This window comes from Brachionichthys hirsutus, chromosome 14 (assembly GCF_040956055.1).
Source record: "Brachionichthys hirsutus isolate HB-005 chromosome 14, CSIRO-AGI_Bhir_v1, whole genome shotgun sequence".
In the NCBI taxonomy this organism is placed as follows: Eukaryota; Metazoa; Chordata; class Actinopteri; order Lophiiformes; family Brachionichthyidae; genus Brachionichthys; species Brachionichthys hirsutus.
Genome location: NC_090910.1, coordinates 7089245 through 7213138, shown reverse-complemented (window position 1 = coordinate 7213138; position 123894 = coordinate 7089245). Strand labels below are relative to the sequence as shown.

At 44.7% G+C, this 123894-nt stretch overlaps 7 protein-coding genes across 7 annotated transcripts in view; 4 read left to right on the top strand and 3 right to left on the bottom strand.

The window, feature by feature from the left end:
* Positions 1–9352: 9352 nt before the first annotated feature.
* On the top strand, positions 9353–13102 carry ppp1r16a (protein phosphatase 1, regulatory subunit 16A). Its single transcript, XM_068748074.1, has 10 exons — positions 9353–9599; positions 9786–9856; positions 10510–10655; positions 11039–11142; positions 11384–11508; positions 11760–11885; positions 11965–12040; positions 12108–12237; positions 12322–12500; positions 12591–13102. The coding sequence occupies exons 1-10, from the start codon at positions 9353–9355 to the stop codon at positions 13100–13102; spliced, it is 1716 nt and encodes a 571-aa protein (XP_068604175.1).
* Positions 13103–16166: 3064 nt separating this feature from the next.
* On the top strand, positions 16167–23067 carry LOC137903613 (alanine aminotransferase 2-like). Its single transcript, XM_068747741.1, has 11 exons — positions 16167–16456; positions 19428–19517; positions 19833–19941; positions 20082–20215; positions 20672–20915; positions 21000–21079; positions 21250–21386; positions 21490–21664; positions 22481–22636; positions 22718–22830; positions 22926–23067. The coding sequence occupies exons 1-11, from the start codon at positions 16310–16312 to the stop codon at positions 23014–23016; spliced, it is 1476 nt and encodes a 491-aa protein (XP_068603842.1). The 5' UTR covers positions 16167–16309; the 3' UTR covers positions 23017–23067.
* A 601-nt stretch (positions 23068–23668) lies between these two features.
* pdia4 (protein disulfide isomerase family A, member 4) lies at positions 23669–27661 on the bottom strand. The gene is made up of 10 exons (XM_068747740.1): positions 27306–27661; positions 26790–26979; positions 26493–26698; positions 26261–26399; positions 25955–26160; positions 25695–25853; positions 25321–25472; positions 24964–25120; positions 24652–24885; positions 23669–24093 (listed from the first exon to the last, which is right to left on the bottom strand). Exons 1-10 carry the CDS (start codon positions 27379–27381, stop codon positions 23678–23680), a joined length of 1935 nt encoding a protein of 644 aa, XP_068603841.1. The 5' UTR covers positions 27382–27661; the 3' UTR covers positions 23669–23677.
* Positions 27662–28211: 550 nt separating this feature from the next.
* LOC137904061 (polycystin-1-like protein 1) lies at positions 28212–48387 on the bottom strand. Its single transcript, XM_068748226.1, is given in 52 exon segments — positions 28212–28964; positions 29163–29395; positions 29674–29835; positions 29922–30098; positions 30490–30624; positions 30781–30921; positions 31224–31328; positions 31455–31689; positions 31834–32006; positions 32452–32512; positions 32637–32756; positions 32844–32960; positions 33053–33411; positions 33504–33588; positions 33689–34107; positions 34410–34583; positions 34686–34859; positions 34942–35070; positions 35154–35253; positions 35378–35484; positions 36738–36945; positions 37121–37204; positions 37301–37499; positions 37806–37906; positions 38043–38194; positions 38287–38397; positions 38477–38734; positions 38824–38973; positions 39028–39177; positions 39257–39313; positions 39418–39610; positions 39925–40051; positions 40132–40252; positions 40452–40594; positions 40838–40915; positions 41005–41184; positions 41260–41331; positions 41744–41932; positions 42184–42246; positions 42366–42497; positions 42575–42738; positions 42837–43040; positions 43116–43297; positions 43412–43615; positions 43713–43845; positions 44120–44359; positions 44622–44787; positions 45214–45412; positions 46158–46372; positions 46463–46615; positions 47398–47579; positions 48191–48387. Coding segments are annotated over 52 exon segments (8517 nt in total). The 3' UTR covers positions 28212–28660.
* A 10164-nt stretch (positions 48388–58551) lies between these two features.
* On the bottom strand, positions 58552–60864 carry skida1 (SKI/DACH domain containing 1). The gene has a single exon (XM_068748171.1). The coding sequence runs from the start codon at positions 60862–60864 to the stop codon at positions 58552–58554; it is 2313 nt and encodes a 770-aa protein (XP_068604272.1).
* Positions 60865–68778: 7914 nt separating this feature from the next.
* mllt10 (MLLT10 histone lysine methyltransferase DOT1L cofactor) lies at positions 68779–98377 on the top strand. The gene is made up of 20 exons (XM_068747975.1): positions 68779–68941; positions 71092–71171; positions 73514–73568; positions 76274–76383; positions 76486–76589; positions 76992–77085; positions 80566–80661; positions 80911–81241; positions 81673–81891; positions 82623–83090; positions 88193–88353; positions 91360–91477; positions 94311–94383; positions 95317–95510; positions 95597–95746; positions 95906–95949; positions 96111–96376; positions 96725–96745; positions 97041–97131; positions 97358–98377. The coding sequence occupies exons 1-20, from the start codon at positions 68779–68781 to the stop codon at positions 97640–97642; spliced, it is 3123 nt and encodes a 1040-aa protein (XP_068604076.1). The 3' UTR covers positions 97643–98377.
* A 21189-nt stretch (positions 98378–119566) lies between these two features.
* The window catches only part of bmi1a (bmi1 polycomb ring finger oncogene 1a), an 11097-nt gene continuing 6769 nt past the window's right edge, over positions 119567–123894 (top strand). Inside the window, 4 exon segments of the mRNA XM_068747827.1 lie at positions 119567–119729; positions 120428–120539; positions 121317–121380; positions 121468–121510. Coding sequence (XP_068603928.1) covers positions 119591–119729; positions 120428–120539; positions 121317–121380; positions 121468–121510 — 358 coding nt within the window. The 5' untranslated portion in view covers positions 119567–119590.

The window sequence follows — 123894 nt, the reverse complement described above, 5'->3', positions numbered from 1 at the left end:
TCTGGTTTCACTGCAGGTCGACCCTTATCACCCCCCCCCCCACGTGTCACCGAAAGGTTCCTGTTTTGTGTCACTAAACTGTAAATGATCCGCCAGTTATTGATACATTTAATAGATTACTGTGACCCCCCCCAGTGTAGAAACGCTCTAGGGTTTTTGGATCTAACCCTGCTTTGAACAAACACAGCATGTAAACATTAATATTAAGTTTGAATTTTGTGTAAAACTTTTCATCCATCGCCCAGCAGTGGCCAATCAGATTCTTACCTCTGATAAGGTCAGTCTCTTCTCCGGAGACCTTTGGATGACCATGGCGATCATCGCGAGGTAGGAGTAGGGCGGCTTTGGGTACCGCTGGTAGTTCTTCTTCTTCCCGACGCCGGGGCCACTCTTCTCCCGACCGCCGCCGCTCCACGACCCGGCGGTGGCAGTGTCCTGTTCGAACGCGGCGTCTTGAGGGTTCGGGTAAGGTGATTCCGACGCCACGACTTGATCCATGAATGCGCCCGTGAGGTATTCAGAGGGCGGCGCTGAATGGTTCTCCAAATGCGCCGGCTGCTGAGGGATCATCTGAGGCCAGCGTCGGGAAGGAGAGCTCCGCGCTACGACGCGGGGAGGGGAACTCTGCTGCGCATTGCTCGGGGAGTCAAGTTGATGGTCGGGGCGTTCTCCAAGGTGCGACGCGGAAGGTAATGCCAAGAGACTCTGCTCCGGCCCGTGCTTTGTCATGTTGATCAGCCAAGGGGGGGGGGGGGCGATGAGCTGAGCTCGGACAGGACAGGGGTGGCGGGGGGGGGGAGGTCAAAGAGTCGGTCCTTAACTTCTGGCAGACTGCTGGCTCCAGGCTGGCTCTATTTGAAGAGCAAACAATTAACAGTTTCATGTAAATCCCGCTGCGTAATCGAGAGGAGAATGACGCGTTATCTGAGAACCGAATGAATGATCGCCCCGCGGGGGGGCGGCAGGGCGGGGGGGGGGGTGTCTGTGTACGAGGGGCCAGATAAGGACAGTACATTTGTAAATAAAGCACGTTTAAAGTAAAATGCATTGTAAAACGTGCTGTAAAGGTTTGCTGCGGAATCAGAGGTTTTACGCACGAAGGCGCATTTGGCGCACACGCAGGCAAACAGACGTAAAACAACGTTTGTGTTTAAGAGGACGGCGGCCTCTATACGTCTGGTTGTTTCACGTTAAAACACAGAACCGGAATAGGATTACAGCAGAATGGTTTTATTCCCGGTGACGCTTAATTGGACGCGGAGGCGAAAGGCGAAACTGGAGAGGCGAGAGAGAACCTCGATCCAAGCACGGATCCAATCAGCAGGAATATACAGCAGGAATGAGCTAATAAAGAAACACTATGATTTGATTCACAGCAGAATCAATAAACCTGGCTTGCACTTTGAATACTCAATAATCGGGCGGAGGGTTCGCGCGCAGCGGGGTCTCCTTGTCCCCGAAACAGGATGTCATTCCTGCGCTGAAAGGCTCCGTTTCGGGAATGCGCGTCTTTTGTTGCGGGCTAACACGGCGCTAATGTGCGCAGTCTTTCTACTCAGCGCGACAGCGAAAACAAGTTGGATTAGAAGGAACCCCCGTCGGCGCACTGGAGCCTGTTTCCCTCCCTGCTTAGCATGTGACGAAATGCATGTCTCCAACACATTTGCGGCTTCTCTCTGGCGCTTACGAGCTGTTAAGTGTCGCTGTTTTGGGGGGGGGCGCGCTCACACCTCCAGCTGGAGCAGCCCCAACATCGCCGCCCTCCAACTTCTTTTGCTCAATTCAAGAATAACAACAGTAACTTTCCTTTACGCGTCGCAATACGCGCCCTCGGAATGTGCCTCACGATTTATCGGCCTTTATTTCGCTTTGTTGTGCCGACACTGCACCAGCAGATCACGGAAACGCACATGCCTTCACGTTGACACCTTTCTGACGTCACAGATCCCTAATGGAACTGCCCTCAAGCACTCTGTGACGTGGAGTGTGAGGCCATTGATAAAAATGCGTCTACAACTTCAGTGTTCCTGAGCGCCTTTCTTTCTTTGATATAGCATCAAATAGTTCAGCTGTTTCATGTTTAATCAACCTGACAAAAATCAGCTGTTTGTTTGTTTTTTAAGTTTAATTTTATTTATTTATTCTATGGTGTTGAAGAGAAGCCCTTCAGAAACTCACCAGTGAGAAGCTTTGCTAATTGTCACGTGGTTTGCCCCATCACGACGGCCCCTTTCACCTGCTGCAAACGGCATCGTTTTCTTCTCTGGTGTCGGCAGTAGACCAGAAAGTTTGTCTCCCTCTAGCGGTTTCACCCAGATTTCAGTTTTAAATTCTACTTCTTAATAAAGGAACAGCAAATTTCAGGAAATCATATCCCATTTTCAAAAGAATTTTTTATTCCAAAGTAAAAACAAGTGTAGGCAACCCCTCACTTCACATGTTGCTTTTAAATGCAATCTGCCCAACTGTCCCTTCTTGTCTAGTGGAATACCAGTTAATAGGTTTTGCTTGGATTAGTGAGCAATGCATGAGAAGAATAGGAACCCATTTGAATGGGATAGTATCCAGGACAAGGCTGATTGTATCTGGACAAAGCCCTTCCAAGCTCCTCTGAGTTGCACCCTGAAACCGAGATGAAGTGTTTTTTTTTCTGTGATAGACACAGATCAATTGAAAGAGTCTTTTAATACCAAGTATTTGCTTCCTCACGGCCAATAAACGGCCAAGTTGAATCTGTCGACCATTATGTGCATTATTATTATCCACCCCAAAAGACTCTCTTGGGGTAATAAAAGCCTGTACTTTGTGGTCTTTGTGAAATTAAGAAACATTGTGAAACGAAGTTGGAGTGTGAACCCCATTTGATACCACTAGACGAGAGGAAATTATTATTATTTTGTTCAAATGTATGGGTCGACCTTTAAACAGAGACGTTTATTAAATGATCAGAAAAAGATACACAAGAAGAGGAATTTTGTCCAACTGAACAACAATAAAAAAAAATGTATGTATTCTTGGCTCTTTGATATTTCATACTTCCAATGGTGCAAATATTCAGATATTTAAACACTACAAAAGGTGCTGTTTTGTGCCTTACCCTCAAGACCGGAGATGTAACAATAGCTCATGCTCCCGAGCTCTTCCCTCATCACATCCGGCCTCCACGTTGGTCAGTCGGTTCACTGGAGTCGGCAGATCACAGGGTCATCTCATCATCAGTGTGAGTTTCTCTGTATCCGCAGTCGATTCCAATGTTGCTGGAAGCTTCATTTGGATTAAGAAAGCCGCTCAAAACTGTCCGGTCGGTTGATTTAAAATTGATAACTATATACTAGAATGTTGAAAGATCCTACACTGGGACTGCTGTTGTACACTGACAAGTGCATATGAAGAGGACAGACACACACCCCGTCATTTTATGATGGAAAGACAGTGCAACATTTGCATTTGTCAAACCAGATATGCAGTTCAAAAGCCAACATTAACTCTGAGTCACATCGATGCACAAAGGCTAACTCTTACTATTTATGTAACAGGCACACCCTTTATGTCCAACTTTAAATAACAAGGCGAGGGCGCATCTCGCATGAAAGGGTGTCACACCGACTTGTTTCCCCAATCTGTTTGCTCTCTGTCTCCTCGTGTGCACCCATCTTCAAATAAAGGCATTGTTGTAACCTTCATGTTACGTTATGACGTCACGCTTCTATGTACACACTTTACATTCCATTGTAATTCTGGATAGCTACCGCACATGAAAGGTGTTGTACAAGTAAAGTCAACTGGCCAACAGAAACACAGCCTGCAGGCATGTAGGCCAACCTGCGGGCTTTGGCGCCCTCTAGTGGAGGAGCCCCGCGGGAGGAGAGCGCGCAGCTCCGGTTGTTATGGTGAAGCTTTTACCCTGAGGAGGAGGAGGGGGGAGAGAAGGAAGCCGCTGTTTCAGTTTCACAGCCCCCGGACCTGAGCTGGACCGGCCGCAGGTCGCTCCACAGGTAAGACGTGCTCGCGTAGCTTCAAACAGTGTCGGCGTTAAATCTTAGCGCACTTTAATAATGACCACCTCCACGTGACTGCGTGACGTAGGCTAACCTGAGGCTAAGGTAATGTTTAGCGTTACGCAGCGGCCCCAGCATTTACGGTAGTTTTACAATAAGAGGCACCAGCTGCCGTTACCTTTGACCCACGCTGGGGTGCACTCGGGAACAGAGACGAGGCATCTCGCGTTTAGCTGCGCGTGCTACCTGTCAGACGAGCCACCTGTTGAGCTACGCAGGTGAGCTAACCTGTTAGCTCAGGATTAACGCTGCCCCGGGGCAAACAAAATGGTGTTATTGTTGAAGCGCTGAAAGCCATTTACGGTGATGGTTACGGGCGTAAATGCGTTAAATGGCGCTTCGAGCTGAAGGTGACCTTTTTTAAATTACGTCTTATTTACGTAACATGATTTGCATGACTTTCCTCTTCATCGCATGACGTCACATGGTGTACGTCAAAGTTCAGTGTCGTCACGCGTCCTTTACGGAAATCACGATAATGTTATTGGTAATTTGGATAAACGGGAGGGAGCACTGTGTCTCCCAACAGCGTTTAATCAACGCATTAGAGACGCTAAATAATTATAATAATTATAATAATAATAACAAGAGATTTAATTGCACCATATTCTGTTTGTGTTCCACAGAAATATCGATCAATGATTCAGATGATGGAGATAATCCAAGATAATTAACTTGTCATGAAAATTGGAGTTAGCTTCTACTTTAATTATGTTTGCAGTTGGAAGGAAATCAATATTTCTGATTTTTCTGTTCCAAAATCACCGACTGGAAGATACACAGTCATTCTTTGACTTGACTCGACCTCTTTAAATTCACTGATTTGGAATAAAATAATCTGCACACTGCGGTTCAATACTAGTTGTAGGCTCCTCGGTGCACTTATAGAAAGTCTCGCGTCAAAGAGAAAATCGTAAAAAGGTTCTACTGCATTTCCTCGCATGACTCGTGCGCAGACGGGCTGTAAACTCTGTGCGAACGAGTGGCTGTCTCTCCGAACTGCTCCGATAATGTAGGAGGACAAAGACCAGCGTATTCTTGAGGCAATCATGATAAAGATATTTACCCCTCTAATATTTGTTTTTGTGATCGATAAGGTAATTCCACAAAGTGACTTTAGCAGCTCTTCAAAGGCCACCAGGCTGTGTTTATTCAGCCTGTGTCTGTTACATTCCTGCTCCTGCACTAAAACGGTCCCCTCCGTTTTCTCTGGCTCCACGCCGAGGCGTCGCCCGATCGTTGACGCTCTACAATCACGTGTGCGTCTTACGCGCACGCACTTTCTGTTCTGTTGGTTTCTTTCGCCGCTCTGGCTACGCTGCAGCTTTCCTGAGGGTTGCTATGCGATTCAAAGGTGCAGCTCAAACCCTTACAGGTGACCAGACCCCCCTCCCCTGCTCTCTCTTTGCCTTCATTCTGATTCTGTCTGTCCTTTTTATCGTCGGGTTGCAAACACTGATCATTCTCTCAATCGGCTGATTCATAGATTGGGGAAACCCACACGTTTTCCTCGAAGCTCAAAAGTGTTGACTTGAATGCTCTTTTCTGCATCTAATAAAATGGATCAACACACCGGATCAGCTCCACTTGCTGTCTAAACTGTGATTCCATTACATTCCTAAACACAGAAAACAATCTGAATGTTTTGGCAGAGGTCGGGGGGGGGGGGTTATTCGACATCGGTTCAGATAACAGCCGTGCTCATTCTACCATCATCAAGCTGAAATGACTCGCATCGGTAGTTTTAATGGGCAGGAATGTCCCGTCAGACCCGACAGATATCTTGCTGGGATGATGCTTTTTGGGTGATGCCATTTTGTTGCGGGCAAACTACACGGGAAGCACCAAGATGGCTTCCAGCGTGGCCAGACTGAAGGCCGTTGTGTTCTTATGGATCCGGTCACACTCTTGCACGCTGAGTTTAGCACCCGCTTGATGCGTGCATGAGCTCCGGTTTGTGTGTGTTCACAGTGGCCTATTCGTCGCAACGGTTAAATGAAAGTTCATGTTCCTCCGTAGCCGGACTCGGCCCTTCCTGTCGGGACATTTAGTGGAAAAAGTTAGGAGATTTTCTTCTTTCTTTCTTTTTTTTTTTTTTCAGGTCACCGCAACCCAGCTCGTACTTTTGGTCGCGTCCAAATGATAGACTCTTTGTCGAAGGCACCTCTCTGATTCGTCTCTAAAGCAAGACGTGTGATTGGAAAAGCTACAAGAAAAGTGGAATTGAACAAAAACAAACTGACTTAATGGGGGGTTCAACCAGACAGAACCCAGAGTCGAGGAGGAGGAGGAGGAGGAGGAGGAGTGGTGACTGGTGTGCGCTTGTACAAGCCTCCTACGGCTGTAGCCGACTGTAACAACATCCATCACCTTAGTTAACAGCTGAACTCTGCATCACGGCGATCCTCTGAACGATTCAGTACTGAAACATTGAGTTAACGCGGCCGCTGAGACGATGAATGAAACCGGAGCGCTCGAGCAGTTTAACATCCTTACTGCCGATGATCTGTCTTCTAGGACAAGGATGATGTCGCACTTGTTTGATCTAGTGGGATGTTGTGAATTCCTGTGATGTGCTCTCGTGTTGTAAATAGTATGTAATATAGCCCCCCCCCCCCCCCCCCCCCCCCATCATTTAAAACCTTTCAACTTACAAATCCACTGTTTTCCATGGGATGGAGATGCATCATATCCGTACACAGTTTTATGAAGCGTTTCATACTACTTTGGAAGTACAACGTGCGTGTTCTGTGTAAAAGAAGTACTCCTCTTGTGTACTGGCATGACGGAAGTCTCTGGGGGGGGGGGGTGTACTGTGGCCTATTAAAACATCGTCGAGGGTATTTTTATTTTAGTTGTAATCAAAGGATATTTAACACTGTCCATTGCAACAGTCTAATGAACACTGAACCAGAACACATCTTGTTTATGAAAATCCAAATGTTGTTTTTAACCTGTGATTTTGATAATGAGTACGGGGTGGATGCGTCGAGCTGCTTTATGGGAATGGATAACAGAAACATGTTGTTGTCTTGGCCTGTTTGGAATTTCCAGCCATTCCACCAGCATTTACTAATGAGGTCTGACAGGAGCACAAAGTAAACATAAAGGCAGTTTCATTTATGACCCCCCCCCCCCCCCCCCCCAAAAAAAAATAAAATCACATTTACAGTAAGAGTGGGAATTTTTCTCCGCTGATCCGCTGGATTCTGTCCAGTATTATCCAGCTAATGCAGCCGCTATACTCCTACAGGAATTCTTCCCGTTCAATCCCCTTAAAATAGCACAAAGCACGCTGCGTGCTCAGCTGGTTCAGAACTCTGACGAGGCGCGCTGAGCTGCTACCTGCACGACGTTGTAACGCGTTGCCTTTCTGTAAACCTCCTTTGTAGAATGTAACTTTATTTTTCTTTCCTGTTGAAGAAAGGCTCCTTCCAGAACGTTGTCTTTGGGGATCGTTGGCATCATAAATGGAGCCAGTATTCATGAGCTGCTGTACTCTGGATCAGCAACATTCCAAATAAGGGGGGGGGGGGGTTGAGTTATTACTTCAGTCTAAGGAAATCCTCACATTGTTGCTTGTCACAAAGGGTGAGAGATTATACCCTTAAAATAGAAGGAAAGAAAGAATGACTGCCCCCCCCCCCTTATGAATTACCAGCTTTGACGTGCAGTATATGTTTTACTGTTGGATGGTGCTCTATCTTGCTGACCTTTGACCTCCTTTCGCCCTCTTTTGACATTTAGTTCATTCGTTTAACGTTCTACCAACTCGCCTCAGGGAAAAATTAACTGTACATTTATTACCAAAGTATGAAACAAACACTTTATTAACGCATATTAATAGATTTATTGCAACAGAAAGATTAAACTCCGGCCAGAGGGAATCTCTTATCTCAATTTTTTCACCTGTATCAATGTTTATAACTCCTCTTTAAATCATCAATAAATGAGGTATTGACTCAAGTTCAATAAACGTGGTGGTTGATCTAGATATGTCATAACTCTCGTTAATATATATATAGCATTGTAAATTATTACGATTTTATTCACACAAATCTTAAGCGTGAAATTAGGCACGTTGCTTAAGGAGTCGTACGAAGTGTCTTTTCTGCTCGGCTGATTGGTGGAGCTGTCGTCGACCCGCCTGGTGCGGTTCTGCCGTGGCGGTTCTGCCGTGGCGGTTCTGCCGTGGCTCCGTGTCCCAGGACGACCGCGTTGTCGGCCATTTCACAGAGTGCCTCCAGTTGACCTGTCCTCTCAGCTCTCGCAGGCCCGAGCCTAAATAATACATGAGTAGCCTGGAAAGAGCCGAGCGTGTCTGCGAGCAGCGCGGCTTCACCACGGCCATCCTGCCGACCGACCTCGGGGTACCCGCTTCGTGTTACCCCGCTCTGCCTCTGCGTAAAGCCCGGTGGCGACGCAGCGTGTTTGGGCTGCAAGGTGAATCGTCAATCATTCATGAGAAAAAGTGTCCCACCATCTCACATTTCCTCTGGGAGAGGAGGGAGTAAGGAGAAGGAGCTCAGGGGTTAAAGATAACGGGATTAGGAAAGCAGTGTTTGGGCATTATCCTGTAACGCAGCGCTCTCTCCCTTCCTCTCTTCTTCTCTCTCCCTGCCCACAGTTCCAAACGGAGAACGAGGAACGAATGATTGGAAGCTTCACGTCCAGCTTTTTGTTTTCTACTGATGGAAGTCCAGACGCAGCAACGAGCTAACTTTGGAATAATCTCAGCTCGCCGGGGACGGATCTCTGACTCCAAACGTTCCGGTTTCTGCCGCCTCAATCTCGCTATGGACTCTCGGTAGCTCGCCCACCACTCCGGATCACAAGCTTGGCCGGAGCAGTTCATTTGGGGAGCTGTTTGACGATTGGCTAAGCTACTCACAGTTGATATGGGCGAGGAGAACGATTGCAGTTTGGATGATTGTGCTTTTTGCACACCTTCTTTTCGCACACGCTCGGAGTGATAATCTGAACAATGGCGAAAAGACATCGCGACTATTCCTCTTGCTCCATCTTCCAGAAGTCGTGGAGACGCCCCTCCACCTGATCGTACAACATGCGCTGGAGCCGTTTCATGCTTGATTTGGGGAATTGCTTTTCATGAAAACTAATTTGTGCTTAACTTTTTTTTATTTTTCTTCAGGCCGACCCACAGGCCCGGGTGGCCTAACAGAGGAGCCCGTCAAGGGAGGCGTGTTAGACATTTGGATATCTGAAATGTGCATATTTATGGCCTCCATAGCGTAAGGGGAAACTGCTCGGACCGTTCGTAGCGTTGCGCCGACATGGCAGCCGATCACGGCGAACTGCTGGCCGAGATGACCACGGTCGGACGCCTGAGCGCCACCGAACGGCTGAAGCACGCCCAGAAGCGTCGCGCTCAACAGCTGAAATCCTGGGCGCAGATGGAGAAGGACGCGGCGCGGGGGTCGAGGGCAAAAGCGGACAAGAAGAGAGCGCGCACCAAGAAGATTACGTTCCCCGACGCCATCACTCTGCTGGACGCAGCGGCACGAAACGACCTGGAGGAGGGTGAGTAGAGAGTCACGCCGCCAGAGGAAAGTCCTGCTGGGGCGCCCTGAGTCACTCTGTCAGCCATGCTGGATTATTAGTCTGTGGCATTAAAATGGAAGCCGCCCCGATCCCTCTGTTGGGATCAGCTCCGCGTTAACGTGGTCAGTCTTCATTGTCGTGTTTTGGGTTTTGTGTGTCTTGCAGTGCGGGGCCTGCTGAACGGTGGCGTGAGCCCAGATCTGGTTAATGAGGACGGACTAACGGCCCTCCATCAGGTAGGAACTCAGCAGCAGATAACGCGGTGCTGACTTCAGATAAGGACGGTTTAGTTCGTGTTGCATGACATTCCAGAGTATAAAATAAACACTCTTCATTAGCTAATGACGTTGTAGCACCCAGCCCTGAACTCCCGTTGAGTCAGCGGGATAGATGGGAGGAGGAGGAGGGTCATCTTCAGCGTTTGTTTTACGTCGTGCGATCACAGCTCTTAGCTGTTTGCCTTTATTTAGTCTCAAGCCTAACTTATCACCGGTCAGCTCGCGAGTCTGGCCGACATTCCTTTCCTGAACAGTTGCAATCCTTATGTTTTCAAGAATCCAGGTTTCAACACGGTGCATACACATCTTTCCCGTTCACACTGGCACTGAAGCCCCCTTATTTTGATTTCTGTGCCTTTTATTTCCCCGTTAAAACATAACTACGCTGCTCTATAACGAAGAAAGGGGCTTTTCCTGTTCTGGGAGTGCTGCTCGTGAAAGAGGCCGGCTGTTCTTACCTGGGGAAAGCCTTGTTTACTTTACAGAGGGCTTGGCCGGGTATGCAAATGTGGTCTAATCCACCAGGCTCGGCGTGCTGACGGTCCTACATGAACCACGATGTGTTTTCTGCGTTTCTAAATGCCCTTGAATCCCTTTCACTTACTTCTCAGTGCTGCATTGACGACTTTGTAGCGATGGTGCAGTGCCTGCTGGATGCCGGTGCGTGTGTCAACGCCAGTGACAGCGAGCTGTGGACGCCGCTGCACGCTGCTGCCACCTGTGGACACACTGGGCTGGTGCAGCTTCTGATTCAGGCGTGAGTCCTGCGAATTCAGCATTTTACTCCCTTTCAGACACGCATCTACGGAAAAGAAAGGAGGGAAGTTTCTCTTGATGTCAAATCAGAAAAACAACAATCCTCAATAATAATGTCTTTAGAAGCTGCTATATTTTTGAGCTTTCTTTACCTTTATTAGGACGCCTTGTATGTACCTCTGTGCGTACATTCTAAAGTAACGTAACTAGAGATCATTCTATGCAGGATTACAGCGTTTACTTAACATCAGCAAATATGACTTAAACGTGACTCTCAAAACATTTTACAACTATGTATATTCGTAAGTAGCTGAGTACATCAAGGTGGCTTACCTTTGTGTGTATCTTTATGATGTGTGTGTGTACGCACATGTGTCCTTCCAGGGGGGCTGACCTACTGGCAGTCAATGCAGATGGCAACATGCCCTATGACCTCTGTGAGGACGAGGCCACTCTTGAGCTTCTTGAGACGGTTATGGCCGAACAGGGTCAGTAAACCGGGTCGGCCAACTGAATTTAATCTCCGGAAGTCGAGGAACTGTCTTTCATAGCATTTCTTTTAAATAATTGATTTGGTCTAGGAGCTAAAAAGCACATTTTGAAAGGTAAAAACAAGAGAATATTCAGGGAAGTGTCCTGTATTAAAACATTCTTAATGTGCGTTTTAGACCTACATTGTATCATGACTGCTGCCCCCGTGTGTGTTTGTGTGTGTTTGTGTGTGTGTAGGGATAACTCAGGACCGGATTGATGAATGCCGGGGGGCTAGAGAGACGGCCATGCTGGCTGAGATTCGGGCTCTGATTCAGAGTGGAGCAGATTTAAATGCTCAGGATAATAATGGAGCAACACTGGTGAGATATGTGTAGATAAAGAAGCTATTGTTATCATTATGTGGCAGACCAGGCATTTAATTGTGTGTGCATGTATGTATGCTACATGTATATTTATAATACCAGAGTATATTGTTGGAGAAAATATTTAAAGAAGTTTCGAAAACAAAACATTATCAAGTATCTGTATTTGGAAAATATATTTATTGTAAAAAAAATGATTTATCTTTTATGTCAACACTTAAATGTATAGTGTTGAATGTTTCTCCTAGCTCCATATAGCATCTGCTAACGGCTACATGTCTGTGGCTGAACTGTTGATTGAGAACAAGGCTCAGGTGGAGACCAAGGACTCTGACGGATGGGTGCCGCTCCATGCCGCCTCCTGCTGGGGACATGTAGGCGCTGCATACAAACACAGATATGAGAAAGCCCTTATGCTTTCTAGTGGTTCTAACATCTATTTCTCATTCACAGATTCAAATGGTGGAACTGCTGGTGGCCAATGGAGCCAGTTTAAACAGCAAGTCTATCCTGGAGGAGACGCCTTTGGGTAAGTCCAGAAAGTCTTTATGGTCCTACTTTTTCTGGTATCTAAATCCTGGCTGCTGTCTTTTCAGATGTGTGTATGGATGAAGAGGTCAGGGCCCAGCTGACGGACCTGAAGCACAAACACGATGCCATCATGAAGAGCCAGGACCGGCAGAAGGGCACGCTGCAAAGACGGGCCTCCAGCGCCAGCAGCAGAGGGTGAGGGCTGGGGATGGAGAGAGCTCAAATAAAGTTTAGCAGCTTAATGCTTTCCCGTTTCCCCTCTCTCGTTTGTCTGTGCAGGAAGGTGGTACGTCGCGTCAGTGTCAACGAGCGCTCCAGCCTGTACCGGCGGGAGCATCACAAAGAGGCCATTGTGTGGCAGGAGCGCGGCCGGCAGCCTGAGCCGCAGGACGACGATGAAGACCGGCAAACAGACAACGAGCTAAACCAGCGAGCCCCCCCGGTGAGAAGTCTTTCCTGTTTTTGCACATGTTTTTTTTTAATGTGTTGCAGCGACGTGTGTTTAACGCCGCTCTTGTTTCAGGCTGCTGCTGCTGCTGCTGTTGAAGGCATGTCACGTTTCGAGCAACTGGAACCTGCGGATGGTAAAATGCTGTCCGGCGTAGGTAATGGTGGGACCTCTCTGGCCTCCTCTGTGCCCGGTGAGCTGTGGAGTGGGGGGGGTCGCATGGAGCGCAGCGGCTCCTACCAGCTCAGCCCCGCGCCCGGACCCGAGCTCGGCTCGCCGTCCGCAGAGGCGGCGGGGAAGGACGACATGACTCGGGAGAAATCTCACCACACACTGGCTGACCTCAAACGGCAGCGGGCAGCTGCCAAGCTCAATAAATACCCCGCACCCCCACCGCCTCTTCCCCCGCCACTAGAGGAGGAGTCTCCCGTTGCAGCAGCTGAGGCAATCGTTGAAGCCCAGCCAGAACCACAAGTGACCTCCAACGCGCAAGCCTCCCCGAGCAGCCATGTGTTCTTCACTCCTGCCAGCGGAGATCCTCCACTGCTGAAACTCCGAGCCCCTGAGGAGGATCGGTCTAACAGCAAGGAGCCGTGTTGTGGACTCATGTAGACGCGCGCACACACACACACACACACACACACACACACACACACAGACTACTGAGTAGAGAATCTGTGTATGCTGCGCTCTGAAGTGGCAACACTCTTTCAGGCCACATGCCAATGAGGGTCCAAGTCACGTTTCTATTTAATCGTAACCGTGGTGTGATCTACACGTTACAGGAATTGTCCCAGCATGCCCTGCTGCTGCCTCTGTGCGATGTCAGGTCTGTATTTAGTGACTTACAGCACCTCTAGATTGTAGTGCTGGAATCACAAGCAAATATTTGCGTTATTTGTTCATTGCTTGATTCCTCTCCTACAAACATCAGCCGGTTGACCTCCGACCGGACTGGAACACTCCAGAGTCGTGTGAAGGTTGAATTATCCATCTTTAGCTGAATGGTATTCAATTTATGCCTCAAGATTATCTTTGTCTCCTCTCTCTCTCCTTACCCGATTGTGATTAAGACTATGAGATCAACATGGGCCTAAATGTAAATTATGATACGCGGATATGCGTGATTGTTTCAGATAGAACTATACCTCCTCTGTTTTCATTCAGGATTGAACAAGGGTAGCTTCCTTGCTTGATTTTGTTTTTCTTGGATTGACAACATTTTTCTTCAGTAATTTATTTCAGTACACAAAAAGCCTACATTTCAATATTTGTAATACTGAAATTTGTAAATGGTCTCTCAAAGAATACGAACATGATTGCCTAATTTATTCAGCCTTTCATTTATCGCTATTTGTTTTTCTGTCAGTATTGCTGTTTATTTACCTTCTGATTTGAAATCACTTTATTGTACTGAATATGGTTTATCATATATATTTCTTGTACTTTTTTTTTAAGACTTGCGTGAAGGCAATATATTTGAAACATTAGGCTTTATTGTCAAACCCAGTGAGCTGGTCATATGATTATTTTTCAGAGGTCGGTGCCTTCTCTTGGTGACAGATTTCAGATAGGATTGCAACGCTTGCACAAGGTTCCACATGTCAAACTGATGGCCAGTGGGACCAAAGACCTTTTAGATATGGACTCCAACTTGATGTGACATTAATGCACTTGAATTTCAGAATTGCATCTCATTTTTGTTTGTGATTTCTACTGAGCCCTGTTTAAAAAAAAAAAGAAAGAAAGTATAAAATAAAATGAACATTTCACAAATGGTTTTGTCTTTTTATGGTCTACTTTAACATATCTCAGCATTATGGCTGCTGCCGTCTCTAAACATTGCGTGGAACCCCAGATGAACATGAGGGTCACATTGCTAAATCATTCAGAAGCCGGTTTATGGTCAGATTAAGCCTTTACGGTTACCCTTCGTGTGAAATAGAGGATGTCTCCTCCTTGTGGTTCAGTTGAGCACGTTCCAGTTTAACCCACAAATGTTTTATTTTTCCTGTTCCATCATGTCTTTATCACATCACAGCCTTCTCTGATGCATCTGTCAGGCCAGCGAACTCGAGCTCTGATCGTACGCCATGTAGACAGACGGAGATCCAAAGCAAAGCTTTCAAATTACAAAACATTATCAAATCTATATGGATCAAAGGGTACGGACCTACAGCAATGTGATGGCATTACTTTAATTACACACATCTGTTATTATTATGTAGGAACTGTGTGGCTGGGGGGTCAGTGTCTGCTTGAGCCCCTGCACTCACTGCGTGAACCAGCCACCTTTGAAAGCGTGCAGATTTTTCCTTCCACTTCTTCCCTGGAACATGCACACATTTTAACACTGTTCCTGACATGTTGTGTCTGCCCCCCCTCCCCTGCTAAAATCTGTTCATAAGAAAAGAAGCATGCTTAGACTTTTTAGGTTACTCCTCGTATGTTATTAATTCACACACAACGATTTGCCTTTTAAAATTAGGTGTAGGACGAACGGAACAGAATGTGTCGTGTGAAGCGTCCAAAATATGCACTGCCTGATATACAGGAGTCTCCAGGGGCATCACATGGGTGTAGGCAAACTGTTTTAGTATGAGATATCAAATTTCAATCCTTTGAATGCCTTTTTCCGAGACGCCTGGTTGCTCTCATATCCTGTCTCTCACTCACACTGACGCAACTAATTTGATTAATCAACAGCCAGCAAGAAGGAAGGAACTTTTGCACCTCAGCACCTAAATCGATGTATTTTACTGACGCCGTCTGACTACCTGATAAAGTTTGAAAGTTCTTGCTGGCTGGTGTGACGTTAGTTTCCGGCCTGTGAGTCGTGGTGTAGCAGGCTGATCTATACCTGCTCCACAGCCTTTGTGCCAAAACTGGTTTTTAGATTGTTTCTTACTGTTTGCTGAAATTAACTCGTGCTGAAACTGAAAGAAACTGTCTGAACCGAGCCCTGATCATAAAGTTCTACAGCAAACCCCAAGGGGCGAACAAAGCTGCTACAAGACTTGAATGTGACGGCTGGGGGCTAAAGTTACATTCACATTTGCATTTCACTGCCACATTCTCACAATTCAATAAGATTTCGTATTTTTGCTGGTGTGTTAAAATCCTATCAAAAATCCAAACAGTTTATCCCTAACATTTCCAAGTCAAGAAGGACAAGATGCTCAAATTTCATGTGTTTGAAAATAACACTTACACTAGAGAGTCTTCTTCAAATCATTTGAAATATGCATTGTGCAATTTATTTAATATGCAAATTATTGCACGTTACAAAAAGTTTCATTCAAACTCTGAAAATGTGTTTCCCTTTGAATGACTACAGGGTGCTGGAGCTGGACATTTGGCTATAGAGGCGTTATGATATAAGATTTCTTAAACCCACAACTATTAATAATTCACTAAATGACCTTTGAGCGCTTTTTGGGCCGGCAAGTAGGTTCCCTTTGCAAACCCTCCAAGACATTGCGAGAACACGCAAAGTCCACGTTGAACGGTCCAGCGGAAATACTCAGCCAATCAGCGATGGGGGGCGTGGCGGTTAGGGCCGGGGCGGGGCAGGGCGGGGCGGGGGGGGGGAGTTTGATAGGCTTAGGCTACGCGCGCGCGAGGCAGACAGTCGGAGCTTTGAGGAGCTGCAGGGAAGCGGCCTTGGAAAGGTCCCATCCCCGCTGAACGACCGGTAAAGGCGTCGGAGCCGCTCCCTTCAGCGATCTCCGACGGAGTTCTACGATCTCTGACGGAGTTCTACTCAGTCCTCAATCTGCTTCAGTATCAAGTCCAGCCGGCAAGGCAACGGCGTGGACGATGTCTCAGCATGCGGTGAACGGGGCTTCTTGCCGGGGCAAGGTGCTCACGCTGGAGACCATCAACCCCCGCGTGAAGCAGGTCGAGTACGCGGTCCGGGGGCCCATCAGCCAGCGGGCGATGCAGCTAGAGAAGGAGCTCAAACAGGTAAAGTGGGAAACACGGAGAACGGGTAAAAGTGACGTCACATGTAAATAATGACGTAATCATGAGGAAATCTTTTTTTTAAGTTTCAGTGGATGTTTCCTCGGAACAGCTGCTGTAAACAGTGAAGCAATCGAGGCGCCTGTGTGTCCTCAGAATATTGTTTTTGGACTTTGGACATCCAGAATGAAAGACGTTTGTCTTGGACAGAGCTGAGGCAGGATGTGGACAGCCTGGTCTCGCTCCGCTCCTCTTACATCCTGCTGTCGTAGTATTGATCTTGCAGAAGCCACTTAGGGAATGCAATGAATGCAAGTCATGAGGGCTTGTAGCCTCCGTTAAAAGCATTACGCTGATGAAAAGAGTACATTTGGCTCTGCTCCGGCCCGGAGCGATTCCAGGATCCAGCGAGGAGCGTCATTACGTCTTTCTGTCCTCCTTTGTCTGTCTAGGTTTAGCCTGACTCCCTCCGCCCCACAGGGGAGACAGCTCATTGGACAAAGCTGCAGCTGTGAGGCCCTGCTTGCCAGATTCCCGTGTCCTGAAACCTGAGCGCAGCTTAGCAGTCCATTTGTTCCCAACATCAATTCAATATTACGCAAGAACTGGAACTCTTTACAAACAAACGGCGTTTGTGAGCGTGAGTTGCTCTCAGGAGCGTGTTGGGTGAGCGTGAGTTGCTCTTAGGAGCATGTTGGATGAGCGTGAGTTGCTCTTAGGAGCGTGTTGGATGAGCGTGAGTTGCTCTTAGGAGCGTGTTGGATGAGCGTGTTGGATGAGCGTGAGTTGCTATTAGGAGCGTGAGTTGCTCTTAGGAGCGTGTTGGATGAGCGTGAGTTGCTCTTAGGAGCGTGTTGGGTGAGCGTGAGTTGCTCTTAGGAGCGTGAGTTGCTCTTAGGAGCGTGAGTTGCTCTTAGGAGCGTGAGTTGCTCTTAGGAGCGTGTTGGATGAGCGTGAGTTGCTCTTAGGAGCGTGTTGGGTGAGCGTGAGTTGCTCTTAGGAGCGTGTTGGGTGAGCGTGAGTTGCTCTTAGGAGCGTGTTGGATGAGCGTGAGTTGCTCTCAGGAGCGTGTTGGGTGAGCGTGAGTTGCTCTTAGGAGCGTGAGTTGCTCTTAGGAGCGTGTTGGATGAGCGTGAGTTGCTCTTGGGAGCGTGTTGGATGAGCGTGAGTTGCTCTTAGGAGCGTGAGTTGCTCTTAGGAGCGTGTTGGATGAGCGTGAGTTGCTCTTAGGAGCGTGAGTTGCTCTCAGAAGCGTGCCGACCGGCGATTGTCGTGACAAGAATGTGGTCAAGAGCAAACACCATTTGTTCTCTTCCTGCACCTTGTTATTTCGCACCGCTTAAGGCAGTGCAATCCTGAGTGAAAGCAGGCCTGAATGTTCTCCTCTCTGACGTCACCCAGCTTCCACTTTTCCTGACAGCTGAGCAGGCGTTATAGACGTGTGTGTGTGTGTGTGTGTGTGTGTGTCTGCAGTTGCGTCCACTGGCATGCTGATGAACTTTACACATCTTTTTCCAGACATCTGACGTGACGGAATCTGCACTGCAGTAAACTAAGTTAAGCCCGGATCGCTGTGTTTGTGACGATGTCGAGGCTGCGGCTAGTTTTATGACGGATCTATTCTGACGCGACTGAACGAACAAAAGTGTTTCAGAGTGTATCTCGACGACGAGAGAAATTCAGGTCAAGCTCGTAGGCCCCAAAGGGGTTTCTTGGCCCGGCTCGCTGGTCCTGCCTGGTGTTGCGTGAGCATTAGAGCTCAGTGCCGACCCGCGGGAGGGGGGGGGGGGTCTCTTTATCCCAGAGAATAGCACCCTCTTTGTTTCCTCAGAGCAAAGCATGCATAGACAGTTGAACTCATATCTGACTTGACGATAATCAAAAGAACCTCAGTGTCCTTGTTGCTGCCATTCAAGGACATTAAGTTGTGATATCTACTCGATGTGCCCTTGAAGGACTTTGTACCTGCGCTTAATCGCCCTCAAAAGCCTTCATAACAGCATTTTATTATCTATAAGACATTCACTCGTGTTCTTTTAAGGGTTGGGCTTTTTCCAAGTTTGTCAAGGTCCAAATGCTTTCACTGTTGCCAAAAAACGACTCTCTTTAATTAGTATGTGATTTTTTTTTTCACCTTCTCTATTACTCGTAAACCAGCTGAGTATACGAACTCACGACAGTCCGAATGTTAATGTTTGAGCGACTCAGACTTTAGCAGATTGTTCCTGCAGCAGGCACGTAGATGTGTAACGATGCCTTTGTGTTGTATTTCTTACCGGCATGCAGCAAAGTATCGTGAAAGTCATTTTTGAAAGCATTTACCATTAATCTAACATAGTCACAATTTATTTAAGATCTAAATCGGAGCACTGGCATGGAATAACAAGATGCATCTATTGTTCACGTCATGTGATGATCAACAACAGACTCAAGGCTCAACTCAGGCTGATGTTACAGTTCTTAAGTTCCTTGATATTTCTGTAATTTATCTTGATTAAAAAAATATATATATATATATATATTGGAGCCGTTTAACTTTCATGCTTTTCAGGCATTATTTGCTTTGACTGTCTTCATGTAAAAAATATAAATCTGCAACAAAAAGTTTTATTATTGTTCATTCTTTCCCAACTGAGCTCATTCAAGCCGTCTCTATTCTCATATTGGAACATCTCGTCTTTTTTCTCAGATGCGGTTATGCAGTGCTCTAACTTGTGGAAAAAGGTTATACTGTAATATGGGACCTTTAATACATGCAATACCCCAATATGACCAGCAGGGAAAATCACAAAAACGAGTCTGGACAAGACGATAAAATAATTTTATTTTCAAAGTAAGGATTTGTAAATGAGCACTCGGTTATTATTTTTTTTACATTATTTAGATTAAATTGATAAAGATCAGAAATAAATAAGGACATGAATGAATCCTATAGTGAAACATTTTCTCACAGCTTTGTCTTTGTCTTTTCCAGGGAATCAAGAAACCTTTCACAGAAGTCATCAGAGCGAACATAGGTGATGCTCATGCCATGGGTCAGAAGCCAATCACATTCCTCAGACAGGTGGCGTCACGATTCCTGTTTTGCGTTTGAAATGGAACGTTCTAAGACTATCAGAATTTTAAACCTTGAGAAAAAACTGGTATAACAAGTAAAAAAAACGAATTGAAAATTTGCTTTTTAAAAAAATAAATAAATACTTTTAATATATTTGGTATGGCAAAGGACCAGACACAATAACTTGCAGTATTGGACACATATTGCCACTTTTGACAAACAGGGGAGGATACACCCAGAGAGGATACACAACTGTGTGTGTTTGTGTTCAGTTACGGTGTCTCTCAGCTGATCATATATATTTCTGTCCTCCTCTCTCAGGTCATGGCTCTGTGTTCTTACCCTGACCTCCTGGAAGACGACAAGTTCCCAGAGGATGCCAAGAAAAGAGCAAAACGTATTCTGGATGCGTGCGGAGGCCGCAGCATAGGTCAGCCCACTCCCCTCACGCCGCCAACCACAGTCCAACCCCACCTTACCGGCGTCACTCGCTTCCACTATTATTATTATTTAAGCAGACTTTGATCCATCTTGCATGCTTGTGTCAAAGTCCGCTGTGATGTGTTCAAGGGGCCTACAGTGCGAGCCAGGGGATTGAATGCATCCGCCAGGATGTGGCAAGTTACATAGAAAAGCGAGATTTCGGGATCTCCTCCAACGCTGACAACATATACCTCTCCACCGGGGCCAGCGATGCTATTGTGGTAGGAGCTCCGCCCTTTCCTGTGTAGCTGATATGTAACTCTAATCCAGCACAGGCGACAGACTTTTGGCACCCTCGGTCTATACATTTAGTCTTTTTTTTTTTTTCTCCCTTCAGTTTCTGTTATTAAACCCTCAGACATTCTGTCCCACTTCTCCACTTGCAGACCTTTGATCGATACAGATATGTTTTACACAATCTAATCGGGCTACTGAATAACTTTTGAGGCCCTCCCTGCAGATATGATTGAATTTCCTGTATTATTGAACAACCTGAATGCCAAATTACTAGACCTACTTGGTTGAACTTCTACTTTCCCCTATGACAGTGACAGGAACAACTAAAATAGATGCAACAATATTTCCTCCAGTTTTTGCATTTTAGTGCTCAGTTTTTTACAATTTCTTTTGCGCTTCACCTCATCGGTTTCCTCTTTTTTTCCTCATCCCTAAAACAGACCATTCTAAAGTTGCTGGTGTCCGGTGAGGGTCATAATCGTACAGGAGTGATGATCTCCATCCCCCAGTACCCTCTGTACTCGGCCGCCCTGGCAGAACTGGCTGCCGTGCAGATCAACTACTACCTGGATGAGGATAACTGCTGGAGTCTTGACGTGAATGAGCTCAGAAGGGCCCTCAGTGAAGCCAGGCAGCACTGCAATCCCCGCGTTCTCTGCATCATCAACCCCGGAAACCCCACCGGTACGCATTGGCGATGAAACGTTCTGCATGTTGGATTAAACAGCTGCTGGAACTCTTATTTCATCTGGTTGTTCTGTGTGATAGGTCAGGTCCAGAGCAGACAGTGCATCGAAGATGTGATACGATTTGCGAAAGAGGAGCATCTCTTCCTCATGGCTGATGAAGTAAAGCATCAAATCAGAACTTTCAATATTCAGTTATTCTGTCCTAAAGCTATTGATACTTCATAGACAGGCAGATAACGACCGCCATTAATATATATATATATGATTTGAATGCAAACAAGGATAATCAGGTGCTTTAAATGAGATCTTCAGCTCTTTTCCTGTTTTAGGTCTACCAGGATAATGTGTACGCAAAGGGCTGCAAGTTTCACTCCTTTAAGAAGGTGCTGTTTGAGATGGGACCAGAGTACTCCGATATAGTGGAGCTTGCCTCTTTCCACTCCACCTCTAAGTGTTACATGGGAGAGTGAGTATCCAGACTAAAAACAAAAGACGCTAGACACGGTGTCCCTAGAGTTTCCATTTTGGTTTGTGTTGCTTCTTGAAACTCTGTTTAATTGAATCTGCAGATGTGGATTCCGTGGCGGCTACATGGAGGTGATTAATATGGACCCTGAGGTCAAGGCCCAACTCACCAAACTGGTATCGGTGCGTCTGTGCTCACCGGTCTGTGGGCAGGCGCTCCTGGATCTGGTTGTCAATCCCCCACAGCCTGATGAACCTTCCTACACTAAATTTATGAAGGTCTGAGAAAAAAATAAACACACACACACACACAAGGCACGCTAACATGTTGACTGTCATTGCTCCAGGTGCGTGCAAAGCACGCGCGACACTTTTGTTGACATGCACCATGCAATGTCCGTAAAAGCAAAACCCAGTTTTGTGTGTCGAAGTCCGCACAGATCGAAAAATGCTACGGCACGTTTCTGTCGGAACATTCATTCATTCATTCATTCATTCATTATCCAACCGCTTAGTCCGTCATCGGGTCGCGGGCCAAGCTGGAGCCAATCCCAGCAGTCAATGGGCGAGAGGCGGGGTACACCCTGGACAAGCCGCCAGTCCATCGCAGGGCAACACAGAGACTCTGTCGGAACGTGACGTGCGATTTAGGAATGCTTTGTGTCGTGCTTGTAAGAGTAGAACAAAGATCTGAGGATCCATCCTGCACTTCTCATGGTAATATGTCGCCATGGCAGCATTATCTAATCCTCTCAGGCCGCGCCTGTTGAGAAACCACATGTCTGGAAAATGTGATTATCATTCCTGCAGCTGCTTTACAGGTCATGGTGGTTGTCCTCTTGTGTTGGAGACCCCCCCCCCCCCTCCTGTCTTCTTGTAAGCGATATCAGGCATTGTTTTCTTATAAGCTTCTCAATTTATGTCCAATAGTTGTCGACTTGGTTGCTACCTGTCCTTCCTGCATTGACAGCTGCAACTGCCGACATAGAACACTTTGATTCTGCAGCTACCGCCGGACCCCCCGGGGGGCTCTGAATGACCCACCATCGCGTGACCTTCGACCCCTGACGGCTTTGCCTTTCGCTCTCCTCTCAGGAACGAATGGCCGTGTTGTCAGATTTGGCAGTAAAGGCCAATCTAACGGAGCGGATCTTCAACACGGTACCTGGAATCACCTGTAACCCTGTGCAGGGGGCCATGTACACCTTCCCCCGCATTGCTCTACCTCAGAAGGCCATAGACAAGGCAAAGGTCTGCACCGCCTCAAAACCGGTCTTTATCTCGGACTCGGATCACACTGTGAGGACATTCTAAATGTGTGTCCACCTGCAGGAGGAAGGCCACGCCCCAGACATGTACTACTGTGTGAGGCTGCTGGAGGAGGAGGGTATCTGCCTGGTGCCAGGAAGCGGCTTCGGCCAAAGAGAAGGAACTTTCCACTTCAGGTCACTTTGGTTAAATGATCTATTTTGAAAGTTTAGCGTTGCTTCTGGTTTATAGGCTCCTTTGACGTCCTCCTTGCTGCCGTCTCTGTGTCCAGGATGACCATTTTGCCTCCCACTGAGAAGCTAAAGGTTGTGCTGCAGAAAATCGGAGAGTTCCACTTGCGATTCACAGAGGAGTTCTTGTAAGGACCCCCCCCCCCCCCCCACCCGAAGAACCTACTCGTCCAGTACCAGAGCTTCCAGTGCCTTTTGTGTGAAGGAGACGGTCGTCATGACGCCTCAACACGAGTCTAATTTCTCCTGAATGTGAATTTTAAACAGGTTTTATCGTTCTTTGTACTCAAACATTTCTTTAGGCGCGCAGTAATGCAAAGCTGGTGAAGATGCAATGATGCACTCTCTCCAAGAATCAGTGAGTTAGAGCTGCAATTACCTAGAAGACGTTACAATGACTGTTATGTAAACTTTCGAGGCGACGCATTCAAGGGCGTTTCCCTCCTGCCTCCACTTCAAATGTGATTAAACTATTTAATTTCTCAAAAAAATTCTTAAATATCTGCCGTTAAATTTAAATTCCACTTCAAAAATAATGGAGCCACTTTCAAGTACAGACCGACCAACAAAGGGGGGCCGTCAGCTTCGGTTTTATTTAAAAAGACTTCAACAGTGCTTTACATGCTTTTCAAAACGGAAGAAAGCAAAATCTCTTGCAATGAACAGAAGCTAAAACGATGATTGAAGTTCATCATCACAGTAACACCGTTAAACTCCGCTACATTCCCTCCACCTTCCCCAGCATCCTCCAATCACGGTCAGAGTTCTCAGCCGCCGGTCCGGAGACACGCCTTCAAAGCTCATCTCTCTTCTGTGATAACTTCGTGGCGTGCTTTTCCAAGAACTTGCTGAGCGCCTCCACTGTTCTGTCTCCACCCTCGAACTTGATGGGGCTCTGCTTGCTGTTGCTCGGGGCTAAATAGATTGTGGGGAAGCCCTCGGTTTTGTAGTGATCGTTTGGCACGTCGTTGGCCGTGGCGTCCATCTTTGCGATCACGATGTTCTTCTCCTCCTTGTACTTCTTGCCCAGAGCCAAATAATCGGGCTCCAGTTTCTTACAGTGGCCGCACCAGGGAGCGTAAAACTCGACGAGGACGTCCTTTTTGGAATCCATGACTATCTCGTCGAAGGTCTTCCCCACCACAACTTTAACCGGTCCTTTGTTGTTCTTTGGCACCGGCTGGGACTTGATAATGGGACTGAGCTTTCCTGTGGACCAGAGAGGAATTCAGCACCACGTTCCTGTAGATTCTTTTAATTTACTATCTAAGTTCTAACGTCTATTGAACCATAACTTTGTATGAAATGACGAGTCCGTTACAGAGGATTCTTTCACCCGTGTCAGTTTGTTGAATAGCCGCTTTAAGCAAAACCTACAAAGTGGATCTCCATGAAAGTTAATGGGCGGTGTGGATTCAAAATAAAAATCCAGATCCAATAGATCTAAATGCTTCCATAAGGAGTAGCCTGACCTGTAAATTATATTTAAATGGCTCGGTGGTTTTGGATAAGGATTGGCCGGATTAAACAGGGCTGCTGGACTTTGAGCGAGCCTTACAATCCAGTTTACACAATCAAAGCAGGAGCTGGAAACCGCAACAATCACGAGACACTAAAGCTTCAGACCTGGAAATCATTATCATTCATATCAAAAGTGAAACTGCCCCCGCCCCCCCCTCCCAAACAGACAAAGCATGCTTTATATACTTATATTGGATCCTACCCTTTGGCACTTACGTCATTCAGCCAACACACGACCTCGCTCACCTTTCTTAAAGGCCTTAACGAAGTCTCTCAGCACCTCCGAGTCAAACTCCTCGGGCTCCATGGCAAACCTTTTCCCTCCATCAGCCAGAATTCCCACATTCACTTCTTCTCCGCTCTCGCTCAGACCCAGGCTCTTCAACTCATCCGCAAAGTCTTCCTCATCGGCGATGGCGAACACATACTCCGGGAAGTCCTTTGCCACCTCGAGCACCTTGGACCTCCAGAACTGTGTAGCTAAAAGGGATAAACGACTGCTTCGTAAAAAAGCCTCCACAGGTAGCGTTCACAGTTCAGAACCGTTACTGAACTCACCCGTCCTGTAGTCAAAGCTGAAGTCAACTCCATAATACACAACCACCAGGGGTCTTCTGGTGTAGCGTTTGGCTTCATTGCTTGGTTTCCTGTGACCCACCAGAGGAAACGTATGCTTTTTAAAGAATTCCTGCACTTCTGACGATGAAGAGGAGTCCTGTGTGGAGAAAAGAAAAAAGAGGCTTAATTCAAATAAGAGGGAAAACACTGGAGATGGATTATGCATTTCAAATGACTTGATCTGCTTTAAAATTCTCTTATTGCTAACGCCGATGCTACGACTGAAAGAAGGTCGCAGGACCGCAATTCATAGCCTCCGAAAAAACTATTCAAATCACAAAAAAACAAATTAAGTACCTTCATTGCAAATGTGCGCGACGCTGGCTCATACTTGGAGTGAAACCTCTCAGGTTGGGTGATGACAATGTCCCCAGGTGAAGCTTTGAGAAGTTTGGCCACTTCGGAGCTGAAAGTGTGACGGAAGGTGAAGTCTTCCCTCAAGGAGTTACCTGCAACGCAGCGAGGAGACTTATCCAATAGTCCGTCCGAAGGACAAGGAGGTCATTTAGCTCCACAGATAGATATTTGAACCATGACCTGATGATTGATTAGCCCCGTAAAGCCAAATTTCCTTTACACACACACACAAAATAAATAAATAAAATACCGCAGCTACTAATTGATGGCCTTTTGTTTTTAGCCAGTTGCTCTGAACAGCTCATGATACTCACAGGCCTCGAGGTAGGCCTCGTAGGCCGCGTCCTGTTCACTGGAGAACACGCCCACTATCACAGCATCGTCCCCGTCCTTCGTGAGCTCCTGCACCTGCTTTGCTGCCTGGACCTGCTTGGAGGGGGGGCCGGACTGCTCGATCATGTAATCGACGATACCTGTCGGCGAAAAAAGAGGCGATACTGGATGAACTGGAAGACAAGCATCCTTGAATCAACTGTCCAGAGTACGAACAACAACGACACAGGAAGTGACTTACCGTGCTGCTCTCTGGGTCCGGTGTACTCGAATAATTTTCCTTTCCTGAACATCTTGAAGGCGGGATAGCCCGTAACCTCAAAACGCGAGGCGATGTCCGTCTCCACAGTGGCGTCCACTTTGGCCAGAGGAATGGAAGGAGAGCGCTTGTTCAGCTCCTTCGCAGCCTTCTCGTACTCCGGGGCCAAACGCTTGCAGTGTCCACACCTGAGGGTCAGTCGGAAGAAATCCGTCCGTCTCAACAGCGGAAATCACAGTTATCACCCGAGCAGACAGACATTCGTGTGTCGGCTCCGTCCGTACGGACCACGGAGCGTAGAACTCCACCAGGATGATGTCCGCATTGTTGACAGTCTCGTCAAAGTTGTCCTCGGTGAGCACCAGCGTCACATCGGGAGGGGGCTTCCAATCTGGCTGAGCCACCTCCTTCACCCGGGTTACAATAGCTGCAAAAAAAAAAAAGCATTCACAATATCACCGTAAATTCCTTTAATAAAAATAACTGCCTGGACCCGTGAATGAATGAGTGAAGCCCCCACCAGTCTCTGTTCTGCCTCCGTCATAGTCCACGGGCTCTCCCCTTTTCAGGATCTTGATGGTGGGATATCCGGACACCTCAAACCTTTGAGACAACCCGGTGGCTACCGTCGCGTCCACTTTGGCTACCGGCACCGGAGGGTCATTCTCCTTCAGCGCTTGAGCAATTTTTTCATACTCTGGAGCAAACGTCTTGCAGTGGCCACACCTAGAAATAACGACGAAGATCAAATATTTGTTTAACAAATGACCTGAAAACAAATGGACGCATGGATCAACGAGAGGCTAGCGGGTCGTACCAAGGGGCGTAGAACTCGAGCAGAACCGTGTCTTTGCCCTCCACGAAAGTCTCATAGTTGCCATCAGTGAGAACCGCCACTCCATTCTCTTCTTTCACCTCCGTGACGTCATCTTCAGCCTCTTCAGCCTCCTCATCATCGTCGTCTTCGTCATCAAAGTCATCTTCAGTCTCCTCCTCCTTCATCTCATCTGACACAAACAAGAAAGTGCGCCTCCCATCAAAATGCAGCTCCGCAGGTTAACAAATCGATAACTGATATCGACACGTCATCCTCGTAACAAATGGTAATGCGCGCACGAGCACAATGCGTTAAATCACGAGCACGCAAACTTTGCCATCCATTTAACTGCACGTTTGCGGGTGGCATTCCTGTTAGCTCGCGTGCTAACAGCAGCAGGCAGCCTCAACAGCGATTTGGCCAGCAACTTTCGCATTGCAACTTACAGAAAACGAGCACGCAGCTACAAAATGGCTGTAAAATCACACACGAGGATGTAAAATAGTTTAAACTCACCGTCTTCACATTTCCCGAGAGTTGCAAAGTGCGCAACTCCGAGCAGCACAAGCAGCAGCAGCGCAAGCCTCCTCATTGTCCACAGATAACACACACACCCCGGCGTTAACGACGCACCTGTGCGTAATAGCTGGCTAATTAAGTTAGCTTATAACACTGATGAATGTCATCAATACGCTATCGGTTGCATCGACCGTTCCTGGACCAACACTGTCGGTGAATGCCTTTAGTTCGTTGTTTCATAGAAACTAATTCTGAAAACAAGCAGGCCGCCTCCCCTCGTAGACGCTTGCATGACTTGCCACGTTGTGATTGGTCCTCATCCGCAGCTCTCCACCAATCAGACCTCGCCACTCAACCCTACGTTCGCGAATTCTATTGGTTACTTTTTTTAATGATTGTTTCCTTCTCGGATGTTTACGCGTGTAATGGATTAGCAGACAGAAAAGAAAACAAAGTATTTCTCTACAATTTGTTTTTTTTAAATATTCTCAGAATTCAAAATTTAGTTCTATTATAGAATTCGAAACAAACTGCTGATTCTATAATTATATAAACCAATTCACTTTCCTAAATTAGAGTATTAATATTGGATGTACAAATGTTATTTCTAGTGCTAGATTACATAGAGCTGTAGTCTGTTTATAGTCTATACTTTTTCATTTTATGCAATGAACCAACAATAATTATTTGTCATAATTTTCTTTCAACCTCAAGATCATGGTAAATATTTAGAGAGTATCTTCAGCAATTATAGAAAATAATAAAAACCTATTAAGAAGTAATGTTTTTAACCTAATATTTTCTTCAACAAATAATACTTTACTAAAGAGAAATGTGTTAATTTGATGTTCAAATCATATATATATATATATTTATAAAATAATTGTATTGTAATGTGGAATGATGGGCTTAGTTTATTCTAACTGATCTATTTATTATTGCGCTATGGTAGAAATGACATTTCACTCACACCCGTCTTATATCCGTTTCCTCTGTCAGGTCATGTCATGACTGGAGACTACTCCAGCCTGTACGGTTCATCTCAGGGCGACACGCATAGAAACACAGCAACTCAAAAGTCAATGCCGAATGTATTTTTACTCATTACATTACAAAGACATGTGCTGTGTGTCCCTTTCAGCCATTGATATTCTGTACATCAATTTATCATCTCAACAAGTTAACAAACTCCTGAGTTTGTACAATAACTGTTTTTTATTTGTATAGAAGTACTACTAATCTAAGAAAATGAAATAAGATCTATTAGTATAACTAAACATGACAGAAAAGCATCTTGTTTTTCTACCTACATGTGGCTACAAGTGTCCAGAGCTGTGATCTCCACAAAGACTCTACTGTTTATCTGACTCGACACTGAAATTGTCCGTATGGACCAGAACCTCCACCACCACCTCAGAGTGTTTGGCCTGACTTTTATCTAACTTGAAATGGTCATTTGTTTTAGCCCATTGGTCAAGCCGCTTCTCCGGACCATCTTCTGTCCAAACTGTAATGAGGCATGCTGACTTTGGGAGGGACAGGCGGTCCTGTGTCTTCAAATCGGACTGGAACTCTGATGCCACCACAATGTCTAGCAGGGAGGAATCGTGTTCCCGGCGGCCTTTCTGCCGCAGGACCTCTGGTTCAGATTTGTGCCTGGTAATGTAGAGTCATGCAGAATAATTTTATCATTTTGTAATTTGCATTTCAGTATTTGATCTGCAGCCTAAGTAGATGCCTGAGAAATGTTCTTACTGGCTCAGGTGACATGAAGGAAGGACGTCTCCATGGTCACTGGCATGTGTGCGATCATTCGATTCTTGTGCCATTTCTGTTCTGACAAAGTCCTATGACAGAGCGATGCAAATGTGTGTCTGTGTCCTTGTTTTCTGCATATTCGGAATGAAACAAAAACCCGTCTGTACCTCCACGTTGGACGGCTCCTCTATGGGAGTTGCGACAGAACGGTGGTGAGCTTTGGGAGGAAGAGTGTGGTGCAGACTGTCCGAGAGGGCATTTAGTCTGAACAAGAGTTCGTCCATTAAGTTTTCAAACTCCTCAAGGTAATAAGTCTGGAAAAACAAAAGCCAAAGTCATTTACTCCTAAATGTAATTTATTTATACAGTTTGAGAATTGAATGGGCTGCAAACAGAGGCAGGAAGCTTTATGATGAATGTTATAACGTTAAACAGACACTAGCATCGTCCATAGCATAGGATTGTAAATGGATTGGTTACTCCAAGGTAATCCGTCAGTAGCAAACAGACATTTAAAAGCTACACAACAACTTCATCAGTTCATGAAATACGCTTTTTAATAAAAGATCTTAGTTGTTGTTTATGAATTAAGGAACGTTTTGTTCACCTTCCCTTCCACGTGGTTCTCAAGCCCTGCTTTTTTACGCTGCCAGGTGAAGACAGACACCGTCCGCCCGACGTAGCCAATAAACTGCGTGACTGTGAAAGCATTCCTCCGTCTCTGTGTTCTTTTCACACCTCTGACCAAAGAGGAGGCCACACCTATAACCTACAAAAAAAACCACGACTGTTGGCACACAGATCTGGACGCGGTTAAAAAGAAAGAAAAACCCCACCTTTAACTGAGATACGTACCACTGCTGTCCACAGCATAGTGGAGGACAGATGGAGGACTCCACTATAAAGGACATCACTCCACGAAGAGTGGGGGCCGCGCTCCGCCGTGGGACCCTGAAGGGAGCGGGAGGAGCTTCGTGCAATCAGGAGGTTTCTCATACAGGACATCGCCGCCACCAAGACAAGACCTGATATCTAACAGAAGAGCAAACACACGAGAGAAGGAGATCGTTTGCACGTGCGCAGTGAGCTAGTGCTTCGTTTCGCACCAAATGGCCACTTTAACTCCACCATCTTGAAATTGTAGTGAGAAATGCAAACGCAAAGGGGCTTTAGCCATTTGATTTAAGGCGAAAAACAGCTGTTAATACAATTGCATTAATTTATGCAATTTATGCATTATTATTGCATAACACAAGAGATTATTAAAGACATTCCGATAATAATGTGCTGTAATCAAGAAGGCTTGTAAAGCATGTATGCTGAATGCTACATTCAAATTTGAGTTGGATGCAGGTGTGGGGAAAAAAGGAATACGTGATCATTTCTCCTGCCGCCTGACGGTGTTGTTACACGATGCGTTTACCGTTGGCCAGAGAAGGCCGGAGAGAGAGGAGGTGAGGAGTGAAGCGGCGGCGGCCATCGTCCTGTTTACCCTCAACGTGGCAACAGACCTTACGGTGAAGAGGAAGAGCAGGACGCCACGCAGAGTACGGATATACTGCAGACACAAAAGACATCTTTATCCACATGGTGATATCCTAAAAGCTCACATCGCCATCCCAGCAGGACCGCTCTGGTTCAATACGGGCTTTCGTTATTTACTGAATGAAAGTGTGTTAAAAAGAACCAGTAAATATTCGTTTCCTTCTCTCACTTGCTCCCATGTCGCCAGGAGGCTGACGTCGACACTTCCTCCATGACTTCGACTCTGCAGCAGCTCCGCGAGCGTCACCGTCATGCTGGAGTGATAGATGCAACAAACGCAGTACGCTGAGGATGCTGTGAGCAAACTGGCCTACAAGAGAGAGAGAGAGAGAGAGGTGTGTTCCCACAGCAGTAACGAATGATCATGCACAGTTTGCTCTGTGTGCTTTGACCCTCAATACTTTACAAGAGCCACGGGTTACTTTGGCCTTTCAATCAGGACATTGTGACCTTATTTGTGTGTGTGAGTGTGTGAGTGTGTGAGTGTGTGAGTGTGTGAGTGTGTGAGTGTGTGAGTGTGTGAGTGTGTGAGTGTGTGAGCATGCTTTTTTTTGTGTGTGTTCCGTGTATGGAAGACATATTCGTTTGGCTACGTGTGTGTGTTGGACTCACTTCCAGCCAGCTGCAGGGTGTCCTCCAGTATCCCACCAGCCCTTGCTGCACAGCAGTGCACACTTGATCACAGAGTTGCAGCAGAGATAAAAGAAGGAAGAGGAGCTGTAGAATCATTGAATGTGTTATTGAATTATTTCAGTTATAAATAAGATGAAAGAGAATCCTTATTTTGTCCATAGATCCATGACTTTTAAGATATATTTCTTTTACATTTTTGGAATGTTTTACCTGGCAAACCATAACAAGGTAGCCCCACACGCCAGGAATGTGATGCACCCTAACTGACTGGACTCTGGCAGAAGACATCAGGACGCCGGTGAAGTGTTGTTCAGTTAGCATGGTCACACTGGTGAACAAGCCGGGGGCCGGGCTGAACAAAGTTAGCTGGACCGCCACAGCCACCGTCTGGCGGCACAGCCAACCACCCGAATGCAGGCGCCTCAGCTTGGATGCTGCATCAGCCCTGCAGGAGTGGAGATCATGGTTGGGTGATATTTGAGACATTATGGTTGTTAACTTGTTACCAATGGAAACCATTCCAGCAGAGATCAAATTTGGAAAAATGCACCTATAATGTCCATCATGTGGGCATCTGTATGCTTCTCACTTTGTGTGGCCAAAGCCGGTCGTAGCACTTGGTCCTAAGTAGCAGTCCAGGAGACCACATGTCTTTGGATGTGCTGCCAATGAAGCTAAGACATCGGATTGTGGATGAGGGAATGCTCTGCTCCCGGACAAAAACAAGCGAAGACCTTCTGGTAAAAGTGCCGCACTAGAGAGCTGAAAAAGAAATCATAAATCAAGATAGATTTGCAGCTTTGATTACATTTAATTTGAACGTACAATGCAAAAATTCAAGCATCTGTCATTATAAATAAATCTCAGATATGATCAGTTTAGATTATTGTTGCAGGATGGGTCTATAATTTGTGAAACAGCACCCTCTACAGGACAATGTAGTGAACAACACCACAGTGAGAAACGAGAATGTGATGTGATTATTAAAAGTTCAATTGTTAAAATTTAGCATCGTTTATTTTCTCTGAAAAACTATTACATTTAGTAATCTCTGTTTCAATATAGGTATGTGAAAATTTAGGACTGTGTCCTTTTCAGGCAGATTTATTTTTAAAAATACAACATTTAAAAAAACAATCCTATTTATAGGTTAAGTAATGAGTCTGTTAAGGGTAAATAAGTAATACTTATTTGTTTCTTTACTAACCCGGCCACCAGATGAGTTGGACACCTCTGTCTTCCACAGGATTGGCTCTCCAATCAAGATATAGGACTGCCGGATGAGATCAATGTTTCGATTTCATAATGCGAGCATGTAAAATAAGCTCTTTGCTTGCACGGAGACTTGCATCCATGGCCAAGGTTATTTATTCTCATATTTTCACTGAACATCACTTTACCGTAGTTGCAGCCGATGCATTTTTGTACAGTAGATTGAGGAGACTGGACTCCGCCCACTTCCACCAGTCCTCGTGTTTACGTATGGACATAAATGCATCTTCATGACCTCTGCTGAAATAAGATTTGTATTGAAAGGTTATCAGATCAAGAGAGAGAGAGAGAGAGAGAAATGACATGCACAAATGTTACTGTATAAACTCTTTCTTGATAAACTCTTTCTTGATGGCCCTGTTGAGGTGGTAATGGTCTGTGAACGAGCTCCCAAAATTTATGCACAGCATCAGGAGAAGCATGGAGAGACAGATGGACAAATCCCTGGAGGACAAGACAAAGATGATCCCTTTAAAGTTTTGATTCATATACAAACTGGTGCACACATCCAGGAAGACACACTGACAGTCACACACCTGAGGGCTTTATAGAGAAGATCATCTCTGATTTTCTTCTTATGGGTTTTCCTCAGCTCTGCTGGAGTTGGCGGGCGAACGAGACAGAGGTAACGGGCTCGATGACGGGCTCCAAGCAGCTGCCGGTCAGAGAAAAGTGACCGCAGGTTTGAAAGGATTTCAATAGAATGAAATGGAATGAAATAAACTAGAATTCAGCCAGCGATCACCTTCTCAAGGTTTGAGTATTCTGATCGACCGCCGTCATTGCGGTTCCACAGTTGTGATGTCTCCGTCTCAAACGCTCTAATACTGGAGAGAATGTGGACATCTGCTCTTTGCCTGTACCAAAATGAGACTATCACTGCTCCGGTAATAACCTGGAAAAGAAGAAGAACCTGAACTATTTTAGAATATATTTCATTTATTAATATGTAATGTTCAAATATATATTTAAAAAATAAATACATACCACAGCTGGCTGGATGAGGAAGATGCATGAGATCAGGGAGAAGAAAAAGGAGTGCGTCCATAGGAGGGCTTTACCGGTGCTGAACCTGACACACACACACACATACAGAACCGGACATATTAAGAAGTGACGGACTATTATCCATCATCACAACCTTCCATTTAATGCAGCCACACATCTAATACCTCATCCCCAGGGCTGCAGAGAGCCCCAGGCAGGAGAGAGACAACAGCAGACACAGTGTCCAGGCCAGACAGCGACTCCACCTCGGCCGTGGGCGGTGGGTGACATGGGAGGAACTGCCGTGCGTAGGCCATGCAGCCATGTGATGGCTGTCCTCCTTCTGCCTTCCTTGAGAATGTACAACTTCACCTTCATTCCATGTACTGGATAAAAGTCCCTTTCGGATTCTTAAAAGGTCGGGAGGAGCTTGATCATTGTTGCTGCCAGGAATCAGGAACACATTTTGAAGCGGCGGTCTCCTATTGTTCTCCACTGCAAGAGCATCCTCCTTTGTTATCACCCCATCAGCTGGAATTACAACTTCTTCATCTGTGTTTTTATTCTCCTCGAGCGTACTGGACACTGGCTGCAGGTCTGCGCTCTAAAATATAAAGAATAAAACACAAGATGAAGAGTCAGACATGGATGAGGAGTGTGAAAACAGAGAAAACAACAAAGTCTTGAGGTGCAACCTGAAATGTCTTCCTCCAGACTTCCTGAGCGGGCTCAGATGGAGTGTTTGTTACTGAAGGGGCGTTTTATGACGAGTCACGGAGAATCAGGAAGAATATGAGGAGCCAAGGAAAGAAATCATTTTAATTTTCCATTCCAGGAAGAAGAACAAACAATTCTGCATTCAAATCAATTTCACTCAAAAGTATAAATCTCACCTTCAGAAAGAACCTTTTCAGTTTCGTTACCCTTAACGTGTTGAAAACCTGACCCTGTCAGCTTAACGTCCCGTAAACGAAACAAGAAGGATATTATTGCTGCTACAGGCCACACCGCCAGTGCGCTTAATACTCCAGTTGTCACGGAAACAGCCGATGCATCAATGACGCCAAGATCGAATGGCAACTGAAAACACGGGAATCGGAAACAGCTGAATTTTTGATCAAATGTTGTGGAGCACTCATGTACTAAACTACAAAAAAAAAAAAAAGATTTTAAATAGCATACCAGATGATCCATCTGTGATATGATGGCCGTGTTGACACACGCGTACCCAAACAGCAGCAGCAGGATCACGCCGAGTCTCTGAGTGTGCGTGAATGCGCTGGGGCGCGGACACCTGAGCACAGATATCCACAGGTGGTAGTCTGATAGGTAGTCAGATAGCTTGAGACGCAGCATCTGCAGACATACAGGTAGACACCCGGGTCAGACGGGGCAGAGATTAGATTAGAGGACGCTTACACACGTGTGACAGCGGCACCTTAGAAAAGCAGATTCCCTGAGTGCAGACTTGCAGCCTTCGCTCCACCTGGCCATCGCCTTTGTTCACAGCCAACCAGCACTGAGCGAGAAAAAGCCAAGCACGACCCTTCGTACGCCCTCTGCTCACCTGCAGACAAAAATTACATGTATATATATATATATATATATATAGTCAACGCAGAGGAAACGGCGCATTCACAAGTCGGTTACCTCAGACACTTTCACTTGTTTGATGTACCAGATGGGGGAGGGTCCGGAGTTGTCATGCCAGATGTGGACCCCCCATAACGGGCCCAGACTCTCTGCTGCACTATTAAACCAAAGACAGGTTGCATTAAATTAAGGCTTGAAGAACGAGTGAATCAAGTTCAATCAGGACTGAAACGTAAAAGGAAGCAACATTTATCGCTTTAGTGGTGATATTTGCACTTTACCTAAATATAAAGGTGTCTTGAGAGTTCCTCCTGAACAAAGTGCATCCTGGGACCTGCAGTTCCCTTGTCTGTGAGACCCCATCTTCACCCTTGAGTGATAAGTAAACCTGGTGAAGGAAACAAATAATCAGACACATTAGTGCTGGCAGCAAACAAACAAATAACTTAATGGAGAAATGTAAAACCTGGCGGATGCAATTCTCTTTGCTACCCCCGCCCCCCCCCCCCCCCCCCCCCGCCCACACACACACACACACACACTTTGATTAAACATGTCCACAGCTTTAGAATTCAGGATGAGCTCAGGTGGAAACAAAGTGGGAACAGATCCGAAGACAAATCGCACGGCCATGATGGATGCATCGGTGTTTTATGACTTCTGCTATTGAATTAGAACGAAACGACATCATTCAGCTTTGACTTTGTGTTTTTACGTTTTATCCACAGACCATCCAAAGGTGGTGTTTTTTAGCCGCTCTTACGGATGCAGGACATTTTGGACTCTTCAGCAGTGATACCAGGCTAAAGTTCAGTAAAGCCTTCACTAACATCGCCCAGGCCTGAAACTCAACCACCTCTTCCACTGAAATATAAATGTTGTTTTTTTTATTTACACAGGGTGAAATGTGATTCTTTAAGGTTTTCCTGGTGGAACTTATCTGAGTTAAAATGATCAACCCCTTGGGCCAAGGCTTCTGTAGACAGCTCATAAAAGTCCTCCATAAAAAACATCAAGAAACAGCCTGTCATCAAACCGAAGTGAGAGGTCACCCAGCAGTAAGAAAAACGACCCTTCAGCGATCCCCTCGTCTGCAGGCATCGTCACAGCCCCGGTCAGAGGAACCTCAGATTCACCCTGTGGGACAACGACCACCCCATCCTTCTGGTATCACAACAAGAAGAGAATCGGATTTCAGCCACGCTGTCGGCTATGTTGGGGTGTCCAATGCGTTAATCCTTCAGCTGGAGGGGGGGGGGGGGGGGTGTCTACATGGTTCTCATCACAAACTACGTTCCTTCAGATGGTACTAATAACCGAACCGCCTTCAGCGGTTTCCTGCTTTTCCCTCTGCGAGTGCAGAGAGCACAAGATTTCAGAATTCCACTGCTGGAAACGGCTATAAAGCGTTCTTTGTCTGCATGTGTTTAATTGTGCGGCTTGATGTGCACAGATCATATTGAAAGGTAAAGAGGAAGAGTGTGACCATAGTGTGTGGGTTCACAGCCCAAACGCACCATGCAGTCTTCACTTTAGGACAGACAAAATGCTAAACGTAGGTGTCACTGAAAGAACATAGAATGTCAAAGCATGTCGTTTGATACGGACATTCAAATGAAGATGGCACGATCGATCCTGTACCTTTGCACTCATGCAGGCTGCAGAGCAGGGACCGGTGTGGGTCGTAACTGCGTACAGATACGGGTCGTGCGGGGAGTTATCGGAAAGGTAGTGGACTCTCCGATTCTCCTCAGAGATGAGATCTGCTCTCCTGCATGCCACCAAACCCGGGATGCACAGGCACAAGCACAGCACCAACACACACAGCACTGTCGGATCACTGGAGACGCTGGGACGGCAGAGAATCAACGTGATTTACAGAAATGGTCACTCAATGATTGTAACGCTACCTGGACAGCGATTGTGAAGCGGACTGAATTTCTGCTATACAGTTTTTAGAGTAACAGGGAGATTTGATTTGATCCGATGACATGCATCTTTCAAGTCTCACGAGGAGGGTTCACCTGAGAAACGGGTCCAGGCTGGTTGTGTCATGGCGGCTCTGGATCCGCTGCTGCACCACAGTTACTGGCCTCAAGTGGCGACAACTGAGACAAGCCAGACGAGCCAGAAGTCACCATCACCGTGTCGGGTTCTGTCTTCCGTGTGTGGAAGTGGGTATTAGCATTTGATCGATGCCTTACCTGCAGCTGACAGCAGCAGTAGCGTCTTCTTGCCACGTCCTACAGCCGTGATGTGTCCAGGTCCCTCGGTGACCATCCCAGGACAGACACAAGCTGCTGTCCACCGTGAGCCTGTAGCTGACCCGTTCACTCGCGTACTTACGTCTGGGCGCCTTCTCAAAATCAGCGTGCAACAGGGCAAGGTGACCAACCCCCGGAGCTACAATAAAAACAATTACGATTTTAATCCAGTGTTTCAAAATACGTAAATTGTTGAACGCACTTTGATAAATGTTGAACAAATATTATCTTCTCATTTATATTCTAATCATATTAGCAAAATAGGTTCGTATCAACGTCTGCGTTACCGTTTTGTAGGAACTTTATTGAAGCGGTCAGGTTGAGTTTGAGTCGACTGATAGATGATAGATAAATTAACAGATGGACAGACTTGGAAGGAGGGGGTGGGGGTGGGGGTGGGGGGGGCAGGGCTGCTCACCGATCGATGGATTAAAGCATTTCTTACCATGCAGGTAGGATGAGGGCAGAATGAATTGTGTGGCGTTGCCCTCCCAATAGTAGATCCTGCGTAGATGGTGCATCCCGGGGGTCGGCCTCTCGAACATCCTACCAGAACGGAGACACTTATTTTAGTTTTGTATGACGTTCTCTTCCTCACTATTCATAAAGTCATTGAAATTATTGTGTTGTGTTATTGCCTAGTTCAAACTAGTAGCTGATATAAAGGGAATTAAAAATGTACCTGAAGAGCAGCATGATGGGAAACACCTTCTTGAGCGGCGGCGTGAAAGCTATACTCAGCTTGACGGCCTGCTGCAAGTGCTCCTGGGTAATGTTGAAACTGTGGTAGTTGACCTGGCTGCAGTGGAGGATGTACTCGTGCACAGAGCTGGTCTGCAGAATGGAAGTGATCATGTGTTTGCGTGCTTTCATTCAAGATGGCGTTCTGCTGCAGTGATGGCAAGAATGGAGAAATGCCGGCGTACGCTTCTTGCTGGTCGCAGGTTGAATTGTACGGGCTGAACGAGTGAGCGGACAGGGATCTTTCTCCTGGTGCTGCACTCGTACAGACTCAAGTCGACTACTGGGCCAGGCAGCTGGACATCAGTGGAGGAAAGTGAGAGTGATTCCTTTGCCATTGCATCGCCGAGCGGCATCGTGTCACGCCGGTCTCACCCTCCGATGGTCGTGGGCCCAGGTATAAGGTGAGTGGGTGAGCTCAGTCAGCAGGCCAAGGGCGCACGATCGGTGCGGCCTGCCGTCAGTCGCGCTGCCGTGACGATCAAACAGCAGCTGGAACAAAGACGCTGTCGTGTAGACGCTGGTCGATCCACTGGTGATGACAGTGGAGGTTTGGTTTTGGTACGCAGCGTATAAGGTGATGAACCCGGTGCTGACCACGTGCTCTTTGGCCTCGTGAAACGAGGCGTACTTCTGGAAAACAATAGGATGTGGGATAAATGAAATGAGCGTGCACGTTTAGGAGTAGCTATGCAGCAGAGCGTCCGTTTGCATTCGCTCACCAGGATCAGATCTGCAGCGGTCTGCAGAATATCAGCCACAAGCAGAACCATCTGATTTGCTGTATTGGACCCTCCTCTAGTGAAGTGAACTCCACTCGATGACTCTGGTATGCAGCCATTAGAAGGTTTTAGAGCCTTTCCCGCGTTTTCCTCGTGTGAGGTCGATTTTAATTCCCGCTTAAAATCAAACGCTTCGAGTGTGACGGCAGCTTGCAGGCTGTATGACAGCAGAGCAACCAGGGTGTCGAGCGCCTCCTGGTCCGGATCGTAAAGGACTGGATCACTGGACTTTGAAAACCGATCTGAGATGACCTGAACATGACGAGTCACTTGTCCTGCGCTCACTAATGACACCTAAAAGAGTGAAGGAAATATGTCAAATAACTTCCAGCATCAAATATATCTTTAGATAGTGAGACAAAGTTCTACCTACCTGATTTGTAACTTGTAAAAGACTTCTGAGGAGACAGATGCTGTCCAGCATGGACGCCTAGGATTAAATGACATGCTATCAAAACGCCGTAACTGAAAGGTTTACATGTCATTTGAATGCAAACAGAAAAAGAGATATTGCAAGTTATTGTTAAAACGTACTTGTTCTCTGCTCTCAAGCGCACACATTGTGCAAATGAGTGCGTTGCGTGTGAGTCTTTGCGCGCGTGTGTCGGCTTTGGTGTCCACGCTGAGTCTGTTCAGGATGCTGGAGAGGAGACTGACGTAGTTACGGACCTCCACATCATTCCCGAGCTGCACCAGAGCCGACAGGTTCTTCAAACCTGACTCCGAACTGGAGACAGAGACGTCCCAATGACACACCAGCGTAATGTAGGAACAGCAATAGGGTCATTTGAATACAACTCCAAAAACAGCCACTTTAATTAATGCTGCATTAGGTACACACTTGCATTTATTAGCTATATAAAAGGCAATATATTTAAATAGCAAATATCTTACTAGGAACATCTTATTATAAAGGTTTTAAGTGAATTCAGGCTTGTAAATCTCAACAGTGTCTGTCAGGAAATAATATACATGATCTAAACACAACAAGTAGAGAATCAAAATAGCAACTTTACTACAACTCTGATGTGAAATTCTTACAGCTCCAGATCAGGATCACGAGAAGAAGACGTGTCTCTGAAGAAGCTTGGTTGGACTTGGACGCTGACGGGACAGGGTTTAGTGGTCGTCCCATACACGCTGCTTCTGATCGTGGAGTAAACAGTTACTACGGAAACAAAAACAAAAAAAAACACTCAATAAATGATCCATCCACGCATGTGTGTGTGTGTGTGTGTGTGTATTCACCTTTATGGTCATCAGTGGGGTCACCAGCTGGAAGGCTAAAGTAGTACTGGAAGTCTCTCCCCTGATAAAGAATCCTGGGAGATCCGTCTCCCACGCGGATGCTGTACTCGAACAGCAAATCCTGCATCACACACACACGCACACACACACACACACACACAGAATTATCAACAATACAATAAATGCGGGTATCCTTTAAGACAACAAATACCGGTACATAACATTTTACTTTTCTACTTGTATCACAAAAAATACTTGGAATTTCGTCCCTTTATGTCTGAGTATCCATGTTTGTCCCAACCATGCGGGACAGGAGATACCTCTTTCCCTGAAGAGCAGAAGATGCTGAAGTGTGTGTATAACTCGCTTCCTGTCGTCGGTTGCACCTGACACATCATGCCCTTTGGAACAGGGTCGGTTTTCAAGAACAACTGAGTCCGACCAAGAAGACCGTTGTGAGATTCTGTGTTAAACAGGAAAACCAAACAGTCGGATTAGTATCTCGATCCATCAGTTAGACGTGTCCCATCTCAGAGGCGTGATGAGAGACAATCGCATGGAGCTTCTCTGGTTCATAAACACTCCTGGAAAAACCCTGCTCTCGGATTTCTGTACAGAATTTATCGTTCCGTTACAAGTTCCTGTTTGTTTATCATTCCATGGCTCGGTGCTGATAATGCGTTACATGTCGTCCAGTGAAGCTGACCTGCTCTGACTTCTAGCATGTATCTGCTGCCAGACTTCAGACTGTTGGGTTTGAAGCTGAACGAAGGGGAGGAAATTCCTGAAAAGAATCAGAGGGAGTCGTCAGTGAATATTGAAATGAATGAATAATAGGAGGGAATGTTTGTCTGAGCTTCGTGAAGAATGTACCTCCATAGGTGTAGGACTCAAAAAGGCCCGGGTCTACCAGGTCGCGAGATAAATGGAGCAGAATCGGCTCCTGGGTCACCACAGACGGCCTAGAATCTACCAGATTGCTCCCCTCGTCTCCCTCTGAAGCTGGGCTGAAGACTGAGTCATCTATTGGCTCAAAGGCTTCACCTTCCACACCTGAGAATATTCACAGGTCAACACAGAAACTCGAGCAGTGATGATCACACACACAAAATCACACACGCCCTGTACCAATGGGTCTTCCTGCCGAAATCCCTGGGTCTCCTTCCTCTGGTCTCTTTGAGGAAATATCGTAATCCCAATCTGTAATGGAGACAGATTAACATAAAAAATAAAATACTGCGCTGAAGCACTAAAAATCCACACAAGCGTCTGTTTCTCTTTCCTCTGATCCATGTCCCATTCCTTCATAAAGTCTGAAAATGATCAAATAGTTTCTTTTGATTTGCTCAAATGACCCAAACTAAAGACTAAATTCTAGTTTCAAGCCTTGGTACATCTTTTTACAGCATTTTCTGTGTTCTCTGGATTACATGGGTGTTTGCAGACTGCTTTGATTTATGGCCCTTTCAGGTTCTCACATTCACAATAGAAGAACTTCCTCCAAGCAGAATGCATGAATCATTTCAACACCTTTGAGCTTCCTGCTCCTCCCAGCTTCACCCGGATCAAAGGTCTGATTGGCTTCACAAATTTCAGACGATTTACACCTCACCTGGCTGGTCGTCCTCCCAGACAGGAAGCTCCCAGTCAGCGGAGGAGTCCAAATCAACCGGGAATTCGCCGATAGCGTGACTCCGGCTCAAAAGGCTCGGATATAGGACGCTGCTGTTGTCAAGGGCAAGTGGCTGGTATTCAGTGGGAGGGTCAAAACCCCCCAGAGGCTGATAAAAGGGTTCCTCTCCTGGACATAAAGAGGATAAGCTGTTAAATAATTCATAAACCAACCATTTCACTGTAACTGTGACCTTGCACATTATTAGCTCTTGTTGATTCTCCCGATTGGTGTTCATGTGTTGAACGCTGACGGGCCGAACATTGTCAGCGTGGTCGATGTTACATAGTCACAAGATTAGATTCTGACTGAACTACAGAATGAAATAAGACGATTTCAAAGAGCACAGGCTGGCCGTGCGCGCGGCAGCTGAGGGTCACCTGCTGCTGCTCTTCTGACGTGGATGAGAGAAGCGACAGGTGAGGGATCAGGTTCTGTCAGCACTGTGAGAAGGAGCAAAGAGGGCGTTATTTCTCTTTTAGTGTTTCTGCAGGGGGGAAACCGCCACAGGGAAGCACCGGGGGGGGCGTTCTTATTCAACCAGTCAGACTTAATTACACACAAGCCATAGCTGACTTCTTTCCGCTATTCTTCGATGACGCTCTGCCGTCGGTCGCAGGGCTCCGAGGGGGGGTGCCGGGACCCTCCAGGATGGCTGATGGAGCAGCGATGTCCACTGTGTAACAAAATGGAACTAGAGCACAAGAAAATATGTGTAAGTGTTTTTTTCTTGCAAACATAATGAATGGAAATGTATGCCCCCCCCCCCACCTTCTGTGACAGGCTTGGAGGATGCATTGACCAGGTACAGGCTCCAGCTGTACCGGATGTATTGTGGATCAACATCACAGCCTTCACACGAGGCGCTGATGGAGAGCGACCGCTCCCAGTCCACCCGGCCTCCCCGGCACTGAGGGCAGTTCACAAACACCTTCCTGGATTGGAAAAGACATCCATATTTCTAATGCTAGGTCAATCTGATTTGCAGGCAGGTAAGCTATTCTACTTGTGACTGTGTGTCTGTAACGCTCACCCCGTCACGCCGGACGTCACTGAGAGGAAGACCTCCGATGAAGCTGAACGCCGAACGCTGCGGACGTTGAGCGCAAACTTGAACTGGTCAAAGTTGCGCTTGAGGGAACGAGCAGGAAACACCAGCACGGAGGATGAAGTGGGAACATCTTGGTGAAAGCAGGAGCTGCTGATGGAGCTGACCGGTTTGCATGTCCAGTCGAAGCTGCAGAGAGACAATTTAGAACTGGATTGTGAATTTAAAAGTCAAAAGATGAAATAAGTAGAGGTGAGTCTGCACCTCAGTGGGTTCGTAGGGAAGTCTGGGTCATGGGATCGCCGTCCATCCAAGATTACCACGGTGGTGTTCCTGTTGTTGATGAAGATATTGGTGCCACCCTGGATGAAGGCCACAGGAGGACTCGGGATCACCTGCACCCTGACACTGTAGTTGCTGTACACCACAGTGCCAACAACCTGAACCTGCAGAGCAAACGACAGCTATTGGAGTCAAATTACTTCAATTCTGCAAAAGGTGCACGATCAATTCTTGGTCGCATGTCCCCGTTTAAGGCCCATGTTGCGTTCAAGGCTTACCCTCCCTATGGCAGTGTAGGTGTCATAGTGCAAATGGTGGCTGGGCAATAGGAGGCTCTGTTTGTTTGTGTCTATTGGAGGCAAAGGGAAGACTCTTCCGGCAGAGTCGAACAAGGTCCAGGTGTAGGAAAGCCCCCCTGAACCATCGCAGTCGACTTCAGACTCATAGGTCACCCCCAGACGGACAGGCTCGTGTCTCCGCACCTTAAAGAGAGGATTCCGAAATGTTCTTTAAATGATTTGGCAACCACGCTACATTCACGTTACGGTTCAGGCCAACAGCCCAGCTGGTAAAATGTACCTGTAGTTTGAGAGGCCCCATGTTTTTGACTGGTGGGGGGCGACAAGGCCGGTCCACGACAAAGATGTGACTGCTTAGAGAGGCGGCGCTGACCCGATTAGACACGGTGACCGTTACTCTGAACTCTCCCGTTCTGCAGAGAGTAAAGCACACACACGTTTAATAATAAGCACAGGTGAGGCAGGAAAAAATCAGATTTGATGTTGCACAAAATTGTTTCTCAGCTAATATTCCTTTTTTCACATACATAAATGAAAAACAAAATAATAATCAAGAAGGATCTTTCAAATTAATTTTATTAAAGACCAATGCGGTCATCCATTTTTATTTTTATTTTATAACGAGTAATTGAAGATGGAGCAACTGAAGGGAACCCAAACAGATGCAGAGAGAGAGAGAGAGTCCACCTGTGGAAGACGTGCCGCTCTGTGCTCTGCCCCTGCTCGGATGAGCCGTCTCCAAAGCCCCACAGGAAGCTGACGTCAGTCCCCTCGTTGACCCGGCAACTAAAAGTTACCGTCCGATTGAGTACGACCGACGGCTGGTGGTGAAGCCTGTTGAGTCTCACCGCTCTCTGGACCACCAGCGGAAACGCGTCAGACGTCCGGGAGCGCTGGTTTCTCGACATGACCGCGACCACGTCATACCTGCAGCGAGGACAAGGAGCAGACGCCATTCAAGTTCTGTATCTCAAGGTCATCCACGCATTTTTATTGGTCAAAACGGCAGCAAACAATGATGTGTCAGACTTTTTGAATCATAAAACTGAAGCTCTCCTCAAACATCGCCGCGTTTAGTTGCCGTCTTCATCTGGGAGATTATTCATTCATTATTCAGTGACAGAGTAACTGCGTCTGGATTAATGAAGCCCCTCCATTATATTTTGAATATTTAATCTGTGTTTCATGCCTTCCAGGTTTGTGGTATATTTTGGTGACGCTCCTTGAAGTGGTTCTGGCTGATCTCGAGTCCCCAAAGTGCCAGAGGAACTCCACCGGGTCCGGCGCTTCGGTCACAGCCAGGAAAGTCACATCGCTATTTGTGGGATATGCTTGCTTTGGTGCATAAATCTGCACTGTTAGGGGGACAAGAAAATGTATTCAACAAATGTGTTTCGACAGAGATTAGAGATGCAATTGGAGACATTTTCAATAAAATGAAATTGTTCAAAAGTTTTATGTTCTCAGTCGGTGTTGGATTGACATCCTCGCCATCGTCACTCTGACTGGTGGGGTGGATTAACTCTATCTTGTGGTGACAACTTCCTGTTCCCCTGAACACCACCCCCCCCCCCCCGTTCTGAGAAGACGCTCGATTCAGCCGCAGCTGTGTCTGTGTGGTCAAAAATCTAATTTACTGTTCCTGTTCATCTGACCCAGTAGCTAAATCAAACTCTATTCAAACACACCGGGAACCTTGAACACCAGCTGGTTGGATTAAAGGCTTTTAGTGTCACTGTAGGAAGACCAACATTTGCATTCCACTCTGCAGTCCTGCTCACTGAAGTTTTCACTTTCACTCCTGAAGTCTCCTCCACCACCGTTTCTTAAAGTGACCTTTGTGTCAGCGTTCAGTGCGAGGCTGCGGATATTTATGTGCTTCATGGTGCTAAATGGTTTCACATCCATAGAAGCACTCTTACCAGATGCCAGCGGACTCCCCGATGCACCCAGTCTGAGGTCAGAAGGCTGCACAACCATCTGGAAGTGGAAATGCAGATTGGATTTTAAGCTATACATCTGGAAAATATAAAATCACTTTTATGATCAACAAGCCCAATAAAAAAAAAAGACTGAAACAAGCATGAGTTAATTCCACAAACAAGTATTAACAGCCAAAGTGTGTTATATCTCGAACCCTGTAATCCTGCTCATTAGGTTATTGAGAGGTGGACAAATTATTGCTTTTGTCCTTTACATGGGATTTAGATAAATTCTAAATATCAGCATTCTTGTCCTTCAATCAATAATAAAATTGGTGAATAAAACATTTGCTCACCACATCTATTGTTTCTTGTTTCCATTCATAGACATCTGAGGCGTTCACTGATGCCACGTGAATACCGACTGTTTCGAAGGTCCAATTCTGGAGAAATGTAAAATATGTCAACGAGCTGATGGCTTGAAAATTAACCCTGCAGTCGTCTCGATAATACTTTGTTTCTTAATTATCCTAACTCAACAATCAATGTATGATATTCATAATTACCACATGTTATTAAGATGAATAAAAACATGTGGAAAATCCAACATGTAAAAGCAAAAAAACATGAATGAAAATCGTGACTTATATGAGACGTACTGCATGTTCAACACTTTAACACCACTTCCTCCTCCTGCTTACCACAGAGTTGCTCTGACAGGCAGCGCTGGGAGGGCAAATTGTCTTTGCACCCTCCACGTTTTTCCTTTTACCCTTGTGAGTGAAGCACCACGAAAACCGCACCTCCGTCCCGTCTCCTGTGTCCGCCTGCAGAGTCACGGGGTTGCCCAGGTATACGTCATCGACTGTTTCAAGGCTGGAGTCTTTCAGCAGGGAAGGGATGCAGGGGGGGACACCCAGGGGGCCGTGAAGCACGGAGATCGCCAGGCTGGGCGGAGAGGGCTCTGTGACCGAGAGGTGGAGGGTGGAGGACAATGAGGAGAGGGGGGATGGAGACACTAAACAAAAGACAAGGGTGAGGGAGTAATTCTTACTTTTACTCTCCTTTTGCATTGTTTAAAAAACTGTACTTGTTCTGTTTGATTTACTAAGCTCAACTCTCCCTGGCGATTTTAGCATCCAATCAGACGACACGCTGAAGGAGCTGTCATCCACAACGCTGACATGATGTGAACTTTGACCTTTATGGGTCATTTCCTGAATCTGAATAGTGACGTAAGCAAAGTCCAGTCCTCCTAGAACTGGAATCCCAAAAAATCACACAGGTTGAAAATGTGCAAATACAAAAATATAACATGTGTGTAATGTGTAAACATAAGTCAAATGTCAGAATGTTTAAATACATTTTTAAACACTAAAACTAAATCTGAAATAAATAACTTTTGGCTCAACATTATCATTATTTTAGAATTAAATGATTTAAAACCATGTGATAAACTGTTATTCATAATTATTGTAAGATATTTTATATTATTTATAGATCGATAGATATGGATAGAAATAACTTAAATAAGTGTATAGCACATGCTTTCAACTGCAACAAACAAGTTAATGTAGTTTATTTGTTTTAACTCAAAGGTGTATGAGAATGCTTTTTCTTGGGGGGGGGGGTTAATTATTTTATTTTTCCAAGGACCTACACAATATTTGAACTATTTGGACTCAATACGATTTGAAATGTTTGAAAAAATAAATACTGTTTGCAGAAATGCTCTGTCAAAGATGTTGTGTACAGTTACGGCCGCCGTGTGTAAAGATAGATGAATATACTCTGATAGTATTACTATTTGTGATTGTAAATTACATTATATAACAAATGCCATTATAGATATTCAAAATAAATATTTTACAAAGTGACACCCATTAAAGTGAAAGTAATTAATATAAAACTATCAGGAAAAGTCAAGGTGGGGATAGTAAATGTTGGCTATACATCTTCACATGTCTGCAAAAAGAGTGAAACCTTCCCAATGAAGCAAACTTCTTATTTAGAAGCCGTGAGTAAAACACAGCAGCGGCTGACCTGTGGGCTCGCCGGGCTCGCCGGGCCGTCCCGCCAGCTTTCCTGACAACTTCCCAACTAAACTCTCGCCAGCTCGGACTCTGCACGGAGAGTAAGACAGATGACCTCTGTGCAGAAATGGCCCATCAGTCCTGCAGAGTGCCACCTTTCCCTGTCGATCTCCAACCAGCAAGAAGAGGAAACTGGAAATAGAAGAAAAGTGAGGCGTGAAAAATATCCAGCACGCATAAAAAGAGAAGCATTTGTAACTCGCATGCACCAGTTATTCTGAATGAATTTAGAGTTATCAGTAGGAGTCGGTCTTACTTTTGCCTTTCACTTTGTCCTCTCACATCTTCTCCGCTCCCATTCACAGATGTGTCGAAACACACACTGCAGGCCAACAAACTGTGTTGCCAGTTGCCGCAGTAACAACCCTCTGAAGTCAAGGCTGCAACCTCGTCCCTGCAAAAGCAAGTCCTGAGAGTTGGTGAAAAACGTAAAAAAAAAATGATAACACAAACACATTTCCAACATGCAGAATTGTCAGCAGACATCTCTGAGTTGAGGCTTTGGAGGGGGGGGGGGCTTCAGGTATTTCAGACCAAATACACTTCTGTGTCATTTATGCATTTTAAACCTGCCTGAGAGTTTGAAAATAAATAAAAGAATATTACAGCTTCACAGATACAGCGTCCTATTTGAGGGATCAATCCTACAGAAGATTTGCGCATGTGTGACGTCATAATTGTTTACACAAATAATGGTTATTGTTGCTTTACTCTGGACATATCTATCTGAAGCCTGAACTTACCCCTCATCCAGGCAGTTTACAGAGCAGGACACCGGGTCAAGGTCACGGAGAGCCGTGGGAGAGAACAGCGCGCTGCTGGCGTTGACGCACCCGAAGAACCACCGTGAATCCTCCCGACCCGGAGAAGAAGCCGCCTCAGACGCGCAGTGGAAAAACGGGTGCAAGGAAATAAGCGTGGAGACAAACACGTTCAACATGGCTGGGAACGCGCCACGAGGACACGACAGAGCGCGTCTGATGAAGGCGCAGGAGTTTATGAGGTGCGTGGAGGAAGAGAAAACCAAGTCATGCGGACTCCATGCATACAATATAAGGTGCTACTAGTGACGTCACAAAGAGGGACTGTGTGCAAATGAGTGTGAGAGCTCTTGATTCCGGGCCGTAGTTTCCTGCGCATGTTCCCAGTAAATGCGCGTCCGGCCTTTAGTTAGATGCGACTCCTCCAAGGTCACCTCTTACTGCAGTCTCTGCTCCGATCCGCTCCTGCGCCGTCAACAATCGGTGAAACCCACAATGAACAGAGGTCATCCGTTCAGACGCACAGCGATGGACACCGGTTATCACGTTGGCGCGTTCGTATGAGTGAATGGATAAAATTCTATTTGTCTCTTTTTATTAGAAACCATCTCATTGAGGCATATTAAACAGACACACACAAAAAAAAAGCTCATCTAATATATAACATCAAGGCAATTGAATATTTCTAAACAGCAATAGAAGACGCAACAAATGACATTAATTGGATTCCGATCTGGTCCAACGAACCGTTTGAACGTCGGATCTGCGTTTCCGCGTCAACATTTGAAACATCTGGATGTTTCCATGGCAGCCACGTCTTTATTTTATTATTTCAGCATCTTTTATGTGTCACTAAACTAAATGAAACTTTATGAGCCACAATAATCAAACATTGTACAACACAGAAAGCTGCGATGGAAGACAGAAGTCTTTAGGACTTTTTTTGTTTTTAATATAATCCTCGGCATATATATATATATATTTTCCTGACAGGCAGAACAACAACGTTCTAGAATTCCCCACACGGGGTGCAGCTTCTCCCCAACAGGCGTCGTCAGCTCCAGCATGAACTCCCTCTCACTTCTGCCGCGCACAGGAGAGCTGCTGGGCTGAGCGAACCGATGAGGGTCCAGTTCGCCCTGAGAGCCTTCACGTGGAGCGTCCTCGCTCTGCAGCTAACTCAGCCGGACCACCTTAAAAAAACTCTTCCGGCTTTACAGACATCCCCTTTAAGAGAGTAAAACACTCCCCCGATGCGGCCCACAGGGGGTGCTGTCAGACCACCTGATCTTCACTGCTCCACTGCAGAAGAGGGGCTCTTGCGGGGCAAATAAAAATATTTTTTTCTCCATTTTTCATAAGGAATCGACGCATATTTGGGCGATTTCGTTTCGTCTCTCCCCTCAGAAAGCTCTGAAAAAGCCCAAACAAACATAACCCCCACCCCTTATGACCGCAGAAACATAAAACGGATATTAGGCGTTTGATTTCCAGAAATCTAAAAAAAATGTTTTATAAATCATCGATTTAATAAAGATAAAAAAAATATTTTGTGGAAATAAAATGCTCGTGGGAATGTAATCTATAATTAACAATAAATTAAAGTGGGTTTATTCCGTGAAAATTATTTTTTGCGGCATAAATAAATAAAGCGCACCCCCCTACTCCCTTCCCCCCCTCCCGCAGGAGCCCATTATAACGTCCCTGCGGGTCTCCGGATCACACAAGATAAGCAGTTTCAAAACCGTCTCTAAATATGTGACGGTGCGTAAAGCCGACCAAAAAGCTATACGAAATTCGTTAAGTGTGCGCTGCGTATGGAACGCGCGCGTGGCGATACAGTTAACGACCGATTTAGATCAACGAAATCTTCCAAAAGAATCCGGATCGGTTTCATGGCGCTGCGTAACTGAAGTCGTATGAAACAGATGCAGCGTTATGTAAGCGTCCCAATACGGGACACGAAGGGCAAACCAGTTCAGATGAATTCGATAGAGAAGGAAAGTCACCTGTCATGAAGGTTTTATTAAGCAGGGACGTTATGGATATAAATCAGCCTCGTAATTCTACTTACACGACTTTATTTGCATAATTAACGATCTTATCAGAGTGAGCGAGGAGAGAGAGAGAGAGAGAGGAAATCAATGAAGGTTCATTTTAACATAATTGTTGAAATAAAAGCAAATTAGATGTTGTTGATCGGTAATTGAGACTATTGAAGAAATATTTTTCACGTTTGCTTCTCATAAAATTAGATTAGATTGTCTATGCTGTTTGGAATTCTGGAGTAATATTGAATCCTTCCATCAACCATCATCATCATCTTCCTGATCAATAGTTTTCGAGGAATATTTTATAATTGTGATAATGGTGAACATTTATTTCTGAAACCTTTGATGAAAGAGCTTCTGAGAAACAAGCAATAAAACCAGACTCGTGTCCAATAAAAGAAACTCACAGCGAAGCAAATGCGACAACTAGCTTTTTATATTTATATACATTCATATAATTTGCTTTAAAAAATAAGTTCTGAGACATTTGAACATGGACGCATATAAACGTTTTCTTTGGGTCAAGGTGAGAAGAAACGATGAATCCTGTTGGCTGATGCGTAAATGTTTTTTGAAATCAAATACAACGGGTTTTATTTGAAGAAAGAATATTGAAGAGCGATTAAGATCGGCTGTTTCTGCCTATTTTGAGAATTTAATTCATTGAGCTTTCTTCTACAAAATACACATTTTCATCATTTTATATTTCTTTATTTGTGTATTTTTATGCAATATATAAAATAACCCAAATAAAAACTTGAAAGGAAAAATGGCTTCTTGTGACAGGCCCAGGTCCTAAATTAATGAGGCTTAAATGATAGTTAAGGGAATTTATAACCCAATAAACTATTAAGTAGACTAACAGTCGTCTCTGATGACCGTTTCCTTAAAAAATAAATAAATCCCGTTTTCTCTCGTGCTCGTTAAAGAGGCTTTAATCTGCAGCACCACGCAGGCTGTTGCGTGCATTGAACTATCTGCTTCAGGTCCTCTTCAGTGTCACGCATTAAGTAAAACAAAAAACAAAAAAGAGTTCAGGATAAAAACAATTAAATATTGTAAATAAAAGACAAATATTCATCAATTATGATTTCAGGATCATAAATAGGAAACGGGTTGCGATTATTTAAAACCATTGCACGAATGCTTTATTTGATCACACCATATCAATTAACTTATTACAGCACGAGTAGCAGCCTTATAATGAAGTCCTTAAAAAGTTAAACATCTGTATCTGTATTTTAAAGCTGCTTAATGGCGCTCTGTTGCCTGTGGGTTCAGATTACCCTCCAAACAAGATTCTGTCAGAACAAATTATTGTTGGGGATCATGCAGATCTTATTACAGTTGCATCAGCAGAAGCAGTCTCCTACACAATATATACAACTTTTGAAGAGTGGGGAATTTCACCAGATGGCTCCTGTCAAAAATAAAACAGTGAAATGACAAAACAGCAGCAAAATAACTGCTGCCACTATTAAACACTAAACTGACATTGAAGCGCTGTATAGGAGCATGTAAGTATTTATATCAATAAAATGAATATATCTGTAAGGCAACATAATAAAATGCCTATTTAAATGATTATTTTATAATCCTTAATAATTATAAACAATAAAAAATGATATAAAGTGCTAAACTGTTACACATAAATGAATGATTTTTAAGCGTCCTGGTGAAATTAGGGCCACATAAGGTTTTTCTTTTTGGGGGGGGGGGGGGGGGTTCTGTGGGTTTTTTTCTTTTTTACAATGAGTCTTGAATCTCAAGAGCTACCCTTTGTCCCACATTCTGAACACTCCATGTAAAGAAGTGGGTGGAAAAAAAGTTGGCTGAAACCTTATCTGGAAAAGGCCCATGCAGACAGCCTTAAATAAAGTGTCCTGTTATATTTCTAAACGACCCAATTTAAGAAACGTGGCTTGAAGAGGATTGCCCTGCAGCTAAGCAACAGGCTGCATTTTCATCAGTCTGAAGTACAACCCGAACTGAAGAGCTGAAGGTGAGAATCTCTGTCAAGTTAGGTAAGGAGGCGATGATCAATAGTCAATGATCAATGATCAATAGTCAAAAAGATGTGAACTGAATGCTTTTAATCCATGCAACTCAGTGTTTGTCATTTGAGGATTATTTATATTTAGCATTTTTATATTATATATTACATACATGTATCCATGTTTGTATATTCTGCAGACTGTGTGTTCTGTGGCTTTTTCTCGTTGTTTGTGTACCTTCCTGGTATGAGGGGTCAAAGGTCACGGGTGCTTGTGGCCATGTTCAAACCTCCTCATAGCGTGGGAAGTCAAATCCAGATATTAGTTGTCAGGTTTCAGGACATTTTAATTGGCTGATATATAAAGGACGGGAATTTTTAATTGTCGCCTAACCCTGTCATCTTCTAAAACTGCACACATTTTAGCACATTTATACAAATGAGATGAATAATTCACATTTATTCCATTCTTGCTCTGTAATTTATGTTTAATTCTTACTTCGTATTCTTATAGGAATGTGTTGCACTTTTCAATGTTAATGCAAAAAATACTTTTAAATTCAACCACAACAAATTGTGCCCATGTAAAAACAACGTGCATTGATAAGCAGGTTTGTTGTATTCATTTGTAATGAATCGTTTTTTAGAAATCTTTAAAGCCTCATCTGCTGATTAATAATTGTTTAATGAAGATCTGAAGACGAATATCATGAATTAACCGCAGTTGCTCATGCATGACACGAGATAAGAACCTATAAATAAATACCTTCCTGTGACTCAATCTAATAGTCTAAACAAGCTCGATGCCCGTCACCGAACTGGGCTTGTTCATTTGCATTTTAAAAGTTGCTCCTTTCACCTTTAGGCTTCATCTGCCTGGATCCTGCAGGAAAAGCCTTAACAAATGCAGTTGAGCTCCATCACCGGGGGCTGGTTTTCCCCTTCCTCCCCCAATGGAGTCTCCCATGATGCTCTGGGCTAATAATAATAATAATAATAATAATAATACAGGCTACAGTTCAACACACAGTTTTTTTTTTTTTTTTATTATTATTTTTTACTAACCCGGCATCACATCCAGCACTCTCAGTTCATGCGGGGGAGGAGACGCTGTTGCAGCAGCGAAGCTGCTCCCGTGTCCGTGCGGGAGGATCCCCGCAGAGGCTGCGCTGCTTCCCCCTCCTTCTTCTCCCACGTAGCGATGGAGGCTGCAGTCCGACTAATAAATGTGGCTTCAGTTAAAATGTTTAATGCTGATTGATGGAGACGGCTTGTTTAAAAGTTTCGCTTATTTTGTTTCTCTCTGCTTACATCACGACTGCGTGATTACGCTATACGTTTACGCATTAGCTCCTCCAAGCAGGTCATGCGTTTCTGTCCGTTTGTCTTTTAGCAAAAGGCTACAAACGGATCTTGATGAGATTCTCAGAATAAGTTGGAACAGAAAATTGCATTTTGGTGATTATATTTAATACCTGGGGAGGCAGATCCAGTGGAACTCGAGGTCAATCCATTTTCACAACAAAACGATTTTGCTTTTTGGACACTCAATAATATCTCTCTCATTACCTCCACAAAGGAGGTTCTGTTTTTGCTGAGCTTTACCAAGACACCGTGGAATTAGTAGTGGACAAACGGATTTGTTGTATCTCCAGCTACGGATCCAGATCCAGAAGAAACGACTTTTACTGAAAGTGTGCTTTTTGTGAATAACTTCTACTAATAATGATTTCAATGTTAATCAAATTGTTAAATGTTTGTTTTCATGGTCAAGGAATCTAAAAATCTAAAATAAAATAAATAAAATAAAATAAATGTAGGGCTATTATTTTTGCTGTAAATCAAAATATAAGGGGACCGGGGTCCTTGGCTCAGTGCTTGGAGTGCTTTTCTATATAAGTTATTACATGCGAATCTACAAGTGGGCTATTTTGTTTAAAGATCCAAACATTAGTATCGATATTTTTTGACACACAAAGCGAATAACATGACGATATTTTAATGTCTCAGCTCTCTGGAGCTTGTGTTAAAATGGGGAAAGGCGTGATTCACACAGATGTTCCATTTTATTCCAAGTTTGTTTACGCCTTCAACAGAAGCTCTGCTCGCTGTTAAACACATGCACGCTCACACGCGGTGTTCCACTGAGATTAAGGACTGAATCTTTATTTTGAAGAGATAGCAAAAGCCTGAATAAGCCTAAATGTTACCCCCCCCCCCCCCCCCCCTCTCAATAAACATCACACACAGTTGGGTAACTATTGAATTTACAGCCTCTCTAGAGATCACATAAGCAAATATGCACCACATTGATTGTGTTTTTTTTTTTTGTCTTATGCACAAATATTTAAGAATGAATTAGCTTTGAAGGACCCAGAACCGAAAGTGTTTCTATTTAATGACTGAATATATTTTATTCTCATCATTTAGCTATATCTGTCTGCAGCGTGGAGCCTCTCCTTGATTCTTCATGATTTATTCCAGCATATAGTTTCCTTTTATTTTATTTCATGTGCGGGGAAACAGATTTCACCAGTTTGCAGAAAAGCTTTTTAAGTATTAAGTTTGAGACTATTTCGTAATGCAGAGCCGTTGGGCTCTTCTGTTTCCTCACAAATTCAAGCACACAAGTATAGAGAGAGGGGGAGAGGAAGGGGGGGGGGGCTAAAAGTAATTGTTGGAGCATTAAATACTCCAAATACTCCCCAAGGCCCCACACACGTCTAAACAAATGTTTTTTCCATCAATATTTTCCACTAAATTTCATAAGTCCGCGAGTGAGAGATCCTTCACGGCTGAGATTCGCCATGAAAACGTCCTGATCTCCGTGTCAGAGATCAATGCAAGGTGCTGACCATAACGCGGCGTGCGTCTGTCGCGATTACGCATAACTCCAATTCCCAGCCAGTTATTATATTAAATGCAATTAGCTGCTATATTTAGAAAGCACGATATATATATTTTTAAATGAATTAAAATTCCGTTTGCGGGACGTTCATTTGTGTTTCGTGTTTTCAGTTTACGGAGAAGTTTACACTCTGCTGATTCCCAATCCGCAGTGGAATTTAAGCCTGAACGCCCGCGGCAGCATAATGGCTTGTCTCTGCTCTCTGTGGCCCCTCCAGGCTCCAGGGCCAGACACACATAGAGACGGCCTCCCGGGCCCGACTCCCTTTATCAACCTCGGGGACGAGGGCTGGACTATATACCGCAGAGTCCCATTAATCAAGGAAGCATCACGTCAAACGGGGCATCCGGAGCGGAGGGCAAGTCTATATAGTCAAAGCTTCTGAGAAAAGCTGCACACTAGTAAACCCATTCTACAGTTGTTTAGACCAGTTTAGAGGTTTCTTCTCCCTGCTTCATGCATTTAAACCCATACAAGCTGCACCACCTCGTGTGCAGCGGTTGGGAATGCTGCATGCCTAAATGTCTGCGGTTTGCCTCATGTTATTATTGCAGGTTCCGCAGACCTACTTCTTCCGTCGTACAACCCAACGGGATTCCCTGCTGCATGGTTTATGGGATATTTACCATTAGTCATCTATTGTTAGGTTGAACTACTCACAATATAGATAAGCAGGATTGTACATCTATTTTGGGGTCTGTTTCCTTTAAATATTACATCTCTTTGTCTCAGGAGGAGAAAAAAACTTTATCTAACCTGAGATATATAAACGCATTTAAGAAATTACTCAAATTACAGAGAAAGAAGAAAGGCTAGGAACATTTATAAAGTAGCGCACGATACAGACAGAGAGCATCGGTGTGTAAGAATTAAAAAGAAAAGTTTTTTAAAAATGGCTCATTTGTTTTCATAACGCTCTTTACGAAAAGCTAAGCTTTCTCCAATTTAGCAAACTTTAAAAAATAAAATAAAACACGTGACCAACTGAAAAGAGAGTTTCATTTCACTCGTTTAATTAATGTTTCATAATTAAAAAAAAAGAAAGAAAGTGAAAGTGCTTCAGAAATCCACCATTCAAGTTTCCATTTCGAGTGCAGTTGTCATATATGTGTGTGTATGCATATATATATATATATATATGTATGTATATATACATATATATGTACACACACATATATCACATATATATAGGCTACTCACAACATAATTGTTTAACAAGAAACCCAGAAAATTCACAAAAATAAATATTCCGTTTTATATGAAGAACCAGTGACTTTAAAATCCATGTTAAAAAAAACAACAACAAACAACCTGACCAAGTATTGTAAGTGTATCTAGAAAGCGAGTGGAAAATGGGGAAGAGAGGGGGGAGTGAGTGCAGCCTCGCTGCTGCACGGCAGTTTTCACTGATAGCGTCACTGTATTTGTCTCAACGGCCGAGGCCCCCCCAGCATCCCCGGCCCTGCAGGGTCGTGCATTGTGAGAACAGGCTGGTGCGTCACGGGGGCGAACCCGCATAGCTTTGGGTGTAGGGTATTCCTTCTGCGGTGCAACCTCTGCCTTTGACATGCGGATTAAAGGTTGAAAGCTTCGTTCTAGAACCTAGAACCCCCCCAAACCTTGTGCAACACCCCCCCCCCCTGCACCACGTTGTGTCATAACTGTAAAAAGAACTATGACATAAGGCCCATGGTTGCGGTGCAGCGCTTTAATAATCATGGCTCGCTGATTTAAGGCGAAGCTCCCCCCCCCCCCCCCCCCTCTCTCTCTCCCTCACTCTTTTTTTACAATTACCCATTAAATAGTTTCTACAATCCTCTGAATGAATGCGCCCTTTGCTGTGCTTGTGTGGGGCGCTGACGTCATTCACGGGCTTTTGGTTTGTTGTGGTCAGCCTGGGCCTCTTTTTGGCGCACAGAGCTACCAATTAGAACAGATGACATTTAAAAAAGAAATCTACAGGTTTATGAACATATTGGGGCCAACTGAACCACGTCTGTTCCAGAAATGTGAGAACTGAATTTAGGGAATAAATGTAACTATTACATTCACTGGGAAGCCATATTCAAAATCCTTTAATATGATGACACTATGGGAAATGTTTTAAAAGATGGTATTTTGATGTCTTCAGTAGAAATACATCCAATAATATGATAAATGACTGACCACAAAAAAATAAATATTGAACACTCGCTTGGAAAATATTTGCATATTCTATTGCTAATTATAAAATTGCATGGTTAAAAACGCGAACCTTAAATATTCAAATAATATTCAAATTAATGCAGTTGGGCTTTTGTGTCTGCATCCAAATCGAGCTCATCTATTGCTGTTTTTATTTTTATTTTCTCAACTAATAGCATCTCTGAGACATTTCACAGGCTGGTCAGAAAAATACGGACGTGACGTGACAGACGTCCGAACAGCATCAAAGCGCAAACGCATTCTGGCCATTGATTTCTAACTCGTTTGTGCGGTCCAAACGCAAATCAGCGCTGCTCCAGGCACAAATAAGCTGGGCAGAAGAAATCGGACGTCAAGCGGACAAGCGAGGACGAGAATGCGTGTGTGTGTGTGTGTGTGTGTGTCGTGGGACCAAACGCGCCACGAAGCTCTGCGCCTTTTCTTTATTTTTATTTTATTTTTTTGATTGTCTGAACATGCAGTAAGGCCTGTGTTGTGTCTGGGATTGCGTCTCCGCAAATCACACGCATTTGCAAACCAGGAAATGAAAACAAGAAAACCAGATCACATGGGATTTAACCTCAAAACCGCACTGGGAATAAATTCATACCACAAGTAAAGGCTTACCCGTGAGTTAATGGAGATTTTCAGCAAGTATCTAGAATTGAACACACACGTGGTCAAGCTGGTCAGCGTGATATAAAGAAACCCCATATATTTGGTATATAAAATATACCAAGTGGCACAAAATGGGAAACCCTGATTTTGTTTTTGTGATTCACAAAGTCAAACTTTATCTAAGTCCCAGAATAATAATAATAGCACCTTCATCTCAATGAATGACTCCTCTTCCAGACAAAGCGCAAACCACTGAAGCGCATACAATCCAACAGGTCGAGAGAAAAAAAAGCACAAAACCGAGAGTCAATGTGGAAACAATAAAGAGGGCCCAATGTAGCACCGATAGTTTTTAATCGTGAATCCACGAGCATTGTATCACAGTCCTGTGGGCGTCTGCTGGGGCTGGGGCTGGGGCTGGGGCTGGGTGGGGGGGGGGGGTCCTCGACTACACTTGAAAACAAAGCGGAATGTAAACAAATCCACGAAACGGGTAGAAAGAATAGTGATAACAAACATCTAAAAAGTTGCGCGCAATCTGCAGAGCTCACGTTAAGACTGTTCGGAGAGGCGCAACGGCGCGGACGAGTCAAAACGCAGCTCGGTATTTCCTTGTTCTCTGTGGGGGAGGGAGAATCTGGCCGCCTGGCTGCCACCTCCACACGGGGTGGGACGGAGGGGGAGACCCGGGGCCCCTCAGGGAGTACGCGGGACACAAATCCCCGTCGCTGCCAACAACAAGCGACGGAGGGGACGGGAAAGTCGCCATCAGGCTGAAAGCCGCTTTTGGAGGCGACGCCGCGCTGGTGCGTTTGCGTCTGCTCGGCAAATCGTCAGGGGATATTTCCTCACAGCCCACGGGACGAGAAGAAGAACAAGAGGAGGGGGAGGAGGAGGAGGAGGCAGTCTTTTTTACCCTGGGTGCGTTTAGCTTTACGCGCGCCCTGGAAACTCGGGGTGTCTTATTCCCTCGCACCGGAGCCCTGCAGTTTTTGTTCCCGAGCTCCCCCTCCTCGCCGATACAAGGGGTGTCCTGTGCGCATTCCTGAGGACCGCAGGGGGACCTGGGGGCCACATCCGGGCTCTTCTCTGTGGCGTTGAACCAGTCCCCCTGCGTAATGAATCCGGCGGCCTGGAACTGGTATTCATATTCATCGCAGCTTTCCTCCACCTTTACTTTCACGCTGTGGAGGCTGAAGGGCGGCGTCCTGGCTGTCCTGCCGCCATCAGGGTGGGGGGCTGCGGCCAGAGGAGGATCTTCCGCCTCGGTCTTTATTTGTTTCAGCGGAGGGGGTAGTTTTAGGCTGATGGCTTTCGTCTCCCTTTTGTCTGTACATTTGGGCGGCTTGTCCTGGTCATAGTGTGAGTTTAGTCCCAGGGGACACTTGGTGGGACGTCCCTGCGTCCTGCGGGAGAGGTGAAAGACCTTATTGAGCGTGGGGCCCGATGACTGAGGGGCCAGATCATCCACGGGATCAGAGAAAAATCTCCCCCCCTCGAAGATCGAGTTGAATTCTGGAGTCTGCGTCGGTCGCGCGTCCTTCTTAGTTTCGGCGGGTATAAATGCGCAATTCCGCCGTCTTTCATCTGCCTGTAAAGCAGCACCATCGCCTGATATCCTGCGTGGATTCCCGAGAAGCTGCTGCTTGTCGTAGTGAAACGTGGGCTGCAGGACCAAAGGTGATTTAGGAGCGGTCACAGAACCGACCCGGGCCCGTCGGAACCGGATGCTCTGAACAGAAACACGGCTAGAAACGGAGCTGGAGTCGGACTCCGAGGAGCTCTCCTCCTCGTCTGAACTGACCTCTGAACTCTCCGACTGTGTGTCATCTTCGTCATCCTCTTCCTCCTCCGAGCTGCCGGACTTGGTGGTGGTGGTGGTGGTGGAGGAGAAGCCGGACCCAAAGTCCGAGTCCGGATAGGCCCGGTCCGAGTAGCTGCTGGACTCGGTGTCGCTGCTGTAACTCTCCGGGAAGCCCGGCTCGTGGTGGTGGTGATGATGATGATGGTGATGATGATGCTGAGGTCTGTTGTCCAGATAAAAATCCGAATTGAGATGGAACGCGCCAAAAGACGCCCCGTGATTACCGGGAGATTTGGGTTGCACGAGCAGCACCGGGGGCGCGTGGTGGTGGTGCGCCGGTCTGCTCCTGCTCCAGGAGCGCCCGCCGCCGCCGCCGCCGCCGCCCCCATCGCGCCTCCTCTTCCTTTTGTGAGGAAGGTCGCCGGTTGCGCGCGAGAGCCTCGACTGAGCAGCGATGGCGGACTGAAACGCCACCGGCTGCCGGCTCAGCGCGCACCGGGAGAACGCGCGCCTTTGGCTCGGAGTGACGCGGTTCCCCGTTATTTTCGCTGTTTCGTAGTTTTTAAAGTGTCCGTGATCGGACCTGGGCGCTGCTCGGAGCTCCCGTGCGCGGGGTTCGTGGTAAAATAGAGGTAGATCGGAGTCGGCGGGACGAGGAGCGACAGTCTCTGGGACGCCTTGCAAACTAAACCAAACTTTTTCCTTCCACGACTCGCCGTGCGCGGGGATGCGCCCCCGGGACGCGCCCTCGTTCCCGAGGGAGCTCATCTCTTTCGCTTTCCTTTTGTTGGACTTCAACACCCGCTCCGTCTTGCACGAGACATACAGCGCCTCCACGTCCTCCCGCGATATCAGCGTGCATTTAGCTGCGTGGAAAGCGATAGAGTTGATTGCCTTGAGCCTCCTCAGCTCCTCCAGGTCGCACTGATGCTTTTTCACCTTCAGGTAATCCATGCGCTTGTGCACCGTAGTCCGCGGGATGTTCTTCAGCAGGTCGGTGAAGACCTGAGACAAAGCAAACATCTGCCTGCCTTTGATGAGCAGGTATCCCAGTCGGACTCCCTGCATCTCCTCAAAGCCACACTGCAGGTCTCCCATGTTTTATTCCGCCTCTATTTTATAATCCATTAAATGGGGTTACCTCTAAATCACACGGATTGGCGACCTCAAGGCATCCATGCTCATATAGCCATAATCCATCCACGCTCCTTCTGCTGCGTCATGAAAATGCAAACTTTGACATGCAGAGTTAAATGGAGTCTGTGAGGTTGGGTGAGCCGGCAGCATCCGCGCGTCTCCTCGAGCCCAGGTCCGGCATGGTGGAGGAATGCGACGGATGCGTCCACCGAGCCGGGGCTCCTGCTATACCTGCCTCTGCCGGCTCCACTCCCCTCTGGACGGCATGCAGGACGAGGGGGTAGGTGTACACCACTGCCTCAGCCAGAGGGATAAAATAGCGAAAAGAGAGAGGGAGGGAGGGAGGGGGAGGGAGAGAGAGAGAGAGAGAGAGAGAGAGAGAGATACAGAATAAGAGCTAAAATGCAGCTGCTATTCCGGCTACTGGTTGAGCCACAAATAAAATGACAGAGAGGGGAGGTGCGCTGTAGTCTGGAGACACCTTCATCAATTAATGCCCGAGGAGTCGACGCCCATTGGACGCCGCTGACAGGTGATGCAATAAAAATGGATATTCCCTCCCCATCGCCTCCACACCCCCCAATTAGGGCCAGCAATAGTTTACCATTGTACTTCTGCGGCTTGATTAAATAAAGCACTAAGTTAATATTCTAATGACTGAATTAAATTAAATACAGTTCATAGCGACAGAGGACTTAAGCCATGCGTAAATATGAATATATTGTGCTATTCCCCTCCAGTCTACATTAAAACGCAGTGGATTCGACTGGGTGTTGGTAAAATGACTCCACATTGCGGATTTTTTTTTTTTTTTACCCGGTTTGATGTAAGCGCAGCGCAGTTTAAACAAAGCCATTTGCCTTTTACGCACGCAGAGAGTTGCTCTGCGTTTAGGCCGCTGCCCTTCAGGAATCGACTCGTCTGCTTTTGTTGGCTTTAGCTTTATAATCTATTTTTTTTTTTGCCCCTAATGGTTGAAGATAGATTGACCTAGTTATCCTACAATATTTGTTCAGCTATAAACCTATAGCAGAATATTACTTTTTCTGGTCACACTTAAATAAATGTATTATCTATTAGCATTTTCAAAAGTTTTTTTTTAAGTACGTACCCTCCCCTAATGTGTGTGTGACAGATAATTTGGCACGCGCTGAAAACCAGGGTGTAGCACTATAATAGGTTGTAAATTTACGCACGCAATTGTTATATTATTGGGAATGTAATATCACGCTAAACTGATTGCCCCCGTTAAATAATCGCCGTTTTTTTTTTTACCCGTGATACATAAACCCTGACCCGCCTTGCTTAAACTGCGGAGTCACGGTTGCTTTTCCCTGAAGATTTACCAGACAAAGCAATTTAAATAATCTAATTAAGATCATCATCCCATGATGTTTCTTATTTTTGTTTTACCTTAACAGACACGTTTATAATGACTGATATTAAAATCAACAAGTAGCTTCTGCAATTGGGGGAATATGTATAAGAGATTAGTGAACATATACCGGCTCTGTTTTATTATTTAGGAATTCTATATCGTGACATTTGCCCAGCCAGTGTGTATGCACGCACGCACGCACACACACACACTATGATTTCTCACTTGGCATATAAACGCGAGTATATGCGTTATGTGCACGGTCGCAATCCCTTGCGCACTCACTCAGACATCTGCAAAGACGCGCGCGCGCGCGCACGCACACGGTCAGAAACGCGCTCAGGTTAGAAAACAGAAAGTAACGCCACCAACCACAATAACGTTGTCCAAACAATGTGACTGCGCATTATGCTATACAGCATAGGGTAACTGTCTGAATTACTGTGCGTATATTTGGTTTTGTGTTTCACCCCAGAGCCTAATTTTTCAATTCTCACTGCATAATGCTCTTGTCCTTCTGGCCAGTTCCTCCGCTGCACGCGATGGGGCCAAAATCAAAACCGATGATGATCATCTCTATCCAGTGTTAATCCTATTTACAGATTATTTACTGTACGATGAAATGCACTATGTGTGTACGTTGTTATTATTGCACCTCTGAGTATTAATAGCCACAAAACTCACGCGTAACATGGTCGTATAGTCGACGCGTGTATGGCGAGAAACCGGTTGACATTTTGAGATGTCTCCCTCTGAGAACTGCTCCTTGCTGTGGACCAACACTATTTCTACTTTTTTGGGGTTATGTCTCTTGAGAGCTGACACAGCAGCGCCAATCTGTCGTGGAAGGCATTTAAATGTTCTCTACATGAACCAATTTTTGAAAATTATAATAACGTTTATATCTTGGCAAGATTCAGCAGAATGCTACAAAAATTGTTTCACTGACTGCGGCGAGTTGCAGTTTAAACACGTCACGAGAGATCATCGTGCACGACTGTGTGTACGTGCATCTGAGTCTGTGCACGTGTGCTTCTTTGTCAGTAAATATTTGTGTCCTATAGACGCCGCAATCACTTAATCAGTTGACTTCCATGCGGCTATGGGTCAGCTGACCTGCATTCTCAGCGCGTTACGCGCAATCAAACACCCTGCGCGTTAGGACACCCTCACCCTGTTCTCAGTAAAGCTTGCTGTTCCCGTATTCTGTGTGACAGTATTAATATGTTTGACATGCGGAGTCTATTTGCTGTTTATCATTGATCACTTGCCATAAATAGAGTAAGGGCTGTGACGTGACTGTAGTCGACTGAAACTTAAGCCTAAAAACTATTTAAATTTAACTGAAACGTATATCGCAAAAATAATGACATGAACCTGCAGAGAGTTGATTGTTATGGTTGAATTCTGCATTATAGGTCAGCTAAGACTTTGTTTTTTAGTGATGTCACATGGTTCCATGATGCGAAAACTTTAAATATAATTATTAAAGTTTCACATTTATTATTATAATTAATATAATTATTATTAGTAGCAGCAGCACCAATACAGTACAGTAGTAGCAGTACATGGAAAAAGGATTTGCTTCACCTACATAACAAAATACAATTCTAAAGGAATTCATTTTATAACACTGTATATCACTTTGAATTTGCATGATCTTCTGCCAGCGACGTTTCTCATATATTGAAATGTAAGTGCCGTGCACATACTGCCTCTATGAATGCATGTTTTCTCATTTTATCCCAAGGACGTAATTGAAAGTCATGTGAAATAATAATAATAATATAATAATTACTGAATGAAAGACAAACACTCATACATTTTCAAGTCTTTCTAATTAAAACTATAGCAGCTCGTTGTCATGCAGATTTGTGACGCACCAGATGCTACTTAATTCGCTGCTCTCCTGCGCCTGGATGTCGGCCGAGACTAGAGGGGAGGAGACGAGACCGAGTGGCCGGGAGAGAGACCTTATTCACGGTGGAGATTCTTACACCAGCCGGATGTGTGCGGGTGATCCGGGAGAAATGACTCAGGCGACTACCGGTAAATCTTGCACTATGAACTCAACCCTTCGCAGGGACATGGTTTATGTATAAACTTTAATATTTTTTTTTTAATTGGCATATGCGGAGGTACAAATGGAAAACAACAAATAGGAACACAGCGACACAGGCAAAAATAATAACATTAACTACGAAACGTGTATTTTTATATTTAAGTGTAAATAATGAAGTAATGACTTCTTACTTTTTGTTTACCGATGTTTTATGTCGTGTTATTCGACGTAACCTTTCCACAATAAAACAACTGTAACACAAACAGGTTACACCACACTTTACTGTGAAAAAAGACTTCAAAGGGGAGATAGAGACTGACGTGGGCAGCACACACACACACACACGCACGCACATGACGAATGACAGATGTGGTAAATAATGCTCCATCGGTTTGTCCAGATGACTGAAATATTTAGAAACGTCAACGCACTCTTTACGGAATATAAATGTAAAACTGCCAATTTAACGCTCTTGCACAAATCGCTATTTGAAGAATTTTATAAATTTTTTAAAATAAATTCACATCCATAAAAATCCTTCTTCACGTGCCAGCTACAAAACCTCACACGCATTGCTCCTTCAACCCAAAGTCATTTGTTGCACGTTGGGTTTTATGGAGACACTTCCAAGAGGTGCGGGGCACTTGTAAGAACACAGGCTTTTTTTTATGACACAAACCCACTGCCCCATGCAAAACAATGAATTCCTCTCCAGCCCCCAACGATCCCAGGAGAATGTGATTTTACATGCAATCCGAGCCTGACGTGTGTGCGGACAGTGGTGGGGGGAAGGGTTCTCTTCACCTTTGACCCCGCAGTGTTGGAACTATTTTTTCCTGGGCCCCTGCCCCACTGGCAGACCAATGAGAAGTGTATAGGTAAATGATGACGGGCTGAATGTGGTATGGCCATCGATGAAACATGACTGTGAAGTTTTTTTTCTTCATTTTGTTGTTCATGTCGGCAACTTTTTTGTAAGACATTACACGTTCTAATATATTGGCCGTTCCTTCAGGTGCATATAAAATGGTGAAATTGTTATTGGAGCCTCTGCTAATAAAAAAAAAAAAAAAAGATTTATTTTACTAAACTGTCTGGTAAGAAAAAGAAGCCGATAACCTCCTTTCAAACCCTCTTGCTCCCAAAATGGCAATGCACAGGCTGTCACAACTATTGCAGTCTCTAAAGCAGATATTATTTATTACCATAATCAGCCATAGAGATGCACAGAAACATCCTATGTATGGTAAATGCTGCACAAATGCCACATTAATTTATATAGCCTGCAATTATTGCCTAAATGTATATGAGGCTTCTTTAAAAATGTAATGCTTTACTGGGATTGCTGAGCAGTGTGAAGTTGTATTCATGAAACAAAGAGTAATAGGGTGGAAGGATGAAGAAACGCATGTGTGTCATTTGAACTCCCTGCTTTGTCTGTAAAACACTGTTTTTAAATTGTTTATATTTAACTTGGCTTAAAGAATAATTGTTGGGCTGAGCTCACATACCTGCAGGGGACATTGTATAAAGACACACATTTTCTTAAACTACAAATATAGAATGTTAGCCTATTAGATTTTTTGTAAATTCTGTAAATTCTGATAAATACACGACTCACTACAATGATATGAAAACAAGCATATGGCATCAGTTTGAGAACATTGTTCCTACAAAATAAAACTTTGCTGTCTGTGAATACATCTTCTGGACTGCTTTATTTTAGAGTGGTGTTCTCCTGCATCGCATGCATGCACACTTGCACTCAAAGACAAAAGTCCGTGTTTGTTGCTGATGTATTTTTTTATTGCTTTTCTTATTTCATTTTTTTTTTTGATGAATCACAAAGGTTAAGAAAACACTTTAGCTTTAAAAGGGTCTGAGTGATGTGACTGTAAATATCAGTAACCACAAGGCAAAAATAAATAACAGGAAGGCAGTTACATATTTCCAACATTTACGTAAACAACGGCTCAACACAATGTCATTTCAGAGGCAGCTCATACATAGGTCTGCAGGAGTGGGACCTCATTTTCCCATGGAGTTTCCTTTCTGCCTTGTGTATTCTGCACATTCCACTTTCTTAACTTGTCATATCATGACCAAATTAATAACATGTGAAGTTGCTCATTTGTCAATAAATTATATATTGAACAATACAAGAAAAACCACACCGCAGAAAATTTACCTTTGACTTCGTTCTCCAATACTGGTCTCTAAAATGTTTGAAAATTGTAAAATAGAATGATAAAACTCACAATTTAAAATGTTTGTGGATTTTGTCTTTCTTTTATTTCTTCTGTTTCTCTTAGGTGCAACAGTACTCTTGTGCACGTGACATACTGTATGTTGCTAGAATATACTTAATATAGTGCACAGGTATAGGTTTTGAATCTCCTGACAGTCATAGGCCACATAACTCTCTGCAGCCTATATTTACATTATGATTGAGAGTGTTAAATTTCAAAGCTCTAACATAACATGCAACAGGACTGCTTGGTTGTAACCATATATGAAAAGGTCTGCTTCCAGTCACTACTGGTCACTTCAGACCGAGCCAATCATTTCCTGTTCCAGAGACAATTCTTCTCTGACAATCTGAAGAACATTATAAATGATTTCAGCAGACCTTGACTTAATCAAGTCTAAGTTGTAAAAATCATTTGCCATTTTCAGTGTTTCAGTAGCTATGCCCCCCCCCCCCCCCCCCCCACACACACACTTCCCTTTGTTCTCTCCAGCTCTAATAGGTTTTCCCCTGCCACACACAATTCACTATTTTTTTCCCTTTTCCCCTAGCTCCCAGTCCCCCCCCCCCCCCTTTTTAGTGCAGCACCCAGTGTCGACTGGAGCATTTGAGCAATTTGAAATTAAAGCAAACAATGGGCCTGCACTTCCAGGGACCTCTCACTCACCATATTACACGGAGGACGCTCGTGTGCTCTTGCGCATTATTGGCAAGTCATTACGTTTCTCTGGAAACCAAGAGCGGGAGCTAGCTCAGAAGAATCAGTGATGCAAGCAGCAGCTGAGTGCCTGGAGTAGAGTAGCATGTGTGTGCTCTGGAGCATCCTTGGCAACAGCATGGGGATGCTGTCAAAACAGAGCTGCATGTTGACAGGTCTGAAATGCAGCCCAATGCGGGATTCCACCTATATATATGTTTGTTTGTTTTTAAAGATGAATGTATCTCTTTACAATGAAATAATTTTAAAATTGCTATAAAGTCTATATTCTTACAATTATTGTGAAAAACATAAAGTATTTGAGTTATTTACAAATATATTAAAATAGATTTAGAGATATTCCATTATACATACAAATAAAGATGCAAATTTATATGAGCTAGCAGTTTGTGAAGAAAATAAAGGGAAACAAAAATCTAATCCTAGCTGTCACTGACTTAAAAGATGGGAAAAAAGTAGCTATTGATATACAAAAATGTAGTATAGAGTAGGGTAGTGACCAATCAGGCTACACATGTGCATGCTTATAATATAATAATATGTATAATAATACAAATGTTATAAATGTGCAGTGTTTAAATATCCAGCTCATTAAAAATGTGTGCAAAACCAATTTGTGAAATATGTGTTTTGTCCTGCTTCAATTATCTTCCCCAAACTGTATGAGCCCACACAATTTACCCAGATATATAAGTACTATTGGATTATTTTTCAAACACCAAGTTTTTATTTTAAATACTTTTTTTTTAATATATCAGTTTAATTTTAAGTCTATATGGTCTGTCTAATGCAGCAAGTGACCACAACATCCAACCTTGTTAATAGTAACAAAAGTAAACTGCTCACTGTTGCTTTTTCAATTATCAGTCTTAAACTAAGTGCACGCATAAATAATAAAATAATTTCAAACTAACAACATCGTGTGGGACCTTTTCGTGTTACGTTTAAAAGTTCTCCCCATGTCTGCATGAGTTTAAACGGAATGCTCTAACCAGATCCTGCTGTTCACAAACAAACCTAACCCTAACTCGTCATTTTGAAACATTGTAGTGTAGATTTCGAACACAGAGTCAACCCTGAATGTGTTTTATTCACATCATGCTCAGAAAAACGGCTTAATTCATAACAATGTTGCTCAAATTCAAATTTAACCTCCTGTCATGTAAATACATCCGCCTTTTACTTCCTGTCTGCGTATACGCACCAGCCTTGCGTCATGACGTATTTCCTGTCTCCATGAACCTCCCCCCCCCCTCCCTCTTCTGGTTAGCGTCGCGCCGTGAAGTGGTTATTTTGGTGAAAAATACGGTGTCAGAAAGGGACGGAAACACGTTTTAAACATGACATTTCATCGAGCGGGACCCGAAGAGGCGTAACGCGGGACAGCGGGGCGTCTCTAGCGAAGGCTCCGGGGGAGGGTGGGGGGGGCATTTGTGCCATATTCTTCCGCATGTTCGCTTTCTCCGTGAATGGTCTCCGGCGGGCGTTGTGTGGCGGCGTTCAACGAGTCCTCGACGTGTAATATGAAGGAGATGATCGGCGGGTGCTGCGTTTGTTCGGACGAAAGAGGCTGGGCGGAGAACCCGCTGGTCTACTGCGACGGACACGGCTGCACCGTCGCCGTGCATCAAGGTGAGCTGCGCCGTGCGTGAACTCGCCCGGGAGTTAGCATGTTAGCTCGCAGGCTAGCTGGTCTTTGCTGCAAGGTTACGAGGCGCTCCCGTTTGGAGCCATCAGGTCGGGCTGAGCGTCGCCCGTGGCTGATGAAACCGGCGCCGTGCAGCAGGACAGACCGGTTCTTCGGGTCGGGACTTCACGGCGCCGGTTTAATCAGCCACGGGCGATGCTTAGCGTTAACATATGCGTCAACCCAATTCCAAAATATTATGACTTAAATATGTAACATATTGCGTTATAGATTGGGATCAATATTAAATATATTTTACGTTTGATGGTTGATATTTGGAATCCCAGCAAAAAAACAACAACAACAACAAAAGCTTCCAGTGATGCGTGCGTGTTGTGCTTCCAGCCCAGATGACTCTGATGATGACCGTTCAGTGTTTACAAACTGTGTGTGTGTGTGTGTGTGTGTGTGTGTGACCGTCTCTGTGGGTGCTGTGAGAGTCAGCAGCTCTTGACCCATGCAGATGCGTTTTGGTCTGATTGCACAGCGATTGTTTTGTTTGTAACAACATGTAACAACGCTTGGATTGTTACGTTTGTCTTGTGAAGAACCTGCTCTCAGCCAAAAGCCTTCATGTGAGCGTTGCAGCACAATCCAGGCAAACGTTTCCGTCTGCGCGTCTTTTCGCAGGGTTCTTGTCGAGTGCCAGACAACGGGTCCCTTTGTGGATTCTTATTACCGTATTCTATTTTTATTTGATCTGCCCAAAAAAAAGAAGTGCATATTTGAAATTAAACTTTTAAATCTGTAAGGGGGTGTGCTGTGTTTCGAATAGCAGACCAGAAATAGAATGCTCATATGAAACCTTTTCCTGATTATTATCAGGTGACATGTCTCTAGTTTAATTAACTATATTGGGCAGCTGTGGTTTATCAGATTATTTGGACAATGGCGGTTTAATCCCTGGCATTGCAGTCTACTTGTTGAAGCGACTTTGAGCAAGTTACTGAACCTTACGTTTCTCCCAACGGCTTTTCCATAGGCGTGTGGATAATTGTGGGAAGGTTTATGAGTACCGTTGAACGTGTTGAACATGGCATGTTAGTTTCTGCCACTGCGTGTGTGAACAGGTGAAAGCTGACTTACTAAATTACCTGAATCCTGGCTTAACCCAATCCCCTGGTGGGCCGCTAGCTCCCTAGTAGCGACATTGTCAAAAGTTGAAACACAAACGCTGCATACTGAGTGTCGGGAGGCGTTGTTTTTCTTTCATCTTTCCCCGGCACGGGCACAGTGATAAATGGATAAATTGCATGTCGGGTGCGTTCCTTGCTCGGAGGCTTTTAAACCAGTCGAGCAACTTCAGCATCAAACTGACGATTATGGTGTTCCAAAGCTCATTGGATGCAAAACTGCTTTTACATTTCACAGTATTTTGTGTTCATGTATGTCGCGTTTTTCAGGCTGTTCCAACCAGCTAGCATGTAATATTTTGTCTACCGCTCAAGTCACCGGTTTCTGGATTATAGCTGTTCATTTCAGTGGATTATGTGTTCCGCACCAATCAGAGATAATCTGATAATGTTTAGAAGTAGGTTGTGTTAGGGTAGTGCTGCGGCTCTAAAGGCTAGCACTGTCTGTGCTGGGATTTCAATTCGGAGTCGTGCTGGCATCAGTGAAATCAGGTTTTAACTCGAGATGGTATTTTTTTTTTTTTTTTTGCATTTGTAAATCAGATTACTTGCTAATGAAGTGCAAACCTTGGCAGGACGTATTCGAGTATTTGAAAGTGAGGAGTGCAGCACGTGTAACCTCCACCTCTCTAGAATGCAACCGCTTCTGCAGCTGATGACCGTTCTTCGACCCTTTTCGTTTTATTGTGTGAAGGAGGTCGAGTCAAGCTTGTGAATGTTTGATCATGTCTTTATCCTTTATACGCCTTGTAGCGTTCATATCAACCAGCCATCACTGATGACCGTATGTTGGGAATAAACAATTCATTTCCATTCATTTTGCCAAAGTTCCTAAAGTACGTCATCATCTGTGAGATGAAACGGAATCCTGCACAGTTGGAAGCGGAGATGATGTCGCTGTATTCATGAACTCTTGTCACTGGCTGTTCTGTCGGCTAACTCCCATTCTCCCCTTTCTCCAGCTTGCTACGGAATCGTGCAGGTTCCCACCGGTCCTTGGTTCTGCAGAAAGTGTGAATCTCAGGAGCGAGCAGCCCGTGTGGTGAGTCACATGATCCAACCACCCGTTCATCATTCATGAGCGAACTGCTGGGATAACCGAAATAGCAGCGCTGTCTGGCAGCATGGGGGGGACCTCATGCTAATTTTTGAGCAGCGCTACCATTTATACAGGCACCAAGAAAACCCTGCCAGGTGAGGTCATGTAACATTGGTGCGTCTGCTCGGATGATCTGGAACCAAACCGGTTAAAGTAACTCAATGTAGTTTGAAGGAACGGCGATATTGATAACTATGTTTGTTTTACAGCAACCGTTTAGACACCTTCCAACTCTGGCGCTAAAAGAAGGAATTTCACTGTAGTGTTAAAGTGCTTTTATTGTCATACAACAATATTATTGTTGCCGTTATTTAGAATTGAAAGCTTTCTTATGTTGTTTAAATCACGAATTAAATTTTAAATGTGTATTCAGCTCGGCAGAAAGAACGGTTAGAGGACAGCACAGAACTGCTCGCCCACCGCCTTTTATGTATGCTGTCGATCTGTCTAGTCTGAACAGGCCCATGAACAGGAACGTTGGCATCAGAAGCGCCGACTTTCCAATCATTTTGGCAGCGTATGTTGGCTGAAACTGAATCATTTAGCACTGAACTGAATCGGGCTCACTGAAACGGTGAGCGCTTCATTTGCGTGCTTCCCCTATAGTGAGGAAGCAAGCCAGTGGACGTTAGCCTGGCAGTGCGACAGGTATAGTAGTAGTAGTAGTAGTAGTAGTGAATAGCAAAATGAATTGCATAGAGCGAACATGCCGTTATCGTCGGGGTTCCCTTTAATGCTCGGTGAGGGAGAACTATCCTGTTTTTACCTCGCATTGACAGGCATCTAAGTGTTATGCAACTAAAATAATTTCTGTGCTGCTCTACTTGTAAATTGTTTACCGACAGAAAATACATTTTAAACTGCAAAGTATTTTTTCTAGTTTAAACACAACATGCAGTGCAAATATAAAAAGTAACAAATTGTCTGCGCTACGTTTACATTTTTCGCTCTGCTCGTAAATTTCCTTGCGTCCTAATTTTTTTCACATGGAGCACATCTATGGCACCTCTTGTTTGAATGGCTTCCATATTTTACCTGTTGTTCTTTGGATACTTGGGGTAAAAAGCTTGACACTGATACGGGCTGTTCCAATTAAACTTTATATGACCTCTACAAACTTCTAAGGACCTTTGAGATTTTGTCAGGGTGAGATTTATTAACTTCGTTGTTGATACAGGTGCTTAGAACGATCTGCCTCCAAGTGGTAATAATACATACGTGTGTACACGGTGCCACGGCTCCTCAACACAAATTCAACAGGATAACTGTAGTTTTTTCTTTACATTGCAGGCCTGTAAAGCAGTGGCTTAGTTTTCTGTTTCATTTTCAAAGTGGATTCATGAAAGTGAGATTTTACTTGGAAGGATTCTTTCAATGGAAGAGGTGCAACTCCATCAATCTACATTTCTTAATTTACAATGAAATAAAAGCCATTAGGTCATCTGAATGAAACTACTAGCAGATTTGACCAGCTTAGTTCTATTATAAAGGCTTATGGAAATGTTTAGATGTTATAATGTAGTTTAATAAGACATTATTAAACTACTATAAGAAACAATAAGTGCATATTGTATATAATTGGCAGCACCATGCTTACACAGATTCTCAATTAGATACAGAAGTTATTGCATTTTATATTCTCTTTTTAAAAACAGTTTAAATAAGTAATCGCAATGCCATTAAATGTTTATTTAGAAAGATTAATTTTCAAGTTATGGACTAGAAGTACGATAAATCTTTTATTTACTTTGACGTGCAAGGGAGAAATATTCTTTTAACCTTCCTCGCACATTGTCAATCATTGTCGTGGCCTTCGGTTGGGCTGCAACTAATTCAGAGCTGAGCTGAATTATTTTTAGACTCTGGGTATTTGCATGAAGACCTCTACTTGTTCACGCACACACTTTGGGGGAAAAAAGAAAGCCCCTTTATGCTGAAATCACACTACAGGACTCGCAGACCTGGGTCAGGCAGCCTTGAGACACGCCTCAGCCAATGAGAGCTCACATGAGCTTGGGGAGGGAAGGAGTTGAAAACGAGATGGAATATCTGAAGGATTTCTCTGGAGTAAATGTCCTCTAACGTGTGACCACCTGCCGCTGATCAGTTGTGTCACGCGTAAACCACATTGACCTCGTGAACCCCGATTGCGTCGTCTGAACATTGCAGCAACCGGTGCGTTTGGGGGCAGATAGCGGGGCTGTGTGAAAATGTACCAAACCTCTGTGTTTAGCGTAATGGGTTGGTTGGATGATTCTGATATGGTTGTACCTCTTTTTGCGCAGAGATGTGAGCTGTGTCCCCACAAAGACGGCGCCCTCAAAAGGACAGACAATGGAGGTGAAATACATCCCGGCTGCACACACCAAACACACACATTGCATATTTTGCCATTAATTGCGTGTCACTGACAAGTTTAAGGGGTGCTAGCACGCTGCTCTGAGAGTTATGTTGGTGTTTGTTGTGCGTTCTGCCTTTCCCTACCGTCCGTGGTTTATGGGTGTGTGTGTGTGTGTTTATGAGGGGGCGGGCCAGGTTGGGTATAGTGCATGGCCTGTGAGGAGTCTCCTCCTCTGGGTTCATTGGGAGGTCAGCCTGGTGGAGACTGTAAATATTCTGTGTGTGTGTTTGAGTTGGTAGAGCGAGACACACAGCTGTGGGATTGTGTCCAGGCCTGCAGGGAGGCTTCAGGACAACACTAACACACACCGTTTTACTACTTTCTCTTTTATTTTACCCTTCCCATGACCCCTCTCTCCATCTCTTTTTCCTCCCATTTCTCTCTCACCATCTCTGCCCCCCCCCCCCCGTTTCTCTACTTGTGTCAGTTCCTCTTCACTTGTTGATCTGTTAATGTTATTTCAGGTGGGACAGTAATAAATAAGAACAAAGGCGGTTGTCTGAAACAGGTTTTTGATCCAGCATCTTAATGTATTGCAGGCAGGGAAGACACAGAGGGGCTTGTGTCGGCCTCCTTATGTACTTTGGTTGTGGATGCTCCGTAAATACAGGGGCTCTCGTTTAAGCAGATTAAAGATGGCATGCAAAGTTAAAATAATTTCCACAAAGAAACCTTCCAAACAATCTGTTGTACAGTATATGAATACGACTTCAAACCCCCCCTGACTGTATTTCATGAGCCGCAGGTTCACTTCCACAAGTTGGCGTTAAATTCACATGGATGTCTGAAATGTCTTATCTCGGGCTTCAAACTCTCCTGAGAGTATTTATTTCAACTGATGTGGTTTCTCTGTGCGTGTGAAATGACGGCGAGCGTAACATGAATTTAAATAGGTCTTGTTTTTTTCTTACCCGTTGTTGCTATCGGGGGGTTTACCACAAAGGCCCATAAAGACTAGCAGGAAAATGAAAACTCATTGTCTCAACGCTCAGGACTGAAATAACTCCTCACTGTAAGGCATGTTTGCAAAAGGGGGATGCTCTGTTGGGATTTTAGGGTGCAAAAGTGTGAATGCTTCATTTGAGGAGGAAGACTGCCCCACTTTTATAGTCTTGTTTTATAGGCCTCTTCCAGCTTCTTGAAGGAACTTAGAAACAACAACGTGCCCCTATTTCACACCCGCTGTCTCCCCTCCGCCCTCCTCCCTGTCCTGCTCACCGGGTCAAAGGCAGGTCAGGGGTTCAACTGTAAGTTTAAGCCTGTTTTTGTTTCCGCTATGGGGGAAAAAAACGGACACCTCCAGTGTGGCAGGAGACTCCCACCTCCATTTGACCTCCCATTGACCTCCTCCTGCTCCTCAGCTCATCATCAATTCTGCTGCCACTCCGCCATGCCTCACTGTCATTACGCCGCCCACAGTTTGTCTTCACTGACAGGCAGCTGTGCGTGTGTTTGAGCTCAATAAACGGCTACTTAGATAGATTAACTACCGGTTGCAAATTAAAATATTTACAACTTTAGACCACATTTAGGTTTGTCTATTAGTTTGAAACGAAGGAGTGTCGCCTTTTGGTCTCAGCCATTTGACGTTTACATTGACAGCCAAAGAAAATGTAAAAAGTTTAATTGGGAGGTTTTATGTGGGGTTGCAGCGGTGAATTGTGTAACTTTTACAACACTATAAAATGTGATGGTTATCATAAGAGAGAATTTGCCTGTTACCGATGTTGAATGAATGAATGAACGAACAAATAATTTCTCTCCGATTGCCTGTCAGGAAGCGCAGTGGGAACCACTGCCACACGCACCAGAGAGAGTGGGAGAGTAGTGAGACATGTATCATTACTCTCCACCGCCTGCCCCCCCAAAAAATAAAGTTAGCACTGTGGGACTAATTTGGATATCCGACAAACCAACAGGGATTTGTTTTTGGAGGAAGGAGATCCTCGTTTGTGAGGAATGTGGGCTCAAGATGTCTCTTAAGGAAGAAAGATGTCCAGCTTCGTCTTCAAGAGCCTGGTCCCTCTGTGCAGATCGGAGCATGCGTTTCATTCCTGACTTTAATCACGAACAAAGAAACATAATCAAAGAACATTCACATGATTCCAAGGACTACGTTTTGTTCTCCCTCTACTGGATCAACTTCACTCGTCTGTCCATTTTAAACATTGGCCAGCAAGAAGATGAGAATGTGCGCTCCAGAGTTTAATTGTCAGTCATAAACTAAAGAAAATCATCAACCTCCAGCTGGTGCTCAGATGCTTTAGACATACAACATGTTGCAGCTACATGGTAAAAAGTACTTGTATTAGTAGTATGAAACCTAAAAATAAGGCAAGAAATACACGACTACAACCTGGTCACAGGAAACGGGGGACGTGTTCCATTGCAATTCTATATTTTCATTACATCCAGCAAGCTATACTGGACCTTTTGGACTTTAGTCTATCATATCTGAGAAGGATTGATTGGACTGAAGGTGGTTTTCCTTCAACTTACCGGTAAATGGACCAGTCAAAAGTGTATTGAAGGCAGTTTTACATTTGGTGTAGAGACGTCACTTTAAACTGAAACATTGGCAAAAGCTACATGTTCCTGTCATGAATGTGCCGATGCTGATGAATTCTTCGTGTGTTTTTTGCAGGCTGGGCCCATGTGGTTTGTGCCCTCTACATACCTGAGGTAGAATTTGCTAATGTGTCAACGATGGAACCCATAGTGCTCCAGTCTGTACCGCAGGACCGCTACCACAAGGTGCAATGCCATGTAATCCCCCTAACAATGTCATTTTGAAGAAATTATTCTGTTTGTCAATGAAAATGGTTCTTTCTCTCTCTCTCTCTGTCGTGTGTGTAGACGTGTTATATCTGTGAGGACCAGGGCAGGGAGAGTAAAGCAGCCAGTGGAGCCTGTATGACCTGCAACAAGCATGGCTGCAGGCAGGCCTTTCATGTCACATGGTGAGACACGCTCACATGACACTAGCCTCAGTAACACAAAGGGCCAGATTGTTTTTTTCCAGCTCTTCACTTAATCCCAGCTTTAGTCTTGCATACAAACATTTGGTAGACTGTTGAGTGAATAGGAAACCACAGTTAAAGATTCTTAAAGCATAAAATCAACCTTTTTCTTTTTTTTTTCATGTTCTGACTGCCAGCATTGTGCATGCTTGTGTTGCTGTACTTTAAGAGGAGAGGTTTTAAAACGGTAATGACTGTACAGACTGGCCAAATCTGGATTTTATGACGCTGAGCAATAGTTGGCATAATGACACTTACTGTGCTTCCATATTACACATAAATTGTTCATAACTTACGCCTTATACATGTCTTTAATGTCCTTTATATGACTTTCTGCCTCAGCGCCCAGTTTGCAGGGCTATTATGTGAGGAACAAGGATCGGACGCAGACAATGTCAAGTACTGTGGATATTGCAAATACCACCACAGCAAATTGGTAAGTACCCCCGTAGTTTAGCCATAATCCATGGAAAGCTTGTGTGTAAACCGCAACTTTTCACATCACAAGACAGTCATTCTTCTTAACTGAATTTTCTTTTAATATCCTGAACTTATTTTTGACACGTGAGGACATTTTAGATTTTTTTTTTTAATGCTTGCACCAAAGCGGGCATTTTAGGAAGTGGCATCTGTGTCCTTGGACACAAAATTTCTAGTTTGTCTGATTTAAGATGTTAAGATATTTAATGTACTTGTTAATTGAGCAACAAACTTGTACGATATATAAATTATACGATATGACAATTTGTGTCGTCGACTATTTTCTTTGAGACTTGTCATGCAAACAGTCTTTTCCCAAGAACCGAACGTTGACCTCCATTTTTATTTAAGTATGAAACCACTCAAACACGTTATAGCTACAGTTTTTGTCGCTTATGACTACTTTTATAAATGTTTCACAGCTTTATTCAGGATCTGTGTGGTTTCTATTCCACTAACTTGAAATATGGACAACTTTGTAGACCGCCTCTTCTGTACCAGTCCTGGTTGTCTCTGCCCACCCCCCCACCCCCAACATATACACACACACACTGCTTCTCCTCCACCTGTCCTTTACCCTCCATGTACCCCGTCCATCTATTTTTATTCCCCCCCTCCCCCTCAGATCCCTCTAATCTCTCTAACAGGGACCAATCGTTCCCTCTATCCCCTTGTGTATTGGATTTAAGCCCAGTGTGGCCGCAGCACATTGTATTTGTAAGATCACTATTTTCACTGCAACATCAAATGAATGATTCGTTCTAAAATCCCCACAAGTCCCTTCTCTGCAGTGGTGGATTAATGTGTATGAAATAGCCAGCCCCACATTTTACTATAGGAAAACGGGTGTGATGTAAAAAAAAGTCTTCACCTCGCATGAAGTCAACACGTGCGTGAAGCAGCGCTTTGCAAACAATCAATTAACATGGGACATTTTTTGCTTCCATATGACAGGAAGGTTGATCTCATCTCCTAATCGGATCACGAGGCGCGTCTGGTCCTCGTGCTTTTTCTCAGTTTAAAGACGTATTCATCTTCTGTGTCTTTGAGTTACCCGTGAATTTCCTAAATGTTGATGAGCTCGAGGTTTATGTCACCTCATTAAAACTTAGCAGCGCCGTCCTTCCTTTCCACCTCATGTTTACACGCTTGTGTGATTTAGTGCTCTTAATACCCCCACTTTCATCTCACAAACTGGCCCCCCCATTGCTTTCATTGCTTTTTGCAGGATCGTCTCACATTTGTGTTTGTCCATTCATTTGTTACGTGGTTTGGAGGATATTGACACTCGTCCTTGCAGTCAAGCTACAACTGCGGCCAAAATGTTCTCCACGCTGGCTGCTTAGAAAAGGCCTCACACACACACACACACACACCCCTGCCCCTCCATACGCAGACAATGGCGGGTCAGGAGTCCTGCAGGAAACTGCTTGGGGGAATTCCTGCCAGGCAAGGGTGGCTTATTTCCCCCTATAACTTCCTTTTCCTATGTTTTCCCCGTCTTCCCTTGCCTTCCCTTTGTGTCTGCAGCCTCTGATCGTCATCTTGAGGCCATCGGGTTGACATGTGAAGCATTTAAAATGCATGTTATATCAAAGTAACAGACAAGACCTCGGTCTCATCCCAGAGGCACAGGCCTTTCATTTGTCAGGTTAAATTAAATATCTTGTCAACATTCAATGTGGCTTCATATGACAAGAGAAGAAATACATGGTGAGTTACACCTTTTTGAGTTTGTGAATATAGAAATAGCAGACAGGTCGTCAGCTTTCGACCCCTGGATCTGCTTGTATTGATCATTGCTCAAGGGCTCGTTGATAAATAGAAGTAGCCTTCATCCTCTGCCGCTACTTTTGCATTTGCCTCACACAGTCTCAGAGAGCACTCAGATATGTCAAATGATCAGGCTGCTAATGGTCAACAACAGAGGAAGAGGGGAAAAGACGCACTGAAAGGCTCTACCTATATAACCGATTGATCTGATTGATAAGGGTGTGTCAGGGTTTTATTGCGTGCATGTTATGTTTCCCACGCCCAATGCTTTAGGTTCCTGTGCATGTGTGCGTGATTTTGTGAGTGTGTGTGTGTGTGTGTGTGTCTGTGTCATTTGACCCTCGCAGCTCAGCCTCTGTCCATCAACACCTATCTCTGGAATGTTAATGAAAAACAACAAGGGAATCCCGAAGACTGTGCCCCCTTCCCTCCAGCATCATCTCTCCTTTTGTTGCGGTAGCTGCAGTTCCCATGTGGTTTTCCTGCACAAGATGACATGGGATTTTGAATCATTTTATAATCTCAGTGAATCACATGTCATGAAATATTCATCAGTTTTGGGAAAATGTGGATAAAATAAACAAACTGGCGTGCAAGTATGCCTCCAGCCAGAGTCAGTGGAATTAGGTAATTTTAGTTGTTTTAAAGCTATTTAACGAGATGATCTTAGTTTACAGGTTTAGTACTAACTATAACCAGGAAGTTATCGACAACCTGAACTCTTAACCCCAGAGTGATAACAGAAACTAGCAAGCAATGCGCTGGAAGCAGAGCTACTATCCCCTGATTTGAGTAGCAAATTAGCTGACAGTCGTAAAGGAACTCTGGCTCAACTGTCACCAGCCTGCATAGATCTCCCCTCTGGAAGCCCCCCCCCCCCCCCCCCTCTCTCTCTTTTCTGGGTATTGCAGAGTTGTTATGACACTGAACATTACAAGCATGTCGAGTCCCATGTTGTCTCAGGATCGCTGCATATTTTCAGTAAGAATGTGCGCGACTGAATGCCTGCATTAAAGTGTGTGCAAGTGTGCATGCACCTGTCTGTTCACACACACACACACACACACACACACACACACACACGTTCAGAGGTGTAAATGCACTGGCACCCCATCACCACAACAGGGGGTGGAAAAAAGGGGTTGGCAGTGCACGCGATGGAGAGGGTGTAAATTGAGCTGTGAGCATCCAAGAAGCAGGATATGATTGGGTGAAATGACGAGACCTTGTTGGTTTCAGCTTAAGGCTCTGAGACGCACTCTGCTCTCAACTGCAGCGCGACTATTTCCTGTGGCCTCCCGCCTGTTTTTTTATCTTTCTTCTATCCTTTGTGTTTGTGGATTTCTAAGCTTTCATCTCAGACTTGAGCCTTTGAAATGCAATGCGCCGACTTCCTCTGTCTGCGCCGCACATTCTCTCTTCTGTCCTAATAACTCCATTACTCAGTTTTATTTTTGACATTTCTTTTGACTGTAGTCTTTGCATTAGCGCAGTGTGTCTCCATGTTAAGTATTTCTCAATGCCTCTAAAAATGCGGCGGACTTTAAAATAATGGATTTAGGAGGTGCATTTTCCCTCTGTATCTGTCTCTTTCCTCCCTTCATCATAATTTAAGTAGATTCATTCGCATGCATCTGTTTCCCCTTCTTATCGTTATTGCCAGAAACACAAAGAACGGGACAGGCACAAGCCGAAACACAAGAAGAGCATGGACATGTCTCCCTCCCTCGTCCTTCCAAACATCATGGTCCCAGACAAGGTGAAGGTTCCTCTTTGGTTTTCTTGAACTGTGACTGGATTAGTTCCACATTGCAGAGTGGCTGCTTGACTTTTTTTCAATACCTTGATTGTTGCTCTTTTCTCCCACTTCCTTATCTCCCACTGACCTTTCTCCCATTTTTGCTTGATAATACATTTCCATGTTCTGGTGCTTCTCCTGGTTCCTGTACTCCCTTTCTGTTGAACGAACCATAATCCTGTTCTCCCTCCCTTTTTTGCCTCCCTCCAGACATACAACAGCAGTAGCTCAGGGGGGGGCTCTCTGACGGCGGCCTCTCAAAAGCGCTTGGACGACGGAAATGTCCGTTTCACCAACGCCAACTTTCAAGAGGTGTCATCCGCTCACCCTGGCGTTAGTCCGAAAGACGGCTCGGCTACAGACGCGGGTAAGGTGGTGTCTGAGGTGAAGAACAAGAAAAACAGCGGCGTAAGTCACCCGACAGGACAGAGGGGCAGCCGCAAATCTCTCACCTCGTCAGGGAAGCCCCTTCTCTCCACCGTGGTCACCATGGCAACCTCGTCTACATCTGCCTCTGCTTCCACCGGGCCTTTCCACCAAGGTGAATTGATGCCTGCAAGTAGTCTTCTATGTTAATTTCCCATGAATTAACCATGTAGTGAGAAAAATGGAGACACAAGAGCAAATCGCCTGCATTCAGTCGTCTGTCTGGGGAAAGACCAACACGCCAAAAAATAGGAAAAAAGGCATTTGGGAAGGTCAGGACCTGAAAAAAGTCTGTGCTCACACTGAGCCCCTGTGTTTTGTACTATCCAAAACCTTGTAGCCCCCCCTCAGGTGTGTTTTAATATTTGTGTGTCCATTAGAGGGGTGTGTGTGTGTTCATGCATTTGTGTGCTTTAATGCTAGCTGGTCTGTTATTTTGAGGACTACATGATGAGGCCGATGCAGTTGACAGAGTAATTGTTTTCGACTGACTGACTGTCGTAATAATGGAAATCGTCTGCCTCGCCGGCATCTTTTGTCTTTCAGGCCTCCTGCTGACCAGCGCCAGCAAGACTCCCTCTGCCGCGTCCCCGTCTGACTTCCTAAGCTTCTCAGATTCAACGTTACGTACGGGGGGCGGCACCACCTTCTCTTCCCCGCCATCTTTTAGTAGCTGCCTTCTGAAGCCGGGCTCGGAGGGCGGAGCTTCTGAGGGAACGACAACGCTCTTCGGTTCTCTGATGTCCGCCACTACGGCGTCTGCAGGTACCAGAAATAGCAGCGCTTCCACTCGTTCTCCGTGACAAATAAATGTTATATTTCATTGACGTTTCTTATTTATGACGTTGGCCAGGGCGGTCTTAATGTAAGGTAAGCAATGTTTTCATTTATCAGATACAACCTAATGGATAAAGTATTTGTTAAATACTGAAGGTTGAGAGACAAGTCTGAGAAAACAAACCTGGGTGCTTCAATGAGTATGAACTATGAGGATATTTAATCAGCATTTATCAGAGTTCATTATTGGATGTTCAGGAAAAGGAAAATATCTGGTTCATCGTGTTTGTCTCTTGAACATGATCTAAATTTATGGAAGCATGACGCTAATTATTTTTGATTATTAAACAAATATTTAGTTTCATTTTCTAAAATTTGATCAGAGAAAATATCTTGGCTTCTTATGAGAAAACCAAGCCATTTATATCTGCTACTCTGAAACTATAAAATTACGATGCGCCTTCTTTAAAGTATGGCATTTCTTAGATCAAATGACAAATTTATTATTTAATGATTGATTAATAATGAATACAGCCTCTTGTTGCAACCCTAATTTACAAGAACTACATTACGTGCCAGTTCGGCGTAAAGGGCAGAAAACATTGACTAGAAAGCTGATGACTGCAGGATTTGTTTTCCTCTAAAGGGTTTCTTTGAAAAGGTCCTTATCAATACCATTTAAAAACTTAAGGTCAGCTTTTTTTTTTTTTTCATTTCAGTGGGCGGTAAGCTGTATGAGAATTCCCACAGTCACACAACGAGCGAGGCAACAAACCTCGGTGGGCCCGCTGGCTACAAACGGCCCCAGTCCTCCAGCTCCGGGCCGGGGATTGGAGGAGGAGGGGAAGATGGGGTGAAAAAGAAAAAGAAGGGAAACTGGAGAAACAGATTTGGACCGTGCTTTACCACGGATGTGAAGCCTTCAGAGCCAGCTCCCTCCCTAACACTCCCTACCTCGTCCACGGCCAACACCTGCTCCACCGCATCCCCATCCTCCTCCTCCTCCTCCTCCTCCACGCTTTCAGGCCGACCGAGCTTGGTTTCCAGCAGTGGATTAGGAGTGGGGGTTGGGGGAGGAGAGAGGGGATTGGGGGTTATGGGTGTCGGCTGTGGGATTCAGAAGTCCCCATCGCTGCTCAGGAATGGGAGCCTGCAAGGCAACAGCGGCTCCGCAAACACTGGGACAGGTGAGGAAAAACGCGCGGCAGTCACATCTCATAATGAGAAGTTGTCTCTCAGATCCTTCTGTCCATCAGTGCCGGCTGCATTTAGGACATGATCTTCACAAATTTGCTTTAGCCAGAGATTATAAGATTTTTGTTGCCACCTAAAGAGGAAACAGGCTTTTTTGATTCTAGATTCATCAACCGATTATGTTCATCACATCTTGATCGCCATAGTGCCATCAATTTGGTTAAAAGGATAGTGTCTCATGTGTGTCACTGCGGGGACGTTTTTGAACACCGTGTCCAGCTCCTGGTTCGTGGTGGTGTCTTGTGTATTTGTGACTCAATACTGATGAAAAAACAGAAAAGGTTTGGTAATATCAACAATCACAAATGGCAAGGATTTGACACACATCTGAGATTGGCTTTTTGTTTGTGTGTGTGTGTGTGTGTGTGTGTCTCAGCAAAAGCTATATGTGTTATTTGTTCATAGACACGTGAAAATGGTCTGTATGTGTTTCTTCATGTTCTGTTGCTTGGCAACTGTCTTTGTGCTTTGGAGTTCCCCTCGGCTGGTTGAAATGGCTCGGTACAACCCACACATCCATGTCTCCCCTTTACCCCAGAACTACCGCCCCTTTGTTTCTCTCTCCTGCTGCTTGGCCGCTCTCTCTTACCTGCATCCTCTAAGAAAAATCTTTGTCCCACCTGTTGATGCATTATTACTAGTGAAGGTGTTTGCTTTTGGTCGTCCAAATGCACTTTCATCGGGCCAACGTCCATCTTGAATCATTGGTAATAATTAATCCAACACTGATAACCAGTTCTACTGGAGGCTGTTGCATAAGACACCCGTTCAGTTTTGTTTCTCTTTTCAAATTGATTTATTCTTCTTCTTTTAGGCTTTCTCAACATCCATGATTAAATATTAGACTTAGCCAGTACCGGCTGTTTCAACTGAAGCCCCCCAGGCTAATTTAATCAGTTTATTGATGACGTTTGTGGCCATTGATGAATTAAATTATATCGGTTGGCTCTGGGATGCACATTATTGTATTAAGATAGTAACTTATGAACCTGACGGGGCCTTTTTTGTACCGTCACAAGAAAGCTTCAAAACTTTCTTTTCTTCTCCTTCCACACCTGTTTTTGATCCTCTCCTAATCAGTCACACGAGTTTTCTGACCAGGCACGCACCCCCCCCCCTCACCCCCACAACCTGAAAGGCAATCGGATCATGTTAGAGGAGACCATGTGTTTTGACCAAATAAAATTACGTTTATCTAGCCGTAGGTATGACAAGTAAAACGATACAAACTAACCGTTGAACATTGTCATTCGCAACCCCCCCCCCCTAAAAAAATACACTAATTCTGATCATAATACTTTTTGTGATGTGATTGTCCATTGAGGGCGTGTATTTAGAAATAGAGGTGGAATTTATCCCAAAAAAGGACTTCACTGTTTGCATGTGGTCAGAGCTTTAACGTATTACATCCTCTACGGAGGTCATAAATGTATTTTTATTTTATTTTGCAACAGATTTTGATTAGATTTCTTTTTATTGTTTATTAAATTTATGAAAATTACAAATTTTATGCAACATTTCAGGTGACTTTGTTGCACTGAACTGTCCATAGGTGTGAGTGGGGCATGTGAGTGATTGTCTGTCTGCGTGTGGCCCTGCGAGAGGAACCGGCGGCTTGTCCAGGGTGTGTCCCGCCTCTCACCCGTTGACTGCTGGGATAGGATCCAGCGCGACCTGGTAACAGACGAAGAAAATGTGTTGGATGTCAGTAAAGCAACAAGAAATGCAAAAATAAAATGACAAATGTCACGTTCTGATGCTTGTATTTCTCTTTACGGTGGCGGCGGCGGCATTTCTGACCACAGGTGGTGAAAGCAGATAGAGAAACAAAACAGTGGCAGTTGTGTGTCTGTGCATTGTGTGTGTGTGTGTGTGTGTCTGGATGAGAATCGTGTGTTTTTCTTCCAACTGTAAATATTTAGCTTAGGGTTAATGCAGGGCAGTAATGGGGAGGATCTTGCCGTTTATCCCCCCCCCCCCCCACTGACTCCACTGTGCTGATGGATAGATAGTTAGCCTGATAGATACGTGTTGGTGGGTGGGGAGATGTGGGGGTTAGATTTTGGCTAGGTTAATGTTTGACAGCAAAAGGGTCACTGATGGGACGGATGAGATGGGAGAGCGTAGCGGGGGAGGAAAGATCTTTGGGCATGAATTTATTCAGACCTCTGGGAGTGTGTGAAAGTAAAAGAGTGTGACAAGAAAATATTTGATTTTTCTTCATTTAAAATTTTCTTTAGTTAATTTTACTTTATTTTTCCTATCTATTTTTAATATTACTCAAACAATTATAAGCAGATGGGTCTTGCTGCAAAACACATGAAGAGACATTGTGAAAACCAGGATAATGTTTAAATACAATAAAATGGTCGTTGAAAAAATAACCCCTTATGTGATAATGAGCTACGCGTGTCGATGAGGCACATTTTCTTGTGCTACTAAAAAAAATTTTTTTACACTGAAATAAACTATTGGGAAATTCACAAATAAAAGATTTATGGTGACTGAGAAATTTCTCCATTGTTTTAATTCACAATTTTACTCATATTTATTTTTAATTAGATAATTCTCTAGTGTATTGGGGGGGAAAAGGGATTTTCACCGAAATTGAAGATCTGCTCAAAACGAAAAAAAAGAAAAATATACACATACACACACAGAATATGTAGAAAACTAGGAATAGACTACACATGAAAATGTTCAGCTGCAAAAATGTTATTTTCTTGCACATTTGCAAAAAATAATACAGAAATTGGTTGTATGTTGATTGAAGGTGCACCAGTATTTTCTTGTGCACATTGTTTTTCAGCCAACCGTCATTCGTTGTTGATTGTGCAACTGGTTTTATCAGCGATTTACAGACACACGCGCAGTCACATTGGGTGCCCTCCATGTGCTTTAAATATAGCTGCGCCACCTGAATACACGCCTCGTCTTTGCTGTTAAACGATTCTTCGACTTGTGTTTCGTATTTGTTTTCCCCTTTAATTTCAAACCGTGGCTGCATATAGTTACCAAAAACAAAGCTGCAGGCCCCACAAAGCATAGATCCAGCTGTTGAATAGCTGTTGAAGCCATCCACTTGGTTTTTAGATGAGACTTAGCTATAATTGATAACATAGATTTCCTATGGAGATGATACCAGCTTGAACTAATCAAGGTGGATACATTTGAGGCTTAAATACATACTGAGCAGGAAGGGAAAAGGAACTGGAAGGCTGAGCAAAGGGGGCAGTTGTGCTTCAGGGGCTTAACTTTATTGATTACACAGATGGGGTCTAAGTTTGAGAGGCTCAGGGTTGTGTATAAAAATGTTGTGTGTGTTTGATTTTCATCTGCTTTTGTGATCCTTCTTTTGAAAAGCAAAAACAAAACAGATTGTTCTACCGTTATATTAAATATTTGAAAATGTTCTCACCGGAATGGGCAGCACACTTCCAACGTAACAGTTCCCAAATCTATTTTATTTACTGTGTTTAAAATTAATTTAATAAATTCAACAGTAGTAACATTTTGTTAAATATTTTTTTGGGGTGAAACTAGTAATCCAGCTTTATAAATTAAAATGGAAAATCGTCCCATTTGAGTTAGATGGTTTTGATTTAGAAATTAAGTATTTCAAATTAATACAATTTTATTTTAAATTTCAATATGGTTAATTCATGCATTTAACTAAAAATAACTTTTGAAATGTCATATTTGATGTATATATATAAAATCTGCTCAAGTGCTAACTAGTTTAGTTTGGTGTTCAACATCAGGAATATAAATGAAATTTCTTTATGGATCAATAAACGTCCAGCACTTAAAGACGTGGCTCGTTATCAGCCTTTTAAACATATTATATATCTTAAATTCAACGTGAATCCAAGTGAACCTGTGCCTTTTGCCCCTGCTGTCTGTGTTTGCACATTTCAACTCTTCTCATTCGTGAATTGAGATGAACTGTGATAAACTGTTGGTTCGGCCTCAAATTCTGCTACTAAAATCTCAGCCCCCCCAGCAGCCCTGCTTTGGGTATCAATTTTTCTGGTGCATATTACAGTGTTATAAATAGTATGTAGGCCCGTGTAGGGTTCGTATCTCTCTCCAGAGCACCCCCCCCTCTCTCTATCTCCCCCCACCCCTCCCCTCCTGGCACAAAGATCTCTTGTTCCCCCAGTGAATGTGTGCTGCCCTGAGCCATTCAGGCTTTTGTAGGGCTGAGGGGCCCTCCAGCCCCCCACTCACTCACCCCTCCTGCTGGGGTCAAAGGGGGGCAGGGGCAGGACTTATCCCTGGATAGTGGGCGAACGCACGAGTGTGTGTGTGTGTGTGTGTGTGTGTGTGGGAGAGGGGGTGTCATAGAGATAATAGAATGGAACATGCATGTGGGTGTGTAAAAATGGGGCAATATGTTTACTTATGTGATTTATTCCTGAAATGTGTTCTGTTTTGTAATATAATAATTGTTTAATTTATTAATAAGCTAAATAAATGTGCGTTGTTAATGTGGTACAAAGAATATTTTCCGTTGGTCTTGGCAAAAGCTTCGTGCGATTGATTTGTGTGCATTTCTGTATGTTTGAACGCACATTCCTGATAACTGATGTTGTTTTTCTCAAAGACAACAAATAATTTGAGCACATGCTGACACAATTCATTTGATTTTACTGATCGGGCATGAAAAGTTATATTTGTTTTGCTCTGTTATTCATTCATGCACGAATAAAGCGGTTTGTGTACAACTTGGGTGGTAACAGGTTTTATATTATTGCTAAAATGCTCAGAGACAATGGAGTTAATCTATATCTTGCAGTTGTGATAGTAAAGTGTTTAATTAGCACATTGTCCTTGCTCTGTAACGGCACGCTAAATTTAAAGTCGTGTGACTCCCAGGGCAAGAATCCCAAGGAAACGGGACAAATTTCAGAGCATATCATTGAATAATATTTCTAGTCTCTGTAGCCTGAATTGTCAGGGCTTTCCTATTTAATTAAATATAGCATCAGACACAGTAACGGACTAGTTTCTGTTACCTTTGATTTCTCCACAGGTGTTTTCTCTGGTGCGGATGGGTCGTCATTGGGCGCAGGGGCCGTCGCTGTGGGCGGGGCCGGCTCCGAGTTGTCACAGCAACAGCAGCCCATGCCTCCGTTGGCCCCTCCCTCTCCATTCACTGCCACGGCACCGCTAACCGGCGCAGCCTCCACGCACGTGAGTCCGACACGACCTGCTGGAAACTCTCGATGCCCTCTACGTATAACGATTCACCCACATCTCACATCGTTGTGCTGAAGTATAGATAAACTGTGGGAGCACAAATAAACTAAAGCGCACTAATTAAACATTTTCCACACCAAACCTCTGAGCACCGTTATTAATCTGCAGCTTGTTAATTATGTGTGAAATGTGTGTGTGTGTGTTGACCTTGAGTGGATGGTGGTTTCTAAGCCCAGCTCTGCAGCTGATTTTTTATAAGTGCACTTATTGATGGTCTTATCAGTTTATTCCAAGCACCAAATTAAGCCTTATTATCTCCTGTTGTATAGTCACCCGAATGTCTGAGTGTAATTATTGTTTTTTTTGTCTGTAGCATATCTCATAAACTGGCTTCACCATCCTTTTTTCCTTTTGAAATTAGGATTTTATTTCTATAGCTTCACTTTTGGTGATCTGTCTTCGGTGGCACTGCAGGAAGAGTAGAAAACCATAATATTTAAACCTGTAAGTCTTCGATGTTAAAATTTAGTGCTATGAAGTAATAACCTTTTCTTCAGTATCCTAATATCTCCTGAGTTTCTCAAACAACTTGTGCTAGATCAACTTTTTTTTTATTCTGCAGGCATTTAATCATTATTCTTAAATAAAACAGTAATTTTCTCTCTTTTCTTTTGACCTTTTCCCTCAGCTCTGTTCTATATCTGTTATTTTTTTAGCCTGGACATTTTCTTTATAAATGTAATTTATTCAGACCACAAAGTCTTTAAGGTTTCTGTCACTGACCATTGGCTTAAAATATTTGTGATTCTCCAGCTCACTTCAAAAACTCTTAACTGTTGTCAGAATGGTTGATATTATGTGATAAAACAATGACTCTTTATTACTTAAAATGTACAGAAATATGATCAGACTGATTATACACTGGGAAATATTTGGAAAAATGTAGTTTTCCATTAGAAACCTGACAAAATTCACATGTAATGGATTTCTGAAAGTATTTTCAGCATATTTTAATTCCATGCTCAAGCAAGAGTCAATCAGGTTCATTCATCTCAAAATATATTAGTTATATATTTTAAGTCCCCAATTTTTCTGCATTTTTTTTATATTAACATTCAAAACTGAAGCCATTTTTTCAGATGAACCCCTCCTCCCATCTTCAGTCCCTGACCCCAGTGCCCATCCTTTCACAACCTCTCCAAAGTCCATCCTCTGTCTCTGACCACCCGACGCCATTTTTCTCTTGTGTCCACTTGCCACCTTTTTTTCTCTTTCTCGCTCAAACTCTCTCACCCTCGACCTTCCTTCTCTCTGTCCCCATCTATTTCTCTCTTTCTATCTCTGTTGTCCTGTGATGTAATGACATCTGACAAGCAACACAGTAGGGACAGAGGGATGGATGGAGGAAGGGACCCTGTGTGTGTGTGTGTGTGTGTGTGTGCACGCTGTGGTGCCTTAAACTCGCTGGTCTGGCCTTCATCTTGCCCGCTCCTTTCTGTTCAGCACATAATATAGAAGCCGGGAGGCCCAGGCAGACACAGGATATCACGCCTGTTTGCAGCATGCATAGATGAGTTTTGGCTGTAGCTGTGTGTTTGAGAAACAAAGAGAACGGCGTGATGCCACAGAGAGAAAGAAAAAAAAATATTATTTTTGTTAATTCTTTCAATCACCACAGATTGTTAAACATGTTCATGTCTGTTTGGAAAGTATGATGCACAAAATTATGGGACTGCTAAATTAGGCTTCCTTCTCTGTGTGTGTGTGTGCGAGAGAGCGCGTCAATTAGTGACACAGACCATTTGCTATTTTCAATCCACAGCAGACTCCCGGCCTACTGTTATTGGCTATCAGCCCAGGACAGAGAAAGGGAGTGTGGGAGAGACATTGAATGAAAAATGAATGCAAATGATAAATGAATGTTGATGGGGGGAAAAGGGGCAGGATTATGAATGGAGGGGAGGAGGAGGAAGAGAAGAGAAGAAGAGCGGTCTACAAAGAAATCTGAAGTCACGCCAGTGGGGAAAATTTGGTGGAGGGTGTGGGCTCCTTTTGTAACTTTAACATTTAGATTTGGTGGGAATTTGTGCGATGACCATGAATAGACAATGGTTTTTGTCTTTACGATTTTTTCATCCTAAATGTCAATGAATAAATGACAAGCAATAGGTAGTGTAATAAGAAGACAGGCAGTGCTTGGCCAAAGTACACTTTCGTGTAAAAACCTGAAGCTATTTGTAGTTATTATTCATCAAAACTAAACAGTTAAATCTCATAAATTAACTATAAAACCTGTTTTGACACCTAATTCCTTATCTGACCATGAACACACACTACGGCAGAGCATTACTTAAATTAGTTTGTCTTCTGTGGTGGTGTGGGCCGTCCTTTTTTAAGATAAACCTGATGCTCCACCCTCCCACTCCTCCTCCTTGCCCCACCCTTCTTATGTTCCTAATTCATGAAATGCCTTAATTAGATTAAAGGCACTAGAAACGCTTTGTCAGCATGTCGGCATCCTGTCGGGGTGTCGACGCTTGGAGATCTGTGCATTTATTACAAGCTTAGGATTCCTCTTTTTGTACGCGAAAAATCTACACGCAGACATTCTATATTTAGATGCTTTGAATATATTAGACTAGACAATTGTTCTATAATTAGAGCTGAGCAATCCTAACGATTCTGTAATATATATATCAATATTTTTCGCCATTGGTTTATTCTTTTTGCTTACTGATAGATTTTTAAGCACACAAACTGAATCAATACTTGTGTCAATCTGTTGGGGGGGGGTCATGGTCTAATCCTCATTAAGCTTTTTGCAGTAGTGGGGTCATCTGTTTCTCATCATTTTGAGATGTTCACGTTAAATATTAAGTGATAAATCAAATAAATGATTGTCAACTAAAGAGCTGAGAGAGTTTTAGTTCTTTTATTGCTTTGCTGTATTTCTCCATAGTCGTGTTTTGTTCTGATACTCAGTTGTCCCTCTGTCTGCAGGTGAGTGGACTCCCAGGGTCCGTCTTCAACATTGCTCCATCCCATATGTTTGGTAACAGGATGAACCCCAACACGGCCATGGCGGCACTCATCGCCCAGTCCGAGGCCTCGCCGGCAGGTATGGGTGTGTGTGTGTGTGTGTGTGTGTGTGTGTGTGTGTGTGTGAGTGGGTGTGTTTGGCAGAGAGAGAAAGAGATGGAGATAACGGATAGGTCGCGCCTCCTCGCTCCCACAGAGAGGTGAAGGGTCAGCACTGGCTCCAGTTACACACCCCACCCCCTCTCCCGGTTTAATCCTCATGACCAAATACAGCACAACAACAAAGATTATTTACATGTAAGCATGAGGAAGAGGGGGATGCTGTTGAGGCAGAGCAGGCCCAGTAGCTGCGCTCAAGTAGCATCTGCAGAGGGACAGATGTGGGTTGTTTTCTGTCTGGAGCAGAAGAGCTGATGAAGGAGTAAGAAGTGGATTTACTAATCAGAGGAGTCACTTCCTGATACAAGACATCTGGAGAGAGGAGGAGAGAGTTAGGGGCACGGAGGAAGAGGAAGGTAGGCAGTTCCTGCTGCCGGTCAGCAGTCATCAGAGCCAGATCCACCCTGACCTGCAGGTCAGCTCACTAATCAGCCTGAATGACAGGGGGCCACAGGGTGTGTGTGTGTGTGTGTGTGTGTGTGTGGGTGTGTGTGTGAGAGAGAGAGACTTCTGTGTGTTGACAAAAGTAAGCTTTGTGCTTCATGGGGGGAAATTTCATAGTGTCAACATTTTTCACCAATAAAATGTTATGTTGAATTAATGCTGTATTAGATTTGTGAAGTATAATCTAATTAGCATACTAATAAATAACTCCGTTATTTAAATGTGTAAACTTTTTTTAGCACTAAAAATCTACATTTATAGATTCCATCTCCCGGGTTGTAGGATTATCGGCTTCTTATTTAGCTCTGTAATGTTAATCTTCATTGGTGGTCAGCACACCGTTTAATTTGCAGATAGATTGATTTGCCGTCCAACAAAAGCTCAGTCATATCCATTTAATTACAAACTGAAAACCAGGATATGTTTTGTCCCAAACATGACTGAAGTAATGAGTTTGGCATCTTAGTAATTGGTGATTTATTTTAAGTTGAAAGACTAATCCATTAACCAGCCAGCCCATAAATCTCTAATCGGTAATGAAAACGTTTCTTGTGCAACATGTCGGACCGTTTCCTTACCTTCCAGGTGTGTGTGTGGCGGTGCGAGACACGGGCACGCAAGCGTTGTTCGGGAGCTCATATGAGACGCAAACATGCAAAGGTGTACATGGGTGTGTGCTCGTAGCCTGTTTGCTTTGGCAGCTGCTCCTCTTTGCTTTAGAGTGTCTGGAGGGGAGGTGCCAGACATGAGAGGGTTACCAGAGCGAGGGACGGGAGCGAGGGGACGGGATCGAGGGGACGGGATCGAGGGGACGGGAGCGAGGGACGGGAGCGAGGGACGGGAGCGAGGGGACGGGAGCGAGGGGACGGGAGCGAGGGGACGGGAGCGAGGGGACGGGAGCGAGGGATGGGAGCGAGGGGACGGGAGCAAGGGATGGGAGCGAGGGGACGGGAGCGAGGGGACGGGAGCGAGGGACGGGAGCGAGGGGACGGGATCGAGGGACGGGAGCGAGGGGACGGGATCGAGGGACGGGAGCGAGGGACGGGAACGAGGGGACGGGAGCGAGGGATGGGAGCGAGGGGACGGGAGCGAGGGATGGGAGCGAGGGGACGGGAGCGAGGGACAGGAGCGGGGGACGGGAGGGACAGGAGCGGGGGACGGGAGGGACGGGGGGGAGGGACGGGAGGGACTGGAGCGAGGGACGGGAGCGAGGGATGGGAGCGAGGGATGGGAGCGGGGGACTGGAGCGAGGGATGGGAGAGGGGGACGAGAGCGAGGGGGGCGAGGGACGGGAGGGACTGGAGCGAGGGACTGGGATTGACTGTCTTAAGTAGAGGGGAGTTTTTTGAGTGTGTAAATGTGAAAGTGCGCCTTAGCGTGCGTGTGCACGTGTGATTCATTACTCTTACCGAGGAAAATGAAAAGAAGCGTCTGGCCAGAGGCCCAGAGGGAGGAGGTCGGGACTCGCAGAAGGTGGAAGGAGAGCAAAGTGTCCACGCAGTCTGAACGAAGGCTCGCGTGAAAGAGATGCAAAGGAAGAGAGGAAGAGAGGAAGAGAGGAGATCCACGAGTATCACCATTCAGCCACGTTGCACCGAATACATTCCAACAGGCGTGCTTTGCTCTTTGTTTTGGCTCTTTGCCAGCCTTTTCCACCCGACAACTGGGTCCAGACTGGATCAATCTAAAGAGGACAACTGAGCTTTGGAAGAAGATGTCCCGTCATCCTGCTCGGGGCCGAGCAGCGGGAGAGATTAACCCTTGCGTTTTGCAGACGCAACGGCAATTATGCAATCGTTAAATTAAAAAGGAACCACTGCCTTTCTTTTTTTTTAACAAATGAAATGGCAACAATGGCAACTCTTGTGTCTGTTCTGGGAATGAGCCACCAAAGGCAGTTTCTACATTCGTGAATGCATTTTCCAGCCGACCTCTAAATGCTCGAATGAAAGTTAAACCGCAGAATTCTTTTTTTTTTTTTTTTTTGCTCGTACTTCTGTTGTGTGCCGCCGCAAACAGGAAGGATATCTAAATGAGAACAATTATCTGTTAGTTTATAAAACACGGTATAAGTAATCCCCTAGAGCAGGAGGGCAGAAGAACACGTCTAACCAATCAGGGCTGTGCAGAATAACCAGGTCGTGGGGCTCACTCCTTTCCAGATGTTTGCTGCGATGCACAAAATGGAACACGGAAGCGCTTTAGCTGTTTTCCTCCTGTGAATGCGGGCGGATGCGTTTTGTCTTCACACATTCCGAGGCTCTCGCTGGTTGAGTGGCCTCGCTCTGAGGTGATCCTTCTGTTTGTAGATCAGGAGCTGGGAGACAGCAGCGTTGGAGCTCAGGGCTTCTCCATAAGGGCTTCTCCCAAGACCACCCCGCGGTGAGTGCACACACAGATGCCCCCCATCCCACTCCATTTACATTCCTCGCTGCTGCCCCCCCCCCTCCCCCCCCCCACACTTTCCCCTTCGCTGGCCCCTTGTCTTCTCTCTTCTCATATCCTCACACACACTCCACCTTTCCCACTAATCCCGACAGGCAATTCTTTCTCCCCCAGCCGACGATAACTTGCGTTTTTGAAGCTGGTAACCATCCTTCTACGGAGTTGGACCACCTTGTTTGCGTTTTATTCATTTTCCGCCCTTAAAGTATCTTAAATAATGGAAATATTCATGATACAACTCCATTTTTGTTTGTTCTTTTTGGGACGAATGCTGCCACTCGAGGTTGGTCTAGTATTTCATTTCTTTAGTTTAAGACACAGATCTAGTCAGAACAGAGTGATATTCAGTATTGATAAAAGCACAAATTGTTATAAATGAATTGTCCTTTTCATTACCTCCAGGATTTAATGTATAAATACAGTTAGTTGTGTTTTTTTTTTTTTTTTTCAAATTTGCAGCTTTTTGGAAAATGTCTCAGAAGTTTTGGGATTGACGGACATGAATAGCAATAATTTTCCACTGGATTTTTTCTCCATTCTGATTCTTGTCCTTTATTTCCTCCTTTCACACTCAACAGATTGTCTCGGCACACACACCAAGATTTATCGCATCCACTTCCCTCTTTCTGTCGCTCTACTACATGTCGTCTTTCTTCCTCTTCCTCTCTCGCTAACGCACAGACAGGAAGCCTGGCCTCTTTTCTTTAAAGGCCACTGTAACAACAAATTGATGTAGTTTTATAGCCGGCAGTGTCTATGTTTGCCTGACGTTTATGTTGAGTCGTTAATCTCCCCATTGACCTCTTCATCTCTTCCTTTCTTTTCATGCTCTCTCTCTCTCTCTCTCTCTCCCTCTCTCTCTTCGCGAAGCTCTCCCATTGGTGGCCTGCAGATCCGCTATGACTCCTCTGGGTCGTTGCCAGGGCCAGGGCTGGGGTTGCTAGGGGCGGGGGGCGGCTGCGGGGAGACGATGCCCCCGGTGGCCACCAGCATCGAGCAGCTCCTGGAGAGGCAGTGGAACGAGGGACAGAGCTTCCTCCTGCAGCAGGGAGCCCAGGGAGACGGTGAGGAGACGCACGCACACACACACACATTTATCACCCGCAGGATCAGATATCAGTAAATACTCCGATCAATCTGTTCCTCTCAGTGGTGGGCATGTTGAAGTCCCTCCATCAGCTGCAGGAGGAGAACCGGAAGCTGGAGGAGCAGATTAAAACTCTGACCATGAAGAAAGAGAGATTGCAGCTTCTCAGTGCTCAGCTATCGGTGCCGTTCACCCCCACCACTGCCTCCTCGGGTACACACACACACACACACACACACACACACACCTGGTTTAACTGAATATCTTACAGAATGAGAAATCTAAACACAGCCCATGATGGTGTATTATATAAACTACAGATCTACTGATCCACAGAGAGGGAATCTAAATGTGAGCGAATTTCTGTTGCAGATGTGAAAGGAGCCACCGATTCGTCGTTACCTGTTGCAGCTCAGGTAAGAGGAAACACCCAAAACGCGATTGATTGTAATCCTGTACAGCCAGCAATGTAATACCTGAATTGACCTGAAGTTGATCTGATCATTAAAGTCATCAGCGATCGAGGGCACCGTCGGGAGAGCGTCAATAGGTGTCCTTCACTGTCTCTCTTTCTCAGGACAGTGCGTCGTGCGGAGGCCGCAGCAGTAGCGGCTCCTCGTCCTCCCTCTCCACCCCTCCCTCCGTCTCCCACAGCCCGCCCCAGCCACAGCCGAACGGCGTCGCCACGGTGGGAGGGGCCCCCGCGGGGCTGATGGGCACGCTGGGCATGGGGGGCATCGTCGGGGCGTTAAACGGCGTGATCCAGACGCCGGCGGGCGCCGCCAGCCCCCACGCACACGCCGCAGGAACAGCTGCAGGCGCCACGCTGCCCACCAATAACGGGTACGTCTAGCGGCTTGCCTCGGTCGTCTCTTTCTTTCACTTGGAGACGATGAACGAAAAGGTAAAAGGTTTCGTGTGGTGCTGAACGTCCGCCACGGCGAAACCGGTTTACTGTCAGAGGATGAAAGGCCAAATGCTCTCCAGTCATGCTGATGAGACTTTGTGGGCTTTGCCCCCCCCCATCTCTTTACCACATGTTACGGTATTGAAAACACCAAAAGATGTTTCCTGTCAGGCGGAATACATCGTCTCTGAGTCATCGGCCGTTTTAGTTTTGCAACATATGTCTGTGAGCTTTTCTGCATCCTCTCCTTTGTTTCCTCTTGCTTGCCTGTTGGATTCTCGCAGCTCGGCGCCGAGTAAGACGAGGTGAGAAAGCCCTGCAGCGCTCTCTCTCGCTCTCTCTCGCTCTCTGTCTTTCCCTTATTCGACTTGTTGAAGATGTTTACGCTAATTCAGCTAATAAACCCAAAGAGAGCATCACATGAATGATTGTTAAATAAATGTAAAGTTGTTCTTCCGGGCCGGATCGCCGCTGCACCGGCGTCCTCCTCCGTGTGATCCTCGTATGTTTTGAGGTGTGTAATAAAATGCTTCGTCTCTGAGGACGGCGTCTTCATCGTATCGCCGTGTCTGACTCCGAGTCGTGTTTTTGTCTCGTCAGCGCCGCTCGGCTCGGCCTGCTGTCTGAGCAGCACAGATTCCTCCTGCAGCAGCATCAGCTCCAGCAGCTGCTTTCTGCACAACCTTCAGCGGTACGACGCGCACGCACACACACACACACACACACATTCAAAGGCATTAAAATACAAGGCAGCCATTTCCTTTGGATAATGGCCCAAATTGCTCGGCTTGTTAACGTTCCCCTGCCCCTCATTGTTGTCATCCTCCTTATCTTCTGCCGTTTCCCTCCCTTTCTTGTCTGAAAGTTTCACTTCACACTAATTTTTTCCTCCTGCATCCCCCCCCCCCCCCCCCCAGGAGCAGCAGCAGGTGTTGCTTTACCAACTGATGCAGCAGCAGCAGGACCTCCAGCAGCTGCAGTCCCTCTCCTCCTCTGCCCAGATTCCCTCCATCCCGCTCTCCTCTGCTCAGCTGCCCATCAACAACCTGCTTCCCGGCGCCCAGAGCCAAGGCCAAGGCGCCATCACCGCCAACCCCTTCCTGGCGCTGCAGCACGCGCACGCTGACGCGCACGGCCCGGGGGCTCAGAAGCCGCGGCTGGCCGAGAAGGCCGTGGGCGTGGCGGGGCAGGAGAAGACATGACAGATGCTCCGTTTGTTTCTGTGTTTGGTTGGTCTTGTTATTTAAATAAATATGGAGAATATTCCGGAGATCAGCAATGAAGCAGGGAAATCTGTTCCCGGTGCGACTCTCTTTCCGGTCGTGCTTTAGTCTACACTATGGTGTGATGGCATTGATTTGCGGTCACTGAATCTCTCGAGCTGACCGTACCAGGTTTAGCTTTACAGCCTTTATTTTATTTTTTTGGTCGGAACCGTTTCTGTTGAATTATTTATTTCTCTCCACTTAAAGATTTTTTTAGCTTTAGTGCTGCTTCAGGTTCTTATTTTGTCACTGTTGAAATGACTTTTATTTGATGTCACTGGTAGCAAATGATTTTGTAATTGTTGGTAAATAAGCCTATTATTCGCTTCTCTTCTGACCAGCATGTAAACTTTTATTTTAGTTTCTCAACATTTCCTTCTCTAATCATGCCTTCAGGTTCTGTCTCTCCCTTTACCGAGTTGTTTTTCCTCATTTCCACTTCCTTCGGTCTCGTCTCTCCGTCGTCTGACTCTCAGGGGCCTCGGCTATCACAGAAGCTGCCGTGCACACAGGAATATAAAAGTGTAAAAAAACTACAATTCCCTACCGCAGGACGTTACGGTAGCAGATGTCTGAAGCCAAGTCTCATACAGTCACCGCAGAAGCCTTCCTTTTGACGGTTTCCTTTCTGGGCCAAATGCAGGGCGCTCACTCAGGGAAGTGAAACGTAAAAAGAAAGAGCAGCCGGTTGAATTCTCGGAGAGATTCATGAATCCTCTCTCCAATTATACAATTGGTAGTCATCGTGTGGAAACCATTCTGTTTCCTCTTCCTGATTGAGCCCCCCCCCCGCTGCACCTACCTCTCAAGCAGGACCAGCCCTATCTATCAGGACCTAAATAAAAACCCACTACAGTCAGGACTGGGCCAACCAGGGTCACCAAGTGCCTGAGGCTGAAAGCGGAAGGCAGGATTCATTTTCTTTTACCCGTTTCCTTGTCTCTAAATCCAGCTCTGAAGAACTCTGCTGGTTAACGTCAGGCTGGACGTGCTGTTGTTAATAAAACCAGGAAATATTCTGCTGCATTCTCCAATATCAAAGCCAACTTTGTGCTGTGCTTTTTTATTTATTGAGAGGTTATTTGTCTAATAGGTGTGAGATGATGATATATTTTAAAATCCTGCTGGTGTTGCAATTGAACATTTTGTACTACTGTGTAAAGTTTTGTTTGTCGTTATCCTCACACAGTTTGGTCTCGCTTCAGACCCTTTAACGTCTATCCTGTGCTGTTTGAAGCCCTGAGGCTGCGTGATCTGGGCGGGTGTCTGTATATAACTGTGTCTGTGGGTATAAAGTGGCACAGTTTTTACCTCGTAAAGTGTAAATAGACCTTTTTCATTGGCCGTTGGTGTACATAAGTAATTGTGATTGGCCGTGCTGGTGTGAAGGAAAGCCAATGAAGCCTCAGTGTGTGCGTGTGAATCTTTAGGACCAGAGACAAAAGGTTTAACAATGACTGGACACAAAGTATTAATTTATTTTTATATGTTCAGGGACATTGTGTGTTTCTTTTTTAAGTTTTGCACCATGTTTTTGAGAAGTGATTTTATACCATGTTTTCACCTCTGCACATTTATTTCCATCGGTTTTGTACAAGTGGAAAATAATGGATTAAAATTTGACATTTGTATTACAAAACACCAAAAATAAAAGAAACACTATGGATAAAGCTTCAGGAGCATTTTGTCTTGTTTCAATGAGTAAAATAAATAGTGATTTAATAATAAATAGACGAGGCAGGGAATTTCTTCCATCAATTGTACAAGATTCCACTTTTATTTGAATTTATTTGCGCAGAGATATTTACATTAAGCATATTTAGAACAATGTAATTGAAGTTGTCTTTATAATATAATTTATTTTTTCAGCCCGCACAGTGAGTGGATTCCATTAGTCACAGTAGCAATGCCTTCAGGACATTTAATATACAGTTTTTGCCATTGACTGCATTCATGTATAATCAGAAGTCAGCCCAGAAGACTAAATCTCATCGGGACAGACATTTAAACATTTAAATTGTATCTTTAAAATGGAATGAAAACCATTTATGAATGTCATATTGAATCGCGCACACAGCAGAAATTAAAACGTGCGATGATCAGATCCACACCGAGCAAACACGCTTAGAGTTAATGAAGCTTTTAGGTTTTCTGATCTTGCTTCAAGATGAGACTTTCTTTTCCTGTTGAAAGGGAACATCTTCAAAATGTATCCAACGTGCTTCAAGGCTACACGCACGACCCGAAGCTGATGACTTCCAGCTGCCAAGAAACAACCTGTGTGTGTGCGCGCGCGTGCGTGTGCGTTGAGGTGGGGGCACCATTCTGCTACATCTGCTTCTGCGCTGGTAATTAAAAGCTCACTTTCCCGAAGAAGAAAAAAAAAAAATCACCCTCCCCCACAAACACACGCACACACACACACACACACACACACACAACCTGCATTCAACATTACTACCCCTCCCTCCTTTCCCTTCTCCTTTCTTAAGCACTTGCTCACACGCCCCTCCCGCCCCCAAATATGCTTCACCCCCCACATCCACTCACTATCAGCCCTGTCAATCACAGCCTGGCTGTTTAACCCCCCCCCCCCCCCCCCCAGAATATAGAGCTCCACTGGCCAGGAGTATCTCTTTTCTAGGTTCCACTGTATGAGCAGCTTCTGTAGCGCCTCCCTACCACGCACACGCACGCACACGCACGCACACGCACGCACACGCACGCACACGCGCACACGCAGGACAAAGCTCCTGTGTCCATCATCGATCAAACTCGCCTAGAAACCTTCCCAGGGGTTGCATGGTTTACCAGCTGATGCAGGACCCCTGTGTGCTGCCCGACTTGGCGCCTGATCACAAAGCCATAACATGACTAAGCCCCGGTGCGGGGAGACAGGAGATCTCTCTGTCGTTCTCTTTCTCTCTGACACGCACACGCACACGCACCAGATCGAGGCCAGCGGGAGGGTTAAGCTCTGGATGATTAGACAAATGTTGGGCAGAGTTCAGGCTTCAGAAGCGGGCTGAGCTGCTGTCACAGAGGAATGCGCCGCGGCAACATGGATACCTGCAGCCCCCCCCCCCCCCCCCCCCCCCCCCCTCCGTTCCAGTCCCTGATTTAGTGTCCCATTTCAAAATGCAGCATTTTAATTATTTGGCCTTTTCAGATCAAACAAAGATGGAGGGGATAAAATGCAGGCAAGACATCTTGCAGCAGAGTGAAGCTGGAGTCTGGGTTTTATTTACGTCCTTATTGATCCCATGAAAACCAAAATGCACAGCTTGAATGTATCTGACACCAGAAAACACGCATGAGAACTTCAGCTAAAACAATGTGTGTGTGTAAGCAAAATGTTGTGCATGAATTACGTATCCTTGCTGGAATGCACAACTTTGATTACATGCTTTTTTAAAAAAAAAAAATAGAATACATAAGTTCCACCAAAGTTATATGAAATTCAGTTTGATGACATTTTAGTTTTCAAGATTTTTCTATTAATTTTTATGAAATGTATCAACCAGTAAGCCTCTATGATCTCGAAGAAACATGAATACATGTTGGTATTTAAACCAGTTCACCCCCCCCCCCCCAAAAAAATAAAATAAATAATACATACATACATGAATAAATAACAAAATTAAATCTAAAATGTCACTAAACTGAAAGTTATAATATTTTGTTCTGAAAATCTGATGTCTTGGAAACACGGTTTTCACAGGACGCTGATTTTCCAAGTCGTTGTAAGTTTGTTGCCTTAATGGTTCCCATCCTGGACAACTGGTTCCAACTGGTTCAGACGTCCCACTAGAAAGAAAGCAAATCCAAAACAAGTTCACCAAGTGCCATGAATTTCACACACGAAGGTCATACATATGTTTGGTAGTTCAGTCAAATTATTTAATTAGAACTTACTCTTAAGGAACGAGCAGCAAACCTGCAGCTCGATCCTGGTCTTATAAACCATTAGCAGGAGGAGTCGCTGCTGTAGTTCAGCGTAAATCATCACAGAGTGGTCGCCTTCAGGAGGCTTAATCCCAGCCAGAAACCTGCAGTCAGCTGCCAGGGGCCCTGATCCGGTGCGGAGTGGAACCAGATCCGGCAAACAGAGGTGTTTAGGGCCGGGGAGGAAGAAGGGTAGAAGGAGGCTGAGGGGGGGAAACAGCTGAGGAGATTCCCATGATGTGTGTGTGTGTGTGTGTGTTTTCACCCAACTCCTGGGGTAATAGTGATGAGCAGAAGCCGCAAGATTCAGCCTTATCCTACCGACTGATGCTCCTCTACCACCCACTGACACACACACACACACACACACACATACACACACATACACACACACACACACAAACACACACACACACACACGCACCACACCTTGGAGCTTCTGTAACAATTCCCATGCAGTGACCTCAGGGTCAAACAAATGCAGTAAATGTAAGGAATATGCTCTAAATTCAAGTCAAATGTTTATTTAGACTAAAATTCAAACTTTTGTTTCTGAATTTTTAAAAATACTTCCTGTCTTTATTAAGATTAAGAAAAACTACAACATGACTTTGTTTGGTTCATTAAAACTAGACTGCGTCACAATCACCAGTGATGCTAACATCATTCCAGGATAGACAAGACAGAGAAATTGATCTGATTGGTGTCCACAGCGCCGATAAATCGTTGCAACTGAGAGCCAAATGTCAAATAATTATGGGAAGAATAATAAAGTAATTTACAAAAGTATATTACAAAGATAAACTGTGTTTTTATCCAAATTAATTTAAATCCTTCATGCAGTTTATCTAGCTATGCCTTTTCTGATTTTATTTTAAATAAATGTGAACTTTTTTCACTTTTGAAAGATTCACAGAAACGTTATGGACAGTAATAATATCATAATCGATATGTAATTCAATAAACCCTTTATCATTGATTTTATTTTTATTTTTTACAATATTAAATGAATGAAATTCTACTGTCTGCGCCACATGAGGGGGAAATGCAGAGCCGCAGCCTGCTCCCTGTTCTCAGCGGCGACTCCTCCGCTCTCCCGCCGAGCGGAGTGAAGCTCTGAGCGGCGGGCGAAGCGTTCCTCCCCCCGCCGATCCCGGCGAGAAGAACGGAGCTCCGAAAGCCGCGCATAAACACGCAGGACAGCTTTACTGTGGGCGCAGAGCGTTTCAACGGAGCCGTGTTGGGAAGGGGTTGAATTAGTGATTTTCTGTTCTCTGCTTTTCCCCTGTTATTCGGAGGGGGGGGGGGGGGGGGGGGTGCAGCTCCGCCGAAGGGGCGAGCTGGAGCGAAGCCTCGTGTAAAAGTAAACTGTTTCTGTACACGTAAAAATAATTTACATAATATTGGCTAGTATTGCAATATATATTATAAAGTATAAATATAATGCAATAGTTTACATAATTGTTAAATTGGTTTATAGTGAGGGGATTTATTTTCAAGCTGTATCTATACACTATATACAGCAATAGGATTAAATAGGGGGGGGGATAATTCCTTTTGACGTTTGAAGACCATAAACCACAGCAGTCAACAAGAAAGCATCACGACCCTGAAATAAATGCAAAGATTACGTGTAAGTTAAATACTGTATAACTCAATTAGAAACTGCCTTGCTTTTATTCTATTTTATTTTTTTACATTTGACATTTTTATTTACCATGTTGTAATTAAAAATATATTTATTTAAGATTGTAGTGCAAATGTGACATTTTATTTATTTATTTTACATGGACCTGGATTTATATGGGAATACCACCAGAAATAAAGATCTGCACACACACACACACACACACACATTTAAACAGCCTTAAAACATCTGTTTACATCCTGGAAAAAAGACAGCATTTAATTCCCTGTATGGACCATGATGGGCTCTGGGCTCTGGGCTCTGGGCTTTGGGCTCTGGGCTCTGGGCTCTGGGCTCTGGGTGAAGAATGACACACCATTGAAGGACAGGTGGTGCTGGCAGAGATGAATGTAATCTTGTCGGGTTATAATGAATGTGACGGGATATAGATCTGGGATGAGATCTGGTTTGATCATCAGGTAAAAATAGATCAATCAGTGGCAGATCATTACAGATAATTACTTTCAAATGATTCTGAGAGGTCCATATTATTAAATAAGTCCAGGTTACTGATGGCAGGATGGAGGGAATTTCATGTGTGTCTAATAATTACACCGGAAGCAACAGAATAGAGAATAGGGTTGTATTATTAATACTGCCGTATACTTGTCAGGTGATTTTTATTTTTTATTAGGCCATGTGTTATCTCAAATAATATCAATGCGCATTAAACTGATCGGGTCCACTGCTCTGCTCTGTGTAAATGTGTATTTTTTATGATTCGCTAATGAGAACCAGAAAAAGCAGTAGAACGAGAGAAGCTCCGTGGGCTGCCCTGAACAGTCGAGGTAAAGTGCCTTGCTCAAGGATGGTACAGTGGATTGTAGGGGAGACATCCCTGTGGAGAACTGGACTAATTTCCAACACTGAAATCAGAACATCGGCGGCTGAAGCAGAGAAGAACTGCTGCCGCAATCACGATAAACGAGTGAACAAGCATGTGAAGAGACCTGAGATTTCTCCAATGGCAACAGCTGCTAAATGGTAAAACTGGATAATAGTGCAGGCCGAGGAGTGTGGGTGTGTGTGTGAGCGAGAAAGAGAGAGAGAGAGAGAGAGAGAGGAGAAAGGGAGACCCCCCACCCCTCCCCTGTCCATCCACCTATCAGCAAACCTCATTTATTATGCAGACTGGAGACCCCTGGGCTGGAGAGGAAGGCTAGTGTGTGAATGTGTGTTTTTGGAAATGGGGGGCTTACATGTGATTCCCACAAGAACACACACACACACACACACACACGAGATTCAGTTTCTTACCCACAAGCACATGCTGTTGGAGTAAGGGGCCGAGATCGGTAGGAAAGAGGCGGTTTGTATGTGTTGGACTTTTCGTATCAACTGATTATTGATGTCTGGTAAAACACGTCTGTTGAATTTCCAAATGTGTGTGAGCTCGTTTAATGCTCATGCAATCACACAGTCCTTGAGAAAATGCACAGAGAAGAATTTATGAATGAACTGTAAATGCATCTCACACTGGAAAGATCCTGCAGACATTGGCAGTCCTGATAACAGATAAAAGAAAAACAGCCGTATCACCCGAGACTTAAACTCACAAATGACTATTTTGGCTGTATCATAAATGAATCCTCAAATCATTGTTTTTCATTTCTGTCCCATGAATCATTTGTTGACCCCTCAGATTGATGTGGCTACACAATGGAAGGGCCAATAGCCTCATCTTAGAATCACCACTCGACCCAACAACCAACTGAAAACCAGCAACGACTCTGCGTTTTTGCTGTCAGGGTATTTTTTTCCTTTTGATCTTTTCTGTTCATTTTTTCATCTTCTACTCTAATACATAAGAATATGACTTTGAATGCTTAGCTTTTATTTATCAGAGAGTATATTTAACTATATTGTTACAGAAAATATTCAATACAAACAAGTGCATTGATGTTAAACTCAAGAAAATCGCTAAATATTCCTTCCATCATTTAAAATAAACATGTGGGAGAATGTTCAATGACCCGCTGGCACTGTGCATGCCAATATAAAAGTTTAAAATGACTACAAAGGGTATGCCCAGAACTGGAAATTTATTTTTGGAGCATTGTCCATCAGTTTCCTTTATTCCGAGCTGTTAACATAGCATTAACAGCGCAATCTAAAAAGCCATGGTCTAATCTTTTAAAGTCCCCGGGTAATGTTGGAAATGACCAGAGGAAAAGGGGAGAGGGGGGGGGGGGGTGGAAGGGGGATAAAGGGAGGAAGGGGAGGAGAGAAACTCAATCTAAAGCACCAGGTGCACCTTTTGTCGACATAATCTCCCAACCCTTGAGACCGGGCACACAGGCCAGCATATACAGCCTTTCTTACATACACATGCTGCCTTTTCGGCCGTGGGGTGGGGGGTTTGGATCCTCGGTGGGCTCTGGTCACGTGTAGCTGGAGACTCGCACATCACCGTGTTGCAAACAGAACTGGGTCCATTTGGATCGAGCCACTCTTGCATAATAATCAATAGGACAAGACCTTTAACTTTTGGACTGCAGCCATGGGATGGATTTATCACACCAAGCTAACTCTACGTGTGGCATTGTTGTGAAAAGACTGTCTTGTGGAGAATTTGGGTAAAATGTGAAAATCCAAATGTGACGTTCATCAAAATGTTCCCCTCAGTTTTTAAACACTGATTGTTGTGACAGTAAAAAGCTCAAATTGGAAACAGTTTTTTTTTTTTTACCTCTGATTTATCATTTACTTAAACAGCACATGAAGAATTAAGAAATACCATGCTATAATGTATGCACATAAAAAAATAAATCTTACTGAATAATATTTTATATAAATACATGACAAAATTACACAGCTGTAACTACAAATATACATCAACTGGTGGTAAGTGCCGTTGCCTCGCAGCAAGAAGGTCAAAGGTTTGAATCCGACTTGCGGTAGACTCCAGCACGACCCGAAAGCGGTTCAGAAAATGAATGAATGAATGAATGAATGAATGGTTTTCAACACTCTTGTGTTTCTGGTAATGTTCAGCATAAATATTTAAATTGTAGACTAATGCATTCAATTTTAAGTCACTCCTGAAAGAACAAATGACGCCTTTCTCTTGCATGTAGATTGTATTCCTGAGTGGTTCTGTTGCTGAAGCTTTAAGGTCGTTATTACAGTTCGGTGTCTAAGGTGTGCTAACAATTAGCAAACTCGCAGCAGACATTGAATGAAGGTAACATACCTGTCTGTTTGGCCTTACATCTCCTCCAAAGGCATGTAATTGTTACATTTCAGAGGCTGTTATTATCATGTCATAGCCCTACAATTACAAAAGCGTTTTGCTAAGCATTCGGAAAGTGTTCTCATGAATGCTAAATATCCTCGGCTGCTCGCGAGCATAAAAGGCAGAGATGAACCAAGTTCTTTAAAAGGGCTTTCAGTTGGTGTGTGTGTGTGTGTGTGTGTGTGTCTTGCAAGCAAATAGACCTTAGCTAACACGCATTGTGGGCCTACAGGCATGTATTGATGACTGTCTATCAGTCGACTAGGTTTTACAGGAAGGACAAAGGAGGCGAACAAAGATCCGTCTCTGGAGAATCATCAGTTGTGATGCACATAAAAGCTTTAAACTCTCACGTGGCGCAAAAACACATTCTTGAACAACACATAGAGAACACATGCATAAGTGAGCCAGGCCCACAACCCCTCCCCCTTTCGTCCTTTAAACTCAACCCCTAAACTCCCATAAAGCATCAAATGGGGACAAATCCAAGGACGGAGCAGACTGCTTATTGTGATTTAATCTCTCTGGCTCTTCCTCCTGCCAGAGCAAACATCAAATATGGCCTCCTTATCAGGCCCATCCCGCTCTATCTATCTATCTATCTATCTATCACCAATCAATACCTCCTTTTTCTCATTGTGTGCAGGCTTCTATGTATGGGTTAGTCTGTGTGAAACAGGTCTTAAGGGCTGAGCTAACCAAGGTCAAAGATCACGTATAACCCTCCAGCACAGAAATGACAGATGTAGCTGGAGGGGGAAAAAAGAAGATGAAAGAGGAAGTGAAGAGGGAAGAAGAATGATTTAAATCGGCGAGGTGTGTCCTAAAACAACGGATCACAGTCGCGCGTTGTCATTGTTGCTTCTGTTGTTTCTGCAGCAGCTTTGACTTCACCTCAGGCCAGAGCGCAGACATCAGATCAGCTTACCTGAGTGAATGATGGCCGTTAACAATATGGAAGCTATGGCTGTGTCCAGCAACCTCTTTAGAAGTGCCGCCAGGTAAGCTCCACACTGTGGGTAAATGTAACTATTCACCAGATGCTTCCGTCAGTAATAGAGAATAGGAATCGACATCAGAAAGCTCTCGTCCTGCCTGAGCAGAGAGGTAGCAGATCCATGCTCTGTCCATACGGACTTGAGTTTAGGGAAGGAAGAAAGTTTGTACATGTGCATCGAGGAGGACTGCAAATCTACGAGGCTGTCTGAGCCTCCATGAAACCATGAAGCCAGGCGAGAGAGAGAGAGAGAGAGAGAGAAGGGGGAAGTCCTTTGTTCTGTCAAGGACTTAACACCATCAGAGTGTACAGTGTGTCAGGAGCGCACAGGCATATATCAACTTCAATCTCCTTTTAATGAAAAATCCTGCCCTCTCTAATATGTGCAAATTAACCTCTTCTCCTCCCTCCCTTCCTCCTCCCCCCCTGCCGTTTCCCCTCCTCTCTCCCTCTCCCTTGCAGAGGCCCCTCGCTCCCTCTCTTCGCTCTTGCTCGCCACCCTTCTTGTTTCTGTCACTCTTATTCCTCCCTTTCCTCCGTTGCGGCTTCACTTTCACCAGTTTTTCCATCTCTGTCTCCTGCTTAGGTGATTATAAGGGATCAGCGATGCACTGCTGCGGTCCTCTGGCTTGTTGCTTCAGCCAGCCAACCTCACCACAGTAATTATCTACATCACAAAGCCCAAACAACATCCTAAAGTCGGTGTCCTGCAGCAGAATTGAAATTCACCCTCCATCCATCTCTGCTCTCTTTGGTTTCCATCTGTCTCCCTGCTCCGAATCATGCTATTACCCTGATTATCCTGATGAGTCGGCCAGATCCTCACCTTCTCATTCTACCCATGCTGATTGTAATTTAGAAATTACACCTAATGAGGAATTTTTAAAAACCACGGCAGCCGCTCTCTGCTGCCAGCTCCACGCTGCTCTCTGCCTTAATGGATTTCCTGGTATGGAATCCATTTTCCCCCCTTTCTGCCCTGCAGGGGGTCCAGCTAGCCAGAACCTTCCCTCCTCCTCCTCCGCCTCTTTCACCCCCTTACATACCCCTCCCTCTCCCTACTCCACTAATTGGGGGTGCCTGGTTTTGGCAAAAAAGAAGTCATGATCATTGTTTCTGCCGCTAATTTAAGTGGTTAAGTGTACGGCATCAGCTTGCAGAATGAGGAAATTAAGCATGATTAAATTCACATTTTTTTGATCTGAACATCTGAAGTGTGAATGTCCTCTTTACATTTTTTGTTAGCCTCCATACAGAAGTGTGCACAAGATAAATGCACGTGTTTTTGTCGTGGCTCATGAGAATATTGTTTCTCTGTATTGTATTTTTATGGAAAACATATGATTCACATAAACATCACCTTTTCATCCATCCATAAATAGAGTGAAATGAACCTTTAAATGACTGACGGGGAAAAACATCAGACTCAAAATAGAATTCTTTTCACATGGCGTGTCTTTATTTCATGGAGGCATGTCTGCAGGTTGTAGACCTGTCCTGTTAGTCTAACAAACACCCGTACAATGTGAGTGCATGTGGATGCATTTTTGCAGAAATGGAGGGTGTAAACACGCACACACACACACACACACACGGGCACACATGCAAATCAAAGGCATCAACAGCTTGTGATGAAGTGAGACGTTGTGGCATAAACAGAGTGTGCCGTTACCATGGAAGCCACTTTCACCTCACAGGCCGAGACCGACAGAAAAGCACAAAGAGCCAACAAGACAGGGAGGGAATGAGAGGAAAACAGTAACAGACAGACGGACGGACAGACAGACATTTAATAGCATTCGGAGCTTTTTCACCAGTTTCATCGGCCTGGGAAAGACACATTTTATTTGTACAGTAAGCATTCTGAAGAAAAGAAGTTCAATGAAATGACGTTTAATAGCAGGGCTGGACATTCACCCGTTTAATGAGCAGCAGCAGACAGTTGCTGTCGGAAGGTTTTGGGGTCACATCTGTCCCTGTTTTGGAACCTTTTTTTCTTTTTTTTAGTTCCACTGCAGGTCACAACCTTTTAGACTCTAACTTCAGATGGCTTGAGGCAACATTTTTGTCAGAGAGCAAGTTTACCTCACAAGCGTTTGTTCTTTGAAGCTTTCGTTCATGCAGTAACTATTTCGCTTCATTAGCTAATGAGACATTCGAACCCGGCGCATCAAACATCCAAAGATTTATTGTTCCTTTTGTCTACCATCGCACAAACATGTTATTTCATGAGGAACCCTATAACCTGTTAGAAGTGGAACAAATCACTTCCTGTATTTTCTGCACTGCACTGAATGGCCACTTCACTGACTAATTTATTATGAGAAAGCCTATTGCAGGAAATTGAACTTAGCGACCTGGTCATATGACATCAGCCAGGCCATTTGACTGGAGACTCACAAGCACACGATGTTCTCTAATTTGGGAGAGACCGCAATGACACATTTCCTTCTTTTATCATTTCTAAATGATTAATCTCAGTCAAATTAAAAGCTTCATCCACTTGGTTATCTTTCTCAGATGTTGGGGTCACATAACTTCTACAAGAAGCAATTTAGAGATAGAAAAAGGAGAAATATGTGGCTTCAAAATGTTTCTGTACACACACCTTGGTGAACACAATAATAGGGTAAGGTCTATATTACTAGATTTAGCGTTGGCGGGGTGCGCGGGGCCTTGCCCTGCCGGGCTTGGGGGGGGGGGGTCTGACTTGGTGGGGCTGGGTGCCGGTGGGCACTTTCTGTCCTTCCGTCTTGTCGGCCCCATGCTTCACCGTGGTGTGGCACAGCGCTCGATGGCGCAACGTAGGAAATGGCACTTTAATAAAACATGATAGGCTAGGCTGCCAAGAGGGCAGGTGATGGTCACGATCACATAAAAAAAAAACACACACATTCAAAGTGCTCGAACAATGACTGACACCGTATATGATGTCATTTTTGAGTACAAATACGGACAAAAATTGTTTTATGTTTCCGGGAAAGAAAGAAAATTCTTTGTCACTTTGCATGTTGGGAGTTTTGCTGTTGACATCAAAGCCTGCTTGCCACTGAGTAAAGACGAAACTACAGTCCATACCTTTTACAAAAAGGCTGGGCGAGTGATGCTGCAGCGATGCCAGCTTTCAAGGTTTGCCGGAGAGGCTACAGGAGGTAATCAGAGGAAAATATGTCCTCTCCCCCTCCTCTTCTTTTAGACTGCCATTAGGCCAGCCTGCTTCTGTCTGAGAAAATTGATTTTCTTCCTCCCCTCCTCCTCCTCTCCTGTTTCTCATCTTTTTTATTTTTCTCGGGTTCCATTTGAGGCTTGTTCATCCACTCTCAAGAGCAGTTCTGCAAGACAGAGCGAGAGAAGAGAGAGTTAGGCCACGACAAGTTGTTCACACATATAGTTACCCCCCCCCCATCAGCAGCCATCATAACTCACGCCTGCAGCGCTTCCAACTTCTCCCTTTCTCCTGTTTCCCTTTTACTCATCCTCATCTGCCTAATCCTTTCCTTCCTCTCCTGTTCGTTCTCCGTCTCTTCCTCTTTCTGTTGCTCTTTCACCGGTTGTCACACTTGCATCCAACCCCCCCCCCCCCCGAATCTCAGAGCCAAGTCTGGAATCAATGTGCCATTGATTTTCCTATCAATGAACATTAGTATGGATCAGACTGCTGCTTGCGCTGCCCTGCCCCAAAGGCCGCACACAAACACACGCACTGAGATCCACCGTTGCCACGGGGAGCCCGGATTTCATTTCAAGGTGCTGTGGAAAAAAAAAAGCAATAGAAATAAAGGAGGGTGAGATTGATAAAAGACATGCTGGATGTTTTGAAAGCACAGGAGCCAATCAATGTGAGCCATGACAGAAAGGGTAGGAAATTAAATTAGACTGGACAGAGTTAGTGTTTGTTTTTTTTGCATAAAGGAAACAGCCGTTGGTCAACAGCCTGCAAGTCGATTCATCGTGGAATAATTCGACCTGATTGGCAAGCAGCTCAGAAAGTAAACGCTGCTGATCGGGCCAGTGAATGGACGCTTCATACACCTTTGGTCGTCTTTCATGTCACCTCTCCCACTCAAAAATAGACGAGCACAAATGCACACAGACACACATCTCTGTCTCTGTCTCCCGGCCCATAATGGGCTCTGATTTGGGTGGAGATTGACACTTCTCTTTCTGCCGCGCTCCCTTTGTGCTGCATTCATTCCTTGCAGACCAATGGCTGCCGCTCAGCGATCACATTTTTGTGCACATCAGCTACATATTGCATCACCCAACAATGAATCCTTGCTTAGACGCTCTGCAGGGCCGTCTCCAATTAACCCTGCGTCTGCAGACGGACAGAGGGGAAACAGGACAGCAAATATTTTCTCTTTACTGAGTGCCGCTCTGATAAATAAATTAACAACTTTGCAATTAACTATACCCTTTTGCCATTTGAGAGGCCATGCATGTCATTGTTGCACATTAACAGGGACTGTAAATAATGTTCTTCTATAGCAATATTGTATTCCTCCTAATTGCAGGTCCCAATATCCTCTTCTCTTTCACTTGTCAGCCAGAGAGAGAAGCTGCGTAATCTGTCGGAACAAAGAAACATCCTTCTTTGGGAGGCTTTCATGAAACTTGATCCACAGTTAAGACTCCCTGTACAAGGAAACTGAGATGCCTCAGGGCTGTCCTTCACGCTGCCTGATTACAAAGCATTTTCATTTGCACCACAACGGATTTCTGCTTGTCTTTGCTTGTCTGTCTGTCTGTCTGCCGTCCTACCATGTATGCAAGCCTGCTCAGACATGTTTTGTATTAGCTATTTAATTAGCAGTTTCTATCTATCTATAGGAGGAAGCTCATTGGCTGTAAGGCCTAAAGGATGTTTTTAAAAAAAAAATAATATCTGGACTTGATGAGGATGATGAAGATTATTAGACACGAGAAATAGAGTGCAGTGCTTCTGTCTATCATTTCCGATGTTTACCTCTGCCAAGGCGAGGCAGCGGTTATCACCAGCGGCTGTCTGTCTGTCTGTCTCTCCGTCTGACCGTTAGCAAGATAACACAAAAGGTTCTGGACGGATTTGGGTGAAATTGTGCCTTAACACCGAATTTCATCTGGATCGGATCCAGAATGACATGAGGAAAAAATATTACATTTTACAATTGAAAACCCAATTTAGGATTAAAAAATCTGTTACAAATACACCTCAACTCAGATTCACGTTTACTTTTCATGGTTGGTGTATAAAGATACCAAGAACAATTTAGAACCTTTTGGTGATGATCCAGATCACCATGTGGACGGTGTAGATCCAATTATGAGGGGAATTAACTGCTTTGCGGAGGTCTGTGCTCTGAGTGCTTTTCTAGTCTGTAATGTTTTGTTCCACCAAGTTCCCTCCATATGGATCAATTTGTGTTCCACATGTTCCACAGCAAGATTTTAACAATACTGTTGCTTGGTTTCCTGTTAAAATATTATATTTAATTTATTTGTTTTCTACAAGGAGGCATTTTTCTTTGATTTAACAAAGCTCAAAGTGTGCACACACCTGAGGGAGAAAGAAATTAGCAGGATTAAAAAAAAGGGTTCACAGTAAGACCCGCTTCGGTTGGGTGTTGACCTTCAGAAATAAAAAAAAGGCTGCAAATGCTGATTTTTACACGATGGCACAATGTTGCTTCTTCAAAGCAGCACAAAATGTCTGTGCAGATTCTTTCCATAACAACGTCATCCAGACTTGGTGCAGCTATCAGACTGGCCTTGAGTTAAAAGTCTCTATCTTGGATTGTAGCTGAAATGTGCTGGCAGACACTTATTTGATGGTGCAACAATCTCAGTCCAGGGCAGGTGAAAGGAGGAGAGGACTATTCATGACTTTTATTGCTTGCATCCAGCATGATATGAACAGCTGCAGGAATGTTCCTCCCTGACCAACATTTTCAATTTAATCTAAATGCGAACTTCCCTGGGAAACACACAGCTCCGGAACGAGGGAACCTGTGGGAGCTGCAGAAAGGGGGAGAAAGCTGACTTTCTTTTGGCAACATGTCAAATGAGACTACAACCTTTTTTAACCACAAAGTTCAATAACTCACTTAACTCACTTTGATCCAGACCTGTGCCTCTCACTGGGGCTTTACATGTGGGCTGACGAGCAGGCTCCACTTTGCTCGGTTCCTGAATAAACCACTCAACAACCACACAGAGTTTATAAATGCTTCTTTCAGGATCTCTTGTGATGAACTTGAGAGTTTTCAAACTGCTGTAAAACTATAGATTTGGGTCTAAATTTGGCAGCTTTTGTTTTGGGATTTTTATCTGGCTGCAAGCGCGGAGCTTTTCAGCTCAGCGGCTTCAAGGAGCCAGCCGTGCGCGGTGAGGGGGGGGGGGGGGGGGGGGGTATGGCGGGTCCACCGTGAAAAGCAACAGCGGCCGTGGATAAATAGTTGGATAAATATAAGTGCGTTGTTCTACAGATGTGTAATTTGTATAAAAACACGACGTCGCTTTTGCTCCGTGTGAAGCGGCCGTGCCGGGCAGCCGAGCAGGACGTGACCGGGGAGTGGAGCTCCGGACGGCGGCTGCAGCTGCAGCGGCGGCCGGCAGGACGCTGCTATTCACCGGCTGGAACAGCTGCCTCCGCGCGCCGAGGGAAACACCGGCTCTCCCGTCCATTGCGTCGCTTCAAATTAATGAGATATTATAGTTTAATTTTAGAAATACAATTAAAGTCGCCCGCGTGATAGGTAAGATAGTTTTTTTTTTTAGTTTTTTTTTAGTCAATATAGTATTTTGAAATACACACATAAAGTCGTCCATGAGGTCTAAACATTGTTTCTATTATTCTAAAATAGCATTTTTACTATTACAATTTAGAATATTATTTATAGTAGCAGTAGCAATAATAATGATTGCCCTATAATCTATAATAAAGAGTAAGCGCTGATGGATAATTATTATAGATAGTCCTGCTTTCAACATGAGCATTCTGTTTTATCCTTTATTAGTTAATAGCAAGAAGGTCACAGGTTCAAATCCGATTTGGGGCCTTTCTGTGACGGGTGTTTGTATGTTCTCCCCGTGTCTGCGTGGGTTCTCTCCGGGTTCTTCGGCTTTCTCCCACCACCCAAAACATGCAAATTAGGTGAACTGGTTACACTAAATTCGAGTGTGTGCGTGAATTATCGTCTGTCAATGTGTTGCCCTGCGATGACCAGGGTTTGTCCAGGGTTACCCCGCCTCTTGCCCATAACTCCTGGGCTCCAGTGGATTCCGAATTAAGCATTAAGAACATAAATGAATGAATGAATTTTTGCAGGAGATGGCTATTATCTCACGGTGCTGCAAATGTGAACATCAAGAGAAAGACTGTACGCCCTGTTGAGCTCTGCGTTATCTCAGTGATATTTTAATTTCATTGAATATCCTTCCACCATGAGGCCTAAGTGTGACGATAAACTGATCTGATTCTGATTATCAAGATGAAAGAGCTGTTCGAACCCCCAAAAACGCGTATGGTCATTGTACGTGCACGCGCGCACACGAGAAGGGGAAGGAAGCTAAATTTGGGCTGTTTAGTTACGCTTATAATCTACAATCCACGCGGAGGGTCTATTTTTGGTGACCCGTTGGTGCCGGCTGGAGAGATGGTGAATTGTAGCAGGCATGCGCGCTCCCGTGGAGGTGAACGTGGGCCATTCAAATTTCCATAGCCTATGTCCTGTCACCAGGACAACCCCCCCCCCCCCCACACACACACACACACGCACACGCATACACGCACACTCTCCCTTCTTTCTTTGTTCACTTCCCCCTTTGAGCTCCCTACAGTGACCGAGACAAACACACCACTGCCACCCAGCGGTCGGGAGGCGCGCGTGACCGTGCGCGTGCGCTCTTTGTTGCTCGTCGGCTACACGCATTTCTAAGGCGTCCTTACAATTTGACAGCCTTTTTTTCTTTTCTTTTTTTTAACCAGCATATCCGTGCATGTAGTCGTGCGCTTGTTTGCGTTGACGGAGTGAGTTCGAGCCCACGTGACCTGCTGACGTGTCCTTGAGCAAGACACTGACCCCATGGTGACCTCTGGGGAATCCTTCTTCTGCGATTATCATGTTGGCGTTAGAGAGATGTATTTGTTATTTTCCAGCACCGTATTTAACGGTTTATACATCAAAAACAATTAAATCACGGAGAGAATATGGGCTCTGCAGGATAGCAATTTAATTAGAGTCATATATAATCCGTTAATGAGGCACTTAATGGAGGATGTTAATTACACATTCTATATGGCCTTGTGTTTTTCCTGCAGGGCATCTTCCCTTTCATCCTCATTTGAATTAATCAATAATGTGTTTATATATTTGATCCATCTGCACCTTCCACCGAAGCCTGTATTTATTATAATCTGAGATTAAAACGGACCCTTACTTCACCAAGAAAGCAGACTCATAAAAATGTTTAAAAAAACCCAAGATAGTACATGCTAGGAGAAGTCTGGAATATGATCAGGTCTGTTCTTTAAAAATAATGGATCATTTAAAAGCAACAAGGAACGCTGGATGGGGTGTGTTTTTTCCAACAGGGGGCAGAATCACTCTTCAAAACAAATATCGACTCTTCTTCTGTTTCCGACGACCGTTCGCGATCCCGCGCACACACACACACACAGGCGCAATCCATTGCGTGTGTGTTTGTTTATAGGTTAAATACACTTTTCAGGCATTGTAAGAAGTATATATTATATACAAAATGTCTGATCGACTTTAGTGCATGAAGCTGCACTTCAACGTGATCAATTAGTTTCAACTCACTTGTCTTTTGACAAAGTGGAAACATTTTTCTGTTCTCCTGTAGGAGATTAAATTAAATGCTCTTCTGTTTCGGATTATGTTAAATAACCAAACAATCGGTGTAGTTATTATTTCTGCTCAGGACCTCTTGTATCGGGGTCCGACCTTGGCTCTGGTTCCTGCTGGAGTTGAATGTGCCTTTGTAATCCCATTAAATTAGAATGAAAAACAACTTCACGTTTAAATATTGAAAATAATGAAATACGTCAAACGAATATTTCGCCGCGTTTTATTTATTAATCACCCCCCCCCCCCCCCCCACTATTGTACGCATTTCTTTAACAGTCCAGGGAATAATAAGAATTAAGTCTTTCCAGCAAAAACCGTCTTCACAAGGGACAATGTAAAACTGGCCTTAGATCAATGTCCTCCGCTATTATTATTTTCTTGGTCAAAACGTGTCACTCAAAATCGAATTTGCTTCACCGTCAAACAAGTAAATAATATGAAGAAAAAAAGATTTTCTGGTTTCAAGCTTTTAATTTGAGACTTCTTGACATGAATATCAGCAGAAAAGCAGCCTTCAGTTTATTTTACAAAGGAGCAGTCAGATAATCACAGATGTAGCTCATTCACATGAATTTGTTCCTATTAAACTATAAACCGACGGTCAGTGAATGTAAGACATTAGAGTCTCCTTTAATATGATCACTTCTGACTAAACGCTCTTGTTGAACTCACATGCTCATCAACGGAAGGTCGTACTGAATGCATCGGCTGTAAAATACAGTTGATTTGGTTTTGGATTTTATCCAGAATATCTATATTTAGTTAATTTAAGTCAACGGGACCATTAGAAACCCATTTGCTAAATGAAATTATCTGAAAAATTATTTCTCGAATGAAGTCCTGCATGGGGAAAAGGAACAGCTCGGGATCTAGAAATTAGGGATTTAGGAGAATAAGTATGTCCACATAGCAAAACTGAAACGTCCTCTCATTGTGTATCCACTATGCAATGACAATAAATGCTTTCTCTATTTCTATTCTAATGTATCCATCAATGGATGAACTCACCAACACAGTTTGTAAAATAGCAGCTAAATGGAGATTCTGTCTCCATGTTATTTTTCAATGTCCTGAAATGTTCTCCAGAGAAATATTCAGTCACTCTGCGAGTTATTTAAGACATAACCCAGAGGGCATTTACAACGTCCGTGTAAATCAGGGCTTGTTCCTTTAGAGAAGGACAAAGCCGATCATGGAGCAATAATAACGCAGGTGACGCCGCTGCGCAGCCCTCGTTGGAGCCGATGACGGATCCCCTTTAGGCTTGGTCTGTCTAACTCCTACACAAAGTTGCAAAATGATCATTACTATTAGGCGACAGTGTTTACGCACAACAGGGATCCGTGCGCTCTGGAATGACTAAAGAGCTGTTTACGCTTCGATGAGTTAACTGCCATTATTATCTGATGTGAGAACAAAAAAGACGTCAGCAAAACCACAAACATGCCAGACTGTCAACATATTTTACAGATGCCCATTTAGCTCAGAGGTTATTTTTTTATATTTCTTTTTGTTTTGTGGTATCTGTGCCTGTCCTCGAAGAGCAGAATACCTCATTGGAATATTTTTTTTAAACATGCGCAGCGGTTTATTTAATCTGCCTGTTCGAAGCCGAGAAGGATCACCGGCGATAGATCTGCGATTCCGTTCTTGTTGACAATGCAGACATTTCCCAAGGTCGCGCTGCCGGCGTCCTCTTAAAGGGGATGTCAAGACGCTCTGAGAAAGAAAACAATAACTCAACTCAACGTGATTGTTCGCTGCCAGTTAGATTAAGGGATTAACCGTGTAAAATAACGAGAGCGGACTTTAATAAATCAGCGTGATTTATAGAACTGAACAGCTTTTTTCCATTTATTTTCACCTGTCATGATGACTTAAACTTACATTGTATTAAACGTCATTTATTCACAATGTTTTGGCTTTTCTTGGGGAAGAAATGATGTGACCAGATACATAAACGGGTAAAAGAAAAAATGAAATAGAAGAAGAAGTGAAAGGAGCTGCTCCAACAGTGATGATGACGACACTGCCCTTCATCAACAGAAACTATTTACATAACACAGCCAAGTAATGAAGGAGAAACTGACCTGTGGTCAGCTGTTCGGTTATATGTGAAACATGTGGGCTAAGAGTGACGTAGAGGGAACTAGCGAGGCAGCAGAAACACAGCCAGGCGTCCTGGCTATGATTGATCATGATACACTGCGTTACGTCGTTATTCAAATGCTTGATTTGTGTTAGTTATGCTATTGAACGATGCTCTTATTTTGAAGGAATTGGCCAAGAGAGAAAGCCAATCAGTTTTAAAATCAGTTGTATATCGCAGAAATGTTTAGGCAGGAAAAGAAGAAGAAGAAGATGATGAAGAAGAAGATGGCCTAAAATGATATCAGAGAAGTCAAAATGATAAGCGCATCGCGATGAGAGAAAGAGAGAGAGAGAGAGAGAGAGAGAGAGAGAGAGAGAGAGAGAGAGCTAATCTATTTCACAACCAGAGCCGGCGTCAAAATGGACTTTGGACAAAGCGCGGGGTCAGAGGTCAGCCCGATAGCTGCAGCGTGTGTGGCCGCAGAGTTGATCGCAATTCTCGTCTCTCGATAACGAAGGACATTTTGGCACGGGGCGGAGGACGCAGCCTAAAATTAGTACCGTCGTGTCTAAAAGCGGTGCGCAACTGGAGCAAAGCGCACCTCCTCCTCCTCCGCCGAGAGTTCATTAACCCGTTAACTAGTGCGTGGTTATAAAAGCAAAACCAAAGAACAGAACAGAACAGCATTTATAGCTCCAGAATAAACGAGCGCCAATGCGAAGTGAAATGTTCGCCTCAGATGGGATTTCTGAATCTGATTTTATTACTAAAGAAGAAGCGTAATCTGTCACAGTGGACCAGATTAATAATCCAGTAATTGGTCATGTTTTAGTTTAGCTGGTTTATATTCTGGAGAAATCAATCAGGAACATTATTATGGTTTGATATTAATAAATCTATCAATTGGAATGAAGATAATGATTACGCACTGTGGAGTAACCTTTATTAGATAAGAACCCCCGCATGTGATTCCCAGATTGCCCCCCCCCCCCCCCCCCCCCGGCTCCGGGATCCAGATCCTCTGCATCAGCTGATCGGTCACGTGGTCTGACGTCACGCTCCGCTCACACACTTGACAAAATGGAGTTGTCCGAGTGTGTGCAGAGCGGGCTGCGCTCGCTAGCCGATCCGTCCGCCTTCGACGGGACCAGCTTCCCGGTGCTGGTCGAGGTGAGCTACCGGAGCCTGCTCTCCTCCCGCGGAGACCCCGGAGTCCTCGGTGAGCCGCCGCTTTGTCTCCGCCGAGCGCCGCTTCCGGTTTCTCTACGTGCCGCGCCGTGCGTGTGGATGCGCGGACTCTCTTCTCCGGTGTTATTGTGCCGCTGTGACTGGCTATAAACCGGTTTCCCGTGTTTACACTGAACTATTTAACGGTGCAGCGCCGGCTAACGCGCCGCTAGCCTCCCGCTGCCTGCTTTTACGCGGAACGGCGAGCACGCCGTTTTAAACCGGCGTCCTCCGCGTCCTCTCGGCGGATCAAAAACACAAACGTGAGACTATTTCTGTCGCCGTTAATCAACGCGCCATCACGCACGCGCATCCGACGGTGCGCTTTTATCCGCTTCCTTTGAACGCAGCACGGCTCGTTGCGATCATCTGGATTTACGCAGTAAATATAAATCAAAATGCCTGCAGGCTCCCTCTCTGGACAGCGGCGCGTTTTAACGCACCATGTGTCCGTCCGCCGTCTTTTAATGGAAGAATCACTTCCAGCGTGGAATGTTTGGACGCGAACAAAAGCCCCGGATGAACGCTGCAGCTGAAGGTTCCATTCACATGCAAATGATCATTGATTTCCATTCCACGCGTCCGGATTGCGCGCGTCGTTCAGCCTCCGGCAGCAAAGCGCGCCTGCTTTAAATCCAAACAGCAGGTTCTGACTGCGCGCTCTCAAAGCGGGTTCCTGTGTGGTTGCAGATCGACCCGAGCTGACGCGCACGGACCGGGTCTCGCTCAAACGGTGCCACGCCGCGGCGACCACCTTCATACTGGAGGCGGTGAAGCACAACGCGGACGAGTCAACGATCAGGTACCGGGAACGTGTGGATCCGCCGAACGGCTGAAAGTAGTGCGTTCTGCCTTTTGACTTTCTGGTTTCACACAGTGCGACAGGAAAGATGTTCCGGATCCTTCGTGCGTTTAACGTGACGTGCTCGGACAAAAGATGTGACCTGCCGGCCGTTCTCTCCTTTTCGGGGATCGCAGCAATAAATTAAATGGACTCTCTGATATTCTCGTTTCCTGTAAAGCTGCGAGTAAAACTGCGACATGCTGCGCGTGCACAACCATTCATTAAAAATCCTGCAAGTTTCTAAATCTAGTCCATAAATCATCGTGCATGTGTGTTCTTGTGCGTCATATATATCATTATGGGATGTCCTGTTTGCAGCAATAATCAAGGAATTAATCGTATTCAGCAACTTTTGAATTTGCCATTGAATCAATTTTGCCTCTATGAATTTAAAAAACGCTTTGAAAACTACTGGGGTTGGGTTTGATCATTGTAATCTGGGGATTGAATGGGATGTTGTGTTCAATGGAGGTGGATGCTAAAGAGATAGAATCTGAGCAATAATAACTGAAACTGTGATCATATTTACTGTTTGTGTGGTTTTTGTCTTTCTCCGCATTCTAAAAGTGAAAATGTGTCTACAAATATTTTCTTCGCGTGGAAAATGCACACGACATTCAACATATGGAATGAATGTCTCTTTTTTTTTATGTAATAAATGCATGGGTTTGGTTGCATATACAATGTGTAAAGTAACATCAGCTGCTGAGTGAAGGCTTCGTGGCGTTCTTGCAGCTCCTGCCTTGAAGAAGCAACATTCAGTGCAGAGAGAATAGAAATATTCTGCCGTTTCCATCAGGTGCCTCAACTCTCTTGCATTTATTCCACATTTTGTTCATGTGGTCTTATAATCATGGCTGACTCTGAATCCCTTTTCATTCTGCAGAAACACAAAAAAGAACTGGAGTCTGTGTTGGGAAGGTAAATCTGTTCATGTCTCATTGATGGTTCTATAATGACGACAGACTGATCCAACCCGCTGTTAAATAAAAATCACAAAATCACGATGTAAAAACGAGGTTGTTGGGAGGAAGAATGAAAGTTGCTGCTGCAGGGCTGGGCTCGGTTCCTGCTGCAGCGCCGTTCTTGGCGGCTTTTCACCTTTTCTCTGCCTAATCGAGATCACCGATGACTATTTCTCCTGTACTCCAGCATAGGAAGGCGTCTGCCTCAGGTTAACGACGTGTCGTGGCGCCTGCAATACCACATGAAGGTAATACGAGAGAGGTTTTTGGGTACAATTTGATTTTCGTTGCGTGATTTCTCGCGTAAAGCTAAAGTGTCCTTTTCCCTCCAGAACGAACAAGTGGATAAAGTCAACGAGCCGTTCTACTCTATTTCACTGAACACCGAAGTAAGACGCACTCTTTCATAAAGTGTTATTTGTGACTAAAACAATGATCGACTTTGCTCGCTCCTCTTCGCCAGGATGAAGGCGCGTCGGAAGACATCAACTTTTCCTGCACAATGGAGCAACTCCAGGTAGAGGGAGGATTGTGTGCGTTTCAGTCGACCTGCTCTTTGTGCTTCACTTTTTCCGCTTCACAGCCGGTCTATGAAAGTGAAAACAAAATCGATTAGTTGAGATGATTGCTGCGTGATGACTTTCCATTCCAAACTAATGAAACATGTCGCGTAATCTACGCGTAAATCTGAAAGTCCCTGCGTGGATTTTATACACGGAATTTCACAGCACGAGTTAAATAATGGCGCAAAACAAGAACAGGAAGAGGTTTTATTCACGTTGACCTTTCTACAAGAGGAAATTACGAACAGTACTCTGGAGCTTCCATATTATGATAACGTTTTTTGGTTTGACGGTTACCGCTTTATTTCACGAAATAAAATATTTCGCACGCGCAATAAAGTTAAAACGAATAAATACCCTAAAGCAAACCTAATTATTGATCTAATTATTGAGTCTGTGTTTTATTTTTCTTGGTTGACTTCATTGCTTGTTTGCAGGATTTGGTGGGAAAGCTCAAAGACGCTGCCAAGAGTGTGGAGAAAGCCAGTCAGTGACGCTGGAGTCCGATTCCCTTGCGCCACAGAGGACTGAAGTCCAGCGACGACCAGCGGCGTTCCTGATCTCCCGTTGCTTCTTTTATACCTGAAAATAACGACATGTCAATAAACAATAATAATCACAGATTCGATTCTTTTGTCTTGATGGGAACGTCGGAGACTTTGTGTGGGCGCGGATGGCGTGGATGTACCGGTAGGCGCGCGTTTTGTCAACACAAACAGCCCGTAAAGGATTTTTGACATAGCCGGAGGACAGAACTGCGTTTTCTTCCAACAAGAGGGTCAGCCCGACGTTGTTCCTTCTTCTAGTGGAGTCACACTGATAAAAGACAACATCAATAGATTTGGACTAAAGACTCCAACGCTGGGCTTTTTGTTTTGGGTGTCGGTTTAGCCTCTGAACTTTCTGCATCCACCTCTGCTGAAGCGTCACAGCGGCTCAGATTCCATAAACATCCGAGATGCCTTTTCTTTTTTTCTGCGGCGCTGGCTGAAGGATAAAGACTCCAATTCATCAAGTGGAGCTGCGGCGCATTTATTTTTTGCAGACGTCAGGACAGCCTGCGCGACAAAGGTTTGACACCAGAGCCATTTGTCACAGGAGCACATCTTCACCAAGTTGCGTGGGTCTTTTAAAAGCGCCGTGGAACGGAGATGAATACAAACGGGCGGCCACAGACAGATGGAGTAGATAGAAGCGCGTTTTGACCATCGAAACGACGTGAACGCGCGTGGGTGCGTGGGTTGAGCTTGTTTTTAGTCACTGTATACTTTCTAGACATTTACGCGTGAGTGGAGTTGGTTATATTTTAAGACATGGGTTGTGCGTTTAATGCGTGAAAAGCGTCTCAAAGATAAACAGCTCGAGCGAGGGCACAAAGAGTAGAGTTTTTATGAGCGCTGTGTGTTTACACGGTTGTGTACTTGTGTACTACGCTATTTCATATCATGCGTAGCACATAAGGAGCAACTGCGTACACCGACAGTAATTCCTAGGCACCCTTAAGCAACGAGACCACGTGACCAAAGCGGGGCGGTCGAACTACAAGCCATTTTGGGGACGGTGTCAGTTTCCACGGAGCGCACACACACTCACACGCACACGCACTGCTGCTGCGTTTACCGTGGCGAAGCGGGTATTTTGGAGGCAAACTTAACCGCGCCGAAGTGGAAGCCTTCCCCAGCCGAAGAGGGAAGGCGGGGTTCCTTCTGAAGCCGCGGATCGGGACGCGCACGGAACCCGCAGGCGGCGTGAAGAAGAGGAGTTTTTATTCGCACGTCTGAAACG

Bases quoted from the DNA above. Each gene is read 5' to 3' on its own strand.
- mllt10 (XM_068747975.1), top strand. From the start codon at position 68,779: ATGGTCTCCGGCGGGCGTTGTGTGGCGGCGTTCAACGAGTCCTCGACG. The intron at 77,086-80,565 runs GTAAGTACCCCC...CGTTATTGCCAG, and splicing joins AATACCACCACAGCAAATTG to AAACACAAAGAACGGGACAG. The intron at 81,892-82,622 runs GTACCAGAAATA...TTTTCATTTCAG, and splicing joins CGCCACTACGGCGTCTGCAG to TGGGCGGTAAGCTGTATGAG.
- skida1 (XM_068748171.1), bottom strand. From the start codon at position 60,864: ATGGGAGACCTGCAGTGTGGCTTTGAGGAGATGCAGGGAGTCCGACTG.
- LOC137903613 (XM_068747741.1), top strand. From the start codon at position 16,310: ATGTCTCAGCATGCGGTGAACGGGGCTTCTTGCCGGGGCAAGGTGCTC. The intron at 21,080-21,249 runs GTAAAGCATCAA...TTCCTGTTTTAG, and splicing joins TCTTCCTCATGGCTGATGAA to GTCTACCAGGATAATGTGTA. The intron at 21,665-22,480 runs GTCTGAGAAAAA...CTCTCCTCTCAG, and splicing joins CCTACACTAAATTTATGAAG to GAACGAATGGCCGTGTTGTC.
- ppp1r16a (XM_068748074.1), top strand. From the start codon at position 9,353: ATGGCAGCCGATCACGGCGAACTGCTGGCCGAGATGACCACGGTCGGA. The intron at 11,886-11,964 runs GTAGGCGCTGCA...TCTCATTCACAG, and splicing joins CCGCCTCCTGCTGGGGACAT to ATTCAAATGGTGGAACTGCT. The intron at 12,501-12,590 runs GTTTTTGCACAT...CTGCTGTTGAAG, and splicing joins CCCGGTGAGAAGTCTTTCCT to GCATGTCACGTTTCGAGCAA.
- pdia4 (XM_068747740.1), bottom strand. From the start codon at position 27,381: ATGAGGAGGCTTGCGCTGCTGCTGCTTGTGCTGCTCGGAGTTGCGCAC. The intron at 25,854-25,954 runs GTAAGTCACTTC...TTTCGCCGACAG, and splicing joins CGGACCCAGAGAGCAGCACG to GTATCGTCGATTACATGATC. The intron at 25,121-25,320 runs GTACTTAATTTG...TTCTCCACACAG, and splicing joins CGCGCACATTTGCAATGAAG to GACTCCTCTTCATCGTCAGA.